The sequence below is a fragment of the Rattus norvegicus genome, unplaced genomic scaffold (assembly GCF_021556685.1).
Source record: "Rattus norvegicus strain SHRSP/BbbUtx unplaced genomic scaffold, alternate assembly SHRSP_T2T unassigned-0000047, whole genome shotgun sequence".
NCBI lineage: Eukaryota > Metazoa > Chordata > Mammalia > Rodentia > Muridae > Rattus > Rattus norvegicus.
The window spans coordinates 83,444-227,622 of NW_028238796.1; the positions used below are offsets into that span (position 1 = coordinate 83,444).

The 144,179-nt window shown below is 44.0% G+C and overlaps 4 protein-coding genes and 1 pseudogene across 12 annotated transcripts; 2 read left to right on the plus strand and 3 right to left on the minus strand.

The window, feature by feature from the left end:
• Nucleotides 1-10,323: 10,323 nt before the first annotated feature.
• On the plus strand, nt 10,324-106,440 carry LOC147997824 (disks large homolog 5-like). Of its 9 annotated transcripts, none has more exons than XM_087601572.1 (8): nt 10,383-10,541; nt 87,702-87,786; nt 92,871-93,028; nt 101,814-101,875; nt 102,936-103,095; nt 104,294-104,437; nt 105,070-105,232; nt 105,947-106,440. In XM_087601572.1, exons 5-8 carry the CDS (start codon nt 103,085-103,087, stop codon nt 105,974-105,976), a joined length of 348 nt encoding a protein of 115 aa, XP_087457698.1. In that variant the 5' UTR covers nt 10,383-10,541; nt 87,702-87,786; nt 92,871-93,028; nt 101,814-101,875; nt 102,936-103,084; the 3' UTR covers nt 105,977-106,440. The 9 variants fall into 9 exon arrangements, with proteins under 9 accessions (XP_087457693.1, XP_087457696.1, XP_087457697.1 ...); XM_087601574.1 differs by lacking the exon at nt 92,871-93,028 and adding an exon at nt 11,044-11,111 and having other exon boundaries at nt 10,389-10,541; nt 87,720-87,786; XM_087601568.1 differs by lacking the exon at nt 92,871-93,028 and adding an exon at nt 11,044-11,111 and having other exon boundaries at nt 10,417-10,541; nt 87,720-87,786; nt 101,770-101,875.
• Nucleotides 18,564-18,773, minus strand: LOC147997825 (U2 spliceosomal RNA; annotated as a pseudogene).
• Nucleotides 36,474-41,120, plus strand: LOC147997826 (disks large homolog 5-like). Its single transcript, XM_087601576.1, has 5 exons — nt 36,474-36,555; nt 37,616-37,775; nt 38,972-39,115; nt 39,748-39,910; nt 40,625-41,120. The coding sequence occupies exons 1-5, from the start codon at nt 36,474-36,476 to the stop codon at nt 40,652-40,654; spliced, it is 579 nt and encodes a 192-aa protein (XP_087457702.1). The 3' UTR covers nt 40,655-41,120.
• Nucleotides 57,165-61,178, minus strand: LOC147997827 (uncharacterized). The gene is made up of 4 exons (XM_087601575.1): nt 60,981-61,178; nt 59,788-59,947; nt 57,558-59,323; nt 57,165-57,432 (listed from the first exon to the last, which is right to left on the minus strand). The coding sequence occupies exons 1-3, from the start codon at nt 61,105-61,107 to the stop codon at nt 59,176-59,178; spliced, it is 435 nt and encodes a 144-aa protein (XP_087457701.1). The 5' UTR covers nt 61,108-61,178; the 3' UTR covers nt 57,165-57,432; nt 57,558-59,175.
• Nucleotides 74,687-78,692, minus strand: LOC147997828 (disks large homolog 5-like). The gene is made up of 6 exons (XM_087601577.1): nt 78,511-78,692; nt 77,317-77,476; nt 76,705-76,848; nt 75,996-76,071; nt 75,081-75,186; nt 74,687-74,957 (listed from the first exon to the last, which is right to left on the minus strand). The coding sequence occupies exons 1-5, from the start codon at nt 78,635-78,637 to the stop codon at nt 75,142-75,144; spliced, it is 552 nt and encodes a 183-aa protein (XP_087457703.1). The 5' UTR covers nt 78,638-78,692; the 3' UTR covers nt 74,687-74,957; nt 75,081-75,141.
• Nucleotides 106,441-144,179: the final 37,739 nt, after the last annotated feature.

Consider the following 144,179-nt stretch of genomic DNA (forward strand, 5'->3'; position numbering starts at 1 on the left):
GGCCCATGTTGCTTGACTGGGCAGCTACTTGTTAGCCATAAGGACTAGGGCTCAGAGTGCCCAGAGGCTGTGAGACTGAGGGTTTCAAGGACCCAGCAGCAGGCCAGATGGTCTCAGCCTGGACTCGATACTGAAGAAGGAAGGAGCCCTGAGTCCTGGGCCAAAGCTGTTAGTAGCCCCATGACCTGGGCTGCTGGTGGCTGCTGGGGTCAGGAGCAGTGTCTTGGTGGGTCCTGCTGTGGTGAGAGAGAGCAGCAGAACTTCTGGAGGACAGAGAGGGAGCAAAATAGAATGGGAAGCCAGTGTAGAGATCTCAGAGTGTTTGTGTGAAGCAGAGCTAGGAAATGGGTTGCAGGGGCAGGGGAGTAGCAGGCTGTGCCTGTAGAGATGAGTCAGCCCAAGGGAGGAGTTGTCAGAGACCAGCAGCATGGGGTAGGGGAATATCTCCGGGGAGGGGCTCCTGTCCCTCCAGGACAGTCTCCATCAGAGACTGAAGGGCTGGGCCTGAGAGGGGAATTAGGGATGAGGGAGAGACTGGAGAGATGTGGGAAAAGAATGCACCTAGGAGTGAAGCAGGGCCCCCAATGTGGGATGGCTGAGGCCCGACAGAGTTGGATGTTGCTGATCCTACATTAGGCCAGGCCAGAGGGCCGAAGCTCCAGCAGCCAGAAAGGAAGCCAAAGTGTCTGAGGAGGCCTGCATCAGATTGAGTCTCATGAGGGTCCCACCAATGGCCAAGGCAGGATTTGTTGAAAGCAAGGTTGTGGGTATAATTGTTCTCACCTCGGAAGGGAATAGGTGGCCATGGGTCTCACAGGTACTGATGGTGCAGGGACAGGAGACCTATGGACTGACCTCATTGCCACAGGGCGGCTGAAGTCTCTTGTTGCCTTCAGTTAGTTGTTGTATTAACTTGGTAGCTTCATTTCTTGAGAAGCTTGGGTGGATGAGGTGTAGAGGAAGAAGGTCCAGCTGAGAGGAGGGATCCAGAGTGTTCCATGGTTGGCAAACAGGTTCTGAGATCTGGCCTGTGCACTCATGCCCATGTAACTGTTTGTCTTAGCTGCAGGCTCAAGAGGGTTGAACTGACCCAGGATCAAACACCACATGTGCCCTGTGTTTTCCAAGCTTTCTCATGGTTGCAAGCTCTGGGCGAACTCACATGGACTTTTCCATCATTCCCTGAGCTCTAGGTGACTCGGATGGATCATGGAGAGATCTCTAAGCCTATGCCAGCACAGCAGTGACATCATGGCAGTGTCCTCTAGGGTTCCAGGACTGGATCTTTTTTTTTCTTTCTCTGCTGATATAAGGAATAAGACATCCTATAAAACAAGGCCAAGCCTTCCTAGAGTTGAAGCCCAGAACACACAAGACTCCCCCAGGGATGGGCCCATCCAAGAAGGTGTGGGATGTTTTGTGGCTTAGGTTGTTTCACGGTGAGTGAGAAGTGTCTAAGACGCACACATGTAGCTGCTTGGGAGCTGGGGAGGTCATGGGACCCCCTAGATCTGATTCTGCAGATGACTGTGAACATCCATGTGCTGGGATCTGAACTCTGGTCCTCAATCCCTGAGCCATTCCACTGGCCCCTGGCTTTCCCTTCCTAGAATGTTTCTGTATTTCCTCCTACTTGATGCCTTGATGCTGGCTCCTAGCCCAATGGCCTATATACAAGATGAATTCTATAAATGTCTTATAAACACTAAGTATCCTGTGAAGGGTACTAGTGCCCTGTTCATAACAGGAAGGCTGAGGAATCCAGTCTGCAACAAAGAGAAGGCCGGGTGCTTTTCCTGTCATTCAGCATGAAGGGCCAGTCCTGCTTTTCACTGCAGGGTCCTGGTTATGCTATGGGTCTTCCTGGTGCAGCAGTCGTATCCTATGACACACGATGTGTCTCCTGCAGGAGGAAGAGTGGTCGAGTCACAGTACCTGCAATATGACAAGAAAACGAAAAAGGTGATGAAGTCCTTGACTCCCAGAACCACAGGAAGTGGGTGAGGTGAAGGGCAAGTAGGGAGACAGTGGAATCCTGGAGGACACTGTTGTGGCCTTTACCAGGTGCCTCTGTGACATCCAGTCTTGGACACAGGGATGAGTCTGGGTATCTAGCATCAGCCTATGTCAGTCTCCATGGTCTACGGCCCCTGCACCTCTTCACTGCTCCTCTTGCTTTGGAGACCTCAATTTTGCCAAGCCTTTTCTTCAGGACCATCCCCTGAATCATCCAGTGGCTCCCAAGAGACAGGCACTGACAGCAGACATTTGGTATGGATCACAGGCGAAATTGTCATGGGGCTTTTGCCATCCTACCCAGAATGCTGTGAAAGGCCCCACTTTGGTGGCGTTCACTTCTGGAATGTCCTGTGTGATAGTTTCAGCTGTGAATAACAAGGCTAGCAGTTTCTACTGCTGCCCACACAGGCCTCCAGCTCCCTGAAAGCTGCAGTGCTCACCTAGAAGGGAAGCACATTCAGGACAGGGAGAGCCCTGAGGAGCTCAGTCAGCTTCCTGGTCATCCCTGCAGGGACACCTCACCCCTGCAGTGTGGTCATCCCCGCAGTGACACCTCACCACTGCAGTGTGTGGTCATCCCCGCAGTGACACCTCACCCCTGCAGTGTGTGGTCACCTCTGCAGTGACACCTCACCCCTACAGTGGGTGGTCATCCCCTGAGTGACGCCTCACCCCTGCAGTGTGTGGTCATCCCTGCGGTGACACCTCACCCCTGCACTGTGTGGTCATCCCTGCAGTGATGCCTCACCCCTGCAGTGCAGACCTTTGGGCCTGTGGCCTTCAGGTTCCAGATTATCTGTTAAACTCCGTTCATAATCAGAATGTTTTGTGATCAGCCTCTGCCTGGACTGTACTCCAAGAAGAGTTCAAGGGTTTCTGTGGCAACATCTAGTGATCAAGCCTTAGCAAAAGGATTCCCACATCACCCTGCAGGCAGATTCCCATAGTCATCCCTAGTCCATTTAAGCTGCTGCTGAAGATGCCTTGAAGGCATAACCACAGCGACCCCGTGTGTTCAGAGGTGATGTTTTCGTTCAGGAACCTGATGCTGAGTCTTCTCCTAACCCAGCAGGCGGTCCCTGCATCAGGCTGGAGTCTTGAGTTTCTGTGTTGTCCTGATACCACCTGCTGTGTTCTCCTGGGGCAGAATGGATCTCAGAAGGTCTGGGCCAGTCTCACTGGTTGAGGATTCTTGCAAGGCCTCATCTCCAATTCCTGAGGGAAGGTGTAGGTTAGGAGAATGCCTGGATTTGAAATTCAGTGTTTTCAGATTTCAGAATTGGATGAGGGGAACTCAGCATGTGCATGTGTCCATGTCTCTGTATGCATGCACATGCAGGCCAGGGATGGACACCAGCAACCTTCCTCAGTCACCCTATGCCTCTCACACAAAGGAGCACTCACACAGAAGCTGTGGCTCACAGATGAGGCTGGTCAGGCTTAGAGTCCCAGAGATTCTTCTGCTGTGCTTCAAAACTTGAATGTGTGTGTGTGTGTGTGTGTGTGTGTGTGTGTGTGTGTGTGTGTGTGAGAGAGAGAGAGAGAGAGAGAGAGAGAGAGAGAGAGAGAGAGAGAGATTCTACCAGCTTGTACAACCATGCATGCACATATGGATGCCAGAGGGAAATATCCGGTGACTTCCTTTTGGAACAGGGTCCTAATCAACTATCAGGTCTCTATATCTTAATATGTAGCAGGGGTCCCAGCGTGAGCATAGCCAGGGCATACACATGCTTGGCTGTCAGGCAGGCAAGAGGCAGAGATCTTGTTCTATTTTTCATGGTTAATGCTCTTAGTGCCCTTGAGGGCCTGGCTGACACCTGCCTGGAGACTGCTGGATCTGATGCTGGCCTAGACAGCCAGGGCTATTGATGATGGATGTCCAAAGTGGCCCTCATTCTTGGCAAACTTCTCTCTTCTAGTCTAAATGTGCTTGAGTGTTTAATGCAAGGACTGGGTTTTAGTTTTCCTCTTCCATCCTGCTGCCTCCTTGTTTCTTCAGCGGGTCACCTGCCCTAGTGATGAAAGAGAAGTGTGTGAACCACAGCACCACCCTCCCATGCTTCTGCTTGCTGGTCTGTGGTATCTGTTGATGTAGAACCGTTCCTGTGGCGGTCCTGTTGCTGTTTGTGAGTTTTGAGGATTTACGCCAGTGTAGTAATGTGCATAGTCATCCTGGGAAACACCACAGGAAGTTGGTCCCCAGGTTTCAGCACACAGAAGCACAGGCCAGAAGAGATGCCCAGGTGTTGAAGGAGGTCCGGTAGATGTGCTGTTAGTTTCCTGTGTCTGATGCATGATTGTCCCTTGCTTAATAAAATGTATACACAAAACTCTTTAAGTGTCCCACTGACCTCGGAGAAAGAACATCAGTGGGAAGATGGCTTTGAACTCTTAACTCCCTGTTCCTTTCCTCATAACAGGTTTCTGTAGCAACCAAAGGAGAGAAGCCACCTGAGGGAAGGAAGTCCAAGACAGTGCCTAGGAGCAGAAGTAGGGTCTGGCTGTAGAGGGGACAAGTGGCTGGGTATAGGGACTCTAGGATCAGAAAAGAGGTTGCCTGGCATCTCCCACAGCAACGAAGACAGTCACGCATAGTCATGCTCAAAGGCCAGTCTGATCCACACAGCCCCTCATTTCCCAGGCGATTATAGATGGTGTCAGGTAGCAGTTGAAAACTGCCATCATGCCATCAGGGCATGATTCAAGTGTTTATTAAGGTATCATGGCATCAAGAGTATATGAGGACATAGCCATATGTACACAGAACGACTTGCAGATCCAGAGAGCAGGGAGGGAATAGTCAGGAGCTCCTGCTTGCTGCTGCCTTAGGGGTTCTACAGAAATCCCAGTGGCACTTGGGAAGTGGAGGCCATATCAATTCGGGATTGTGGCCACATGGGGAGATTGAGACCAGCCATGTGCTGTGGCATCAGAACACTGTACAGCGATGACAAAATGGAACATAAAACACTGGTTGGCCAGCTTTGATACTGCTGACTCCTGACGTGGCCAGGGGCCATCCGGTTCACCAAAGGCTCAGCCAACAGTTGTCTCTCCACTCACCAAAAGTCAAAGAGTGGCCCAGCTCCACAACCAAATGTGTGCCCACATTGCAATGACTCCGGTACTGTTTCACCTCAGCTGCGGAGATCTCAGGATCCATGAGTGTCCAGCACGCACACACCCGAAAGAGACAGTCTTAGGGGTCGTAGGCAGCACTGACAGTGGTGAGCCTCTGCCTCACGGCTCAACGGCCCTGACCTTGGCATTGTTTGGGCACAAGAGAGCAAAGTGATGGGGACAGACAACCTGCAGTCTACCATGCTGGAAGGGCATGACTAACACTGATTGATCTCATCCATGTGACTACTGAAGCTTTTCCCGCTCTCTGTAGTGGTGACCTTACAGAAACCATGCACACCCGGTTTAGACTGTATTAAAGTAGCCACCATTTCAGGGTTCCCTGCATTAATAAACTACACCTATTTAAATGAATTCAGTGTTCCTGTGGTTTGAGTCCAGACCCCTTGACACCAGATCTTCCCTTCTGCAGCACGTGGGAAAAAGGCTAAGTTTAGGAAAGGTGACGTCTTGTCATAAGTTGTGTGACAAGAGGGATGGAGAATGATCCCTTGTGATAAGAATCAAGGTTTCCTCTGTGGTATTTAGGTCTATACTGGCCCTGTGCAACAGCTTCAAGAACCCATTTCTGATTTTCCTTGGGATTCCCGTGATGATGCACTCAGACATGATTGGAAACAACCAAAACGGTGGTCAGACTTGATTTATAAAATGTAGGTAACATTGCAAACTTAAGTTGTAGGATATTTGATCATATTGTCATCCCTAATATTGTGTTATTTACTTAGAAAAATACCTTCTGGCTGTGTAGTTCAGCACTAGCACCAATATTTCACCCCTAAGCTATTTTTGTTTGTTTGTTTGTTTGTTTGTTTTTTGTTTTTGTTTTTGGATGAACAAGTACTTTCCTATTTTGTGGCCCAGCCCTAGCTCTTACTTCTTTGCACAGTCATAGAGAGCCCTCAAACATATACTCAGACAAAGCCAGGGGAGTGTATAAAAGGGCCTAAGGCAATACCACATAATGACATTGAAAGTGGGCTCTCTTCTTGATCCACGCCTCCAGCTCTCCTGACATCTACATGAATTATAACTCCTAATGCAGTGTAAATGATGTCTGCGCTATTGCTAAAGGAATCATGAGAATAACAACTCTAAACATCCCACCATGGATAGAATTTGTGGAAAGAGGTGACTGGCAGCCAACAAGAGGGCTCTACAGTTAAAGGGGCTTGCTGTCAAGTCTGATGAGCTTGACTCAATCCCCAGGACCCACGTGGTAAAAAGGAGAGAACCAAGGGCCAAGCTGTCGTCTGGCTTCCACTCATGTGCTTACATGTATGTGAGTATATATGTATATGTCTGTATGTACGTGTGGATATGAATGTGTGTATGCATGTATTTGTATACGTGTATATGTATATGTGTGTATATGTCTGTCTATATGTGTGTATAGGTGTATTTGTATGTGTGTATATGTATTGTATGTGTGTATGTGTGTATGTATATGTGTATGAGTGTATGCATGTATGTGTGTATGTGTGTATATGTGTGTATGTGTGTGTGTATGCATGTAGGTGTGTATATATGTGTGTGTGAGCATGAATGTGTATAGTCATGTATATGCATGTGTTTTCAGGTATGTGTATTCGTGTATATGTACGAATGTATGTGTGTATATGTATGTATGGACACACAAACACACACAATGTTAAAACATAAAAAGCTCCTTGGAGTATTCACCGTGCCTGGATAAGTGGTGACCATGTGGGGGAAACACATGTCCATGTAAGCACACCTGTTCACATGCGCTGAGCAATGCCCAGCCTGGACTTGAGCTCACTACCTGCCCAACAATGAGTTTCTGCCCACCTGGTCTTCTCAGAGCCAGGCGACGATTGTTCCTGCCATTCCAGTTCTGTTCCAGTTTCTCATGCCACAAACCTTCTAGCTTGAATCTCACCTACTGACGCAGGAACCTAACAGCCTCCAACCCAGTGAAGTAAGTAAACTTCTTCCTGACATCCTCAGGCTTGGTGTCCCCATGAGTCACAGGGAGGAAGGATGGCATGCACCAAGGAGAAGGGCCATGGGCAAGGAAGACAGGATCATAAGTCAGTCATCACTGACACCAGCAAAGTGTGTGCTTCAGAGCTGGCTCTGCTCACTCTTGTCCCAGTGGCAGGACTTAAGAGTGGTGCATACCTGTCACCCAGCACTCAGAGACGTCTGACGCCCAAGAACCAGGAGTTCATGGCCATCTTAACTAATGGTGAGTTCAAAGCCAGCCTGGGCTGCATGAGACTCAGTCTCAAAGCAGGCAAGGAGGAACTTGCTATATTTGAGCAAGGAAGCTGCCATCCTCCTGGGTTCTAAACATTCACTGCAATACAGAAAGATGCTAGGGCTAGTGTGGCAGAAAGTAGGAGACAGAGAAGCCAGGTTAACCCTCACTAATCTCCTCATGCTGTGTGAGCTATGAGTAGATGGTGCCCTATACACTGTGGACAGGATGGTCTCTCAGACGGTTCAGAAAGCCATGGAGGACTCCAGCAATTCTCCACTTGGGTGTCACTTGAGTCTTATACGTGTGTGTTTACAAGCCAAAACATAAAATCCATAGGTGACTGTGTGAATTCAACATGGCCCAGCCATGTGCTGGAATATTATTCAGCCTTACATAGGATTCAGATTCTGACCCTTGAACAGGAATGAGAATGGTAGCCATTCTCCTAAGTCAGACCTCTAGGCAGTGCAAAAACAAACTAATACTGTATGACACCACTGAGGGCAGCAGTGTCACCAATTATATAAAGACAGAAAGCAGGAAGGTTTACAGAGCCCCAGGGGTGACACGGGGTGGGGAGGTTGGAGGGTAGGTGTGTAAGTGGGACTGAGCCTCAGAGGAATCAGACATGGCTGCAGAATATGCATGTGGCTGCCTCCCATACCTGTGGGTGCTGCCTCCTCAGAAAGGCAAATACAGCAAAATAATGGAACAGAGGGGACAGGCTCTGACCTCCTGTAGACACACAAAAATGATGTGACAGAATGTGCACACTGCTGCCTTGCTGCAGGAGCAGTTGAGCTTCCAGAAGGGTTGAAAGAGGCTGGAAGGGCTGAGCATGGCACTGAGTTCAAGGACATAGCTTTAGGTCCTGGGGAACTTAGGGTGCCCTGGCCCCATCCCGCTGATACTGAGGGACACAGCTGACATTCAGGGTGATGGCTGGGCTGGGCTGGGGAATAGGTGTCCACTCTCACCTGCTCCAGCTTGAAGATGTGCTGGGTGAAGTACGACTGCAACTGCTTGTTGGATTCATTGATGCAAATCTGCTGGAAGCTATTCTGTTCAAAGTCTTCAAATCTGAATATGGCCAAGACACCAATGGGCAAGCACTGGGAGACAAGGTTTGGTTATAGCCGGGGCCTCCTGGGAAGACCAGCCGTCCTGAGAGGAGTTGCAGAAGAGGGGATGTCTTTTCCTGACCTGTTTGGTACCCAGTGTTTTTTGCCAAGGGTTCCTTTGTTACTTCTTGATGGAACCAGGCCTGCACATATCCAGGAAGCATTGGGGTGGAACCTAGGCTTGGTGCCCACATGCTGGCATCGCTGAGGGTGAAGCCTAGCCTACCACACTTCCAGACACCGAGTGCAGATGCCTGGGTTCCTATAGAATGGCGGTTCTTACCGTTCCTAAAATTGTGACACTTTATTTCAGTTCCTCATGTCATTGTCATCCCAACATAAACTTATTGGAGAGCTACTTCATGAGTGTCACTTTGTTACTGTGAGGAACTGTAGTGTAAATGTCTGGTGTGCAGGAGCGCTGATGTAGAACCCACAGATTGAGAGCAGCTGCTGTAGAGGATGAGAGTCCCCTGCCAGCCCTGGTGTTTGCAGAGATCCCGTGGCTTCCTAGTCTCCATGGCTTTCCCAAGGACAGGGTTTATTCTTTTCCGTCTCAGGGCCCGGGACCTCACAGAAACAGCCTCTCCCATGTCCTTCCAGTTGAGGAGAGTGTGGTTGGGCCTCAGCACAGAACAGTCAAGCAGGGCGCTGTATAGACACTTGGACAGCGAGTCTCCTGCAGTTATGGCCTCTGGACAGAGGGGTTTCTTACCTGGGGTGGGGCAACCGTGCCAGGTACAGGCAGTGATGCTCAGAGTCAAGACCTAGTTTTGTCTTATTTTCATAGACAATGTTGCCCAGGCTAGCCTCGAACTTGCCGTGTAGCCAAGGATAATTAAACAACTGATCCTACTGCCTCTACCCCCCATGGGCTGAGATTGCAGATGAGTGTCACCAGAGCTGGCTTGTCACAGCTGCTATACGGCTCTAAGTCAGGGGCCTCATGTGCAGGAGTGTTATGACTGTGCCATCCCCACCCTGCAACCAGGGTTTTCACCTTTCTCCTGCTGAAGTCTGCTTAATCCTACCATGGCCCCAGGACACAGCAGCTGTGGGAGACTCAAAGTCTGGGGCTTCAGCACAGCATGGGTACACAGCATGGCATGCAGCCTACACGGCTGTGAAAAAGCCAAGGAAGTGCTTCTCAGCTCACCCCCTGTAGGAGTGTCTAGTCCATCCTTCTCTCCATGGACGCTGACATCTGCTTCCAACTGCCCGACATGTCCCTCTGGTTTTGACTTTCCTGGATGCCATGTCAATGCCACCACACAGAGTGCTGCCTCTACTGGGGACACTCACACAACCTCTCTGGGGGACATCTGAGCCAAGCAGGGATTGGGTGCACTGCAGAGAGGTCAAGTCATGTCGTGAAGTACCTTGTCCCACAAAGGCTCACTGTTCAGGGAGTTGACTGGAAAAGTAAGCCTATGCCCCTGGGCAGGGTCCCCATAGGGAGTGTCCCACACCCTGCCATCAGGTCTATTCCTGGTGCCATGCAAATTCAATTTGCAAGACCAAATGCTCTGGAAATGTCAAGAGCTAATGGAAATGTACCAGGAAGTGCACACCATAGCAAAGGGAGAGGATGGCACAGAGACCTATGCTATGGGTTAAGGGGCACGGAAAGGCAACCTCGAGCACAGGGGTCAGTCACCTCTTTCACAAACAAGGCAAAAGGTCAATGCTCTCAGCTCTGGGAGCTTAAAGGGCTCTGTGGTTCCTAAGCCCTGCAGCTGCAGCCAGAAGCAGCACTGAACAGGATGTAAATGCTGAGTATAGCGATGTCAATAAAACTTTATTTACAAAACCAAATTAGTGGTGGTGCTGGTGGTGGTGGTGGTGGTGGTGCTGGTGGTGGTGGTGGTGGTGGTGGTGGTGGTGGTGGTGGTTGCGGACTGGTTCATTTCAAAGCATGCTGGAGTGGCATGGCCACTGAGCATCAGGAAACACAGAAAGGAATGCGACCGGACGCAGGGCTCCCAACACCCTAGACGTCGACCTATGGCACTGGAACAGGGTCCCTGAAGGTAAGTCTGGACAGTCAGATAAGGTAAGTACATTTTATTACAAGGAAATGGGACAAGATAAATCTTCTCTTCATCTCGCTATGCTTAAGCATCTTTAAGAGTGCAGGGAATTCATGTCTATCAGTCTGGTTTAGAAAAGTGTTTAGAGACAGCAAGAGTACACTCCTTGGTTCCCTTATGAGGGTTCCAGGGATTCTGATATCTGGGTCAAAGTGAAAGTTAAGGAGAAAAAGGCTGTCAGGCAGGGCAAAAAGATTCCAATTTCTGGTCTCTTTGGGCTGTAATTTTTACTGTGTTCAAGGCCATGAATGCAGACAGGGTAATAACGATACAGAACAAGAAGCTACAGCTTCATTAAGACAAAACGAAAGTAAAAGTTTTGCCCTCTGCACCACTGCCTGAAGCAGGTTTTTCTAAGTCTTTTCCCGAGGATGGCATTTGACCATTAGATTCACAGGATGATAATGACGAATTCACCTGCTTTTTCTTTTCCTATAATTAGGCCAGCATCGATTCAAGGTGTGGCCCAACCGACTTATTATAAAGGATGATACTGGTTGGTTGAAAAAGGTAGTAGCTTTCTATGAACCATATATTAAGTTTTTATGTATATTAAAATTAATATTGGAAAGAACAGTGGTAGGAGAGGAAGCTGGAGGACAACTGCTGCAAATGCTTGCTTTTGAAAATGCTAATGAAGAGTACAGGAGAGCGTTATTACTTATAAAGGAGGCTGGGGATATTAATGCTTATATGAAGGCATGCAAGGGTATCTTTTCTGAAAATGGAAAGATGGATAGTTGGCACATATTGATCCAGATAGAGTTATTAAATTATATGTTTAAATACTCTTGAATATCCTACAGGCACTTTCGCTCAGGATGAGTTGCCTTTAGAATGGATATATATTAAATAAAACTTTAACCAAACATTAACAAATTATGAGGAACAAATTTCTTTAATTATTCAGCAAGGCATACACAGACCTGTTACTCTGTGGGGATATGATTGTGCTGCTATTGTTTTCCCATTAAGCAAAGATAAAGTGGAATATTTAATGCAGATGTCTGAGGTTTTTCAATTAGCCATGATTTCTTACACTGGAAATATTGAATTTCATCCTCCCCATAGTAAATTGTGGGATTGCTTTAAAAAACAAAAAAAAAATTGATAAATACACTAATTTCTGTTGATCCATTACCATCAGCCTTTACTGTGTTTACAGATGGCTCTAACACCAAGATGGCTTATTGGACCAAAGATTAATTTTGGGGACAAGAATCTTCTTTTGGGTCAGTACAACAAAATGAATTATTAGCGGTAATTAATGTATTCCAGGATTTTACTCATGACGTAAAAATATTATAGCTGAGTCCGCTTATGTTGTAGGAGTAGTACAGAATATTGCGACTGCTGTTGTTTCTACATCTAAGCCTATATTAAATGTTATTCTCACATATTAAAGGACTATTGTTATTATGAAACTCTAGAATATTCATTACACATACTAGATCACATTCAAAATTTCCAGAATCTTTAACACTTGGCAATCATATGGTAGATCAATTAGTGGCATTTGCTACCCCAGAAGAACACAGTCATAATCATGCCAATACAGGATATTTACATATTAAATATAAGCTTCCCTATTCTCAAGCCAAACAAATTATTGCTAATTGTCCTATGTGTCAGTCTTCACGTATAAAATGTGTTCCATCTCAAATTAATCCCAGAAGGATGCAACTTAATACATCGTGTCAGATCGATAAAACCCATATTTCTGAGTTTGGTCGCCTTTCACACATAGATGTAAGCATAGATAATTTTTCAAAATTTGTGTGGGCTACACCATTGCCAGGAGTACGCACTGCTCATGTTATACAGCATCTATTGGAAACTTCTGCTGTTATGGGACTGCCTTCTAAAATTAAAATTGATAATGGACCAACATATATTTCTTATCAATATAAACAATTTTGTCAACGGTATCATATTGTACATATTACTGGTACAGAACACAATACACAAGGACAAGCTTTTGTTGAAAGAATTCACCATACCCTGAAATGACAAATTATAAAATTAAAACGGGGGAAAAGAGATGGCCTTATGCAACCTGAATGGAGTTTGCAGAGCAGTCCCAGAGCTATATGGCACAAGCATTATACGTTATTAATTTTCTTAATTTACCACAAGGTGAAGTTATATCAAGAGGAGATAGACACTTTGTTGAACTTCCCCCCAGAAGGCATGGAACAGACAGTATGGATAAAAATTGCCCGGGATGCTGAATGACAGGAAGGGACATCATTGTATGTAGGGGAGAGGGTTTTGTCTCATTACAGGATGGGAGACTATTCTGGTTACCCGGGAGATGGATCCAAGCACAGAATAATAAGAACTGCTCCCTACCCTCAAAGGAATCCAGTTAAACCAGCTACATTTTCTCCTGATGGATGTTCTCAGGAGATGAGGAGGTGTCCTCCATTACTGAGGCCCTGGCTTCTCTTAGTGTCCACAAACAACAATGGATAAGGATCCGTGCAGTGACAACCCTATTACCTATGTGGGGTCAGGTGAAGCGATTAAGCACTGAAAGGAATAATTTTGTCTCCTTCAGGAAAGTCCTTTACTGCTGAGCACTTATTCTCAGCAATGTGTGTTTTACTCATGGTTTCTTCTGCTGCAGCCAATGCCAGTTATCGGGTTTATATTGCTTATCATGATGAAATCCTACCAATTTTGTGTTAGTAAATATATGGATAATGACACAGAACATGATTGGAAGTTAATTCAAGCCTATTTAGAGGGTAATGAAAGTGCTTCAAAAGTAATTAATGCCTTGAAATATGATGTTCGAATGTCTTTTGGTAAACAGCTAGAAGATACTACCCCTATGGAAATAGCGAAATTATTGGCTGATCAATTGACAGGATTAGATCCCAAGGCTTGGCTTCAAAGGATTTTCCATAGCATGGGAGGAGCTAGTTTTGCCATAATCTTATGTACATTATGTATTATGTTGCTTTATTTTTACATGACTAAACCCCTACAAGGACCTTTAGCTATGTTATGTAAAGTGTTACTTTAAAACAAAAGAAAAAAGAAGGAATTGTTAAGACATAGAGATGCAGCTCCCAGGCAGGGTCAAGAAAGGCCTGGTGACAGATTCAAGTAGGGTCTGGAATGCCGCCCTGGAAAAGAAAATGTTTTTCTCACTTGGCCTTAAATTATGTTCTGCTGTGTCCCGTTTCTGTGGAAGTGGTTCTAACGCTCTCTTGGTAATGGTGAGTATATTTTGATTATAATAAGAGAGGTTATTTGTTATATGAATATCTTTAGGAGAAGCTTTCGTTTATTCGTCTTTCTTTGTTTAATCTTCCCTCATTGTTCCTGGTATCCTGGGAATAATAATCTTATGGTATCTTGACACAATGAAAATTGTAGTAATGCATATTCTTAGCTTAATAAGGATTAATAAAGCTTGCAACTGCGTGCAGTTTCTTCTGCCTTTGCTCTGCACCCCCTGTGTCCTGGGGGTATGCGACCATACCCAGGGCCCCAACTCACTACACATTGACAATGGGTCACCCCACAAAACACAGAAGCATCTACCTTAGTCAAAAATGGACATTTTATTGAATGCACACACTAACTCTGATTGATCACATCCATAGCTAAGATACTATGGGCAGATCCGTGGCCCAAAATACATTCCTCTAAACCTATAAAGCGAAAGAAGAAAGAAAGAAAGAAAGAAAGAAAGAAAGAAAGAAAGAAAGAAAGAAAGAAAGAAAGAAGGAAAGAAAGAAAAAAAGGAAGGAAGAAGAAAAAACACAAAAAACTTAAGCTTCTCATAGGAACTTCGCAGGAAGTGTTGTCTGGCGGTCAGTTCTGATTAGGCCATTTTAGATGAAACAGTGCATAGTGACCCTTAATGTGATGGCCCCTATATAAAGCTTTTTGGAATATTGGAATTTTAACAAACCTCATCCAGAACATACAGCAGAGGCAAGGATGTGATCACCATGTCCTTGCTCTCTATCAGGTTATTTTTCTGTGTCCTTGATTGTCAGGCATAGAACAGCAACAATCTGAAATAGCTGGTAGACATGGAACAAAGTGGCTAAAACTATAGTTGTGGGTTGCACACCTCAACTGTCAATGGCTAATGCTGTCCTCAGAGACCTCGGAGGCCCCTCTTGTAAGACTGTCTATTGGAAATGGAAGCACTGACTTCAAAGTGAACCGGGCCAGCCAGGGTGAGGGCAACATGGATACGTGAGACCCTGTCTAAAACCAGCACAAAAACCAACCCTTCATTCAAAGCATCATCTATTAATTCTTTATTATTTACCACTTTCTCCCTACCAGCCTTTCAGTCTGGAATGGTAGAAAAGGACTGGGAATGTTCCTTCTATTCTAAGGACCTTGATCTCTCTTTCCTTAGGTCCACATTAAGAACACATGCAAATGGATATCACCATCTGAACAACTTAGTATCATCTACTCAGTATATCTAGCCTAATGCTGTGCTATGACAATCTCAAGCTTCCCTGAGTTTCCCTGACCTAGCAAGAAGTATGAAGTACTGAGGCCACACCCCAGTGATCCTTTCAAGGGGTTAGAAGAAAGCCGTGAGAGATGCTCCACTTCTTTGTCCTTAGATTAAATCACATTGACACAATGTGGGTGGACTATTTAACCAGATATGTTTCTCCCACCCCACCTTTCTGAGTTCAGACCATGGCAGAATTCATGCCCCACCACCCTAGATATTGAGTTTAGTGTTCTCTGGTATTTTGTCCTTCCCTTCAAACTAAAGTATTCCTTTTAGGATCCTCTAGAGAGCTGTCTTACTGGTTATACATATTGTGTTAAATTTATTTTAGTGTGCATTAGTCAGCACAGTAGCTGGGCAGCTGCCTGCCCTCCATGGTATCAGATCTACTTTCCAAACAATAACGCTAACTCTTACAGGCTGTGTAGCATCTTGGCTGCTCTTTGTTCCACTTGGACAGCCCTCAGGACCAGGATCTCCTCTCCCTTAACCATGGCTGCTGTCCTCTTCCTCTCTCCTCTCCATCACACGTTCTTCCTTTATTCTATGGCAGCTTCTTCTTCCTTCTTCCCTCCTCATGATCTTCTCTAGCAAAGCCCTCAAAGCTCACCTCCCCCATCTCTCTGCTGTGTAGCTGTTGGCTGTTGGCTTCTTTATAATCACAGTTAACTGGATCAGGGTCAGTTATTTGGGGTTAACCAGTCCTGAGTTCCACAAATTAGCATTAAAATACAAGCAGAATTAGACCAATACACTACAGGGATTTTTGTTTGTTTGTTTGGTTGGTTTGGTTTAATTTTCATTTACCTTTTTACTTGTTATTTTATTTTTGGCTATTATTATTAATCGGTTATTTTATTTATTTACATTTCAACTGTTGTCCTGCTTTCCAGACTCCCCTCTTCAAATTTACATCCCATTTCTGCTCAGCTTTGCCTATGTGACAGTGCTCCCCCACCCACACATATCCATTCCCACCTCACACCTCTAGGATCTGCCTTTGGTGGGCAACAGGCCTCACCTTGAACTATAGAGCATCCTTGCATACACATTGGCTGGCAGTTTGGCCCCTGGGAGCTTGGGGATTAGGGAAAGAGGATCTGGTCAGATATTAAAGCCAATGATTGCTGCTTTCTCTTCTTTTTCTGGTTATAGGTGAAATTATGTTTGTGTGCTTCTCTTTTTTTAAATTATTGAGAGAAGATTAATTTCTTGGTTTTTCTTGGGTATAGTTTAGTTCATTGTCTTGGAGTTTTCCTCCTATTAGCCTCAGTTGTGCTTTCTTACAGAAAAGAATTGTTTAAATTTGGTTTTGTCATGAAATATCCTGGTTCCTCCTTTTATGGTGATTGAGGATTATGCTGGATATAGGAGCCTGTGTCTGCATTACATCTGCCCAAGATTTTCTGACTTTTAGAATCTCTGTTGAGAAGTCTGGTGTAATTCAGATACGTCTGAATTTATTTGTTACTAGATATTTATACCTTACCCCTTTTAATGTTCTTTCTTGATCTGTGCATTTAGCGTTTTAATTATTATGTGAATGGAGGAATTTTTCTGGTACAATTAGTTTGATGTCCTGTAGGCTTGTTGTACCTTTATGGCCTTTTCTTTCTTTACCTTATGGAAGTTTGCTGCTATGATTTGTTGAATGTGTTTACTGGATCTATGAACTAGAAATCTTAATTCTCTTCTATATCTATTATCCTTAGGTTTCAACATTTAATTGTGTCCTGAAATTCATGGATGTTTTGGATTCAATAAACCATACATATTTACCTGAGATGGGTGTTTTGTGCTTTGTGGGATGACCTCCTTGACCCCAGGCTGCATGAAGAATCTCAGCTGACAATGGGGACATAAATTATGAGTATGTGTAGCAAGGCCCTGGCCTCTTCCAGGTTCTTGGATATTAACTGAGAACCTCAAATACAGTAGTAATGTGATAGTGTGGTGTGAATCTAGTTACTATTCTCTATTTTGATATAGATGACTCTTTTTGTGTCATGGTCAGCTTATAATGACTAGAAGACCTAAGCTTGAGAATAACCAAAGACTACATTGCTTCTCTAGCAGCTGAGCTTTTAAAAGTCCTGGTGTGACAGCAACTGTTGGTGGATATTCTGGATTATTCCTTCTGTACTTTAACTCTCTGTGTCACTTCCACCATCAGTAAGTTAGTTCAATTCCATAAATTGGAAATCCATCACCTGGAAGAAATACTCTTTTTTTTTAAAGATTTATTTATTTATTTATTTATTATATACAAGTACACCGTGATTGTCTTCAGACACACCAGAAGAGGGCATCCTATCTCATTACAGATGGTTGTGAGCCACCATGTGGTTGCTGGGATTTGAACTCAGGACCTCTGGAAGAGCTGTCAGTGCTCTTAACCACTAAGCCTTCTCTTTAGCCCAAGAAATACTTTCTGAATATGATCTGAGATTGGCCATGGAAAAAGGGTAGCTTGAACTGTCCCACCTAGGTTCTGGGCCTGCACAGGCCTGCTCTCCAAAAGAAACCTGTGTTCACAGCTGTTGGCTGGCTAAGAAAGATTTCACGAGACGTGATACACAGCCCTCGGACTTCTGCTCCAGTCATCTGCACAATTTTTCCCGGACGATATCCTCATACCTCCAGCAGGCGGGTGATGAAGCTGTCCACTCTCAGCTCCCCTTCAGCCATCTTGTGGGCACCAGACTCTCCTCCCTGCAGCAGGAACAAGGGCTTCTCCATGGTGGCTGCAGCAGCAGTGGTGGTTTGGCATTCTCACCTAGGAGGCCCTATGCCTTTCTACCCCAGTTCCAACTCACCTCAGGCCCGGGCCTTCCCCCCATCCACTTCCCACGGAGCAGGGAGAGCAGCACCCACTAGAAATAAAAGGGAAGCCCTTGGTCCTGCCAAGAGTGAACCCCCAGTGAAGGGATTGTTGGGGGGAGGGTGGTAATGGGAGGAGGATGGGGAGGGGACACCAATAGAGAAGGGGAGGGGGAGGGGTTAGGGGGATGTTTGCCTGGAAACCCAGAAAGGTAATAACAATTGAAATGTAAATAAGAAATACCCAATTTAATAAAGATGGAGAAAAAAAGAGAAAAGTGTCACACATTTAAAACAGAAGAATATGGACCCTAATTTTAAAGCACAGCTCTGTCAATTAACTAAACCTTTAAAAAGCTCAGAAAATCAGGCCAAACAATATTTTCTCGGTTTATGTATCTGTAATGTCGCATAAATAATAATGTCCGTTTCTTGCTATTGTGGAGGGAATTAAATAGATAATATGTAATCATGGAAATTTTGAAGTACCATCCACTTTTCTGTTCATTAAATCACTCTTCCTCATTTCATTGATCAAGTATGTATGTTTTCTTTTCATAGTTACATGTATAATAAAACCAGCATAAAAACCTTCAGAATTGTATAAGCTTTCACTTTTAACAAATTAAATTAGTTGTTCTTTGTATTTCTGCTGAACATTTAAATGTTCTTTATATGTCCCAGTGCGAGTTTATTAGGTACCTATAAACTTTAAACTCTTTGCCTGAGAGCATGAGTACTATTTAATTATATAGTAACTACACTCAGGCTGTCTTTGTATTAGAACCAATTATATCAGACTCTAAGAAAAATTACTACACTTGATCTTAGCCAAAAGGCCGAGAAGCTATTAAGAAAAATTACTATTGCTTTAAAGTTTGTGTGTGTATGAGTGAGAGTATGAGTATGAGTGTCTGTCTGTGTGTGTGTGTATGTGTGTGTGTGTGTGTGTGTGTGTGTATGTGTGTGTGCAGCACATGACCAAACAACTTTCAGGAGCCATTTCTCTCCTTCTGTCATGTGGGTCCCAGGATGTAACCCAGATGTTTGACTTTGGCAATAAATAATATTACCCACTAAATAAATAAATAAACAAACAAAAAACAAGCCACAAATCAACTTTAAAAGTAAAGGCCAGAAGTTCACAGAATAGTAGCATTGGCCTTACCATATCCTTTCTTTGGGGATGGGAAAATTAATGTTCTGAAATCCATGACTTTCAGGAATTGTGATATTCATGGAAATTCAATTCCTTTGCAGATGCTCCAGTTGTTGTGGCCAATTGCTAGAAAGGTCAGCTTAAGCTTGCAGGACCCCCACCATCCCTCCCCCCACCCCACCTCCACAGAAAGCTCAAAAGACACTGCCCAGAACTTACTCCACATTCCCCAGAACCACTTTCTTTGTCCATCATTTCTGTGAGACGAAAGGTCAGACTCCTTCACCCTAGTCTCTCCACAATTGACATTCGCCCCTCCCAAAACACTTCTAAGACTGGAAAACATGTCTTAGGATGTATCTGCCAGACTCGGACTGAGAGAAACTAGGGCACTGGTTGTCACTACAACATTGGTGACAGAGGACGCCAAGTACTCTGTAGGAGACAATAGAATGTCCAAGAAGGGACAGCAGATGTCATGGGGAGCAGACTTTGCCTCCCTGCTAATGTTCTCCCTGTACTGAGCATAAGCTGTGGTGGCCTTTCCAGGAGACTTTCCCGGGGCAGAGCCACTGAGCATCTCCTTCTTCCAAAGCCAAATTTTCCTCTAGGCTTGATTATAAAAACCTTAGTAATTCCTATGCATCTAAATGAATGTTTCCTTCCAAATCCTGCCCAAAAATGTCTCATCCTAACTCAAATTATCCTTCTTCACCAATATTAGCCATTAAAAATTCCTGAGAAATAATACCAGTTTGAATATGCACTCAAAATGTTCTCCTGTCTTATTATGTACAGGTGCTTGAAATCACATCAAGAAATAGCCTGCATGGAAGGTTGCAATGTGGGTGTGTGTTAGGGGAACACTCATGAAGCCTTGTGCTTAGCATTCAACGGTTGCCACAAAATTCCTTAGGAGGAAGACTTGAAATCATTATGGTGCTAGAAACAGTGTGGAGGCCAGTTGGCAGAGGAAAGTGAAACATTAGAGCCACCATTGAAGGCTCCTGTTGGGCCCTACCTTGGTGTTTCCCTCCCCCCTCACTGAGCCTTTCAGCCTGCTATAGGAAGAAATTGTTTACACCTTTGACAGCTGCTCTTAGCCCCTGATTTGGGGCTGGGATTTTCCATGGCACCCTTCCTCCCCACTGAGCTTTCCTGCTTCTTGTTTTTAAGAAGCTGTTTATGCCCCTGATTGGGCTGGAACTTTCACCACACAGACTTGTCCTATTTTCCTGTTTGGGGATTTTCACCTGCCTTGTTGATTTTCCACGGCTTTTGCCTTTGGTATATAAGGAGATCTCAGTAAAGCCTTGGTGGCACTCGCTAAAAAGGGGTGACCCGTGTAAGTGTTTTCTTTCAACCCCACAAACCTACACCTGATATTCACACACTGTTGGCACAGGCACTGACAATAGGTATCACAATAGAAACTAGTAACTAGATTTAACCAAACTATCACATTAATGCTGTATTTCGTGGTATTTTTTTTTTTTTTTTGCTCTCCTAGAACCTGGAAGAGGCTTGGTGTTTTCTAATCCTACTCATAATTTATTATCCTTCCCAACACTATGGGCTTTGTTCTGTTAATGCTAACAGCGGCATCCAATACCTAGGATATTTTCTACTGACATGTGTGACATGAGACAAAACAGTCCCTGTCATCCCTCACCTGAATAAACTTCCTTAGAGGACTGTGTAGTTGGAGGGTCCTTCTTTCCTCTCCAAGATCGAGAAACATTTCCAGTCTTCAGACAAGTGTGTCAGCCATTGTCCAGTGACTGTGTTGAGATGTCCACATTGTCAGCTGAGTGTCGTCATCCAGCCTGCCCTGTAATTGTTGTAGATGATTAATAGGGTTCCAGCCCTAGGATTTAATTCAGTGCTACAGTACTTGCCAAACATGCTCAAAGCCCTAGCTGCCACCCTAGTCCTGTGTGCTCTAGAGAAAGAAAATAAAGAACCACATTGTCTATCAAGTTTCTCCTCCAATAGAAGGAGAATCTGCATCCAGTCTTTTAAGTAACTCTAAGCCCCAGCTTCCCCACAGCTCAATGCATCGATTGCACTATTGGTGCATTTTCAGTAATTCTCACTTTCTTTTTGGTGTGCAAAGAATATGCACCATGTAAGTAAAGTGTGTGTGTGTGTGTGTGTGTGTGTGTGTGTGTGTGTGTTCATCCATGAACTCACTATAAATTATTATCAAATGACCCAGAAGACCGTGGAGAAACCTGTCGATGTGCATGCAGAATTATGTTACTACCGTTCCATGGCACCTTGCAGGTAACACTGAAATACTGGGCTGCTTTAATAGAGCCTAAAACCAGGCTATGCATGGTTTTCGGTGAGATTGTGATGTGCAACACCACAACAGAGATCAGCAGAAGCTTCATTTTTTCCATGCTGCTGTTACCAAGTGAGGCAAAGCCTCATCCCATAGAGAGTCTGGTAGGATCTGATGAAAGGAGTAAACTCAGGGTTGAAATCAAGCCTTTAGAAACAAAGAGAAAAATACAAAGTCAAGGAAAGCAAGAGCTGTCTTTTTCTTTTCTTCCTCTTTTTTTTTTTTTTGAGAAGATCCACAAGAGAGACAACCCCTTCCTCAAACTAACAATGCACAAGAGAGACAATACATGAATTAAAAATCAGAAATGAAATGAGGGACATAACAATAGACACCGAGCAAATTCCAAAATCATTAGTTCTTACTCCCGAGGACTTTACGCCAGAAAACTGGAATATTTATTCGATATTGTTGATTTTGTAGACAGATAACAATTACCAAAGTTAAATCCAGATCTGGGAAGGTATCTGAATAATACCCCTAAGAAAATAGATACAGTCATTAAAGGTTGCATACATTATATATTATATTGTTTTCTTTTTGCATGATTAAACCCCTTCAAGGACAATTAGCTATGTTATAGAAAGTGTTACTTTTAAAACAAAAGGACAAAGAGAGAAATTGTGGAGTCACTGAGATACACTTCCCAGACAGGATCAAGGAAAGATGGCTGAGAGATGCAAGCAGGGGCTGGAACGCTGCCCTTGAGAAGGAAATGTTTTTCTCACTTTACCTTACACTATGCTGTACTGTGTCTGTTTTTTGTGGAAGCAGCTCTCATGCTCTCTGGGTTATGACAAGTAGATTGTGATACTAGGAAGAGGGGTGATTTGCTATACAGATATTTTAAGGAGAAGCCTTTGCTTAGTCTCACTTCTTTGCCTAGTCTTGCCTCAGTCGTTCCTGGTATCATGGGAATAACGACCGTATTATATCTTGCCAAAAGGGAATGTGAGGTAATGCATATTCATGCCTATATAAGGGTTAATAAGCTTGTAGCTGCATGCAGTTGCATCTGCCTTTGCTCTGCATCCCCTGTGTCCTGGTTATTTGTGACCGTACCTGGGCCCCCAACGCACTAGCTGTTGACAAGCATCACCCTTCTCAGTGTTAGGTATATATTTTTTTGAAATCTATGATGTGGAGGCATATTACAGCAACAATATGAAATAGCAGGCGGGCATGTATGAAAATGCTGTGTTTAAGCTAGGTGTGGGGACAAGTCCTCAAAAGGAGCTGTTAAGATGGGAAACAAATAATGCATTTGTTGCTGGAATTGAGTTGCCTCCGCTGTGTTGCTCTGCCTGCTCAGTGTCCATTCAACCTCACTCTGTTTCTACAGAGGAACTCAAGGTTTGCCCCAGCCGCCTGTGAGCTGTGATATGGGCAGAGAAAGGCCAGGACACAGTGGTGATTTCCCACTCCTCAGTTATGCTGAATTTTCCACTACTGTACTTGTATACACAAGTACAGTGTGGTCAGTTATTATAGATATTTGTCATTTCTTACAGAGGGCAACTATGATTGACTACACCCAATTCTATAAAAAACAAAACTCAGGAAACCTGGCCCTTGGCAGCAATGAATCAAGAAATATCTAGGATGGTGGGGCATGAATTCTGCCAAGCAATGAACTCAGATAGGTGGGTTTGTGAGGAAGATGTATAGTTGAATAGCCCAATAGATTCACGTTGTATCATCTTGATTTAATCTAAGGACAAAGTAGTGCAGTATCTCTGATGGCTTTCTTCTAACCCATGAAAGGTTCACTGGGGTTTGACCTCAGTTCTTTATTCTTCTTGCTGGGGCAGCAACACTCAGGGAAGCTTGAGATTGCCATAGGCACAGTATTAGGCTAGAAATGCTGAGTAGGTGATACTAAGTTGTTCAGATGGTGATACCCATTTCATTTGTTCTTAACGTGGACCTAAGGAAAGACAGATCAAGGTCCTTAGAATACAAAGATCATTTCCAGTTTTTTTTCTACCTTTCCTGAATGAAAGACTGTTTGGCAGAGAATGGTAAAAATTCAAGAATTGGTAGATGATGCTTTGAATGAAGGGTGGGTTTCTGTGCTGGTTTTAGACAGGTTCTCAATTACCCCATCTTGTTCTCTACGCTGCTCGTCAGGTTCACTTTGAGCTCAAATAAAGCTGCTTCTACTTTCCAACAGGTAGTCTTACAAAGGGGCCTCCAAGGACTGTGAGGACAGCATTAGCCAATGAGAATTGAGGTGTGTAACCCACAACTATAGCTTTATCTGAAAGACCCTCAGACAGAGGAGACTCTCGCTCCAGTCCTGAGGACAATCACCACCCCATGAACACACAGGACTCAGTCTTGATGTAAAAACAAGAGGTTTACTTTGGGATACCAATGCACTGGGGCTCGACATGGTCCACACGCAGGAGGGATGTGAGGAGCCTCGAACAACAGAAATGTACAGTTTAAACAGTCATTTACGATCACACAGTTTCATTAGCTCAGCTATTTCGGTGCCAAGAATACCTAGGCAGATGTTTCTCGTCCTGGGATAAGGCCGTAACCACATCAATGTAGCTATTTCAGTAGGAAGGACGTCTGACTTGATATATATTTTCTTATCCTGGGGTTCCCAGGACAAGGACCAAGGATATCTGTCTTGGCAGGTGTTTCCCTTCTGGAGTTCCCAGGACAAGGCTATAGCGATGTCAGCCTATAGCACAGCTGCATTCAGTACCAAGGATATCTCACTTCTATAGTGGTCAGTCAGCTTCCCAGAGATGTTTCCTGTCTTGTAATTGCCCTGCAGTAAATATGTTCTATACCCTCTGTTCTTATGGTCGGGCAGCTTCCTAGAGAGTGGGTGGGAATGTGCTTTCTGTACTTTCTGGTCTATTGACTAACGTCTAGGGGCTAAACGAGGGCCAGCTTAAAAGATTCTCATGCTTAAGAAATGGCTGTACTGATATCTAACGGAGATCTTTCATATCCACTTTCTTCCAAGTCTACCAGCCATCTCAGATTGTTGCTGTAATATGCCTGACAATCAAGGACACAGAAAAATAACTTGATACACAGCAAGGACATGGCAATCATATCCTGTGTCGTTATGTATGTTCTGGATGAGGTTTGTTAAAATGACAATATTGCACAAAGCTTTATACAGGACCCATCAAATTAAGGGTCACTATGCACTGTCATAGCTAAAATGGCCTGGTCAGAAGTGACCACTGGATCACTCTTCTGTAACTTCACATGAGAGGCTTGTGCTTTTTGTGTTTTTTATTTTTGTGTTTTTTTCTTATTTATTTATTTATTATTTATTTATTTATTTATTTATTTATTGCTTTATATGTTGTCAGGAAGATAGTTCAAGTCATGGATCTGCCCCCAAAATCTGAGCTTTGCCACTAATACTGTAAACAGTATTAGTGTATGCATTCATTAAAATAACTGTTTTTTTTTTTTTAGTAGGATAGATGCTTTTGTGTTTTGTAGGGTGATCCATGAAACAGGAGTGAAGATGCTTGTTTCTTACTCTGTCCACTGAGTTATATCTCTAGGCTTGTCCTACTCCTTTGGCTGCATTCCCCCCCCCCCACATTTGCTGACTATTTTATTTTTCAGATGAAATCACACGTTATAGCTTAGAGAGGCCTGTAAGCAATCCTACTTTGGTAACTTAAGTGCAAAGAGGAGAGCCCCACACTCAGCCTGAGGGTGCATTCACTGGTGGCTCCAATATTTCAGTTTCCTCTGCTAACAGATCACCACATTGTTGCCAGGACCATAATGAATGCAATTCTTTCTCCTAAGGAATCTGGTGGCAACTGTCAAATGTTAAGCACAAAGCTTCAGGTTGTACCTATAACACACACCCACATTGCAACCTACCCTACAGGCTATTTCTGGGTGTGATTTCATGCACCTGCACATCATGAGACAGGAGACCTCTTTGGCTACTTATAGGAACTGGTGTGATTTCTCAGTAATCTTTAATGGGTAATATTGCTGACTGAGGAGAATTTGAGGTAGGATGAAACATTTCTGTGCAGGGATTGGGGAGGAAGCACTCATTTAGATACATAGCAATGACTTAGGTTTTTCCAATCAAGCCTAGAGCCAAATTTGGCTTTGGAAGCATGTGGTGCTCAGTGGCTATGCCACAGGGAAGTCCCCTGAAAAGGGTCCATCAGCTTTTGCTCAGTACAGGGAGAACATTAGCAGGGAGGTAAAGTCTGTTATCCATGACATCAGCCGTCCCTTCGTGGACATTCTATTGTCTCCTAGAGAGACCTTGGAATCCCTGTGATGTCACCAGTATCGTTGTGACAACCAATTCCCTACTTTTTCTCTTAGTGTCCAAAGGATATATCCACAGGCATGTTTGCCCGTCTTCTCAGGCGCTTTGGGAGAGTTGATGTTGATAGAGAAGAGTCTAGAGTGAAGCAAACGAAACCTAAAGGTAATGATGGACACAGGACATGGGGAATGTGGAGTAAGTTCTGGGCAGTGTATGTTGAGCTTCCTGTCAGGAGTGAGTGTGGGGGCCTTCACCTGGCCTTTATAGCAATGGGCCACAACCACTGGAACATCTCCACAGATATTGAATTCCATGATTATCACAATTCCTGAAAGTCAAGGTTTTCACATCATTAGTTTCTCCATAACCACATGGAGGATATGGCAATGCCTATGCTATTATTGGGTGAACTTCTAGTCTTTACTTTTACAGTGCATTCAGTATGTTAAATTGATATAATAACACCATAAGTAGTCATGGAGGGTATAACTTTTCTGAATTAAACAGGGCATCAATGTACTTCACTTTCATTGCTTCTTTAAATTCAGTGACTATCTGACAGTAGTAAGAGGGAGAGAATTGTGCTCCTGGCCATGACCTTATATTCTTAGAACTCCTGTGACTACCTCTGGCTGACGGGGCCAATCTTACCTTCATACATTAGAGGTTCTGTGTGGCAGATATTTTTCTACAGTAGCCAACTATATGGGGCAGGTAGAGAAAGAGCCTGTAACCTACTGGCACTTCTGGGGCATTTGTCATTTCAGTAGGGGGAATTAATAAGTCTGTTGACCATGTCCTCCCCCTACATGAATTTTTAATGCAAAGTTATTGGACGAGAGTAACAGTGTAGGATATCTGAGTATCCCTGATCAATCAAGTCATTGTGGATGCTGAATTGATGATCTGACTTCTGAAACCAGAGGGGTGAGGGTCCTGAAACCAGGTTGTAGCCTGCGTACCTGATAATAATCCTGGAGAAGGCATCTCTCTGGTACTTGTAAGCCTGTGTGGGCGGGCATAGGGAACACCTGGCTGCTTACATCTCTTGGTCTCTATATAGTAGTGGGGGAACTGTGATCCACTTAGGATGCCTCTTACACATAGACCAAACTCCTTGCAGTGACACTGGCTTCCAAGCATGTTCTCCTGTTTGGACCTCACTGTGGTCTGTGTATGCTCTATGCATTCGCCCCATGTGGGTTCACTTGTGTTATTCTACCTACAGAGGCCTGCAGACAGACCTCATCCCCTGAAAATGTCCTAAACAAGGTGCAGGCCAACGAGGAAGAGGAGAGGCTGAATAGAGAACTGGAGCTAACTACCAAGGAGAGAAATGAGCTGACAGATCGCCTCCTTTATGTGACAGGTGGATCCATGAGCAAGAGGTATGCATTGCTCCAAACAAACGACCTTGTTCTAAACCTCATCTCCCATAGAGAGGAGATTCAGAACCTGACCCTTAGTGAGGAGTGAGTTTGGAAATGGACTCTCTGATTCCACCTGTTGAAAATCTGAACTTGTGATCTGAGTGAAGAATTCAGGGATAACGTCACTGGAGCATGAGTTCCCAGTGTACAATTGGAAAGCCCTTGACAGGTGGCAGTTTGCAAGGTTCTAGGTGCTGTGAGTTTGTGGACAGTGTTTGTACTTGCTAGGAAGGTGACTGAACGCTATCATCTCATGGCAGCACCCTTAGGTAACAGGTCCCACATTGTTCATCTCCATGCTTAACTAGAAGGCCTGAGGCTCAGGCCTGTTCCTTCTTGTCTGTGTGCCTTAAACACTGAGACAGTAATGGTGCATACATTTCTACTGATTCTCATTGTGTTCTTTCCATATTTGTCTCTCTTTCTCATTCTCTGAGTCTGTTTACTTTTCTTTTCTTGTGGGTGTGTCCCAGTTTGTGTGTCTGTGTGTTCACAGGTCTGCATGCATATGTACAACTTTTATATGTTTCTATGTCCCCTGTCCCTTGGAATTTAGGGGTCTGTTTTTTGACCTCAGGATATACCTGTATAATAGTTTCATGGAGGTGTAAGTGCTTTATTTTGGAAGCCCCACTTTCAACAGTACAGTTCTTTGCCTGTGTGGTCACATTTGTCTATACACTTGTATGCCTTGGGCAGATTATAAGTTTGTGGCAATATCTGGTCTTATCTCCAGAATTATGTGTACTGTCTGCCTCTAGAATATTAGTTATTCGGCTTGTAGCATTCCACTTGTCAAAACAGGAAAAATGAAATCAGAGGTTTCTGGATGTGTGTGTGTGTGTGTTTGTGTGTGTGTGTGTGTGTGGTTGGGTAAGCTCTGTGGCCTAGGCTCTTGACAGCATAACAGGTTTGAATGCAGATCCAGCCCTCCTGATTCAAAAAAGTGAGCCAAGGAACCCTTTATCTGGGTGCTTAGCTTCTGTTGTCCTGGGCACACAATTCCAAGTTTCTGAAGCTGAAGAAGATCCAAATATGTAGAATTCAGAAAGTGTCCTTCCAGGGCTGGGGTAGTACAGGACACAGACTGAGTTCATATAGTCCTAAACCTCGATGTTCATTGGGTTCTATCTTCCTGGGGCCAGCCCCTACTTCAGGCCAAATCCATTTTATGAAAACTTGAAGATAAAGGAGAAAGAGGTCATTTCATTACTGCACAACTTAGACACAAAGAACATTGAACATCGTGAGAAATTTCAGGAGCTCAAGAAGGAGATTAACTTCTATCGGTAAGTACTGGTCAGAAGGGCCCATCACTTGTGGAATATCCATTGCTGCCTCTCTTTGTTCTGGACTGGAGAGCCTGCAGCTCTGGGTCCATGTCTTCTGCTGTTTAAATATCACTGTGCCGTGGGTCTTTTGGACTCAGTTTCAGTTCCATAAGAGACTGTGACTTCTCAGCACAGTGTCTATGCATCTTTAGAAGGCTCTGGATAGAACTATACTGATTCAGGCATCAGAGTGTTATTAGGCCGACCTGGGCCTCTGGGGTCATATCAGGTTTAACAAAGCTCAATGTGTGGACCACATGGTTAGCATGACCTCCCTTGGTTCTACTGTCCTCTTGCGGTTTTTTACTGCCTACTAATTGATGTTGCCCCGATGCATTGGGCTTTCATGGATAGTTGTAGATCCCTTGTTCTTTTGGAGAGACATGGACTGTTAGGTGCTTGGGTCACAGAAACAATTTATTCTTCCCTGGATTGGCCGTTTGCTGTTTGTGGAGCAGCCTTACATGTATGGAGATGTATTCTATGAAGTCTTTATGGGTATCTGGGTCCTGGTGGAGTTTGTGGGATTTGGCAGTTGGAATGGGAGGAAGAGGCTACAGGATCTTACTATGCAGAGTGTGTTTCCAGCAACCTGCACAGCCGGCTCCTGATGGACCAGGCATGTATGAAGAAGAAGTTGGTCACATTGAAGCAGGAGTGCAAGGAGTTACAGCGATATTTGTTTGAGTTGAACCCGAAGGATGAAGACGAACAGGAGAAGACCAGAAACCTCCAGACCCAGCAAAATGTGGTAGGAACAAGCAGCTGAGTCAGATTAACAATGTCTGATACCATTTGCCTATTGGATACATCTTTGCTTCCCCTATCATCTTTCTAATGTCCCCACACCCAATCAGTCACCCTCCTCATGTGATAGAGTTATTCATTGCTCTGTCTATGCACAAGTATTCTGGGATATTAACCACTTTTCAGAAACTGAATTATGGGCAATTATACTTCTCTGCCCTTTTTGAAACTGCAGTCCAGAAATGGTGACAGAGGAATAACATATCACATGACTGAAGGCAGCAACTTGACAGCTGGTATGCGTGTCCCCACCATATCCGTGTCTTAATAGCTGCCTTCTTCTCCCAGGTCTCAGGAACTGCAGGAGACATGGAATAGGACGGATCCCAGGAAGACAGCCCCCTGAGGAATGAGTTTCTCTCTCAGGAGTTCCCTGTGACGACAATCCTCACAGTCAAAGACTTTTTGTGGGTGAATATTCTTCTTCTCAGATAATTTCCTCAATGTTTAGAGACCCTACATTTATGTATCCGTATGCCAGCCTGTCTGGTTGAGGTCTTTCTCCTTTCTCATACGGACAACACCATTTGAGAGACATCTGAGGAGACAGCCTTGACGTCTTGTCCTAGAGGAGAAACAGCACTACAACTGTGTTTCTAAATGTTCATTAAGAAAATGCTGTTAAGAAATGTTTTTGGTTATGATTTTCATTGAAGTTTTCTTTTTGTTATTTCATAGTTATATATTCTTGTTACTGTTTTTCATTTTTATACCATTTTAGTTGTTCATTTTATGCCTGTTTTTTGTAAATTGTATTCCTTATGAATAAAAATTGATTTGTAACTCTTGACTCTTAAGACCATCTTATTCAAGGGTCCTTTGCACTCCTGTAGACTTAGATCTGACAACTGGATATGGATCTTTGCATGGTCCAGGCAGCATGGGTAAATAGGGAATTCAAAGCCACCAAGGGGTACACAGGGTGATAGTGTCTTTGTGTGGATAATGTGACTTTTTTTATGGACACACACTTTATGATGTAATCACTGACATACTGTATCCATGCTATCATGTATTCTGCTCATCCTAGTCTATATCAGTCTATAACACACATTCCTTATTGACTGTGTGCACCAGATATTGAGTAACACACACTCATGCCTGTAGAGCTGCAGAAAAAATGACAACTTTCACAAAGGTATATAGAATAATCCTAATGGAGAACCATGTGCCTCAGTTTTTCTTACAATACAGCATTAGTATTAAACCAGAAAGATAATGACCATCAACGTCATTTTGGGAAATAGGGTTCCTGCGCTTGCCTCTCGCCATCAGATTATCTCTAGTGTAACTTTGTTCTGCTATTTCTGACAGTGGCTAGACTGTCCTATAAGCCTGTGTGACAGGAGTGCTGTAGACCTGTTTTCCTCTCTTTCAGTCAGTTATGGGGACAGAGTGTTCTGCTTTCTGGCGTGTAGTTTTTCCTCTCTACAGGTCTTCAGCTGTTCCTGTGGGCCTGTGTCTTGAGTTCACCAGGCAGCTTTCTTGCAGCAGAAAATTTGGTCTTACCTGTGGTCCCGAGGCTCAAGTTCGCTCGTGGGGTGCTGCCCAGGGGCTCTCTGCAGCGGCAGCAACCAGGAAGACCTGTGCCGCCCCTTTCGGGAGCTTCAGTGCACCAGGGTTCCAGATGGTCTTTGGCTTTTTCCTCTGGCGTCCGAGATGTGTGTGCAGGGAGCAGTCACTTCTGGTTTCCCAGGCTTGTCTGCCTCTCTGAAGGTTTAGCTCTCCCTCCCACGGGATTTGGGTGCAGAGAACTGTTTATCCGGTCTGTTTCTTTCAGGTTCCGGCGGTGTCTCCGGCAGGGGTCCTGCCGCTCCTGGGCCCTCCCCCACGGGAGCCCAGAGGCCTTATACAGTTTCCTCTTGGGCCAGGGATGTGGGCAGGGGTGAGCAGTGTTGGTGGTCTCTTCCGCTCTGCAGCCTCAGGAGTGCCCACCTGACCAGGCGGTTGGGTCTCTCTCTCACCGGGTCTGGGAGCAGAGAGCTGCTGCGGGCCGGGATCCGGCTTGGGGTTTTCTAATCCTACTCATAATTTATTAATCTTCCCAACACTATGGGCTTTGTTCTGTTAATGCTAACAGCGGCATCCAATACCTAGGATATTTTCTACTGACATGTGTGACGTGAGACAAAACAGTCCCTGTCATCCCTCACCTGAATAAACTTCCTTAGCGGACAGTGTAGTTGGAGGGTCCTTCTCTCCTCTCCAAGATCGAGAAACATTTCCAGTCTTCAGACAAGTGTGTCAGCCATTGTCCAGTGACTGTCTTGAGATGTCCACATTGTCAGCTGAGTGTCTTCATCCAGCCTGCCCTGTAATTGTTGTAGACGATTAATAGGGTTCCAGCCCTAGGATTTAATTCAGTGCTACAGTACTTGCCAAACATGCTCAAAGCCCTAGCTGCCACCCTAGTCCTGTGTGCTCTAGAGAAAGAAAATAAAGAACCACATTGTCTATCAAGTTTCTCCTCCAATAGAAGGAGAATCTGCATCGGTCTTTTAAGTAACTCTAAGCCCCAGCTTCCCCACAGCTCCCTCCATCGATTGCACTATTGGTGCATTTTCAGTAACGCTCACTTTATTTTTGGTGTGCAAAGAATATGCACCATGTCAGTAAAGTGTGTGTGTGTGTGTGTGTGTGTGTGTGTGTGTGTGAGTGTGTGTTCATCCATGAACTCACTATAAATTATTATCAAATGACCCAGAAGACCGTGGAGAAACCTGTCGATGTGCATGCAGAATTATGTTACTACCGTTCCATGGCACCTTGCAGGGAACACTGAAATAGTGGGCTGCTTTAATAGAGCCTAAAACCAGGCTATGCATGGTTTTCGGTGAGATTGTGATGTGCAACACCACAACAGAGATCAGCAGAAGCTTCATTTATTACATGCTGCTGTTACCAAGAGGAGGCAAAGCCTCATCCCATAGAGAGTCTGGTAGGATCTGATGAAGGGCAATAAACTCAGGGTTGAAATCAAGCCTTTAGAAACAAAGAGAAAAATACAAAGTCAAGGAATGCAAGAGCTGTCTTTTTCTTTTCTTCCTCTTTTTTTTTTTGAGAAGATCCACAAGAGAGACAACCCCTTCCTCAAACTAACAATGCACAAGAGAGACAATACATGAATTAAAAATCAGAAATGAAATGAGGGACATAACAATAGACACCGAGCAAATTCCAAAATCATTAGTTCTTACTCCCGAGGACTTTACGCCAGAAAACTGGAATATTCATTCGATATTGTTGATTTTGTAGACAGATAACAATTATCAAAGTTAAATCCAGATCTGGGAAGGTATCTGAATAATACCCCTAAGAAAATAGATACACTCATTAAAGGTTGCATACATTATATATTATATTGCTTTCTTTTTGCATGATTAAACCCCTTCAAGGACAATTAGCTATGTTATAGAAAGTGTTACTTTTAAAACAAAAGGACAAAGAGAGAAATTGAGGAATCATTGAGATACACTTCCCAGACAGGATCAAGGAAAGACGGCTGAGAGATGCAAGCAGGGGCTGGAACGCTGCCCTTGAGAAGAAAATGTTTTTCTCACTTTACCTTACACTATGCTGTACTGTGTCCGTTTTTTGTGGAAGCAGCTCTCATGGTCTCTGGGGTATGACAAGTAGATTGTGATACTAGCAAGAGGGGTGACTTGCTATACAGATATTTTAAGGAGAAGCCTTTGCTTAGTCTCACTTCTTTGCCTAGTCTTGCCTCAGTCGTTCCTGATATCATGGGAATAACGATCTTATTATATCTTGCCAAAAGGGAAAGTGAGGTAATCCATATTCATGCCTGTATAAGGGTTAATAAACTTGCAGCTGCATGCAGTTGCATCTGCCTTTGCTTTGCATCCCCTGTGTCCTGGTTATTTGTGACCATACCTGGGCCCCCAACACACTAGATGTTGACAAGCATCACCCTTCTCACTGTCAGGTTTATTTTCTTTCTTTTTTGAAATCTATGATGTGGAGGCGTATTACAGCAACAATATGAAATAGCAGGCAGGCATGTATGAAAATTGCTGTGTTTAAGCTAGGTGTGGGGACAAGTCCTCAAAAGGAGCTGTTAAGATGGGAAACACATAATGCATTTGTTGCTGGAATTGAGTTGCCTCAGCTGTGTTGCTCTGCCTGCTCAGTGTCCATTCAACATCACTCTGTTTCTACAGAGGAACTCAAGGTTTGCCCCAGCCGCCTGTGAGCTGTGATATGGGCAGAGAAAGGCCAGGACACAGTGGTGATTTCCCACTCCTCAGTTATGCTGAATTTTCCACCACTGTACTTGTATACACAAGTCCAGTGTGGTCAGTTATTATAGATATTTGTCATTTCTTACAGAGGGCAACTATGATTGACTACACCCAATTCTACAAAAAACAAAACTCAGGAAACCTGGCCCTTGGCAGCAATGAATCAAGAAATATCTAGGATGGTGGGGCATGAATTCTGCCAAGCAATGAACTCAGATAGGTGGGGTTGTGAGGAAGATGTATGGTTGAATATCCCAATAGATTCACGTTGTATCATCTTGATTTAATCTAATCAAGAGATTTAATCAGTATCTCTGATGGCTTTCTTCTAACCCCTTGAAAGGTTAAGTGGGGTTTGACCTCAGTTCTTTATTCTTCTTGCTGGGGCAGCAACACTCAGGGAAGCTTGAGATTGCCATAGGCACAGTATTAGGCTAGAAATGCTGAGTAGGTGATACTAAGTTGTTCAGATGGTGATACCCATTTCATTTGTTCTTAACGTGGACCTAAGGAAAGACAGATCAAGGTCCTTAGTATAAAAAGATCATTTCCACTTTTTTTCTACCTTTCCTGAATGAAAGACTGGTTGGCAGAGAATGGTAAAAATTCAAGAATTGGTAGATGATGCTTTGAATGAAGGGTGGGTTTCTGTGCTGGTTTTAGACAGGTTCTCAATTACCCCATCTTGTTCTCTACGTTGCTCGTCAGGTTCACTTTGAGCTCAAATAAAGCTGCTTCTACTTTCCAACAGGTAGTCTTACAAAGGGGCCTCCAAGGACTGTGAGGACAGCATTAGCCAATGAGAATTGAGGTGTGTAACCCACAACTATAGCTTTATCTGAAAGAACCTCAGACAGAGGAGACTCTCGCTCCAGTCCTGAGGACAATCACCACCCCATGAACACACAGGACTCAGTCTTGATGTAAAAACAAGAGGTTTACTTTGGGATACCAATGCACTGGGGCTCGACACGGTCCTCACGAGGAGGGATGTGAGGAGCCTCAAACAACAGAAATGTACAGCTTAAACAGTCATTTATGATCACACAGTTTCATTAGCTCAGCTATTTCAGTGCCAAGGATAACTAGGCAGATGTTTCTCGTCCTGGGATAAGGCCGTAACCACATCAATGTAGCTATTTCAGTAGGAAGGATGTCTGACTTGATATATGTTTTCTTATCCTGGGGTTCCCAGGACAAGGACCAAGGATATCTGTCTTGGCAGGTGTTTCTGTTCTGGGGTTCCCAGGACAAGGCTATAGCGATGTCAGCCTATAGCACAGCTGCATTCAGTACCAAGGACATCTCACTTCTATAGTGATCAGTCAGCTTCCCAGAGATGTTTCCTGTCTTGTAATTGCCCTGCAGTAAATATGTTCTATACCCTCTGTTCTTATGGTCGGGCAGCTTCCTAGAGAGTGGGTGGGAATGTGCTTTCTGTACTTTCTGGTCTATTGTCTAACGTCTAGGGGCTAAGCGAGGGCCAGCTTAAAGGATTCTCATTCTTAAGAAATGGCTGTACTGATATCAAACGGGGATCTTTCATATCCACTTTCTTCCAAGTCTACCAGCCATCTCAGATTGGTGGTGTAATATGCCTGACAATCAGGACACAGAAAAATAACTTGATACACAGCAAGGACATGGCAATCATATCCTGTGTCGTTATGTATGTTCTGGATGAGGTTTGTTAAAATGACAATATTGCACAAAGCTTTATATAGGACCCATCAAATTAAGGGTCACTATGCACTGTCATAGCTAAAATGGCCTGGTCAGAAGTGACCACTGGATCACTCTTCTGTAACTTCACATGAGAGGCTTGTGCTTTTTGTGTTTTTTATTTTTGTGGTTTTTTTCTTATTTATTTATTTATTTATTGATTGATTGATTGATTTATATGTTGTCAGGAAGATAGTTCAAGTCATGGATCTGCCCCCAAAATCTGAGCTTTGCTACTAATACTGTAAACAGTATTAGTGTATGCATTCAACAAAATAACTGGCTTTTTTTTTTAGTACGATACATGCTTTTGTGTTTTGTGGGGTGATCCATGAAACAGGAGTGAAGATGCTTGTTTCTTACTCTGTCCACTGAGTTATGTCTCTAGGCTTCTCCTACTCCTTTGGCTGCATCCCCCCCCCCCCACATCTGCTGACTATTTTATTTTTCAGATGAAATCACATGTTATAGCTTAGAGAGGCCTGTAAGCAATCCTGCTTTGGTAACTTAAGTGCAAAGAGGAGAGCCCCACACTCAGTCTGAGGGTGCATTCACTGGTGGATCCAATATTTCAGTTTCCTCTCCTAACAGATCACCACATTGTTGCCAGGACCATAATGAATGCAATTCTTTCTCCTAAAGAATCTGGTGGCAACTGTCAAATGTTAAGCACAAAGCTTCAGGTTGTACCTATAACACACACCCACATTGCCACCTATCCTATAGGCTATTTCTGGGTGTGATTTCATGCACCTGCACATGATGAGACAGGAGACCTCTTTGGCTACTTATAGGAACTGGTGTGATTTCTCAGTAATCTTTAATGGGTAATATTGCTGACTGAGGAGAATTTGAGGTAGGATGAAACACTTCTGTGCAGGGATTGGGGAGGAAGCACTCATTTAGATACATAGCAATGACTTAGGTTTTTCCAATCAAGCCTAGAGCCAAATTTGGCTTTGGAAGCATGTGGTGCTCAGTGGCTATGCCACAGGGAAGTCCCCTGAAAAGGGTCCATCAGCTTTTGCTCAGTACAGGGAGAACATTAGCAAGGAGGCAAAGTCTGTTCTCCGTGACATCAGCCGTCCCTTCGTGGACATTCTATTGTCTCCTAGAGAGACCTTGGAATCCCTGTGATGTCACCAGTATCGTTATGACAACCAATTCCCTACTTTTTCTCTTAGTGTCCAAAGGATATATCCACAGACATGTTTTCCCGTCTTTGTAGGTGCTTTGGGAGAGTTGATGTTGATAGAGAAGAGTCTAGAGTGAAGCAAACGAAACCTAAAGGTAATGATGGACACATGGGGAATGTGGAGTAAGTTCTGGGCAGTGTATGTTGATCTTCCTCTCAGGGGTGAGTGTGGGGGCCTTCAGATGGCCTTTATAGCAATGGGCCACAACCACTGGAACATCTCCACAGATATTGAATTCCATGATTATCACAATTCCTGAAAGTCAAGGTTTTCACATCATTAGTTTCTCCATAACCACATGGAGGATATGGCAATGCCTATGCTATTATTGGGTGAACTTCTAGTCTTTACTTTTACAGTGCATTTGGTATGTTAAATTGATATTATAACACCACCAGGAGTCATGGAGGGTATAACTTTTCTGAATTAAACAGGGCATCAATGTACTTCACTTTCATTGCTTCTTTCAATTCAGTGACTATCTGACAGTAGTAAGAGGGAGAGAACTGTGCTCCTGGCCATGACCTTATATTCTTAGAACTCCTCTGACTACCTCTGGCTGACGGGGCCAATCTTACCTTCATATATTAGAGGTTCTGTGTGGCAGATATTTTTCTACACTAGCCAAACTATATGGAGCAGGTAGAGAAAGAGCCTGTAACCTATTGGCACTTCTGGGGCATTTGTCATTTCAGTAGGGGTAATTAATAAGTCTGTTGACCATGTCCTCCCCCTACATGACTTTTTAATGCAAAGTTATTGGACTAGAGTAACAGTGTAGGATATCTGAGTTTCCCTGATCAATCAAGTCATTGTGGATGCTGAATTGATGATCTGACTTCTGAAACCAGAGGGGTGAGGGTCCTGAAACCAGGTTGTAGCCTGCGTACCTGATAATAATCCTGGAGAAGGCATGTCTCTGGTACTTGTAAGCCTGTGTGGGCGGGTATAGGGAACACCTGGCTGCTTACATCTCTTGGTCTCTATATAGTAGTGGGGGGACTGTGATCCACTTAGGATGCCTCTTACACAGACCAAACTTCTTGCAGTGACACTGGCTTCCAAGCATGTTCTCCTGTTTAGACCTCACTGTGGTCTGTGTATGCTCTATGCATTCACCCCATGCGGGTTCACTTGTGTTCTTCTACCTACAGAGGCCTGCAGACAGACCTCATCCCCTGAAAATATCCTAAACAAGGTGCAGGACAACGAGGAAGAGGAGAGGCTGAATAGAGAACTGGAGCTAACTACCAAGGAGAGAAATGAGCTGACTGATCGCCTCCTTTATGTGACAGGTGGATCCATGAACAAGAGGTATGCATTGCTCCAAACAAAGGACCTTGTTCTAAACCTCATCTCCCATAGAGAGGAGATTCAGAACCTGACCCTTACTGAGGAGTGAGTTTGGACATGGACTCTCTGATTCTGCCTGTTGAAAATCTGAACTTGTGATCTGAGTGAAGAATTCAGGGATAAAGTCACTGGAGCATGAGTTCCCAGTGTACAATTGGAAAGCCCTTGACAAGTGGCAGCTTTGCAAGGTTCTAGGTGCTGTGAGTTTGTGGACAGTGTTTGTACTTGCTAGGAATGTGACTGAACGCTATCATCTCATGGCAGCACCCTTAGGTAACAGGTCCCACATTGTTCATCTCCATGCTTAACTAGAAGGCCTGAGGCTCTGGCCTGTTCCTTCTTGTCTGTGTGCCTTAAACACTGAGACAGTAATGGTGCATACATTTCTAATGATTCTCATTGTGCTCTTTCCATATTTGTCTCTCTTTCTCATTCTCTGAGTCTGTTTAATTTTCTTTTCTTGTGGGTGTGTCCCAGTTTGTGTGTCTGTGTGTGCACAGGTCTGCATGCATATGCACAACTTTTATATGTTTCTGTGTCCCTCCACCCTTGGAATTTAGGGGTCTGTTTTTTGACCTCAGGATTTACCTGTATAATAGTTTCATGGAGGTGTAAGTACTTTATTTTGGAAGCCCCACTTTCAACAGTACAGTTCTTTGCCTGTGTGGTCACATTTGTCTATACATTTGTATGCCTTGAGCAGATTATAAGTTTGTGGCAATATCTGGTCTCATCTCCAGAATTATGTGTACTGTCTGCCTCTAGAATATTAGTTATTCGGCTTGTAGCATTCCACTTGTCAAAACAGGAAAAATGAAATCAGAGGTTTCTGGATGTGTGTGTGTGTGTGTGTGTGTGTGTGTGTGTGTGTGTGTGTGTGTGGTTTGGTAAGCTCTGTGGCCTAGGCTCTTGACAGCATAACAGGTTTGAATGCAGATCCAGCCCTCCTGATTGAAAAAAGTGAGCCAGGGAACCCTTTATCTGGGTGCTTAGCTTCTGTTGTCCTGGGCACACAATTCCAAGTTTCTGAAGCTGAAGAATTCAAATATGTAGAATTCAGAAAGTGTCCTTCCAGGACTGGGGTAGTACAGGACACAGCCTGAGTTCATATAATCCTAAACCTCGATGTTCATTGGGTTCTATCTTCCTGGGGCCAGCCCCTACTTCAGGCCAAATCCATTTTATGAAAACTTGAAGATAAAGGAGAAAGAGGTCATGTCATTACTGCACAATTTAGACACAAAGAACATTGAACATCGTGAGAAATTTCAGGAGCTCAAGAAGGAGATTAACTTCTATCGGTAAGTACTGGTCAGAAGGGCCCATCACTTGTGGAATGGCCATTGCTGCCTCTCTTTGTTCTGGACTGGAGAGCCTGCAGCTCTGGGTCCATGTCTTCTGCTGTTTAAATATCACTGTGCTGTGGGTCTTTTGGACTCAGTTTCAGTTCTTTAAGAGACTGTGACTTCTCACCACAGTGTCTATGCATCTTTACAAGGCTCTGGATAGAACTACACTGATTCAGGCATCAGAGTGTTATTAGGCCAACCTGCGGCTCTGGGGTCTTACCAGGTTTAACAAAGCTCAATGTGTGGACCACATGGTTTGCATGACCTCCCTTGGTCATACTGTCCTCTTGTGGTTATTTGCTGCCTACTAATTGATGCTGTCCCGATGCATTGGGCTCTCATGGGTAGTTGTAGATCCCTTGTTCTTTTGGACAGACATGGACTCTTATTGGTGCTTGGGTCACAGAAACAATTTATTCTTCCCTGGATTGGCCATTTGCTGTTTGTGCAGCAGCCTTACATGTATGGAGATGTATTCTATGAAGTCTTTATGGGTATCTGGGTCCTGGTGGACTTTGTGGGATTTGGCAGTTGGAATGGTAGGAAGAGGCTTCAGGAGCTTACTATGCAGAGTGTGTTTCCAGCAACCTGCACAGCCGGCTCCTGATGGACCAGGCATGTATGAAGAAGAAGTTGGTCACATTGAAGCAGGAGAGCAAGGAGTTACAGCGATATTTGTTTGAGTTGAACCCGAATGATGAAGAAGAACAGGAGAAGGCCAGCAACCTCCAGACCCAGCAAAATGTGGTAGGAACAAGCAGCTGAGTCAGATTAACAATGTCTGATACCATTTGCCTATTGGATACATCTTTGCTTCCCCTATCACCTTTCTAATCTCCCCACACCCAGTCAGTCACCCACCTTATGTGATAGAGTTATTCATTGCTCTGTGTATGCACAAGTATTCTGGGATGTTAACCACTCTTCAGAAACTGAGTTATTGGCAATTATACTTCTCTGCCCTTTTTGAAACTGCAGTCCAGAAATGGTGACAGAGAAATAACATATCATATGACTGCATCTCCCTATCACAGATTGGATGCTATGAAGAGTTTTGAACGAGTTCTTGGTCTTGTGACAAAGGTCATACAGGGGTCATGTTATGGTTGGAAGCACCTTGTAGGGATAAGAACCAAGTGCAAATGGCAAATGAGTCCTGGTCATTGGCTTTGATCTGGGTATCATGTGGCCTTCTCCTTTCTTCCTGCACCCCAATTAGGTCTCTCCCCATTTCCCCATTCTTGGTTTGCACTGGTAGAGTCTGAGGAGCAGCTTGTTCTCCCACAGTACTGTGAGGGTTGCTGGTGATGTTCCCAGCCTGCAGAGATATCAGCAATGATTTCAGTGAAAAGATCAGTGCTGTCTGTCCAATGCAGCTGAGGGGACAGAAGGCAGCAACTTGACAGCTGGTATGCATGTCCCCACCAAATCAGTGTCTTAATAGCTGCCTTCTCCTCCCAGGTCTCAGAAACTGCAGGAGACATGGCATAGGACGGATCCCAGGAAGACAGCCCCCTGAAGAGTGAGTTTCTTCCTCAGGAGTTCCCTGTGACGACAATCCTCACAGTCAAAGACTTTTTGGGGGAATATTCTTCTTCTCAGATAATTTCCTCAATGTATAGAGACCCTAAATTTATGTATCCATATGCCAGCCTATCTCATTGAGGTCTTTCTCCTTTCTCATACGGACAACACCATTTGAGAGACAACTGAGGGGACTACCTGGACATCTCACGTCCTAGAGGAGAAAAAGCACTGCAACTGTGTTTCTAAATGTTCGTTAAGAAAATGCTGTTAAGAAATGTTTTTGGTTATGATTTTCATTGAAGTTTTCTTTTTGTTATTTCATAGTTATATATTCTTGTTACTGTTTTTCATTTTTTATACCATTTTAGTTGTTCATTTTATGCCTGTTTTTTGTAAATTGTATTCCTTATGAATAAAAATTGATTTGTAACTCTTGACTCTTAAGACCATCTTATTCAAGGGTCCTTTCCACTCCTGTAGACTTAGAACTGACAGCTGGATATGGATCTTTACATGGTCCAGGCAGCATGGGTAAATAGGGAATTCAAAGCCACCAAGGGGTACACAGGGTGATAGTGTCTTTTGTGTGGATAATGTGACTTTTTTTATGGACACACACTTTATGATGTAATCACTGACATACTGTATCCATGCTGTCATGTCTTCTGCTCATCCTAGTCTATATCAGTCTACAACACACATTCCTTATTGACTGTGTGCACCAGATATTGAGTAACTCACACTCATGCCTGTAGTGCTGCAGAAAAAATGACAACTTTCACAAAGGAATATAGAATAATCCTAATGGAGAACCATGTGCCTCAGGTTTTCTTACAATACAGCATTAGTATTAAACCACAAAGATAATGACCATCAACGTCATTTTGGGAAATAGGTTTTTATAGGTGCTGTTTCACTTGATCATTCATATGCTGTGTTTTTTATTGTTGCTGATTATATTTATTTTTATCATGTAACTCAATGGATTTTTTTTTTCAAATGTATGTCTGGGCCACTCCTGAGTGCATTTCCCTCATGATCCAAAAGAGGGAATAGCATTCCCCATTGTAGATGATTGTTAGGGTCCATGTGGTTCTTCTGAGAGAGCAGCAGATGCTCTAACCTGGGAGTCATCACCACAGCTCCTGTAGGTAGCTTTTGTCCTTCCAGGGCATGTGCTGTACTAGGTGGACACGATCACCTCCCATTTAGGAGAGAGATCTCAGGAGATGTGTATGTACAGGTGGTTGAGCAGTGCCTGCTCAATGTGGTAGGCTGCTAGGCAACCAACTGAACCCCAGCCCTGCTCCACCTGCATTCTTCGAGGCAGAGTTTCTATAGCCCAGGATGGTCTAGAATGCAGCATCTACCTATGTCTTTTTTCCACTAATGCTAGGGTGAGGAGCATATGTCCTCCACACCCTTCTTTCCAAACAATGAACATGCTCATGGTCTGGTTATCACATGGCCATGAGGGAGGTAAATAACACTCAGCCAAAACAGAGGCGCATTCCACAGTCACACAGACAGCCTGGACAGATCTGACACGATCAGCACCAGGTTTGACTGCCACTACTTGAAGCAAGGTCCTCCAGTGTTAGGACAACCATTCAAACAGCAAAGAATGAACCTGTTCCCAGCATCCGAGGAGTGGGAGACCCAGAAACCCATGTGTCAATGTGGCCATTTGGAAAATGGAAGTGGGGAGGCAGGGAAGCAGCCAGAACTGGACACAGTTGCAGGGACCCAGGCAAAGAGGGAATATTGGGGCAGAGTCCATGAGATGTCAGTAGGCAACAGGCCAGCTGGGACTAGTGTGGGTACAGGGCTTCTAGTGTGGGTATGAGAGGAGCAAAAGTAGCAATGGTCAGATTCTGATGCAGCATAAATATTGGAAGGAGCTTAGACCGTCTCAGTGTCGTATAGGGACATTATAGACACTGATGGGCAGTGTGGGGATTGCAGGGTCCCTTATAGTGGTCTCTGCAGGTGTCAGGACTCTGTCAGACCTATGACTATCAGGCAGGCTCTGAGTGCAAGTGAGAGTCACGGGACAGGCCCTGTGTACAGCCTGGTTTGGGGACATTTCCAGGTGCCCCATGGACTGCAAAATAAAGGCAAAGGACACAGGGAAGCCAGCAGTTCCCATGCACAGGACATAAATACTTGTAGACCTTTCTAGAATTTCCATAGACCATCTGTCACTAGTCCTCACTATAGAAGGCACCAGCATTCTGCCCTCTACTTCAATTGGTGAGACAGCTAGTCTAACTCCAGCAGTAAGGCCTCAGGGAAGACAGTAAGAACTCACAGGTGACCCCTTTTACTATTGAAACAGGCTCTTCCTATGGAGCCCAGAGTGACCGTAGGGTCCTAATTCTCCTGCCTCACAGTGACTGTAAATTCAAATCTACCTTCAAGAGCAATTGATTAATAGCACAGAGGGGAAGATCAGATTAAGGCTATCTAAAGGCCCCAGGATGGTAGGATTACCAGGGTCCTAGTAAGTTTCTCCAGCCTTAATTACAACCTGAGTCAGTCCTGCTGTGTGGGATATCACCTGCTGCCCAGTGATATCACAACTTGGAATTCTTTGTCAAATATAAGCTGTTATGGGAATGAAGTAGCCACACAATAAACACTGGTCTGGATACTCCTAGGTCAAGAATCCCCTGTTGGAAATGCCTTGGACCGCACCATTTTACATTCTGGATCCTTCTGGCTTTTTAGCAGATTTATAAATACAAAAAAGAAAAATGGGCATAGTAATTTAAGCCTATGATCCCAGTCATGGGAAACTGAGTCAGGGTGATGGAAGACTGTAAGTTCCAGGGCAACCTGTGTTTCAAGAAAAAAAAAAAAAGGCATGGTGAAGATTCCACTCAAGTAGAAACCAAAAGGCTTTCACATGGGGCCTGCATTCCACTGGTCAGCACTCCTATCATCACAGTGACAGGGAGACACTGGGGAACATTTCCCACTGTCTCTCTTTGGGATGCAGTCCACCCCATGATTCTATGTGAGGAATGCCCCAAAGGTTGCATCATGTGAGGGACCTAGATAGTTCCAGGATTGGGAGAATTCAGGAGTTTATAATTAGGGATGATCTACAGCTATGGCAAAGCCTTTTCCCTCCACATGGCAGCCCCAGGTTTGGCCCCAACAGTAAAAATAAAATCCCCCCAAAATAATGCCAACAAAATATCACGAAGCCTAAACATCTGACCAGTCTCCTCAAAAGTGCACAGGAACCTGACTCCACATTTAGGACCCACTATGGCCTCTGTGACTTGTGAGAAGGGATTTAATATGGGAATTAGTACAGTATGACTTATCCTTATGGATATCTTTGGTGACAATCACCACCTGACCCCTGAAAACCCATCTACCTGGGAGGCTCAGCACTCATGTCACCAAAAAAGCCCAGATCCTAGGGCCAGCATGGGCAGGAGGTGAAGAAAGTTTGTCTCTCGTGAACATCAGTTGCTGCTCCTGGCCTGACTCTATCCTCAGGAGACAATGTCGCCCCAGAAAGTGTGGGCGTCAATGGCTCTTCCCAGGCCAAGACTGGGATACTGCTTAAGTTCCACAATGCACAGCAGTGCTCACTCTAGAGCTAAATGTTCTACAACTAAAAGGGGTGGGTGCTCTGCTGGCCACGCCCCTCCCCAGCAGTGTTTAGTGCACTCTGAGTGGCGCTTCAAATGAGAGGGACTTCTTGAGGCTACTCCCGTGGAGAATGGCAGATTCATCAGAACAGGGCACAGGGTGAGTTCAGAGCACAGCTGGGAGGAATTTAGGGGTGTCAAGCCATGACTAAGACCAGATCCTGTGCTGACAGGCAGTTGAGCTGGAGAACTGGCATCCAAAGTGTGACTGCCTGAATTCCTCTTAGACCAAAAGCCCTGGATCTGAGCTACTTTGCTGCATTCTCCTGAGCAGGGTCCCAGACGCAGCTCAGAATCGGGGTTGTGCATGGACTTTGGTGCTGGCAGCAGGTGGCTTAGCCACAAAGTGCACAGCTTTCCCATCTGTGCCCACTCAAACTCCTCTGTCTCATTTTAGGTGTGTTTGGTATAGTTTTAGACAGGGTATCTTGTAGCAGCCCAACTCGCTTTGAGCAACAATGTAACATAAAAATAACCTTGAATTCAAGATCCTTCAACCCCTCTGTCCCAAGTCCTGGAATTAAGACCTCCAGCTGTCACCATTTTACTTCAGCATAGGATACATCTGTGTTAGAGTGAGCTTTGGAAATACTGGAGTTCCTTAGAATTCAGGTTTCCTTAATTCTTGACAGGAGTTTTGTGATGATGCTGATGAGAGAGTCAGGAGTTAACACTGGGAGAGGTAACAGTCATGGCAGCCCTGAGTGCTCAGTGAAAGTCAAGACAGAAGCCTGCTGATTAGCACCTGAGTGAAAGTGGGAGGATTCAGAGTTCAAGAACAGACTCAGTTACATACCTAAGACCATATTGCAACATTTTTGTTTCATTTTTGGCTTGTTTTCTTTGAGACAAGGTGTTAATATATAGCCCTGGCTGTCCTGGAACTCACAATGCCTCTACCTCCCAATGGATTGAATTAAAGGCATGTGCCAACATGCACTGCCACTAAATGATTTTTAATTAAACTTTCGGGCAAAATCCAGTAATCCCAGTGCTTAAGAGGCCAAGGCAGGGAGATATCTGGTTTCCTGACAAGTCTGGTCTACAGAGAGCATATCAGAACTGCCAGGGCCGAACAGAGAAACCCTGTCTCAAAAAATAAACAACAAAATGTGTTTTTATTTTAAAGAAAAGAGGACGGGGGGGGGGGGTTGGGGATTTAGCTCAGTGGTAGAGCGCTTGCCTAGGAAGCACAAGGCCCTGGGTTCGGTCCCCAGCTCCGGAAAAAAAAAAAGAACCAAAAAAATAAAATAGGAACGAATTGTCAGAGAATTAGAGGCAGAGATCCAAAAGATATTGGGCAGTTCAGAGTCTAGCTACTGAGATGAAACTGGACACCCTGGGGTTAGGGTGGGGATTCTCATCTTGGACTGGTAGACAGAGGGTGGCTTCAGGGATGGAAGGCTCAGTCAGTCATTAGTCAGGATTCTCAATCAAGAGGGTGTTGTAAGATCCAAAATGTGTGAGCAGTGTTCTGCATGAGACTAGAAGAACCTGCCTACCCATACAAAACAGCCAATGAAGAGTAATCACAAGCCTATGTCTGGAGGTCCACAAGAGGTTAACGTCCACCTTAGTGTGGATTACTCAGAGCACAGGTGGAGAGGAGTAGAAGAGCTGATGGTGGCTGAGGCAGGAGAGGAGTTCGGGTGTGAATTTGAGCCAATAAAACGGAGCTTGGAGGTCGGGCAGAGCAATGAGAGGTCTAACAGCATAGCTGTTGATATCCTTCAGATTAATTTGTCTTAAGAGCCTAATGCCATAGCCAAGGACAGGAATAGATCTGACTATTGAGTGGCTGGGCTCACATAGCCCAACAGGTTTGGCCTTGCCTCTGTGGGATTCCAAGTCTCTCCCTTTAGACACAGCCATGGTGAAGGTGTAGTAGTGAAGGTGCAGTTTGCTCTGCAATGCTTGGCTTATGGTGTTGAGTACTTCATGCTCCACAGAGCTAGGGAATGTCCTAGAAGCCAGGGAGGCTGAGCCATGAGGAAGACAGGTCTCTGGGAGAGAGAAATGATAACCAAAGTCACTAAGAACTTCCTGAATCACAGTGTCTGTTAAACATATATTTTATTTACTTATTTTATGTGCCTGAGTGTTTCACCTAATAAATGCTTGTGCACCATGTGGTATGTGTGGTGCCCGTGAAGTCCAGACTGATTCCCTAGAACTGCAATTACAGGTTAATAGGAGCCACCATGTGGACACTGGGAACTGAACCTTGGTCTTCTGCTCTTAGCCACTAAACCAACCATCTCTTCAGCACCACCCCCCAATTGTATAGTCATTAAGATTTAACCATTTGGCCTTCAGTATTTGAATTAATACAGATGTGACAAGAGTTATAGTTAACATGGTGGTTCAGGTATAGACAGGCAGGCATCTCATTGTATACAAAATATGAATCCTTCCTGCCTTCCTTCCTTCCTTCCTTCCTTCCTTTCACTTCTTTCTTCCTTCCTTCCTTTCTTTCTTTCTTTCTTTCTTTCTTTCTTTCTTTCTTTCTCTTTTTGTTTTACTCTTGGAGACAGTGTTGTTTTTTGTGTAGCTGACCTGGAATTAGCTCTGTAGAAGAAGCTGCCCTGAATTCAGAAATCTGTCTGCCTCTGCCTCCCAAGTGTTAGGATCAAAGGCCTGTGCCACCACCACCACCACACATCCTTCTGTTTAAAGGAAAAATGTAGTCTTACAGGTCAGCATGAGTTTAGCACCGGTATAGACATTTTCCTAGGCCTCAGGAGCTCTAGAGTTCATGAAGGATTTGCTGCCTTCCCCTTTAGCCCTGGCTAACTATGAGAGCTCCACACACATGGGTGTTTGCTTCACAAGAGTCTGGAGGATGAGGGTCACAGGCTGAGGTAACTGTGTAGAGCAAAGGATGCCTGGTGAAGGTCAAGTGGGTAAAATGCTGAAATGCTAAGTGAAGAGGCCTATGGTTGGCGCCTCCTACACCTGAGACTTCCAACCCAGAAAAGCAGGGGGTAGAGAGTGAGGATGCAGAGTGCACACAGGTCAGGACAAGGCCATGTTACTGAAGCCTCCATGTGTGGTGAGCAGGCTCTAGGGCACCATGAGGGACATCAGGAGCTTCTGCACTTTGTAGAATTACAGGGTTCCATGTTACCTCACATGCCCATGATTTGCCCCCTACTGCAGGGAGAAGCCAACACCAGAAGCCTCCAGCTCCCAGCCCTGCTTTTGCCATGTAGCTTTATCCAGAAGAGCTTGGAAGTCCCTGGACCTGGAGTTTCAGGTGGTTGTGAGCCACCTGACCCTGGTGCTGGAGACTGAACTCAAGTCTTCTGCAAGAGCAGCAAAGACCCGTGCGCTGCCTGGCCCAGCCAGGGCTGTGAAATGGTGTTTATTTTCATCTGAACAAGCCCAACAACAGTTTAGGTCCCTAGAAGCCACATGAACCTGGATGCAGTAGTGTCTGTCATCCAGCCCTTCCCACAGGGAGACAGGAGCCTAAAGTGGACAGTCTCTAGGATTAGGGGGAAGGGCTAGCCTAGCAATCACAGCCATGGACGAGAGGTAGAAGGTGAGGACCTGTGCTCAGGTTGTCCCTGACCTTTACACAAGCACATGAGCACCTGTACTCACAGAAACGCCATACAGACATAGGTGAGAAAAGAAATAAAAACAAACAACATTGAAAATACAATATACTGGGGCTGGAGGGATGGCTCAGTGGTTAAGACCACTGACTGCTCTTCCAGAGGATCTGAGTTCAATTCCCAGCAACCACACTGTGTCTTATAATCATTTTTAATCTCATCTTCTACCCTCTACTGTTGTGTCTGAAAACAGGGACAGCGTACTCACTCATATGGACAAAATAAATAGTTTTTTAAAAATCCTTTTCTTAAAAAAAAAAAAAAACTCTTCTGTGACACATGATCATTGTGTGATTCCAAATGTCGCTAAGTCAGTAAAGTCCTATTGCTACATGGTGCACCAGTTGTGTCAGCCTTGGTAGTAGAGTGGCACAGTTGAAAAGTTGCTGGTCACAGTGACCAGGCAGCCTAGAAAGCTCACCATGAGCAGAGAAGGCTGTGCTGTGTCCTAGTCCTCTACCCCACACTGCCACCTCATCCCTACGAACAGAGCAAAAAAGAACAGATGAGGAATCTTCCAGGTTTCTTTCCTCTTTGATTCCTTATTAACCTAGCCCTGTGCTACATGTAACCTTGTCACATCCTCTGTCCCATCCCTAAGCCCTCATACCTGTCAGATAAGACAGGGATCTTGCTTTGGGGGGAAGCTCTGGTCCCTCTCTGTCCTAAGAGGCTCTGAGCCATCGCTGAAAGAGAGTCCTCTGAGGATTGAGGGAAGTCCATAGCCAGTGCTCTGACTTCCAGGAAGGTTTGAGGAAGATGGTCCTCTTCTTGTGGTGCCTCTAGTAGGAGCAGCCCACACTTGTGCCCAGCTCCCACTGTCTGAAAAAGGCGGGTGGCTCTGGTCTTTGCACAGCTCCCCGGCTGAATGAACAGTGCATCTCTCCTCTCTCTCTTGCAGGAAGTCTCCAGTCACTGGTGCATGTGCTGTTCTCAAGACAAAGGAAAGGAAAGTGCAAAGTGAGGGTTCCCAGGATCCTTTTTAAAAAATGTCTGCATTGTCTTCATTAATGTTTCTGTTTAATTTTTTATTCCATGTGTATTGATCTCATTGTAGGGGTGTGCATTCCAAATCATGAGTGTTGAAGGTGGAGGAAAAAGCATGGGAGTTACTTTATCCTACCGTGCGGGGTCCCAGGCTCTGAACCAGGTCGTTGAGCTCGGCTACAAAGAGCTTTCAAACTGAATTTCCTGCTGGCTCTGATTTCAGGGAGAGCATCTCATAGAGCCCAGACTGGCCAGTAAACTACTGATCCTCCTGCCTCAAGTATTGACATCTAGTTCATGAAATGTTGAGTTATTGACATGAGGAACTGGGGATGGGCAGAGGTGCATGACTGAGGCTATCTCTGCTTAGCGGCATGCCTTTGGGGACTGATATTTTTCATCACTGAGGTGTCATTTGACTGCACAGGTCCTCTGGAGAGATGGAGTCTCTTTTGCCAGGGCATCAGGCTCTCAAGAGAGGCCTTGAAGGTGGAGGTCTGGAGGCCAGGCCTGCATTCCTCTTCAGAAGCTGCATTGCCCACTCTGGACAGTGCTATAGCACGGGGTCACATATCCAGTTCCACCCTGAGACCTGGTGATAAAGAATGTCCATCCTGGGACTAAACTCACGCTGCCATGTAGGGCTACATTCTTCCTTTAAAACAGAAGGATAAGTAGTGGTGGTGGCACATACCTTTGATCCTAACACTTTGGAGGCAGAGGCAGACAGATCTCTGTGAATTCTAGGCCAGCTTCCTCTACAGAGCCAGTTCCAGATCAGCTACACAAAGGAACCCTGTCTCCAAGATTAAAACAGAGAAAGAGAAAGAAAGAAAGGAAGGAAGAAAGAAAGGAAGGGAGGGAGGGAGGGAAGGAGGGAGGGAGGGAGGGAGAGAGAGAGAGAGAGAAAGAAAGAGAGAAAGAAAGGAAGAAAGAGAGAGAGAGAGAAAGAGGGAGAGAAAGAAAGAAAGAGAGAAAGAAAGAGAGAAAGAAAGAAAGACGTCACTGACACTGGGCACCTGAAGGCTCTTGCTGCCTTCAGTTTGTTGTCCTATTAACCTGGTAGCTTCATTTCTTGAGAAGCTTGGGCAGAAGATGTGTAGAGGAACAAGGTCCAGCTGAGAGGAGGGATCTAGAGTGTTCCGTGGTTGGCAAACAGGCTCTGAGATCTGGCCTGTGCACTCAGGCCAGTGTAACTGTTTGTCTTAGCTCCAGGCTCAAGAGGCTTGAATTGACCCAGGATCAGAATACCACAAGTGTCCTGTGTTTTCCGAGCTTTCTTATGGTTGCAAGCTCTGGGTAGACTCACGTGTACTTTTCCATCATTCCCTGAGCTCTAGGTGACTCGGATGGATCATGGAGATATCTCTAAGCCTATGCCAGCACAGCAGTGACATCATGGCAGTGTCCTCTAGGGTTCCAGGACTGGATTTTTTTTCTCTCTGCTGAAATAAGGAATAAGACATCCTATAAAACAAGGCCAAGCCTTCCTAGAGTTGAAGCCCAGAACACACAAGACTCCCCCAGGGATGGGCCCATCCAAGAAGGTGTGGGATGTTTTGTGGCTTAGGTTGTTTCACGGTGAGTGAGAAGTGTCTAAGACGCACACATGTAGCTGCTTGGGAGCTGGGGAGGTCATGGGACCCCCTAGATCTGATTCTGTAGATGACTGTGAACATCCATGTGCTGGAAACTGAACTCTGGTCCTCAATCACTGAGCCATCCCACTGGCCCCTGGCTGTCCCTTCCTAGAATGTTTCTGTATTTCCTCCTACTTGATGCCTTGATGCTGGCTCCTAGCCCAATGGCCTATATACAAGATGAATTCTATAAATGTCTTATAAACACTAAGTATCCTGTGAAGGGTACTAGTGCCCTGTTCATAACAGGAAGGCTGAGGAATCCAGTCTGCAACAAAGAGAAGGCCGGGTGCTTTTCCTGTCATTCAGCATGAAGGGCCAGTCATGTTTTCATTGTAGCGTCCTGGTTATGCTATGGGTCTTCCTGGTGCATCAGTCCTGTTCTGTGACAAATGATGTGTCTCCTGCAGGAGGAAGAGTGGTCGAGTCACAGTACCTGAAATATGACAAGAAAACGAAACAGGTGATGAAGTCCTTGACTCCCAGAACCACAGGAAGTGGGTTAGGTGGAGGGCAAGTAGGGAGACAGCTGAATCCTGAAGGAAACTGTTGGGACCTTTGCCAGGTGCCTCTGTGACATCCAGACTTGGACACAGGGATGAGTCTGGGTATCTAGCATCAGCATATATCAGTCTCCATGGTCTACGGCCCCTGCACCTCCTCACTGCTCCTCTTGCTTTGGAGACCTCAATTTTGCCAAGCCTTTTCTTCAGGACCATCCCCTGAATCATCCAGGTGGCTCCTAAGAGACAGGCACTGACAGCAGACATTTGGTATGGCTCGCAGGCGAAATTGTCATGGGGCTTTTGCCATCCTACCCAGAATGCTGTGAAAGGCCCCACTTTGGTGGTGGTCACTTCTGGAATGTCCTGTGTGATAGTTTCAGCTGTGAATAACAAGGCTAGCAGTTTCTACTGCTGCCCACACAGGCCTCCAGCACCCTGAAAGCTGCAGTGCTCACCTAGAAGGAAGCACATTCAGGACAGGGAGAGCCCTGAGGAGCTCAGTCAGCTTCCTGGTCATCCCTGCAGGGACACCTCACCCCTGCAGTGTGGTCATCCCCACAGTGACACCTCACCCCTGCAGTGTGTGGTCATCCCCGCAGTGACACCTCACCCCTGCACTGTGTGGTCATCCCCGCAGTGACACCTCACCCCTGCACTGTGTGGTCATCCCCGAAGTGACACCTCACCCCTGCAGTGTGTGGTCATCCCCGAAGTGACTCCTCGCCCCTGCAGTGTGTGGTCATCCCCGAAGTGATGTCTCACCCCTGCAGTGTGTGGTCATCCCCGCAGTGACACCTCACCCCTGCACTGTGTGGTCATCCCCGCAGTGACACCTCACCCCTGCAGTGTGTGGTCATCCCCACAGTGATGCCCCACCCCTGCACTGTGTGGTCATCCCCGCAGTGACACCTCACCCCTGCACTGTGTGGTCATCCCCGCAGTGACACCTCACCCCTGCAGTGTGTGGTCATCCCCGCAGTGATGCCCCAACCCTGCACTGTGTGGTCATCCCCGCAGTGACACCTCACCCCTGCAGTGTGTGGTCATCCCCGCAGTGATGCCCCAACCCTGCAGTGTGTGGTCATCCCCGCAGTGATGCCTCACCCCTGCACTGTGTGGTCATCCCTGCGGTGACACCTCACCCCTGCAGTGTGTGGTCACCTCTGCAGTGGCATCTCACCCCTGAAGTGTGTGGTCATCCCCTGAGTGATGCCTCACCCCTGCAGTGTGTGGTCATCCCCGCAGTGACACCTCACCCCTGCAGTGTGTGGTCATCCCCGCAGTGACACCTCACCCCTGCAGTGTGTGGTCATCCCCGCAGTGACACCTCACCCCTGCACTGTGTGGTCATCCCTGCAGTGACTCCTCACCCCTGCAGTGTGTGGTCATCCCTGCAGTGACTCCTCACCCCTGCAGTGTGTGGTCATTCCTGCAGTGACACCTAACCCCTGCACTGTGTGGTCATCCCTGCAGTGATGCGTCACCCCTGCAGTGCAGACCTTTGGGCCTGTGGCCTTCAGGTTCCGGATTATCTGTTAAACTCAGTTCATAATCAGGATGTTTTGTGTTCAGCCTCTGCCTGGACTGTACTCCAAGAAGAGTTCAAGGGTTTCTGTGGCAACATCTATCGATCAAGCCTTAGCAAAAGGATTCCCACATCACCCTGCAGGCAGATTCCCATAATCATCCCTAGTCCATTTAAGCTGCTGCTGAAGATGCCTTGAAGGCATAGCCACAGTGACCCCGTGTGTTCAGAGGTGATGTTTTTGTTTAGGAACCTGATGCTGAGTCTTCTCCTAACCCAGCAGGCAGTCCCTGCATCAGGCTGGAGTCTTGAGTTTCTGTGTTGTCCTGATACCACCTGCTGTGTTCTCCTGGGGCAGAATGGATCTCAGAAGGTCTGGGCCAGTCTCACTGGTTGAGGATTCTTGCAAGGCCTCATCTCCAATTCCTGAGGGAAGGTGTAGGTTAGGAGAATGCCTGGATTTGAAATTCAGTGTTTTCAGATTTCAGGATTGGATGAGGGGTACTCAGCATGTGCATGTGTCCATGTCTCTGTATGCATGCACATGCAGGCCAGGGATGGACACCAGCAACCTTCCTCAGTCACCCTATGCCTCTCACACAAAGGAGCTCTCACACAGAAGCTGTGGCTCACAGATGAGGCTGGTCAGGCTTAGAGTCCCAGAGATTCTTATGCTGTGCTTCAAAACTTTGAATATGTGTGTGTGTGTGTGTGTGTGTGTGTGTGTGTGTGAGAGAGAGAGAGAGAGAGAGAGAGAGAGAGAGAGATTCTACCAGCATGTACAACCATGCATGCACATATGGATGCCAGAGGGAAATATCCGGTATCTTCCTTTTCGAACAGGGTCCTAATCAACTATCAGGTCTCTATATCTTAATATCTCGCAGGGGTCCCAGCGTGAGCATAGCCAGGGCATACACATGCTTGGCTGTCAGGCAGGCAAGAGGCAGAGATCTTGTTCTATTCTTCATGGTTAATGCTCTTAGTGCCCTTGAGGGCCTGGCTGACACCTGCCTGGAGACTGCTGGATCTGATGCTGGCCTAGACAGCCAGGGCTATTGATGATGGATGTCCAAAGTGGCCCTCATTCTTGGCAAACTTCTCTCTTCTAGTCTAAATGTGCTTGGGTGTTTAATGCAAGGACTGGGTTTTAGTTTTCCTCTTCCATCCTGCCTCCTTGTTTTCTTCAGCGGGTCACCTGCCCTAGTGAGGAAAGAGAAGTGTGTGAACCACAGCACCACCCTCCCATGCTTCTGCTTGCTGGTCTGTGGTATCTGTTGATGGAGAACCGTTCCTGTGGCGGTCCCGTTGCTGTTTGTGAGTTTTGAGGATTTACGCCAGTGTAGTAATGTGCATAGTCATCCTGGGAAACACCACAGGAAGTTGGTCCCCAGGTTTCAGCACACAGAAGCACAGGCCAGAAGAGATGCCCAGGTGTTGAAGGAGGTCCGGTAGATGTGCTGTTCGTTTCCTGTGTCTGATGCATGATTGTCCCTTGCTTAATAAAATGTATACACAAAACTCTTTAAGTGTCCCACTGACCTCTGAGAAAGAACATCAATGGGAAGATGGCTTTGAACTCTTAACTCCCTGTTCCTTTCCTCATAACAGGTTTCTGCAGCAACCAAAGGAGAGAAGCCACCTGAGGGAAGGAAGTCCAAGACAGTGCCTAGGAGCAGAAGTAGGGTCTGGCTGTAGAGGGGACAAGTGACTGGGTATAGGGACTCTAGGATCAGAAAAGAGGCTGTCTGGCATCTCCCACAGCAACGAAGACAGTGACGCATAGTCATGCTCAAAGGCCAGTCTGATCCACATAGTCCCTCATTTCCCAGGCGATTATAGATGGTGTCAGGTAGCAGTTGAAAACTGGCCATCAGGGCATGAATCAAGTGTTTATTAAGGTATCATGGCATCAAGAGTATATGAGGGAATAGACATATGTACACAGAACGACTTGCAGATCAAGAGAGCAGGGAGGGAATAGCCAGGAGCTCCTGCTTGCTGCTGCCTTAGGGGTTCTACAGAAATCCCAGTGGCACTTGGGAAGTGGAGGCCATATCAATTAGGGATTGTGGCCACATGGGGAGATTGAGGCCAGCCATATGCTGTGGCATCAGAACACTGACCAGCGATGACAAAATGGAACATAAAACACTGGTTGCTCAGCTTTGATACTGCTGACTGCTGACGTGGCCAGGGGCCATGCGGTTCAACAAAGGCTCAGCCAACAGTTGTCTCTCCACTCACCAAAGGTCAAAGAGTGGCCCAGCTCCAAAACCAAATGTGTGCCCACATTTCAATGGCTCCGGTACTGTTTCACCTCAGCTGCGGAGATCTCAGGATCCATGAGTGTCCAGCACGCACACACCCGAAAGAGACAGTCTTAGGGGTCGTAGGCAGGACTGAGGGTGGTGAGCCTCTGCCTCACGGCTCAATGGCCCTGACCTTGGCATTGTTTGGGCACAAGAGAGCAAAGTGATGGGGACAGACAACCTGCAGTCTACCATGCGGGAAGGGCATGACTAACACTGATTGATCACATCCATGTGACTACTGAAGCTTTTCCTGCTCTCTGTAGTGGTGACCTTACAGAAACCATGCACACCCGGTTTAGACTGTATTAAAGTAGCCACCATTTCAGGGTTCCCTGCAAGGTACCATGGGACAGTAGTAGCATGAGTCTGCATGTATCTCGACAGTTTTCACTAGGGACCAAACACACACACACACACACACACACACACACACACACACACACACGTGTGTGACACATGTGACATGGTGCACATTCTTTGCACACGGAAGAAAGTGAGTAGTAGTGAAAACACACCAATAATGGAATTGATGGAGGGAGCTGTGGGGAAGCTGGGGCTTAGAGTTACTTAAAGGCCCTATGCAGGCTCTCCTTTTGTTGGAGGAGAAACTTCAAGTGCAAAGTGGCTCTTTATTTTCTTTCTCTAAAGCACAGAGGGCTAGGGTGGATCACAGGGCTTTGAGCATGTTCGGCAAGTACAGTCATGCAGAATTAAATCCTAGGACAGGAACCCTATTAATCTTCTACAGAATTACAGAGCAGCCTGGATGAAGACTCTTAGCTGAAAATGTGGACATCTCAAGACAGGTACTGGACAATGGCTGTCAGACTTGACTGAAGCCTGGAAATGTTTTGCTATCTCATAGGAAAAGAAGGCCCCTCCTACCACACTGTACTCTAAGGACAGTTTATTCAGGTTAGGATGACATGAACTATTGTCTCAGGTCACAGATGTCAGCACAAAGTATCCAAGGTATTGTATGCCAATGGTAGCATTAACAGAACAAAGCACACAGTGTCATGAAGACATAAATTATGAGTTTGTGTAGCAAGACCCAGGCCTCTTCCAGGTTCTTAGATAGTAACTGAGAACCTCAAACACGGTAGTGATGTGCTAGTGTGGGGTGAATCTAGTACAACTAGTTTCTATTGTGACACAGATGACACTTTTTGTGTCATGTTCAGCTTATAATGAATGACTAGACCTAAGCATGAGAATAACCAAATACTACATTGCTTCTCTAGCTGCTGAGCTTTTAAAAGCCCTGGGGTGACAGCAAGCTTTTGTGGACATTCTGGATTATTCCTTCTGTACTTTAACTCTCTGAGTCACCTCCACTCTCAGCAAGTTAGACCAATTCCACAAATTGGAAATCAGTCACCTGGAAAAAATACATTCTCAATACGATCCCAGATTGGCCATGGAAAAAGGATAGCTTGCACTGTCCCACCTCGGTTGGGCTTGCACAGGCCTGCTCTCCAAAAGAAACCTGTGTTCACAGCTGCAAGCTACATTCACTATGGATGCTCTGGAGGTTCCTTCCTAAACTGCTTAGATTAAAATAATTTTCTTGCTAACAATCAAAAAACTGATAATGCCAATCTGGCCTACAAGAAGCTAGTTTCTATTCTGTATTTTATCAGATGTGTATAATACATATGGTCATCACTGATATATGGTGAAAGATCTGCTCTAATATGAAAACTAAGTGATACTGGAGGATGATCCTGACCCACAATGAGCAGTGGGAACACCAGAGCCCTGTAGGGATGCCTGACAACCTAACACGTTGAGCACGCACGGCTCAGTAAGTTCCCTGTGAACACACATATCCTGAGATCTCTCTATTTAATTGGAGGTGATCCTGTCCACCTAACACAGCACCTCTTGTGGAGTAACAAAAGCCACCTGCAGGAGCTGTGGTGACGACTCACAGGGTAGAGCATCTGCTGCTCTCTCAGAAGAACCACATGGACGCTAACAATTGAGTAAAGTGTGTCAGTGATTACATCACAAAGTGTGTGTCCGAGACACAGCCACATTATCCACACAAAAGACACTATCACACTGGGTACTCCTTGGTGACTCTGATTTCACTTATTAGCCCAGGATCCATGGAACATGCAGAGATCCATCTGTAGCTGTCAGTTCTAAGTCCACAGGAAGGGACAGAACCCTTGAATAAGAATGATGGTCTTAAGAGTCAAGAGATAGAATTCAATTTTTATTCATAACAAATACATTTTTACAAAAAACAGGATTAAAATGAATAAAAATATTTAAAAATATTTGAAAGTAAAAATAGTAAGAAGAACATATAAATATGAAACAACAAAAAGAAAACTTCAATTAAAATCATAACAAAAATATTTGTAAAAGCATATTCTTAACGAACATTTAGAAGCACAGACGTATTGCTGTTTCTCCTCTAGCACACATAATGAAAGGCGGTCCCCCAAGTTGTCTCTCAAGTGCTGTTTTCTGAAGAAGAAAGTGAGTAAGACCTCAATCAGTCAGGATGGCTTAGTATGGTATATAAATTTAGCGTTTCTAAGAAATGACAAATTAACTCAGAGGATGAATACTCATCCAAAAAATGTTGTTACCATTCAGGATGTTGGTCATCAGGGACTCCTGAGAAAGCAACTTATTCTTCAGGAAGCTCTCTTACTGCTGTGTGTCCAATTCCAGCTCTCTTGCACTTTCTGAGACCTGGAGGAAGGCAGTTTTTCAGACACTGATTTGGTGGGGAAATGCAAGCCACCTGTCAGAATGCTGCCTTCTACCACCTCAGTTCTATTGGACAGTCGACATGGACCTTTTAACTGATATCATTGTTGCTAACTCTTTGGGAAGGGCAAAATCTCCAGGGAGCCTCACAGTAATGTGGGCTGACAATATGGGACCCAGACTTATACCAGTGCAAACCAAGAACAGGGCAATGGGAAAAGACCTCATCGGGTTGCAGGAAGAAAGGAGATGTCCATATGTCACCAAGGTTAAAGCCAATGACAAGTACTAATTTGACATTTGCACTTGGTTCTTATCCCAAAGGTGCTTCCTACACAAGAGGTCACATGACCACAGAGTGTCATTTGTCAAAGAACCAAGAAATTGTTCAAAACTCTACATGGGATCCAATGTATCACATGGATATGCAATAATGGGATATGTTATTCATCTGTCACCATTTCTAGACTGCAGCTTCAAAAAGAGCAGCAAAATATGCTTGCACAATAATTCAGTTTCTGAAAAGTGGTTAACTTCCTAGAATACTTGTGCATAGGCAGAGCAATGAACAATTCCATTACATGAGGTGGTTGGCTGGTTGTGAGTGTAAATTAGAAAGGTGGTAAGAGAAGCAAAGATGTATCAAATTGGCAAATTTTATCAGATATTGTTAAGCTAACACATCTGCTCGTCCCTAACTGATAATGCTGGTTCTGGCCGTTGATGGTCTTTATCTTTCTTGTTGAAGTCAACCAAATATTTCTGGTTCAGTGCACAATCAAGATGTACCTCCTTGTTCTCCTGCTTCAGTGGGACCAACTTCTTCCTACATGTGTTCTCCATCAGGAGCTGGCTGAGCAGGTTTCTGGAAATACAGTCTGCATAGTAAGATCATGCTGGCCCATTCTCCCATTCCTACTCCCAAGTCCGACTAACTCTATCAGGTCCCAGATACCCATGAAGAATTAATAAAGTGCATCTTGATACATATAAGGCTGCTGCACAAACCATAAAAAGTTAATTCGGGGAAGAATAAATTGTTTGCTTGGCCTGACACCAATTAGAGTCCACACCTCTGAGAAAGAACATGGATCTACAACTATCCATGAAAGCCCAATGCATGGGGGCAACATCAATTAGTACTGGGCCAAAACCCTCAAAGGAGGTCAGTAGAATCAAGAGAAGGTCATGCTAACCATGTGGTCCACGCACTGAATTTTGTAAAACCTGGTGTGACACCATAGGTACAGGTCAGCCTAATAACCTTCTGCTGACTTCAATCAGTACTGTTCTCTCTAGAGCCTTCTGAAGATGCCTAGACAATCCTGGGATGAGGAACAGTCTTTTATGGAACTGAAAACTGAGTCCTAATGACCCTGGCACACTGATATGTAAACAGCACAAGAGATAGAACCAGAGCTGAAGACCGTCCAATCCAGAACAAAGAAAGTCAGAAATGGCCATTCCACAAGTGATAGCCTTTCTGACCAGGACTTACCTAGAGAAGGTAATCTCCTTCTTCAGCTTATGGTTGTTCTCATGGATCTCAGTGTTCTCCATCTCTAAGTTGTGCAGAATTGACATGACCGCCTCCTCCATTCTCTCCAGGTCTTCATAATATGGATTTGGCCTGAAGTGTGGCCTGTCCCCAAAGGATAGAATACAATGAACATCGGCATTTAGGAATATATGAACTCAGGGTGGGTCCTACATTACCCCAGGCTGCTGCCTGGATCTTCCAGCACTCAGTCCCCTGCCTAGCAAGTACAGAGACTCACCAGAAACTCACTGCAATTACAATCTTGCAAAGCCACCAGCTGTCAAGGGCTTTGCAAATGCACACTGGGAACTCACTCTCCCTGACTTTATCCCTGAATTCTTCATTCAGACCACAAGTTCTGCTTTTAAATAAATGGAAGCAGATGAGTCCATTTTCAATCTCACTCCTCAGGGTCAGGTTCTGAATCTCCACTATATGGGAGGTGAGGTTTAGCACAGGGTGGTTAGGGAGGTACAGCTTTCTAGAACCCAAAACCTTAACAGGATAAGAAAAACGTGACCTTGCAGACCCAGTAATGAAACAAGAGCATTTGGAGCGATTCATACCTGTTCTTCATGGATCTCTCTGTCAGAAACCTCAGGCGATCTCTCAGGTCATTTCTCTCCTCGGTAATGAGCTGCAGCTCTTTAATCAGCCTCTCCTTTTCCTTCATGGCCTGATTCTTGCTTAGGTCAGTGCCAGGGGATGATGTTTCTCTCCCAGAGTCTGTAGGTAGAAGAACACAAGTGAACCTGCATGGGGAGAATGCATAGAGTGTTCATAGACCTCAGTGAGGCCTAAACAGGAGAACAAGTCAGGAACCCAGTGTCACTGCTAGGCGCTTGTTCTATGCTTAAGAGACCTCCTCAGGGGATCTCAGTTCTCCCACTACTCTATAGAGACCAAGAGATGTAAGCAGCCAGGTGTTCCCTATTCCGGACATCACGTGCTTACATGTACCATGGAGATGGCTTCTCCAGGATTATTATCAGCTGAACAGGGTACAGCTTGGTTTCAGGACCCTCACCCCTGTGGCTTCAGAACTCAGATGATAAATTCACCATCCACAAAACTTGAGTGATTGGAGACACTCAGATGTCCTACCCTGATACTCTAAGCCAACAACTTTGGATTTAAAACGCATTTCCAGGGAGGATATGTTCAACAGACTTATCAGTGTCCCTATGTGAAATACCAAATGCCCCAGAAGTGCGAATAGGTTACAGGCTGAATCTTGGTCTACACGTTCCAAATAGTTTTGGTACTGTAGAAAAATTTTTGTAACATACAACCTCTAATATATAAAGCAAACGATGACCCTGCCAGTTAGAAGAAATTAGAGAAGGTCTAAGAACATAAGGTTATTGCCTGGAGCACAATCTCTCCCTGTTACTACTGCCAGATACCCACTGTATTTAAAGAAGCAATGATAGTGAAATACATTGCTGCCCTGTCTAAACTCAGAAAAGGTGGACCCTCCATGAACACTGATGGTGTTATTATATCAATGTAACAGAGCAAATGAACTGAAAAGTAAAGACCAGAAGTTCACAGTATAATAGCATTGGCCTTACCATATCCTCCCAGTGGGGATGGGGAAACTAAAGTTCTGAAATCCTTGACTTTAAGGAATTGTGATATTCATGGAAATTCAATTCCTTTTCAGATGCTCCAGTTGTTGTGGCCCATTGCTAGAAAGGTCAGCTTAAGCCTGCAGCCCCCTTGACAGGAAGCTCAAAATACACTGCCCAGAACTTACTCCACATTCCCCAGAAGTGCTGTCTTTCTCCATCATTACTTTGAGACGAAAGGCCAGACTCCTTCACTCTAGTCTCTTCAGAATCGACGTTCCCCCTCCCAAAAAGCTTGCGAAGACGGGAAAACATGTCTTAGCTTGTAACCGCCAGACTCAGACTGAGAGAAACTAGGGCACTGGTTGTCACTACAACACTGGTGACATCACAGAGGATGCTAGAACTCACTAGGAGACAATAGAATGTCCTAGAAGGGACAGCTGATGTAATGGGGAGCAGACTTTGCCTCCCTGCTAATGTTCTCCCTGTACTGAGCATAAGCAGAGGTGCCCTTTCCAGGAGACTTTCCTGGGGCAGAGCCACTGAGCATCTCCTGCTTCCAAAGCCAAATTTTCCTCTAGGCTTGATTATAAAAAAACCTTAGTAATTCCTATGCATCTAAATGAATATTTCCTTCCATATCTTGCCCCAAAATGTCTCACTAACTCAAATTGTCCTCATCCACCAATGTTAGCCATTAAAACTTCCTGAGATTTCACACCAGCTTGAATATGCACTCAAAAGTTCTCCTGTCTCATTATGTACATGTGCTTTATATCACATCAAGAAATAGTCTGCATGGTAGGTTACAACATGGGCGTGTATTAGGGGAACACTCATGAAGTCATGTGCTTAGCAATCGACAATTGCCAGAAAATTCCTTAGTTGAAAGAGTTGAAGTCTTTATGGTGCTAGGAAAAGTGTGGAGACCAGTTGGCAGAGGAAAGTGCAATATTGGGAGCACGAGTGAAGGGAACCTCATGCTGCTTGTGGGGTTCTCCTCTCTGTACCAATGTCGCCAAAGGAGCACTGATCACAGGCCTGAGTAAGATACATCATGTGCTTTTATCAGAAAAATAAAATAGTCAAGAGATATAGGGGATGCACATAAACTGCTAAATGGTGCTTATCCATTAAGTGGATAGAGCAAGGTCCCAGCACCTGTACACTGGGAAATGGCCACCCACCAAACACAAAACCACCTATCATAGTAAATAATGAATACTTTATAGAATGCACACATTAACACTGATTGATCACATCCATAGTTCAAATTTTGTGGGCAAATTCATGGCCTTAACTATCTTTCTCTCAACTTATATAGCAAAAATAGGAAAGAAAGAGAAAAGAAAAAGTCAAAACAAAAAGCTCAAGCTTCTCATATGAAGATTGCAGGAAGTGTTTTATGGGAGTCAGTTCTGATTGGGCCATTTTAGATAGAACAGTGCATAGTGACCCTTAATGTGATGGGCCTTTAGAAAGCTTTTTGCAATATTGGAATTTTAACAAACCTCATCCAGAACATACAGAAGAGGCAAGGATGTGGTCACCATGTCCTTGCTCTGAATCAGGTCATTTTTCTGCATCCTTGATTGTCAGGCATAGAACAGCAACAATCTGAAATAGCTGGTAGACATGGGAAATCGTGGCTAAAACTATAATTGTGGGTTACACACCTCAACTGTCAAAGACTAATGCTGTCCTCACAGTCCTTGGAGGCCACTCTTGTAAGCCTATGTATCGCAAAGTGGAAGGAGGTTTATCTGAGCTCAAAGAGAACCTGGCCAGCCAGGTAGAGGTAACTTGTGATACTTGAGACCCTGTCTAAAACCAGCATAGAAACCCACACTTCATTCAAAGCGTCATCTACGAATTCTCGATTATCTGCCATTCTCTCCCTACCAGTCGTTCAGTTTGGAATGTTAGGAAAAAAGTGGAACTGATCTTTCTATTCTAAGGAACTTGATCTCCATTTTCTTGCATACACATTAAGAGTGCATACAAATGGATATCACTATCTGAACATCTTAGTATTATCTACTCTGTATATGTAGCATAATACTGTGCCTATGACAGTCTTAAGCTTCCTTGAGTGTAGTTGCCCCATCAAGAAGTGTGAAGTTCTGAGTTCAAACCCCAGTGATGCTTTAAAGGGACTAGAAGAAAGCCATCAGAGATACTCCACTTCTTTGTCCTTAGATTAAATCAAGTTGACACAATGTGAACCTGGTGGGCTATTTAACCAGCATCTTTCTCCCAACCCCACTTCCACGAGTTCAGTCCAGGGCAGAATTCATCCCCCACCATCCTAGATATTTCTTTGTATATTTCTACAAGAGCCAGGTTTCTTTTTTTTAATAGAATTAGTTGTAGTCAATCAACTGCTGCCCTATGTGAGAAATGATTAGTATCTATTGCAACTTACCACACTGTATTTGTGTATACAAGTACATTATTGGAAATCCAGCATTACTGAGGGATTGGAAACCAGTGCTGTGGCCTTGCCTTTCTGTGCCTCTTCCTGGCTCACAGGCAGCAGGGGGCAGACCTTGAGTTCCTCTTCAGGGACAGAGTGATGTTGAATGGGCACTGAGCAGGCAGAGAAACACAGCTGAGGCAGCTCCTTTCAGTTATCAAACACATCATCTCCTTCCCATCTTAAGGGCTACTGCTGAGGTCTTGCCCCCATAGCTACCTTAACAGCAGCGAATTTGTTACACAGCAACCAGCTCTTTCCTATTGTTCTGTAATATGCCTCCACATCATGGATGCCAACAAACAAACAAAAAACAAAAAAACCTGACATTGAACTGTGAGGTGCTGGTCACATACCCTGTTATGTTCTGTATGTTATGAGGTTTCTTAATCTTAACAAGTTCCCCAACTATAAACTTCATGAACTTGATAAATGCACTAATTTCTGTTGATCCATTACCATCTGCTGTTGCTGTGTTTAGATGGCTCTAACACCAAGATGGCTTATTGGAACAAAGATATATTTTGGGTACAAGAATCTTCTTTTGGGTCAGTACAACAAAATGAATTATTAGCGGTAATTAATGTATTCCAGGATTTTACTCATGATGTAAAAATATTATAGCCGAGTCAGCTTATGTTGTAGGAGTAGTACAGAATATTGCGACTGCTGTTGTTTCTACATCTAAGCCTATATTAAATGTTATTCTCACATATTAAAGGACTATTGTTATTATGAAACTCTAGAATATTCATTGCACATATTAGATTACATTCAAAATTGCCAGGATCTTTAACACTTGGCAATCATATGGTAGATCAATTAGTGGAATTTGCTACCCCAGAAGAAAACAGAAATAATTATGCCAATATTGGATATTTCCATATTAAATGTAAGATTCCATCTTCTGAAGCCAAACAAATTATTGCTAATTTTCGTATTTGTAAGCCTTCACTTATAAAATGTATTCCATCTGAAATTAATCCCAGAAGAATGCAACCTAATACATCGTGGCAGATGGATGGAACCCATATTTCTGAGTTTGGTTGCCTTTCATATATACATGTAAGCATAGATAATTTTTCAATATTTGTATTGGCTACACCATTGCCAGGAGTACGCACTGCTCATGTTATACAGCATCTATTGGAAACTTCTGCTGTTATGGGACTGTCCTCTAAAATTAAAACTGATAATGGACCACCATATATTTCTTATCAATTTAAACAATTTTATCAACGATATCATATTGTACATATTACTCATATAGAACACAATTCACCAGGACAAGCTTTTGTTGAAAGGGTTCACCATACCCTGAAATGACAAATTATAAAATCAAAAAGGAGGAAAAGAGATGACCTTATGCAGCCTGAATGGAGTTTGCAGACCAGTCCCAGAGCTATATTGGCACAAGCATTATATGTTATTAATTTTCTTAATTTACCACAAAGTGAAGTTATATCAAGAGCCGATAGACACTTTGTTGAACTTCCCCCAGAAGGCATCGAACAGACAGTATGGATAAAATTGTCGGAGATGCTGAATGGCAGGAAGGGACATCATTGTATACAGGGGAGAGGGTTTTGTCTCATTACAGGATGGGAGACAATTCTGGTTACCCGGGAGATGGATCCAAGCCCAGAATGATAAGAACCGCACCCTACCCTCAAAGGAATCCAGTTAAACCAGCTACATTTTCTCCTAATGGATATTCTCCCGAGACGAAGGAGGTGTCCTCCATTACTGAGGCCCTGGCTTCTCTTAGTGTCAAGAAATGACAATGGATAAGGATCCGTGCAGTGACAACCCCATTACCTGTGTGGGGTCACGTGAAGCGATTAAGCACTGAAAGGAAAAAATGTTGTCTCCTACAGGAAAGTCCTTTACTGCTGAGCACGTATTGTTAGCAGTGTGTGTTTTACTCACGGTTTCTTCTGCTGCAGCCAATGCGAGTTATCAGGCTTATATTCCTTGTCCACCTTTATTTGAACCTGCTAATTGGGGGGAAACAGATGTGGTTTTATACACCACCCCAAGCATTTTATCATCTCTTCGGAATAATTTGACTTTTTGAATAGATATGATGGAGCTCTGTATAATTTTCCTTATGCTGGTTTAAAGATGCCTTTGTGTTTAGGAAAGAGACCAGGCCTACAAATGGGTTATTAAAATTGGCTATTACCAGGAATAATTGTTACAAGCTCCAGGATTGACAGCTTTGTCTATAACCAAAATTGGAATAACATTACATTTGTTAGCCAGCCAGTATATTCTATTTGTGCTCGGTTTACTTATACAGGCTTAAAATATCTCCCATGCAATTGGAAATATTGCCCTGGCATGTTTGGAAAAATTATTGAAGATAAATGAATAAATTGGGGTCCTTATGGCCAATCATTAATACATGTTCAGAATGGAATGTTACCACTTGTGATTTGTCAAATGTTACCAGGATGAACTGAGAGGAGAATGAAAGCCTTAATGGATGTTTGCTGATGGAATGTGGGGATGGAGGCATTGCTGATAACCGACTGGCCTCTGTGGAAGATCCTACTGAGTTTCAAGCTCATTTGTGGAAGACTGTCACTGCATTAAAAGAAGGTGTGCTTGCTAATGGAAGCTTTTCTGGGACTGCTCAATCTGCCTCTCAGTATAATTTTACGATGTTTAAGAAAGAAAAGCTTAACACTATGCCATATTTATTTTTAATATGTATATTTAATTTTAATAATGGATTTGCTTATATTAGCTGTCATTTGTATTCATGTATTAATTCATCTGTTCAGTTTAGTATGAATCAAGATTCTATTATTATATGCAGCAAAAATATTTCTCTTGATGCCTGTTAATTTGGGATGTCATTGGTCTCAAGAGCCCCTTAATCATGTCATTATTGTTTTTTTTTAATACTCTGCTGAAGAGAAGTAAAAGAATTCTTGGAGTCATTGTTGCGACTATAGTTAGCCTTATTTCTGTTTCTACTTTTACAGCGGTTTCCAGCATAGCATTAAAAACACCTATTGAGACAAAGCATTTTGTTGAAGACTGGCATAAAGATTCGCATGAGTTATGGATAGTGCAAACTAAAATTGATATTAGACTTCAACATCAAGTAGGTATTTCAAAACAAACAGTAGAATGGTTGGGTCGAAAGATGTTATCTTTGGAAAAATATGAGGATTTAAGATATGATTGAAATCCTACTACTTTTGTGTTAATAAATATATGGATAATGATACAGAACATGATTGGAAGTTAATTCAAGCCTATTTAGAAGGTGATGAAAGTGCTACAAAAGTAATTAATGCCTTGAAATATGATGCTCAATGAAATACGATACGATGCTGTCTTTTGGTAAACAGCTAGAAGATACTACCCCTATGGAAATAGCTAAATTATTGGCTGATCAATTGACAGGATTAGATCCCAAGGCTTGGCTTCAAAGGATTTTCCATAGCTTGGGAGGAGCTAGTTTTGGTATAATCTTATGTACATTGTATATTATGTTGCTTTATTTTTACATGACTAAACCCCTACAAGGACATGTAGCTATGTCATGGATAGTGTTTCTTTTAAAACAAAAGAAAAAAGAAGGAATTGTTAAGACATAGAGATGCAGCTCCCAGGCAGGGTCAAGAAAGGCCTGGTGACAGATTCAAGTAGAGCTGGAATGCCACCCTGGAGAATAAAATGTTTCTGTCACTTGGCCTTAAACTATGTTCTGCTGTGTCCCGTTTCTGTGGAAGCGGTTCTAACGCTCTCTTGGTAATGATGAGTATATTTTGATTATAATAAGAGAGGTGATTTGTTATATGAATATTTTGAGAAGAAGCTTTTGTTTATTCGTATTTCTTTGTTTAGTCTTCCCTCAATTGTTCCTGGTATCCTGGGAATAATGATCTTATGGTATCTTGACAAAATGAAAATTGTATTACTGCATATTCCTAGCATTATAAGGACTAATAAATCTTACAACTGCGTGCAGTTTCTTCTGCCTTTGCTCTGTGCCCCCTGTGTCCTGGTGATATGCGACCATACCCAGGGCCCCCAATTCACTAGACATTGACAGTGGGTCACCCCACAAAACACAGAAGCATCTACCTTAGTCAAAAATGGACATTTTATTGAATGCATACACTAACACTGATTGATCACATCCATAGCTAAGATATTAGGGGCAGAACGGTTGCCCAAAATACATTCCTCTAAACTTATGAAGCTAAAGAAAGAAAGAAAGAAAGAAAGAAAGAAAGAAAGAAAAGAAAAAGAGAAAAACACAAAAAACTTAAGCTTCTCATAGGAAGTTCGCAGGAAGTGTTGCTGGTAGTCAGTTCTGATTAGGCCATTTTAGATAGAACAGTGCATAGTGACCCTTAATATGTTGGGTCCTATATAAAGCTTTCTGCAATATTGGAATTTTAACGAAACTCATCTAGAACATAGAAAACAGGAAAGGATGTGATCACCATGTCCTTGCTCTGTATCAGGTTATTTTTCTGTGTCCTTGATTGTCAGGCATAGAACAGCAACAATCTGAAATAGCTGGTGGACATGGAAAAACGTGGCGAAAACTATAGTTGTGGGTTACACACCTCAACTGTCAAAGGCTAATGCTGTCCTCAGAGATCTCAGAGGCCCCTCTTGTAAGACTATCTATTGGGATGTGGAAGCAGGTTTATCTGAGTTCAAAGTGAACCGGGCCAGCCAGGGAGAGGGCAACATGTGATACTTGAGACCCTCTCTAAAACCAGCACAAAAACCAACCCTTCATTCAAAGCATCATCTATTAATTCTTTATTATTTACCACTTTCTCCCTACCAGCCTTTCAGTCTGGCATGGTAGAAAAGGACTGGGAATGATTTTCAATTCTAATGACCTTGATCTCTCTTTCCTTAGGTCCACATTAAGAACACATGCAAATGGGTATCACCATCTGAACAACTTAGTATCATCTACTCAGTATATCTAGCCTAATACTGTGCTATGACAATCTCAAGCTTCCTTGAGTTTCGCCGACCTAGCAAGAATTATGAAGTACTGAGGCCACACCCAAGTGATCCTTACAAGGGGTTAGAAGAAAGCCATGAGAGATGCTCCACTTCTTTGTCCTTAGATTAAATCACATTGACACAATGTGAACCTGGTGGACTATTTAACCAGACATGTTTCTCCCAACCCCACCTTTCTGAGTTCAGTCCATGTCAGAATTCATGCCCCACCATCCTAGATACAGAGTTTAGTGATATGTAATTGTTATCTAAACCTGTGTATTAAATTTTGTCATTTTGTTAATTTTTCTGGTTTTCACCACCTTCTTTGATTAACTGTCCTACTTTTGTTAATTTATCTCCTGTGTTCTCTGGTATTTTATCCTTCCCTTAAACTAAAGTATTCCTTTTAGGATCCTCTAGAGAGCTGTCTTACTGGTTATATTTTGTTAAATTTATTTTTAGTATGCATTAGTCAGTACAGTAGCTGGGCAGCTGCTGCCCTCCATGGTATCAGATCTACTTTCCAAACAATAGCTCTCAACTCTTACTGACTGTGTAGCATCTTGGCTGCTCTTTGTTCCCCTTGGACAGCCCTCAGGACCAGGCTCTCCTCTCCCTTAACCATGGCTGCTGTCCTCTTCCTCTCCCCTCTCCATCACACAAGTTCTTCCTTTATTCTCTGGCAGCTTCTTCTTCCTTCTTCCCTCCTCATGATCCTCTCTAGCAAAGCCCTCAAAGCTCCCCTCCCCCATCTCTCTGCTGTGCAGCTGTTGGCTGTTGGCTTCTTTATAATCACAGTTAACTGGGAGCAGGGTCAGTTTTGGGGGGTTAGCCAGTCTTGAGTTCTCCAAATTAGAATTAAAATACAAGCAGAATTAGGCCAATACACTACAGGGGATTCTTTTGTTTTGTTTTGGTTTAATTTTTGTTTTACCTTTTTACTATTTATTTTATTTTTGGCTATTTTATTAATTTGTTATTTTATTTACTTATATTTTAACTGTGGCCCTCTTTCCAGTATCCCCTCATCAAGCCTCACTTCCCATTTCTGCTCAGCTTTGCCTATGTGACAGTGCTCCCTGGCCACACATACCCATTCCCACCTCACACCTCTAGGATCCCTATTTGGTGGGCAACAGGTTTCACAAGAGCCAAGGGCCTACCACTGCATTAATGCCAGGGAAGTCAATCAATCCTCTTCTACACAGTGACCTAGAACCATAGACCCATCCTTGTATACACTTTGGCTGGCAAAAGTGGTCCCTAGGAGCTGGGGGATTGGTGACAGAGGGTCTGGTTAGATATTAAAGACCAATGATTGCTGCTTTCCCTTCTTTTTCTGATTGTGGGTGAAATTATGTTTGTGTGCTTGTCTTTTTTTCTTTTTGAAATTATTTCGAGGTGATTAATTTCTTGCTTTTTGGGGGTATAGTTTAGCTCATTGTCTTTGAGTTTCCTCCTATTATCATCTGTTATGGTGTCTTAGAGAAAAATATTGTTTAAATTTGGATTTCTCATGAAATATCTTGGTTTCTCCATTCATGATGATTGAGAATTATGCTGGGTATAGGATCCTGGGTCTGCATTACATCTGTTCAGGATTTCCTGGCTTTTGGAGTCTCTGTTGAGAAGTCTGGTGTAATTCAGATAGGTATGAATTCATTTGTTACTGCATATTTATACCTTACCCCTTTTAATATTCTTTCTTTGATCTGTGCATTTAGGGTTTTAATTGTTATATGAATGGAGGAATATTTTCTGGTCTGCTCCCATGTGTCAGCTTCTATGGCATTGGTTCTCAACACTCCTAGTGCTGCACACCTGTAATACAGCGCTTCATGCTGTGATGACTCCCACCATGAAATTATTTCATTACTACTTCATAAGTAATATTGCTACTCTTATAAGTCATAATATGCAAGGTATCTGATATACAATCTTTGTGAGTGGTCATGGCCCAGAGTTTGAGAAACATTGCATTATATACACTTTTATTTTTTTTTTTTAAAGAGAGGCCTTCATCTAAGAAGATCCTGATGCAGGTGTGAGAGCAGAGACACCCTGACGTAGTGACAAGTTAGGAGGCCCAAGGCCACTTGCCTTAATGGCAACAGATATTCCTGGCTAAAGGCACAATCTGAAATCACTGTCCCCAGGACATTTCTTACCTCAGTTTTCCCCCATTACACGGTGTGTCTGCTTGGCCATGTCTGTCCAGGAATTCAGTCCCTGTCGTCTCTGATACAGACAGAATGCTAAAGGTGAGAATGTTTCCCTCTGTTGGCTCCCAGTCACTTCTATAGAAGTGAGTTCAAATCCCCCGTGGGTAAATATGTGTCTCACATAGTGTGTGAGACTTGAAATGTCATCCTTTTTGTTGACAAAAACCAACTCTCACTTCAGATTTACAGCTGACCAACATTTAGTTTCAGGAGAATGAAGAAGCTGGCCAGGCCTGCAGAGTCAGATTCCCTCCCTGCCTGGGACAATCCCACCCACTGCAGACTTCAGCTTCACCTAGCAGCTGTTATCAGAAAATCTGACCTTAAGGTTCTGAAGTCCACACATGCACAAACCCTAACGTTGTTAGATGGTGGATATGGGGTTTTTCTCCAATTTAAAATCATTCAGGCCTCTTTTCTCCCCTGGGATGCACTTTGTTCTCTCAGGACTGTTCTTCTCAGAAGTCAACTCTCAGAAGGGGCACTTTGCTCTAACTCGTCCATGGGACCCACCCAGCATTGTGACTGGAGGATCCTATGGAGTTGTAGCTCTGAGCTGGGAGGGGCAGCTCTCACCCTGACTTGAAGAAGTCTGTTTTCACAGCTGAGCTAGATCTGAGGAACAGATGCTTTTAAAGAAGCATGTGAAATCATCTCCTGCAGGAGAGCTCACTATGCAGGGAAAGTCACACAGGACAGGGAAAGTGGCTTCCCAACTTCCCCAGGGCGCTCAAATCAGGGAAGGTACCTGATTTCAGAGAGTTTGAGAAAGGCCTCCATCTTCCTGAAAGACTTCCCTCAATCATAAGTCCCACCACTATCCCAGGCTCAGCAAAGCCCTCCACCTGCCATTTTCCTGCAAAGGAAACCCAGTGTGGAGAATTGAGGATAACACTTCTAGGAAATGGGCGACACAAGTCTCTGGGGGTCCTGGCCTGGAGTCTGTCCCTTAGGCTCTCCTCACTTCCCCTAGGTGCCTAGGGCAGAGGCAGGGTCAGGAGTAGGGGGAGGGGCAAGTTCATGGTCAGGGGCAGGGTCAGGGGCAAGCAGTGACCTCCAGCCACAAGATAGGCTTTGGGTGCATGGAACAAGCAGCAGCAGAGCTCGCCCTGCCCTCCTCCTCTCTGGAGTGGGAAAGCATGGAGACCTGAGAGGTTGGGAAGAGTTGGGGAACTCACAGCTGCTTTCCTCTGGCTGCAACTGCAAGTGCAGGGCCAAAGAAGCCAGAGAGGCTCAGGGGATTCCCCGATTTCCTGATGTCATTGTCCTTGTGGACATCCAGGTTGAAGGCTGTGCTTGGCTGTGCCAGAAGACCTGCAGACAGGTAGAAGATGCACAACTGGCCTGTGACCTCCCTGGGCATCCACTGGGACCCAGCTCAAGTGGCCACAGACACTCACCACGCACCCTGCCCCAGCCCTAAGCCTGTGCACACCAAGGCCACAGCACCTCTGCTAGTCCCTCCCACCATGAGCACCCCCCCCCTGGCACCCTGGCTTGCTTATACTCTCTGTAGGGAGTTCCTTGTGTGGTTTAGACACCAGGTTGATTATGGCCTCAGAGAAGGAGTTTCACATCGTTCCTTCTCTTTCAATATAGTGGAATAATTGAAGCACTATTGTTATTAGGTCTTCATTAAAAGTCTGATAGGATTCTGCATTAAAGCCATATGGCCTGAAATTTCACTTTTTAATTTTTGGAGGGGCAAACTATACTGACTGTATCTATTTTCTTCTGAGAATTATCCATGTACCTTCCCAGATCTGTGTTTATGTTCGTAGTTGTTATCTGTCTAGAAAATACCAATATCAAATAGATTTTCAGTTTTCTTGAGTAAAGGCCTCTGAGATAAGACCTAATGTTTGTTGAATTTGTTCATTTTCTATTGTTAGATCCCTCTTTCCATTTCTAATTATGTCAACTTAAGTATTGTCTATGGTGTGCAGTTTGTTTGTGGAGGAGTTGCCTATGTGGTGGATCTTTTCAACAAAAATACAAAAAAAGAAACAAACAACAAAACAAACAAACAAACAAACAAAAAAACAAAAAAACCCAAACCACAGGTCTTGGTTGCCTTGACTCTTTGTGTTTTTCACTTTGTTTGTAATTGCCTGATTTGATTTGAGCCCTAAATTAATTTCCTGCCATAAAATCCTACCTGACAGTCTATGGGATCAGGTTTGGCCTCATCTTGGTAAGAGCAACGTATAACTACTGAAGCTTTTCCTGCTCTCTGTAGTGGTGATGACGTGAAACCCTTACTGAAAACAATGCATAGCACGTTTTAGGCTGTATTAAAGCAGGCCACCATTTCAGTGTTCCCTGCAAGGTGCCATGGGACAGCACTAGCATGAGTCTGCATGTACCTTGACAGTTTTCGTTAGGGACTACACACACACACACACACAGACACACACACAGACACACACACACACACACACACACACACACTTTACTGACATGGTGCACATTCTTTCCACACAAAGAAGAAAGTGAGTAGTAATGAAAACACACCAATAATGGAATTGATGGAGGGAGCTGTGGGGAAGCTGGGGCTTAGAGTTACTTAAAGGCCCTGTGCAGGCTCTCCTTTTGTTGGAGGAGAAACTTCACGTGCAATGTGGTTCTTTATTTTCTTTCTCTAAAGCACAGAGGGCTAGGGTGGATCACAGGGCTTTGAGCATGTTCGGCAAGTGCAGTCACATTGAATTAAATCCTAGGGCTGGAACCTATTAATCTTCTACAAAATTACAGAGCAGCCTGGATGAAGACTCTCAGCTGCAAAGGTGGACATCTCAAGACAGGTACTGGACAATGGCTGACAGACTTGACTGAAGACTGGAAATGTTTTGCTATCTCACAGGAAAAGAAGGCTCCTCCTACCACACTGTACTCTAAGGACAGTTTATTCAGGTTAGGATGACATGAAGTATTGTCTCATGTCAAAGATGTCAGCACAAAGTATCCAAGGTATTGTATGCCAATGGTAGCATCAACAGAACAAAGCACACAGTGTCATGAAGACATAAATTATGAGTTTGTGTAGCAAGACCCAGGCCTCTTCCAGGGTCTTAGATAGTAACTGAGAACCTCAAATACGGTGGCGATGTGATAGTGTGTGGTGAATCTAGTTACAACTAGTTTCTATTGTGACACAGATGACACTTTTTGTGTCATGTTCAGCTTATAATGAATGACTAGACCTAAGCATGAGAATAACCAAATACTACATTGCTTCTCTAGCTGCTGAGCTTTTAAAGCCCTGGGGTGACAGCAAGCTTTTGTGGACATTCTGGATTATTCCTTCTGTACTTTAACTCTCTGATTCACCTCCACTCTCAGTAAGTTAGATCAATTCCATAAATTGGAAATCAGTCACCTGGAAAAAATACATTCTCAATATGATCCCAGATTGGCCATGGAAAAAGGGTAGCTTGAACTGTCCCACCTAGGTTCTGGGCCTGCACAGGCCTGCTCTCCTAAAGAAACCTGTGTTCACAGCTGCAGGCTACATTCATTATGGATGCTCTTGAGGATCCTCCCTAAAGTGCTTAGATTAAAATAATTTTCAAAAAACTCATTATGCCAATCTGGCCTACAGGAAGCTAGTTTCTATTCTGTATATTATCAGATGTGCATAATACATATGGTCATCACTGATAATAGGTGAAAGATCTGCTCTAATATGAAAACTAAGTGATGCTGGAGGATGATCCTGACCCACAATGAGCAGTGGGAACACCAGAGCCCTGTAGGGATGCCTGACGACCTAACACGTTGAGCACGCACGCCTCAGTAATTTCCCTGTGAACACACATCTCCTGAGATCTCTCTATTTAATTGGAGGTGATCCTGTCCACCTAATACAGCACCTCATGTGGAATAACAAAAGCCACCTGCAGGAGCTGTGGTGATGACTCACAGGGTAGAGCATCTGCTGCTCTCTCAGAAAACTACATGGACCCTAACAATTGGGTAAATTGTGTCAGTGATTACATCATAAAGTGTGTGACAGAGACACAGCCACGTTATCCACACAAAAGACACTGTCACACTGGGTACCCCTTGGTGACTTTGAATTCACTTATTAGCCCAGGCTCCATGGAACATGCAGAGATCCATCTGTAGCTGTCAGTTCTAGGTCCACAGGAAGGGACAGAACCCTTGAGTAAGAAAGATGATCTTAAGAGTCAAGAGATAGAATTCAATTTTTATTCATAACAAATACATTTTTACAACAAAACAGGATTAAAATGAATAAAAATATTTAAAAATATTTGAAAGTAAAAATAGTAACAAGAACATATAAATATGAAACAACAAAAAGAAAACTTCAATTAAAATCATAACAAAAATATTTCTAAAAGCATATTCTTAACGAATATTTAGAAGCACAGACGTATTGCTGTTTCTCCTCTAGCACACATAATGAAAGGCAGTCGCCCAAGTTGTCTCTCAGGTGCTGTTTTCTGAAGAAGAAAGTGAGTAAGACCTCAATCAGTCAGGATGGCTTAGTGGTATATAAATTTAGGGTCTCTAAGAAATGACAAATTAATGCAGAGGATGAATACTCATCCAAAAAATGTTGTTACCATTCAGGATGTTGGTCATCAGGGACTCCTGAGAAAGCAACTTATTCTTTAGGAAGCTCTCTTACTGGGGTGTGTCCAATTCCAGCTCTCTTGCACTTTCTGAGACCTGGGAGAGGAAGGCAGTTTGTCAGACACTGATTTGGTGGGGAAATGCAAGCCAGCTGTCAGAATGCTGCCTTCTACCACCTCAGTTCTATTGGACAGTCGACATGGACCTTTTAACTGATATCATTGTTGCTAACTCTGTGGGCAGGGCAAAATCTCCAGCAAGCCACACAGTAATGTGGGCTGCCAATCTGGGACCCAGACTTATACCAGTGCAAACCAAGAACAGGGCAATAAGAAGAGACCTCATCGGGTTGCAGGAAGAAAGGAGATGTCTATATGTCACCAAGGATAAAGCCAATGCAAGTACTAATTTGACATTTCCACTTGGTTCTTATCCCAAAGGTGCTTCCTACACAAGAGGTCACATGACCACAGAGTTTCAATTGTTCAAGAACCAAGAAATTGTTCAAAACTCTACATAGGATCCAATCTATCACATGGATATTCAATAATGAGATATGTTATTCATCTGTCACCATTTCTAGACTGCAGCTTCAAAAAGAGCAGCAAAATATGCTTGCACAATAATTCAGTTTCTGAAAAGTGGTTAACTTCCTAGAATACTTGTGCATAGGCAGAGCAATGAACAATTCCATTAAATGAGGTGGTTGGCTGGTTGTGAGTGTAAATTAGAAAGGTGGTAAGAGAAGCAAAGATGTATCAAATTGGCAAATTTTATCAGATATTGTTAAGCTAACACATCTGCTCGTCCCTAACTGATAATGCTGGTTCTGGCCGTTGATGGTCTTTATCTTTCTTGTTGAAGTCAACCAAATATTTCTGGTTCAGTGCACAATCAAGATGTACCTCCTTGCTCTCCTGCTTTAGAGGGACCAACTTCTTCCTACATGTGTTCTCCATCAGGAGCTGGCTGAGCAGGTTTCTGGAAATACAGTATGCATAGTAAGATCATGCTGGCTCTTTCTCCCATTCCTACTCCCAAGTCCCACTAACTCTACCAGGTCCCAGATACCCATGAAGACTTAATAACGTGCATATTGATACATATAAGGCTGCTGCACAAACCATAAAGAGTTAATTCAGGGAAGAATAAATTGTTTGCTTGGCCTGACACCAATTAGTGTCCACACCTCTGAGAAAGAACATGGATCTACAACTATCCATGAAAGCCCAATGCATTGGGGCAACATCAATTAGTAGTGGGCCAACACCCTCAAAGGAGGTCAGTAGAACCAAGAGAAGGTCATGCTAACCATGTGGTCCACGCACTGAATTTTGTAAAACCTGGTGTGACACCATAGGTCCAGGTCAGCCTAATAACCTTCTGCTGACTTCAATCAGTACTGTTCTCTCTAGAGCCTTCTGAAGATGCCTAGACAATCCTGGGATGAGGAACAGTCTTTTATGGAACTGAAAACTGAGTCCTAATGACCCTGGAACACTGATGGGTAAACAGCACAAGAGATAGAACCAGAGCTGAAGACCGTCCAATCCAGAACAAAGAAAGTCAGAAATGGCCATTCCACAAGTGATAGCCTTTCTGACCAGGACTTACCTAGAGAAGGTAATCTCCTTCTTCAGCTTATGGTTGTTCTCATGGACCTCAGTGTTCTCCATCTCTAAGTTGTGCAGAATTGACATGACCGCCTCCTCCATTCTCTCCAGGTCTTCATAATATGGATTTGGCCTGAAGTGTGGCCTGGCCCCAAATGATAGAATACAATGAACATCGGCATTTAGGAATATATGAACTCAGGGTGGGTCCTATATTACCCCAGGCTGCTGCCTGGATCTTCCAGCACTCAGTCCCCTGCCTAGCAAGTACAGAGACTCACCAGAAACTCACTGCAATTACAATCTTGCAAAGCCACCAGCTGTCAAGGGCTTTGCAAATGCACACTGGGCACTCACTCTCCCTGACTTTATCCACGAATTCTTCATTCAGACCACAAGTTCTGCTTTTCAATAAATGGAAGCAGATGAGTCCATTTTCAATCTCACTCCTCAGGAAGGGTCAGGTTCTGAATCTCCACTATATGGGAGGTGAGGTTTAGCACAGGGTGGTTAGGGAGGCACAGCTTTCTAGAACCCAAAACCTTAACAGGATAAGAAAAAGGTGACCTTGCAGACCCAGGAATGAAACAAGAGCATTTGGAGCGATTCATACCTGTTCTTCATGGATCTCTCTGTCAGAAACCTCAGGCGATCTCTCAGGTCATTTCTCTCCTCGGTAATGAGCTGCAGCTCTTTAATCAGCCTCTCCTTTTCCTTCATGGCCTGATTCTTGCTTAGGTCAGTGCCAGGGGATGATGTTTCTCTCCCAGCGTCTGTAGGTAGAAGAACACAAGTTAACCTGCATGGGAAGAATGCATAGAGTGTTCATAGACCTCAGTGAGGCCTAAACAGGAGAACAAGCCAGGAACCCAGTGTCACTGCTAGGCGATTGGTCTATGCTTAAGAGGCCTCCTCAGGGGATCTCAGTTCTCCCACTACTCTATAGAGACCAAGAGATGTAAGCAACCAGGTGTTCCCTATTCCGGACATCACGTGCTTACATGTACCATGGAGATGGCTTCTCCAGGATTATTGTCAGCTGAACAGGGTACAGCTTGGTTTCAGGACCCTCACCCCTGTGGCTTCAGAACTCAGATGATAAATTCACCATCCACAAAACTTGAGTGATTGGAGACACTCAGATGTCCTACCCTGATACTCTAAGGCAACAACTTTGGATTTAAAATGCATTTCCAAGGGAGGATATGTTCAATAGACTTATCAGTGTCCCTATGTGAAATACCAAATGCCCCAGAAGTGCAAATAGGTTACAGGCTGAATCTTGGTCTAAACGTTCCAAATAGTTTTGGTATTGTAGAAAAATGTTTGTAACATACAACCTCTAATATATAAAGCTAACGATGACCCTGCCAGTTAGAAGAAATCAGAGAAGGTCTAAGAACATAAGGTTATTGCCTGGAGCACAATCTCTCCCTGTTACTACTGTCAGATACCCACTGTATTTAAAGAAGCAATGATAGTGAGATACATTGCTGCCCTGTCTAAACTCAGAAAAGGTGGACCCTCCATGACCACTGATGGTGTTATTATATCAATGTAACAGAGCAAATGAACTGAAAAGTAAAGACCAGAAGTTCACAGTATAATAGCATTGGCCTTACCATATCCTCCCAGTGGGGATGGGGAAACTAAAGTTCTGAAATCCTTGACTTTAAGGAATTGTGATATTCGTGGAAATTCAATTCCTTTTCAGATGCTCCAGTTGTTGTGGCCCATTGCTAGAAAGGTCAGCTTAAGCCTGCAGCCCCCCTGACAGGAAGCTCAAAATACACTGCCCAGAACTTACTCCACATTCCCCAGAAGTGCTGTCTTTGTCCATCATTACTTTGAGACGAAAGGCCAGACTCCTTCACTCTAGTCTCTCCACAATCGACGTTCCCCCTCCCAAAACGCTTGCGAAGACAGAAAAACATGTCTTAGCTTGTAACCGCCAGACTCGGACTGAGAGAAACTAGGGCACTGGTTGTCACTACAACACTGGTGACATCACAGAGGATGCCAGAACTCTCTAGGAGACAATAGAATGTCCAAGAAGGGACAGCAGATGTCATGGGGAGCAGACTTTGCCTCCCTGCTAATGTTCTCCCTGTACTGAGCATAAGCTGAGGTGCCCTTTCCAGGAGAATTTCCTGGGGCAGAGCCACTGAGCATCTCCTGCTTCCAAAGCCAAATTTTCCTGATTATAAAAAACCTTAGTAATTCCTATGCACCTAAATGAATGTTTCCTGTCAAATCTTTCCCATAAAATGTCTCATCCTAACTCAAATTGTCCACATTCACCAATGTTAGCCATTAAAACTTCTGAGATTTCACACCAGTTTGAATATGCAGTCAAAAGTTCTCTTGTCTCATTATGTACAGGTGCTTTATATCACATCAAGAAATAGTCTGCATGGTAGGTTACAACATGGGTGTGTATTAGGGGAACACTCATGAAGTCATGTGCTTAGCAATCGACAATTGCCAGAAAATTCCTTAGGAGAAAGAGTTGAAGTCTTTAAGGTGCTAGTAAAAGTGTGGACACCAGTTGGCAGAGGAAAATGCAATATTGGAGACACCAGTGAAGGGAACCTCATGCTGCTTGTGGGGTTCTGCTCATTGCACCAATGTCGCCAAAGGAGCACTGCTCACAGGCCTGAGTAAGATATACCACGAGCTTTTATCAGAGAAATAAAATACACAAGAGATATAGAGGTTGGCACAGAAATGTCTAAAATGAGGCTATAAACATCATTAAGTGGATAGAGCAAGGTCCCAGCACCTGTACACTGGGAAATGGCCACCCCACCAAACACAAAAGAATGTATCATAGTAAAAAATGAATACTTTATAGAATGCACCCACTAACACTGATTGATCACATCCGTAGTTCAAATTTTGGGGGCAAATTCATGGCCTTAACTATCTTTGTCTCAACTTATATAGTAAAAAATAAGAAAGAACGAGAAAAGAAAAAGTCAAAACTAAAAGCTCAAGCTTCTCATATGAGGATTGCAGGAAGTGTTATAGGGGAGTCAGTTCTGATTAGGCCATTTTTGATAGAACAGTGCATAGTGACCCTTAATGTGATGGGCCCTATATAAAGCTTTTTGCAATATTGGAATTTTAACAAACCTCATCCAGAATGTACGGAAGAGGCACCATGTGATCACCATGTCCTTACTCTGTATCAGGTTATTTTTCTGCATCCTTGATTGTTAGGCATATAACAGCAACAATCTGAAATAGCTGGTAGACATGGAAAAACATGGCTAAAACTATAGTTGTGGGTTACACACCTCAACTGTGAAAGGCTAATGCTGTCTGCACAGTCCTTGGAGGCCACTCTTTTATGCCTATTTATTAGAAAGTGAAAGGAGGTTTATCTGAGCTCAAAGTGATCCTGGCCAGCCAGGTAGAGGGCAACATGTGATACTTGAGACCCTGTTTTAAACCAGCACAGAAATCCACACTTCATTCAAAGCATCATCTACGAATTCTCGATTATTTACCATTCTCTCCCTACCAGTCGTTCTGTTTGGAATGGTAGAAAACAACTGGAACTGATCTTTCTATTTTAAGGACCTTGATCTCTCTTTTTTTAGGTCCACATTAAGAGTGCATACAAATGGACATCACCATCTGAACATCTTAGTATTATCTACTCTGTATATATAGCATAATACTGTCCCTATGACAGTCTCAAGCTTCCTTGAGTGTAGTTGCCCCATCAAGAAGTGTGAAGTTCTGAGTTCAAACCCCAGTGATGCTTTAAAGGTACTAGAAGAAATCGATCAGAGATACTCCACTTCTTTGTCCTTAGATTAAATCAAGTTGACACAATGTGAACCTGGTGGGCTATTTAACCAGCATCTTTCTCCCAACCCCACTTCCACGAGTTCAGTCCAGGGCAGAATTCATCCCCCACCATGCTAGATATTTCTTTGTATATTTCTACAAGAGCCAGGTTTCTTTTTTTTAATAGAATTAGTTGTAGTCAATCAACTGCTGCCCTATGTGAGAAATGATTAGTATCTATTGCAACTTACCACACTGTATTTGTGTATACAAGTACGTTATTGGAAATCCAGCATTACTGAGGGATTGGAAACCAGTGCTGTGGCCTTGTCTTTCTGTGCCTCTTCCTGGCTCACAGGCAGCAGGGGGTAGACCTTGAGTTCCTCTTCAGGGACAGAGTGATGTTGAATGGGCACTGAGCAGGCAGAGAAACACAGCTGAGGCAGCTCCTTTCAGTTATCAAACACATCATCTCCTTCCCATCTTAAGGGCTACTGCTGAGGTCTTGCCCCCATACCTACCTTAATAGCAGCAAATTTGTTACACAGCAGCCAGCTCTTTCCTATTGTTCTGTAATATGCCTCCACATCATGGATGCCAAGAAAAACACTAACAAAGAACAAAAAACTCTGACGTTGAACTGTGTGGTGCTGGTCACATACCCTGTTATGTTCTGTATGTTATGAGGTTTGTTAATCTTAACAAGTTCCCCAAGTGTATTCTTCACATAGGACCCAATAGATTCAAGGAAAATTGGAACAATTATGTGTAAAATGGCCTGAGTCAGGGCCCATAGACCGAAGCATTTCCAGCACTTGTGCATGAGCCCATGTGGATTTTGCAATGAGCGGGGCCTAGCAATGTCCAGTACACAGTTGTGAGCTGTTGCTCTGGTTGAACTGTATTGGTGTGTGCATTAATAAACTACACCTATTTAAATGAATTCAGTGTTGGTGTGGTTTGAATCCAGATCCCTTGACACCAAATCTTCCCTTCAGCAGCGTTTAGGAGAAGAAGCTAAGGTCAGGAGAGGTGACATCTTGCCATAAGTTATGTGACAAGAGGGATGGTGAAATGATCCCTTGTGATAAGAATCAAGGTTTCCTCTGTGGTATTTAGGTCTATACTGGCCCTGTGCAACAGCTTCAAGAACCCATTTCTGATTTTCCTTGGGATTCCCGTGATGATGCACTCAGACATGATTGGAAACAACCAAAACGGTGGTCAGACTTGATTTATAAAATGTAGGTAACATTGCAAACTTATGTTGTAGGATATTTGATCATATTGTCATCCCTAATATTGTCTTATTTACTTAGAAAAATACCTTCTGGCTGTGTAGTTCAGTACTAGCACCAATATTTAACCCTAGAGCTATTTTTGTTTGTTTGTTTGTTTTTTGTTTTTGTTTTTGGATGAACAAGTACTTTCCTATTGTGTGGCCCAGCCCTATCGCTTACTTGTTTGCACAGTCATAGAGAGACCTCAAACATATACTCAGACAAAGCCAGGGGAGTGTATAAAAGGGCCTAAGGCAATACCACATAATGACATTGAAAGTGGGCTCTCTTCTTGATCCACGCCTCCAGCTCTCCTGACATCTACATGAATTATAACTCCTAATGCAGTGTAAAGGATGTCTGTGCTATTGCTGAAGGAATCATGAGAATAACAACTGTAAACATCCCACCATGGATAGAATTTGTGGAAAGAGGCAACTGGCAGCCAATGAGAGGGCTCTACAGTTAAAAGGGCTTGCTGTCAAGTCTGATGAGCTTGACTCAATCCCCAGGACCCACGTGGTAAAAAGGAGAGAACCAAGGGCCAAGCTGTCCTCTGGCTTCCACTCATGTGCTTACATGTATGTGAGTATATATGTATATGTCTGTATGTACGTGTGGATATGAATGTGTGTATGCATGTATGTGTATACGTGTATATGTATATGTGTGTATATGTCTGTCTATATGTGTGTATAGGTGTATTTGTATGTGTGTATATGTATTGTATGTGTGTGTATGTGTGTATGTATATGTGTATGTGTGTATGCATGTATGTGTGTATGTGTGTATGTATATGTGTATGTGTGTATGCATGTATGTGTGTATGTGTGTGTATGTGTGTGTGTATGCATGTAGTTGTGTATATATGTGTGTGTGAGCATGAATGTGTATAGTCATGTATATGCATGTGTTTTCATGTACGTGTATTCGTGTATATGTACGAATGTATGTGTGTATATGTATGTATGGACACACAAACACACACAATGTTAAAACATAAAAAGCTCCTTGAAGTATTCACCGTGCCTGGATAAGTGGTGACCATGTGGGGGAAACACATGTCCATGTACACATACCTGTTCACATGTGCTGAGCAATGCCCAGGCTGGTCTTGAGCTCACTACCTGCCCAACGATGAGTTTCTGCCCACCTGGTCTTCTCAGAGCCAGGCGACGATTGTTCCTGCCATTCCAGTTCTGTTCCCGTTTCTCATGCCACAAACCTTCTAGCTTGAATCTCACCTACTGACGCAGGAACCTAACAGCCTCCAACCCAGTGAAGTAAGTAAACTTCTTCCTGACATCCTCAGGCTTGGTGTCCCCCATGAGTCACAGGGAGGAAGGATGGCATGCACCAAGGAGAAGGGCCATGTGCAAGGAAGACAGGATCATAAGTCAGTCATCACTGACACCAGCAAAGTGTGTGCTTCAGAGCTGGCTCTGCTCACTCTTGTCCCAGTGGCAGGACTTAAGAGTGGTGCATACCTGTCACCCAGCACTCAGAGACGTCTGAGGCATGAGAACCAGGAGTTCATGGCCATCTTAACTAATGGTGAGATCAAAGCCAGCCTGGGCTGCATGAGACTCAGTCTCAAAGCAGGCAAGGAGGAACTTGCTATATTTGAGCAAGGAAGCTGGAATCCTCCTGGGTTCTAAACATTCACTGCAATACAGAAAGATGCTAGGGCTAGTCTGGCAGAAAGTAGGAGACAGAGAAGCCAGGTTAACCCTCCCTAATCTTCTCATGCTGTGTGAGCTATGAGTAGATGGTGCCCTATACACTGTGGACAAGATGGTCTCTCAGACGGTTCAGAAAGCAATGGCAGCCTCCAGCAATTCTCCACTTGGGTGTCACTTGAGTCTTATATGTGTGTGTTTACAAGCCAAAAAATAAGATCCATAGGTGACTGTGTAAATTCAACATGGCCCAGCCATGTGCTGGAATATTATTCAGCCTTACATAGGAATGGGATTCTGACCCTTGAACAGGAATAGAATGGTAGCCATTCTCCTAAGTCAGACCTCCAGGCAGTGCAAAGACAAACTAACACTGTATGACACCACTGAGGGCTGCAGTGTCACCAATTATATAAAGACAGAAAGCAGGAAGGTTTACAGAGCCCTAGGGGTGACATGGAGTGGGGAGGTTGAAGGGTAGGTGTGTAAGTGGGACTGAGGCTCAGAGGAATCAGACATGGCTGCAGAATATGCATGTGGCTGCCTCCCATACGTGTGGGTCCTACCTCCTCAGAAAGGCAAATACAGCAAAAGAAAGGAACAGAGGGGACAGGCTCTGACCTCCTGTAGACACACACAAATGACGTGACAGAATGTGCACACTGCTGCCTTGCTGCAGGAAGAGCCGAGCATCCAGAAGGGTTGAAAGAGGCTGGAAGGGCTAGGCATGGCACTGAGTTCAAGGACATAGCTTTAGGTCCTGGGGAACCTATGGTGCCCAGGCCCCATCCTGCTGATACTGAGGGACACAGCTGACATTCAGGGTGATGGCTGGGCTGGGCTGGGGAATAGGTGTCCACTCTCACCTGCCTCAGCTTGAAGATGCGCTGGGTGATGTGGGACTGCAACTACTTGTTGGATTCATTGATGCAAATCTGCTCAAAGCTTTTCTGTTCAAAGTCCTCAAATCTGAATATGGCCAAGACACCAATGGGCAAACACTGAGAGACAAGCTATGGTTATAGCTGGGGACTCCTGGGAAGACCAATCCTCCTGAGAGGAGTTGCAGCAGAGGGGGTGTGTTTTCCTGACCTGTTTGGTACCCAGTGTTCTTTGCCAAGGGTTCCTTTATTACTTCTTGATGGAACCAGGCCTGCACATATCCAGGAAGCATTGGGGTGGATCCTAGGCTTGGTGCCCACATGCTGGCATCGCTGAGGGTGAAGCCTAGCCTACCACACTTCCAGACACCGAGTGCAGATGCCTGGGTTCCTATATAATGGCGGTTCTGACCCTTCCTAATGCTGTGTCTCTTTATTTCAGTTCCTCATGTCGTTGTCATCCCAACATAAAATTATTGGAGAGCAACTCCATGAGTGTAACTTTGTTACTGTGAGGAACTGTAGTGTAAATGTCTGGTGTGCAGGAGCTCTGATGTAGAACCCACAGATTGAGAGCAGCTGCTGTAGAGGATCAGAGTCCCCTGCCAGCCCTGGTGTTTGCAGAGATCCCCTGGGTTCCTAGTCTCCATGGCTTTTCCCAAGGACAGGGTTTATTCTTGGCTGTCTCAGGGCCCGGGCCCTCACAGAAACAGCCTCTCCCATGTCCTTCCTGTTGAGGAGAGCGTGGTTGGTACTCAGCACAGTCCAGTCAAACAGGGCGCTGTATAGACACTTGGCCAGGGGTATCCTGCAGTTATGGCCTCTGGACAGAGGGGTTTCTTACCTGGGGTGGGGCAACCGTGCCAGGTACAGACTGTGGTGCTCAGAGTCAAGACCTCATTTTGTCTTATTTTCATAGACAAAGTTGCCCAGGCTGGCCTCGAACTTGCCTTGTAGCCAAGGATAATTAAACAACTGATCCTACTGCCTCTACCCCCCCATGGCCTGGCATTGCAGATGAGTGTCACCAGAGCTGGATTGTCATAGCTGCTATACGGCTCTAAGTCAGGGGCCTCATGTGCATGAGTTTTATGACTGTGCCATCCCCACCCCCCAACCAGGGTTTTCACCTTTCTCCTGCTGAAGTCTGCTTAATCCTACCCTGGCCCCTGGACACAGCAGCTGTGGGAGAATCAAAGCCTGGGGCTTCAGCACAACATGGGTACACAGCATGGCATGCAGCCTACACGGCTGTGAAAAAGCCAAGGAAGTGCTTCTCAGCTCACCCCCTGTAGGAGTGTCTAGTCCATCCTTCTCTCCATGGACACAGACATCTGCTTCCAACTTCCCGACATGTCCCTCTGGTTTTGACTTTCCTGGATGCCATGTCAATGCCACCACACAGAGTGCTGCCTCTACTGGGGACACTCACACAACCTCTCTGGGGGACATCTGAGCCAAGCAGGGATTGGGTGCACTGCAGAGAGGTCAAGTCATGTCGTGAAGTACCTTGTCCCACAAAGGCTCACTGTTCAGGGAGTTGACTGGAAAAGTAAGCTTATGCCCCTGGGCAGGGTCCCCATAGGGCGTGTCCCATACCCTGCTATCAGGTCTATTCCTGGTGCCATGCAAATTCAATTTGCAAGACCCAATGCTCTGGAAATGTCAAGAGCTAACGGAAATGTACCAGGAAGTGCACACCACAGCAAAGGGAGAGGATGGCACAGAGACCTATGCTATGGGTTAAGGGGCACGGAAATGCCACCTCGAGCACAGGGGTCAGTCACCTCTTTCACAAACAAGGCAAAAGGTCAATGCTCTCAGCTCTGGGAGCCTAAAGCGCTCTGTGGCTCCTAAACCCTGCAGCTGCAGCCAGAAGCAGCACTGAACAGGATGTAAATGCTGAGGATGGCGATGTCAATAAAACTTTATTTACAAAACCAAATTAGTGGTGGTGCTGCTGCTGGTGGTGGTGGTGGTGGTGGTGGTGGTGGTGGTGGTGGTGGTGGCGGTTGCGGACTGGTTCATTTCAAAGCATGCTGGAGTGGCATGGCCACTGAGCATCGGGAAACACAGAAAGGAATGCGACCTGATGCAGGGCTCCCAACACCCCAGACGTCAACCTATGGCACTGGAACAGGGTCCCTGAAGGTAAGTCTGGACAGTCAGATAAGGTAAGTACATTTTATTACAAGGAAATGGGACAAGATAAATCTTCTCTTCATCTCGCTATGCTTAAGCATCTTTAAGAGTGCAGGGAATTCATGTCTATCAGTCTGGTTTAGAAAAGTGTTTAGAGACAGCAAGAGTAAACTCCATGTTTCCCTGATGATGGTTCCAGGGATTCTGATATCTGGGTCAAAGTGAAAGTTAAGGTGAAAAGGGCTGTCAGGCAGGGCAAAAAGATTCCAATTTCTGGTCTCTTTGGGCTGTAATTTTTACTGTGTTCAAGGCCATGAATGCAGACAGGGTAATAACGATTACAGAACAAGAAGCTAGAGCTTCATTAAGACAAAACGAAAGTAAAAGTTTTGCCCTCTGCACCACTGCCTGAAGCAGGTTTTTCTAAGTCGTTTCCCGAGGATGGCATGTTGACCATTAGATTCACACGATGATGATGACAAATTCACCTGCTTTTTCTTTTCCTATAATTAGGCCAGCATCGATTCAAGGTGTGGCCCAACCGACTTATTATAAAGGATGATACTGGTTGGTTGAAAAATGTAGTAGCTTTCTATGAACCATATATTAAGTTTTTATGTATATTAAAATTAACATTGGAAAGAACAATGGTAGGAGCGGAAGCTGGAGGACAACTGCTGCAAATGCTTGCTTTTGAAAATGCTAATGAAGAGTACAGGAGAACATTATTACCTATAAAGGGGGCTGGGGATATTAATGCTTATATGAAGGCATGCCAGGGTATCTTTTCTGAAAATGGAAAGATGCATATTTGGCATGTATTGATCCAGATAGAGTTATTAAATTATATGTTTAAATACTCTTGAATATCCTACAGGCACTTTCGCTCAGGATGAGTTGCCTTTAGAATGGGTTTATATTAAATAAAACTTTAACCAAACATTAACAAATAATGAGGAACAAATTTCTTTAATCATTCAGCAAGGCATACAAAGACCTGTTACTCTGTGGGGATATGATTGTGCTGCTTTTGTTTTCCCATTAAGCAAAGATAAAGTGGAATATTTAATGCAGATGTCTGAGGTTTTTCAATTAGCCATGATTTCTTACATTGGAAATATTGAATTTCATCCTCCCCATAGTAAATTGTGGGATTGCTTTAAAAAACAAAAAAAAATTTGATAAATACACTAATTTCTGTTGATCCATTACCATCAGCCTTTACTGTGATTACAGATGGCTCTAACACCAAGATGGCTTATTGGACCAAAGATTAATTTTGGGGACAAGAATCTTCTTTTGGGTCAGTACAACAAAATGAATTATTAGCGGTAATTAATGTATTCCAGGATTTTACTCATGATGTAAAAATATTATAGCTGAGTCCGCTTATGTTGTAGGAGTAGTACAGAATATTGCGACTGCTGTTGTTTCTACATCTAAGCCAATATTAAATGTTATTCTCACATATTAAAGGACTATTGTTATTATGAAACTCTAGAATATTCATTACACATACTAGATCACATTCAAAATTTCCAGAATCTTTAACACTTGGCAATCCTATGGTAGATCAATTAGTGGCATTTGCTACCCCAGAAGAACACAGTCATAATCATGCCAATACAGGATATTTACATATTAAATATAAGCTTCCCTATTCTCAAGCCAAACAAATTATTGCTAATTGTCCTATGTGTCAGTCTTCACGTATAAAATGTATTCCATCTCAAATTAATCCCAGAAGGATGCAACTTAATACATCGTGTCAGATCGATATAACCCATATTTCTTAGTTTGGTTGCGTTTCACATATAGATGTAAGCATAGATAATTTTTCAAAATTTGTGTGGGCTACACCATTGCCAGGAGTACGCATTGCTCATGTTATACAGCATCTATTGGAAACTTTTGCTGTTATGGGACTGCCTTCTAAAATTAAAATTGATAATGGACCAACATATATTTCTTATCAATATAAACAATTTTGTCAACGATATCATATTGTACATATTACTGGTACAGAACACAATACACAAGGACAAGCTTTTGTTGAAAGAATTCACCATACCCTGAAATGACAAATTATAAAATTAAAAAGGGGGAAAAGAGATGGCCTTATGCAACCTGAATGGAGTTTGCAGACCAGTCCCAGAGCTATATTGGCACAAGCATTATACATTATTAATTTTCTTAATTTACCACAAGGTGAAGTTATATCAAGAGCCAATAGACACTTTGTTGAACTTCCCCCCAGAAGGCATGGAACAGACAGTATGGATAAAAATTGCCCGGGATGCTGAATGGCAGGAAGGGACATCATTGTATATAGGGGAGAGGGTTTTGTCTCATTACAGGATGGGAGACTATTCTGGTTACCCGGGAGATGGATCCAAGCACAGAATAATAAGAACTGCTCCCTACCCTCAAAGGAATCCAGTTAAACCAGCTACATTTTCTCCTGATGGATGTTCTCAGGAGATGAGGAGGTGTCCTCCATTACTGAGGCCCTGGCTTCTCTTAGTGTCCACAAACAACAATGGATAAGGATCCGTGCAGTGACAACCCTATTACCTATGTGGGGTCAGGTGAAGCGATTAAGCACTGAAAGGAATAATTTTGTCTCCTTCAGGAAAGTCCTTTACGGCTGAGCACTTATTCTTAGCAATGTGTGTTTTACTCATGGTTTCTTCTGCTGCGGCCAATGCCAGTTATCGGGCTTATATTGCTTATCATGATGAAATCCTACTACTTTTGTGTTAGTAAATATATGGATAATGACACAGAACATGATTGGAAGTTAATTCAAGCCTATTTAGAGGGTAATGAAAGTGCTTCAAAAGTAATTAATGCCTTGAAATATGATGTTCGAATGTCTTTTGGTAAACAGCTAGAAGATACTACCCCTAGAGAAATAGCGAAATTATTGGCTGATCAATTGACAGGATTAGATCCCAAGGCTTGACTTCAAAGGATTTTCTATAGCATGGGAGGAGCTAGTTTTGCCATAATCTTATGTACATTATGTATTATGTTGCTTTATTTTTACATGACTAAACCCCTACAAGGACCTTTAGCTATGTTATGTAAAGTGTTACTTTAAAACAAAAGAAAAAAGAAGTAATTGTTAAGACATAGAGATGCAGCTCTCAGGCAGGGTCAAGAAAGGCCTGGTGACAGATACAAGTAGGGGCTGGAATGCCGCCCTGGAGAAGAAAATGTTTTTCTCACTTGGCCTTAAGTTATGTTCTGCTGTGTCCGTTTCTGTGGAAGTGGTTCTAACGCTCTCTTGGTAATGGTGAGTATATTTTGATTATAATAAGAGAGGTGATTTGTTATATGAATATTTTTAGAAGAAGCTTTTGTTTATTCATCTTTCTTTGTTTAATCTTCCCTCATTGTTCCTGTTATCCTGGGAATAATGATCTTATGGTATCTTTGCACAATGAAAATTGTAGTAATGCATATTCTTAGCTCAATAAGGATTAATAAAGCTTGCAACTGCGTGCAGTTTCTTCTGCCTTTGCTCTGCACCCCCTGTGTCCTGGGGGTATGCGACCATACCCAGGGCCCCAACTCACTAGACATTGACAATGGGTCACCCCACAAAACACAGAAGCATCTACCTTAGTGAAAAATGGACATTTTATTGAATGCACACACTAACACTGATTGATCACATCCATAGCAGAGATACTAGGGGCAGATCCGTGGCCCAAAATACATTCCTCTAAACCTATAAAGAAAGAAAGAAAGAAAGAAAGAAAGAAAGAAAGAAAGAAAGAAAGAAAGAAAGAAAGAAAGGAAGGAAGGAAGGAAGAAGAAAAAACACAAAAAACTTAAGCTTCTCATAGGAACTTCGCAGGAAGTGTTGTCTGGCGGTCAGTTCTGATTAGGCCATTTTAGATGAAACAGTGCATAGTGACCCTTAATGTGATGGGCCCTATATAAAGCTTTTTGCAATATTGGAATTTTAACAAACCTCATCCAGAACATACAGCAGAGGCAAGGATGTGATCACCATGTCCTTGCTCTCTATCAGGTTATTTTTCTGTGTCCTTGATTGTCAGGCATAGAACAGCAACAATCTGAAATAGCTGGTAGACATGGAACAAAGTGGCTAAAACTATAGTTGTGGGTTGCACACCTCAACTGTCAATGGCTAATGCTGTCCTCAGAGACCTCGGAGGCCCCTCTTGTAAGACTGTCTATTGGAAATGGAAGCACTGACTTCAAAGTGAACCGGGCCAGCCAGGGAGAGGGCAACATGGATACGTGAGACCCTGTCTAAAACCAGCACAAAAACCAACCCTTCATTCAAAGCATCATCTATTAATTCTTTATTATTTACCACTTTCTCCCTACCAGCCTTTCAGTCTGGAATGGTAGAAAAGGACTGGGAATGTTCCTTCTATTCTAAGGACCTTGATCTCTCTTTCCTTAGGTCCACATTAAGAACACATGCAAATGGATATCACCATCTGAACAACTTAGTATCATCTACTCAGTATATCTAGCCTAATACTGTGCTATGACAATCTCAAGCTTCCTTGAGTTTCGCTGACCCAGCAAGAAGTATGAAGTACTGAGGCCACACCCCAGTGATCCTTTCAAGGGGTTAGAAGAAAGCCTTGAGAGATGCTCCACTTCTTTGTCCTTAGATTAAATCACATTGACACAATGTGGGTGGACTATTTAACCAGACATGTTTCTCCCAACCCCACCTTTATGAGTTCAGATCATGGCAGAATTCATGCCCCACCACCCTAGATATTGAGTTTAGTGATATGTAATTATTATTTTAACCTATGTATTAAATTTTGTCATTTTGTTAATTTTTGTGGTTTTCACAGTCTTCTTTGATTAACTTTCCTAGTTTTATTAATTTATCCCCTGTGTTCTCTGGTAATTTGTCCTTCCCTTCAAACTAAAGTATTCCTTTTAGGATCCTCTACAGAGCTGTCTTACTGGTTATACATATTTTGTTAAATTTATTTTAGTGTGCATTAGTAAGCACAGTAGCTGTGCAGCTGCCTGCCCTCCAGGGTACGAGATCTACTTTCCAAACAATAACGCTCAACTCTTACTGACTGTGTAGCATCTTGGCTGCTCTTTGTTGCACTTGGACAGCCCTCAGGACCAGGCTCTCCTCTCCCTTAACCATGGCTGCTGTCCTCTTCCTCTCTCCTCTCCATCACACATGTTCTTCCTTTATTCTTTGGCAGCTTCTTCTTCCTTCTTCCCTCCTCATGATCCTCTCTAGCAAAGCCCTCAGAAACTCCCCTCCCCCATCTCTCTGCTGTGCAGCTGTTGGCTGTTGGCTTCTTTATAATCACAGTTAACTGGGAACAGGGTCAGTTATTTGGGGTTAACCAGTCCTGAGTTCCACAAATTAGCATTAAAATACAAGCAGAATTAGGCCAATCCACTTCAGGGATTTTTGTTTGTTTGGTTGGTTGGTTTGGTTTAATTTTCATTTACCTTTTTACTTGTTATTTTATTTTTGGCTATTTTTTATTAATCGGTTATTTTATTTATTTACATTTCAACTATTGTCCTGCTTTCCACACTCCCCTCATCATATTTACATCCCATTTCTGCTCAGCTTTGCCTATGTGACAGTGCTCCCCCACCCAAACATATCCATTCCCACCTCACACCTCTAGGATCTCCCTTTGGTGGGCAACAGGCCTCACCTTGAACCATAGAGCATCCTTGCATACAGTTTGGCTGGCAGTTTGGCCCCTGGGAGCTTGGGGATTAGGGAAAGAAGATCTGTTCAGATATTAAAGCCAATGTTTGCTGCATTCTCTTCTTTTTCTGGTTATAGGTGAAATTATGTTTGTGTGCTTCTCTTTTTTTAAATTATTGAGAGAAGATTAATTTCTTGGTTTTTCTTGGGTATACTTCAGTTTATTGTCTTGGAGTTTTCGTCCTGTTAGCCTCTGTTGTGCTTTCTTACAGAAAAGAATTGTTTAAATTTGGTTTTGTCATGAAATATCCTGGTTCCTCCTTTTATGGTGATTGAGGATTATGCTGGATATAGGAGCCTGTGTCTGCAGTACATCTGCCCAAGATTTTCTGACTTTTAGAATCTCTGTTGAGAAGTCTGGTGTAATTCAGATACGTCTGAATTTATTTGTTACTAGATATTTATACCTTACCCCTTTTAATGTTCTTTCTTGATCTGTGCATTTAGCGTTTTAATTATTATGTGAATGGAGGAATTTTTCTGGTACAATTAGTTTGATGTTCTGTAGGCTTGTTGTACCTTTATGGCCTTTTCTTTCTTTACCTTATGGAAGTTTGCTGCTATGATTTGTTGAAGGTGTTTACTGGATCTATGAACTAGAAATCTTAATTCTTTTCTCTATCTATTATCCTTAGGTTTCAACATTTAATTGTGTCCTGAAATTCATGGATGTTTTGGATTCAATAAACCATACATGTTTATCTGAGATGGGTGTTTTGTGCTTTGTGGGATGACCTCCTTGACCCCAGGCTGCATGAAGAATCTCAGTTGACAATGGGGACATAAATTATGAGTATGTGTAGCAAGACCCAGGCCTCTTCCAGGTTCTTAGATATTAACTGAGAACCTCAAATACAGTAGTAATGTGATAGTGTGGTGTGAATCTAGTTACTATTCTCTATTTTGATATAGATGACTCTTTTTGTGTCATGGTCAGCTTATAATGACTAGAAGACCTAAGCTTGAGAATAACCAAAGACTACATTGCTTCTCTAGCAGCTGAGCTTTTAAAAGTCCTGGTGTGACAGCAACTGTTGGTGGACATTCTGGATTATTCCTTCTGTACTTTAACTCTCTGTGTCACTTCCACCATCAGTAAGTTAGTTCAATTCCATAAATTGGAAATCCATCACCTGGAAGAAATACTCTTTTTTTTTAAGATTTATTTATTTATTTATTTATTTATTTATTTATTATATACAAGTACACCGTGACTGTCTTTAGACACACCAGAAGAGGGCATCATATCTCATTACAGATGGTTGTGAGCCATCATGTGGTTGCTGGGATTTGAACTCAGGACCTCTGGAAGAGCAGTCAGTGCTCTTAACCACTAAGCCATCTCTTTAGCCCAAGAAATACTTTCTGAATATGATCTGAGATTGGCCATGGAAAAAGGGTAGCTTGAACTGTCCCACCTGGGTTCTGGGCCTGCACAGGCCTGCTCTCCAAAAGAAACCTGTGTTCACAGCTGTTGGCTGGCTAAGAAAGATTTCACGAGTCGTGATACACAGCCCTCGGACTTCTGCTTCAGTCATCTGCACAATTTTTCCCGGACGATATCCTCATACCTCCAGCAGGCGGGTGATGAAGCTGTCTGCTCTCAGCTCCCCTTCAGCCATTTTGTGGGCACCAGACTCTCCTCCCTGCAGCAGGAACAAGGGCTTCTCCATGGTGGCTGCAGCAGCAGTGGTGGTTTGGCATTCTCACCTAGGAGGCCCTATGCCTTTCTACCCCAGTTCCAACTCAGCTCAGGCCCGGGCCTTCCCCCATCCACTTCCCACGGAGCAGGGAGAGCAGCACCCACTAGAAATAAAAGGGAAGCCCTTGGTCCTGCCAAGGCTGAACCCCCAGTGAAAGGGATTGTTGGGGGGAGGGTGGTAATGGGAGGAGGATGGGGAGGGGACACCAATAGAGAAGGGGAGGGGGAGGGGTTAGGGGGATGTTTGCCTGGAAACCCAGAAAGGTAATAACAATTGAAATATAAATAAGAAATACCCAATTTAATAAAGATGGAGAAAAAAAGATAAAAGTGTCACACATTTAAAACAGAAGAATATGGACCCTAATTTTAAAGGACAGTTCTGTCAATTAACTAAACCTTTAAGGAAGCTCAGAAAATCAGGCCAAACAATATTTTCTCGGTTTATGTATCTGTAATGTCGCATAAATAATAATGTCCGTTTCTTGCTGTTGTGGAGGGAATTAAATAGATAGTATGTAATCATGGAAATTTTGAAGTACCATCCATTTTTCTGTTCATTAAATCACTCTTCCTCATTTCATTGATCAAGTATGTATGTTTTCTTTTCATAGTTACATGTATAATAAAACCAGCATAAAAACCTTCAGAATTGTATAAGCTTTCACTTTTAACAAATTAAATTAGTTGTTCTTTGTATTTCTGCTGAACATTTAAATGTTCTTTATATGTCCCAATGCAAGTTTATTAGGTACCTATAAACTTTAAACTCTGTTCCTGAGAGCATGAGTACTATTTAATCATATAGTAACTACACTCAGGCTGTCTTTGTATTAGAACCAATTATATCAGACTCTAAGAAAAATTACTATTGCGTAAAAGTTTGTGTGTGTATGAGTGTGAGTGTGTGTGTGTGTGAGTGTGTGTGTGTGTGTGTGTGTGTGTGTGTGTGTGTGTGTGTGTGCAGTACATGACCAAACAACTTTCAGGAGCCATTTCTCTCCTTCTGTCATGTGGGTCCCAGGATGTAACCCAGATGTTTGACTTTGGCAATAAATAATATTACCCACTAAATAAATAAATAAACAAACAAAAAACAAGCCACAAATCAACTTTAAAAGTAAAGGGCAGAAGTTCACAGAATAGTAGCATTGGCCTTACCATATCCTTTCTTTGGGGATAGGAAAATTAATGTTCTGAAATCCATGACTTTCAGGAATTGTGATATTCATTGAAATTCAATTCCTTTGCAGATGCTCCAGTTGTTGTGGCCAATTGCTAGAAAGGTCAGCTTAAGCTTGCAGGACGCCCACCATCCCTCCCCCCACCCCACCTCCACAGAAAGCTCAAAAGACACTGCCCAGATCTTACTCCACATTCCCCAGAACCACTTTCTTTGTCCATCATTTCCTTGAGACGAAAGGTCAGATCCTTCACCCTAGTCTCTCCACAATTGACATTTGCCCTCCCAAAACACTTCTAAGACTGGAAAACATGTCTTAGGATGTATCTGCCAGACTCGGACTGAGAGAAACTAGGGCACTGGTTGTCACTACAACATTGGGGACAGAGGACGCCAAGAACTCTCTAGGAGACAATAGAATGTCCAAGAAGGGACAGCTGATGTCAAGGGGAGCAGACTTTGCCTCCCTGCTAATGTTCTCCCTGTACTGAGCATAATCTGAGGTGCCCTTTCCAGGAGACTTTCCTGGGGTAGAGCCACTGAGCATCTCCTGCTTCCAAAGCCAAATTTTCCTCTAGGCTTGATTATAAAAACCTTAGTAATTCCTATGCATCTAAATGAATGTTTCCTTCCAAATCCTGCCCAAAAATGTCTCATCCTAACTCAAATTATCCTTCTTCACCAATATTAGCCATTAAAAATTCCTGAGAAATAATACCAGTTTGAATATGCACTCAAAATGTTCTCCTGTCTTATTATGTACAGGTGCTTGAAATCACATCAAGAAATAGCCTGCATGGAAGGTTGCAACATGGGTGTGTGTTAGGGGAACACTCATGAAGCCTTGTGCTTAGCATTCAACGGTTGCCACAAAATTCCTTAGGAGGAAGACTTGAAATCATTATGGTGCTAGAAACAGTGTGCAGGCCAGTTGGAAGAGGAAAGTGAAACATTAGAGCCACCATTGAAGGCTCCTGTTGGGCCCTACCTTGGTGTTTCCCTCCCCCCTCGCTGAGCCTTTCAGCCTGCTATAGCAAGAAATTGTTTACACCTTTGACAGCTGCTCTTAGCCCCTGATTTGGGGCTGGGATTTTCCATGGCACCCTTCCTCCCCACTGAGCTTTCCTGCTTCTTGTTTTTAAGGTGCTGTTTATGCCCCTGATTGGGCTGGAACTTTCACCACACAGACTTGTCCTATTTTCCTGTTTGGGGATTTTCACCTGCCTTGTTGATTTTCCACGGCTTTTGCCTCTGGTATATAAGGAGATCTCAGTAAAGCCTTGGTGGCACTCGCTAAAAAGGGGTTACCCCTGTACGTGTTTTCTTTCAACCCCACAAACCTACACCTGATATTCACACACTGTCGGCACAGGCACTGACAATAGTTATCACAATAGAAACTAGTAACTAGATTTAACCAAACTATCACATTAATGCTGTATTTCGTGGTATTTTTTTTTTTTTTTGCTCTCCTAGAACCTGGAAGAGGCTTGGGGTTTTCTAATCCTACTCATAATTTATTAATCTTCCCAACACTATGGGCTGTGTTCTGTTAATGCTAACAGCGCCATCCAATACCTAGGATATTTTCTACTGACATGTGTGACATGAGACAAAACAGTCCCTGTCATCCCTCACCTGAATAAACTTCCTTAGAGTTCAGTGTAGTTGGAGGGTCCTTCTTTCCTCTCCAAGATCGAGAAACATTTCCAGTCTTCAGACAAGTGTGTCAGCCATTGTCCAGTGACTGTCTTGAGATGTCCACATTGTCAGCTGAGTGTCGTCATCCAGCCTGCCCTGTAATTGTTGTAGATGATTAATGGGGTTCCAGCCCTAGGATTTAATTCAGTGCTACAGTACTTGCCAAACATGCTCAAAGCCCTAGCTGCCACCCTAGTCCTGTGTGCTCTAGAGAAAGAAAATAAAGAACCACATTGTCTATCAAGTTTCTCCTCCAATAGAAGGAGAATCTGCATCCGGTCTTTTAAGTAACTCTAAGCCCCAGCTTCCCCACAGCTCCCTCCATCGATTGCACTATTGGTGCATTTTCAGTAATTCTCACTTTATTTTTGGTGTGCAAAGAATATGCACCATGTAAGTAAAGTGTGTGTGTGTGTGTTTGTGTGTGTGTGTGTTCATCCATGAACTCACTATAAATTATTATCAAATGACCCAGAAGACCGTGGAGAAACCTGTCGATGTGCATGCAGAATTATGTTACTACCGTTCCATGGCACCTTGCAGGTAACACTGAAATACTGGGCTGCTTTAATAGAGCCTAAAACCAGGCTATGCATGGTTTTCGGTGAGATTGTGATGTGCAACACCACAACAGAGATCAGCAGAAGCTTCATTTTTTCCATGCTGCTGTTACCAAGTGAGGCAAAGCCTCATCCCATAGAGAGTCTGGTAGGATCTGATGAAAGGAGTAAACTCAGGGTTGAAATCAAGCCTTTAGAAACAAAGAGAAAAATACAAAGTCAAGGAAAGCAAGAGCTGTCTTTTTCTTTTCTTCCTCTTTTTTTTTTCTTGAGAAGATCCACAAGAGAGACAACCCCTTCCTCAAACTAACAATGCACAAGAGAGACAATACATGAATTAAAAATCAGAAATGAAATGAGGGACATAACAATAGACACCGAGCAAATTCCAAAATCATTAGTTCTTACTCCCGAGGACTTTACGCCAGAAAACTGGAATATTCATTCGATATTGTTGATTTTGTAGACAGATAACAATTACCAAAGTTAAATCCAGATCTGGGAAGGTATCTGAATAATACCCCTAAGAAAATAGATACAGTCATTAAAGGTTGCATACATTATATATTATATTGCTTTCTTTTTGCATGATTAAACCCCTTCAAGGACAATTAGCTATGTTATAGAAAGTGTTACTTTTAAAACAAAAGGACAAAGAGAGAAATTGAGGAATCATTGAGATACACTTCCCAGACAGGATCAAGGAAAGACGGCTGAGAGATGCAAGCAGGGGCTGGAACGCTGCCCTTGAGAAGAAAATGTTTTTCTCACTTTACCTTACACTATGCTGTACTGTGTCCGTTTTTTGTGGAAGCAGCTCTCATGGTCTCTGGGGTATGACAAGTAGATTGTGATACTAGCAAGAGGGGTGACTTGCTATACAGATATTTTAAGGAGAAGCCTTTGCTTAGTCTCACTTCTTTGCCTAGTCTTGCCTCAGTCGTTCCTGATATCATGGGAATAACGATCTTATTATATCTTGCCAAAAGGGAAAGTGAGGTAATCCATATTCATGCCTGTATAAGGGTTAATAAACTTGCAGCTGCATGCAGTTGCATCTGCCTTTGCTTTGCATCCCCTGTGTCCTGGTTATTTGTGACCATACCTGGGCCCCCAACACACTAGATGTTGACAAGCATCACCCTTCTCACTGTCAGGTTTATTTTCTTTCTTTTTTGAAATCTATGATGTGGAGGCGTATTACAGCAACAATATGAAATAGCAGGCAGGCATGTATGAAAATTGCTGTGTTTAAGCTAGGTGTGGGGACAAGTCCTCAAAAGGAGCTGTTAAGATGGGAAACACATAATGCATTTGTTGCTGGAATTGAGTTGCCTCAGCTGTGTTGCTCTGCCTGCTCAGTGTCCATTCAACATCACTCTGTTTCTACAGAGGAACTCAAGGTTTGCCCCAGCCGCCTGTGAGCTGTGATATGGGCAGAGAAAGGCCAGGACACAGTGGTGATTTCCCACTCCTCAGTTATGCTGAATTTTCCACCACTGTACTTGTATACACAAGTACAGTGTGGTCAGTTATTATAGATATTTGTCATTTCTTACAGAGGGCAACTATGATTGACTACACCCAATTCTACAAAAAACAAAACTCAGGAAACCTGGCCCTTGGCAGCAATGAATCAAGAAATATCTAGGATGGTGGGGCATGAATTCTGCCAAGCAATGAACTCAGATAGGTGGGGTTGTGAGGAAGATGTATGGTTGAATATCCCAATAGATTCACGTTGTATCATCTTGATTTAATCTAAGGACAAAGAAGTGCAGTATCTCTGATGGCTTTCTTCTAACCCCTTGAAAGGTTAAGTGGGGTTTGACCTCAGTTCTTCATTCTTCTTGCTGGGTCAGCAACACTCAGGGAAGCTTGAGATTGCCAGAGGCACAGTATTAGGCTAGAAATGCTGAGTAGGTGATACTAAGTTGTTCAGATGGTGATACCCATTTCATTTGTTCTTAACGTGGACCTAAGGAAAGACAGATCAAGGTCCTTAGAATAAAAAGATCATTTCCAGTTTTTTTCTACCTTTCCTGAATGAAAGACTGGTTGGCAGAGAATGGTAAAAATTCAAGAATTGGTAGATGATGCTTTGAATGAAGGGTGGGTTTCTGTGCTGGTTTTAGACAGGTTCTCAATTACCCCATCTTGTTCTCTACGTTGCTCGTCAGGTTCACTTTGAGCTCAAATAAAGCTGCTTCTACTTTCCAACAGGTAGTCTTACAAAGGGGCCTCCAAGGACTGTGAGGACAGCATTAGCCAATGAGAATTGAGGTGTGTAACCCACAACTATAGCTTTATCTGAAAGACCCTCAGACAGAGGAGACTCTCGCTCCAGTCCTGAGGACAATCACCACCCCATGAACACACAGGACTCAGTCTTGATGTAAAAACAAGAGGTTTACTTTGGGATACCAATGCACTGGGGCTCGACACGGTCCTCACGAGGAGGGATGTGAGGAGCCTCAAACAACAGAAATGTACAGCTTAAACAGTCATTTATGATCACACAGTTTCATTAGCTCAGCTATTTCAGTGCCAAGGATAACTAGGCAGATGTTTCTCGTCCTGGGATAAGGCGGTAACCACATCAATGTAGCTATTTCAGTAGGAAGGATGTCTGACTTGATATATGTTTTCTTATCCTGGGGTTCCCAGGACAAGGACCAAGGATATCTGTCTTGGCAGGTGTTTCTGTTCTGGGGTTCCCAGGACAAGGCTATAGCGATGTCAGCCTATAGCACAGCTGCATTCAGTACCAAGGACATCTCAGTTCTATAGTGGTCAGTCAGCTTCCCAGAGATGTTTCCTGTCTTGTAATTGCCCTGCAGTAAATATGTTCTATACCCTCTGTTCTTATGGTCGGGCAGCTTCCTAGAGAGTGGGTGGGAATGTGCTTTCTGTACTTTCTGGTCTATTGTCTAACGTCTAGGTGCTAAGCAAGGGCCAGCTTAAAAGATTCTCATGCTTAAGAAATGGCTGTACTGATATCAAACGGGGATCTTTCATATCCACTTTCTTCCAAGTCTACCAGCCATCTCAGATTGGTGGTGTAATATGCCTGACAATCAGGACACAGAAAAATAACTTGATACACAGCAAGGACATGGCAATCATATCCTGTGTCGTTATGTATGTTCTGGATGAGGTTTGTTAAAATGACAATATTGCACAAAGCTTTATATAGGACCCATCAAATTAAGGGTCACTATGCACTGTCATAGCTAAAATGGCCTGGTCAGAAGTGACCACTGGATCACTCTTCTGTAACTTCACATGAGAGGCTTGTGCTTTTTGTGTTTTTTATTTTTGTGGTTTTTTTCTTATTTATTTATTTATTTATTTATTGATTGATTGATTGATTGATTGATTTATATGTTGTCAGGAAGATAGTTCAAGTCATGGATCTGCCCCCAAAATCTGAGCTTTGCCTCTAATACTGTAAACAGTATTAGTGTATGCATTCAATAAAATAACTGGCTTTTTTTTTTAGTACGATACATGCTTTTGTGTTTTGTGGGGTGATCCATGAAACAGGAGTGAAGATGCTTGTTTCTTACTCTGTCCACTGAGTTATGTCTCTAGGCTTCTCCTACTCCTTTGGCTGCATCCCCCCCCCCACATCTGCTGACTATTTTATTTTTCAGATGAAATCACACGTTATACCTTAGAGAGGCCTGTAAGCAATCCTGCTTTGGTAACTTAAGTGCAAAGAGGAGAGCCCCACACTCAGTCTGAGGGTGCATTCACTGGTGGATCCAATATTTCAGTTTCCTCTCCTAACAGATCACCACATTGTTGCCAGGACCATAATGAATGCAATTCTTTCTCCTAAAGAGTCTGGTGGCAACTGTCAAATGTTAAGCACAAAGCTTCAGGTTGTACCTATAACACACACCCACATTGCCACCTATCCTATAGGCTATTTCTGGGTGTGATTTCATGCACCTGCACATGATGAGACAGGAGACCTCTTTGGCTACTTATAGGAACTGGTGTGATTTCTCAGTAATCTTTAATGGGTAATATTGCTGACTGAGGAGAATTTGAGGTAGGATGAAACATTTCTGTGCAGGGATTGGGGAGGAAGCACTCATTTAGATACACAGCAATGACTTAGGTTTTTCCAATCAAGCCTAGAGCCAAATTTGGCTTTGGAAGCATGTGGTGCTCAGTGGCTATGCCACAGGGAAGTCCCCTGAAAAGGGTCCATCAGCTTTTGCTCAGTACAGGGAGAACATTAGCAGGGAGGCAAAGTCTGTTATCCATGACATCAGCCGTCCCTTCGTGGACATTCTATTGTCTCCTAGAGAGACCTTGGAATCCCTGTGATGTCACCAGTATCGTTGTGACAACCAATTCCCTACTTTTTCTCTTAGTGTCCAAAGGATATATCCACAGACATGTTTTCCCGTCTTTGTAGGTGCTTTGGGAGAGTTGATGTTGATAGAGAAGAGTCTAGAGTGAAGCAAACGAAACCTAAAGGTAATGATGGACACATGGGGAATGTGGAGTAAGTTCTGGGCAGTTTATGTTGATCTTCCTCTCAGGGGTGAGTGTGGGGGCCTTCAGCTGGCCTTTATAGCAATGGGCCACAACCACTGGAACATCTCCACAGATATTGAATTCCATGATTATCACAATTCCTGAAAGTCAAGGTTTTCACATCATTAGTTTCTCCATAACCACATGGAGGATATGGCAATGCCTATGCTATTATTGGGTGAACTTCTAGTCTTTACTTTTACAGTGCATTCGGTATGTTAAATTGATATTATAACACCACCAGGAGTCATGGAGGGTATAACTTTTCTGAATTAAACAGGGCATCAATGTACTTCACTTTCATTGCTTCTTTCAATTCAGTGACTATCTGACAGTAGTAAGAGGGAGAGAACTGTGCTCCTGGCCATGACCTTATATTCTTAGAACTCCTCTGACTACCTCTGGCTGACGGGGCCAATCTTACCTTCATATATTAGAGGTTCTGTGTGGCAGATATTTTTCTACAGTAGCCAAACTATATGGAGCAGGTAGAGAAAGAGCCTGTAACCTATTGGCACTTCTGGGGCATTTGTCATTTCAGTAGGGGGAATTAATAAGTCTGTTGACCATGTCCTCCCCCTACATGACTTTTTAATGCAAAGTTATTGGACTAGAGTAACAGTGTAGGATATCTGAGTTTCCCTGATCAATCAAGTCATTGTGGATGCTGAATTGATGATCTGACTTCTGAAACCAGAGGGGTGAGGGTCCTGAAACCAGGTTGTAGCCTGCGTACCTGATAATAATCCTGGAGAAGGCATCTCTCTGGTACTTGTAAGCCTGTGTGGGCGGGCATAGGGAACACCTGGCTGCTTACATCTCTTGGTCTCTATATAGTAGTGGGGGGACTGTGATCCACTTAGGATGCCTCTTACACAGACCAAACTTCTTGCAGTGACACTGGCTTCCAAGCATGTTCTCCTGTTTAGACCTCACTGTGGTCTGTGTATGCTCTATGCATTCACCCCATGCGGGTTCACTTGTGTTCTTCTACCTACAGAGGCCTGCAGACAGACGTCATCCCCTGAAAATATCCTAAACAAGGTGCAGGACAACGAGGAAGAGGAGAGGCTGAATAGAGAACTGGAGCTAACTACCAAGGAGAGAAATGAGCTGACAGATCGCCTCCTTTATGTGACAGGTGGATCCATGAACAAGAGGTATGCATTGCTCCAAACAAAGGACCTTGTTCTAAACCTCATCTCCCATAGAGAGGAGATTCAGAACCTGACCCTTACTGAGGAGTGAGTTTGGACATGGACTCTCTGATTCTGCCTGTTGAAAATCTGAACTTGTGATCTGAGTGAAGAATTCAGGGATAAAGTCACTGGAGCATGAGTTCCCAGTGTACAATTGGAAAGCCCTTGACAAGTGGCAGCTTTGCAAGGTTCTAGGTGCTGTGAGTTTGTGGACAGTGTTTGTACTTGCTAGGAATGTGACTGAACGCTATCATCTCATGGCAGCACCCTTAGGTAACAGGTCCCACATTGTTCATCTCCATGCTTAACTAGAAGGCCTGAGGCTCTGGCCTGTTCCTTCTTGTCTGTGTGCCTTAAACACTGAGACAGTAATGGTGCATACATTTCTAATGATTCTCATTGTGCTCTTTCCATATTTGTCTCTCTTTCTCATTCTCTGAGTCTGTTTAATTTTCTTTTCTTGTGGGTGTGTCCCAGTTTGTGTGTCTGTGTGTGCACAGGTCTGCATGCATATGCACAACTTTTATATGTTTCTGTGTCACTCCACCCTTGGAATTTAGGGGTCTGTTTTTTGACCTCAGGATATACCTGTATAATAGTTTCATGGAGGTGTAAGTACTTTATTTTGGAAGCCCCACTTTCAACAGTACAGTTCTTTGCCTGTGTGGTCACATTTGTCTATACATTTGTATGCCTTGAGCAGATTATAAGTTTGTGGCAATATCTGGTCTCATCTCCAGAATTATGTGTACTGTCTGCCTCTAGAATATTAGTTATTCGGCTTGTAGCATTCCACTTGTCAAAACAGGAAAAATGAAATCAGAGGTTTCTGGATGTGTGTGTGTGTGTGTGTGTGTGTGTGTGTGTGTGTGTGTGTGTGTGTGGTTTGGTAAGCTCTGTGGCCTAGGCTCTTGACAGCATAACAGGTTTGAATGCAGATCCAGCCCTCCTGATTGAAAAAAGTGAGCCAGGGAACCCTTTATCTGGGTGCTTAGCTTCTGTTGTCCTGGGCACACAATTCCAAGTTTCTGAAGCTGAAGAATTCAAATATGTAGAATTCAGAAAGTGTCCTTCCAGGACTGGGGTAGTACAGGACACAGCCTGAGTTTATATAATCCTAAACCTCGATGTTCATTGGGTTCTATCTTCCTGGGGCCAGCCCCTACTTCAGGCCAAATCCATTTTATGAAAACTTGAAGATAAAGGAGAAAGAGGTCATGTCATTACTGCACAACTTAGACACAAAGAACATTGAACATCGTGAGAAATTTCAGGAGCTCAAGAAGGAGATTAACTTCTATCCGTAAGTACTGGTCAGAAGGGCCCCTCACTTGTGGAATGGCCATTGCTGCCTCTCTTTGTTCTGGACTGGAGAGCCTGCAGCTCTGGGTCCATGTCTTCTGCTGTTTAAATATCACTGTGCTGTGGGTCTTTTGGACTCAGTTTCAGTTCTTTAAGAGACTGTGACTTCTCACCACAGTGTCTATGCATCTTTACAAGGCCCTGGATAGAACTACACTGATTCAGGCATCAGAGTGTTATTAGGCCAACCTGCGGCTCTGGGGTCATACCAGGTTTAACAAAGCTCAATGTGTGGACCACATGGTTTGCATGACCTCCCTTGGTCATACTGTCCTCTTGTGGTTATTTGCTGCCTACTAATTGATGCTGTCCCGATGCATTGGGCTCTCATGGGTAGTTGTAGATCCCTTGTTCTTTTGGACAGACATGGACTCTTATTGGTGCTTGGGTCACAGAAACAATTTATTCTTCCCTGGATTGGCCATTTGCTGTTTGTGCAGCAGCCTTACATGTATGGAGATGTATTCTATGAAGTCTTTATGGGTATCTGGGTCCTGGTGGACTTTGTGGGATTTGGCAGTTGGAATGGGAGGAAGAGGCTTCAGGATCTTACTATGCAGAGTGTGTTTCCAGCAACCTGCACAGCCGGCTCCTGATGGACCAGGCATGTATGAAGAAGAAGTTGGTCACATTGAAGCAGGAGAGCAAGGAGTTACAGCGATATTTGTTTGAGTTGAACCCGAATGATGAAGATGAACAGGAGAAGGCCAGCAACCTCCAGACCCAGCAAAATGTGGTAGGAACAAGCAGCTGAGTCAGATTAACAATGTCTGATACCATTTGCCTATTGGATACATCTTTGCTTCCCCTATCACCTTTCTAATCTCCCCACACCCAGTCAGTCACCCACCTTATGTGATAGAGTTATTCATTGCTCTGTGTATGCACAAGTATTCTGGGATGTTAACCACTCTTCAGAAACTGAGTTATTGGCAATTATACTTCTCTGCCCTTTTTGAAACTGCAGTCCAGAAATGGTGACAGAGGAATAACATATCATATGACTGCATCTCCCTATCACAGATTGGATGCTATGAAGAGTTTTGAACGAGTTCTTGGTCGTGTGACAAAGGTCATACAGGGGTCATGTTATGGTTGGAAGCACCTTGTAGGGATAAGAACCAAGTGCAAATGGCAAATGAGTCCTGGTCATTGGCTTTGATCTGGGTATCATGTGGCCTTCTCCTTTCTTCCTGCACCCCAATTAGGTCTCTCCCCATTTCCCCATTCTTGGTTTGCACTGGTAGAGTCTGAGGAGCAGCTTGTTCTCCCACAGTACTGTGAGGGTTGCTGGTGATGTTCCCAGCCTGCAGAGATATCAGCAATGATTTCAGTGAAAAGATCAGTGCTTTCTGTCCAATGCAGCTGAGGGGACAGAAGGCAGCAACTTGACAGCTGGTATGCATGTCCCCACCAAATCAGTGTCTTAATAGCTGCCTTCTCCTCCCAGGTCTCAGAAACTGCAGGAGACATGGCATAGGACGGATCCCAGGAAGTCAGCCCCCTGAAGAGTGAGTTTCTTCCTCAGGAGTTCCCTGTGACGACAATCCTCACAGTCAAAGACTTTTTGGGGGAATATTCTTCTTCTAAGATAATTTCCTCAATGTATAGAGACCCTAAATTTATGTATCCGTATGCCAGCCTGTCTGGTTGAGGTCCTTCTCCTTTCTCATACGGACAACACCATTTGAGAGACATCTGAGGGGACTGCCTTGACGTCTTGTCCTAGAGGAGAAACAGCACTACAACTGTGTTTCTAAATGTTCATTAAGAAAATGCTGTTAAGAAATGTTTTTGGTTATGATTTTCATTGAAGTTTTCTTTTTGTTATTTCATACTTATATATTCTTGTTACTGTTTTTCATTTTTTATACCATTTTAGTTGTTCATTTTATGCCTGTTTTTTGTAAATTGTATTCCTTATGAATAAAAATTGATTTGTAACTCTTGACTCTTAAGACCATCTTATTCAAGGGTCCTTTCCCCTCCTGTAGACTTAGAACTGACAGCTAGATATGGATCTTTGCATGGTGCAGGCAGCATGGGTAAATAGGGAATTCAAAGCCACCAAAGTGTACACAGGGTGATAGTGTCTTTTGTGTGGATAATGTGACTTTTTTTATGGACACACACTTTATGATGTAATCACTGACATACTGTATCCATGCTGTCATGTGTTCTGCTCATCCTAGTCTATATCAGTCTACAACACACATTCCTTATTGACTGTGTGCACCAGATATTGAGTAACACACACTCATGCCTGTAGAGCTGCAGAAAAAATGACAACTTTCACAAAGGAATATAGAATAATCCTAATCGAGAACCATGTGCCTCAGTTTTTCTTACAATACAGCATTAGTATTAAACCACAAAGATAATGACCATCAACGTCATTTTGGGAAATAGGTTTTTATAGGTGCTGTTTCACTTGATCATTCATATGCTGTGTTTTTTATTGTTGCTGATTATATTTATTTTTATCATTTAACTCAATGGATCTTTTTTTTTCAAATGTATGTCTGGGCCACTCCTGAGTGCATTTCCCTCATGATCCAAAAGAGGGAATAGCATTCCCCATTGTAGATGATTGTTAGGGACCATGTGGTTCTTCTGAGAGAGCAGCAGGTGCTCTAACCTGGGAGTCATCACCACAGCTCCTGTAGGTAGCTTTTGTCCTTCCAGGGCATGTGCTGTACTAGGTGGACACGGTCACCTCCCATTTAGGAGAGAGTCTCAGGAGATGTGTATGTACAGGTGGTTGAGCAGTGCCTGCTCAATGTGGTAGGCTGCTAGGCAACCAACTGAACCCCAGCCCTGCTCCACCTGCATTCTTCGAGGCAGAGTTTCTATAGCCCAGGATGGTCTAGAATGCATCATCTGCCTATGTCTTTTTTCCACTAATGCTAGGATGAGGAGCATATGTCCTCCACACCCTTCTTTCCAAACAATGAACATGCTCATGGTCTGGTTATCACATGGCCATGAGGGAGGTAAATAACACTCAGCCAAAACAGAGGCGCATTGCCACAGTCACACAGACAGCCTAGACAGATCTGACGCGATCAGCACCAGGTTTGACTGCCACTACTTGAAGCAAGGTCCTCCAGTGTTAGGACAACCATTCAAACAGCAAAGAAGGAACCTGTTCCCAGCATCCGAGGAGTGGGACACCCAGAAACCCATGTGTCAATGTGGCCATTTGGAAAATGGAAGTGGGGAGGCAGGGAAGCAGCCAGAACTGGACACAGTTGCAGGGACCCAGGCAAAGAGGGAATATTGGGGCAGAGTCCATGAGATGTCAGTAGGCAACAGGCCAGCTGGGACTAGTGTGGGTACAGGGCTTCTAGTGTGGGTATGAGAGGAGCAAAAGTAGCAATGGTCAGATTCTGATGCAGCATAAAGATGGGAAGGAGCTTAGACCGTCTCAGTGTCGTATAGGGACATTATAGACACTGATGGGCAGTATGGGGATTGCAGGGTCCCTTATAGTGGTCTCTGCAGGTGTCAGGGCTCTGTCAGACCTATGACTATCAGGCAGGCTCTGAGCGCAAGTGAGAGTCACGGGACAGGCCCTGTGTACAGCCTGGTTTGGGGACATTTCCAGGTGCCCCATGGACTGCAAAATAAAGGCAAAGGACACAGGGAAGCCAGCAGTTCCCATGCACAGGACATAAATACTTGTAGACCTTTCTAGAATTTCCATAGACCATCTGTCACTAGTCCTCACTATAGAAGGCACCAGCATTCTGCTCTCTACTTCAATTGGTGAGACAGCTAGTCTAACTCCAGCAGTAAGGCCTCAGGGAAGACAGTAAGAACTCACAGGTGACCTCTTTTACTATTGAAACAGGCTCTTCCTATGGAGCCCAGAGTGACTGTAGGGTCCTAATTCTCCTGCCTCACAGTGACTGTAAATTCAAATCTACCTTCAAGAGCAATTGATTAATAGCACAGAGGGGAAGATCAGATTAAGGCTATCTAAAGGCCCCAGGGTGGTAGGATTACCAGGGTCCTAGTAAGTTTCTCCAGCCTTAATTACAACCTGAGTCAGTCCTGCTGTATGGGATATCACCTGCTGCCCAGTCATATCACAACTTGGAATTCTTTGTCAAATATAAGCTGTTATGGGAATGAAGTAGCCACACAATAAACACTGGTCTGGATACTCCTAGGTCAAGAATGCCCTGTTGGAAATGCCTTGGACCGCACCATTTTACATTCTGGATCCTTCTGGCTTTTTAGCAGATTTATAAATACAAAAAAGAAAAATGGGCATAGTAATTTAAGCCTATGATCCCAGTCATGGGAAACTGAGTCAGGGTGATGGAAGACTGTAAGTTCCAGGGCAACCTGTGTTTCTAGAAAAAAAAAAGGCATGGTGAAGATTCCACTCAAGTAGAAACCAAAAGGCTTTCACATGGGGCCTGCATTCCACTGGTCAGCACTCCCATCGTCACAGCCACAGGGAGACACTGGGGAATTTTTCCCACTGTCTCTCTTTGGGATGCAGTCCACCCCATGATTCTATGTGAGGAATGCCCCAAAGGTTGCATCATGTGAGGGACCTAGATAGTTCCAGGATTGGGAGAATTCAGGAGTTTATTATTAGGGATGATCTACAGCTTTGGCAAAGTTTTCCCTCCACATGGCAGCCCCAGGTTTGGCCCCAACAGTAAAAATAAAATCCCCCCAAAATAATGCCAACAAAATATCACGAAGCCTAAATGTCTGACCAGTCTCCTCAAAAGTGCACAGGAACCTGACTCCACATTTAGGACCCACTATGGCCTCTGTGACCTGTGAGAAGGGATCTAATATGGGAATTAGTACAGTATGACTTATCCTTATGGATATCTTTGGTGACAATCACCACCTGACCCCTGAAAACCCATCTACCTGGGAGGCTCAGCACTCATGTCACCAAAAAAGCCCAGATCCTAGGGCCAGCATGGGCAGGAGGTGAAGAAAGTTTGTCCCTCGTGAACATCAGTTGCTGCTCCTGGCCTGACTCTATCCTCAGGAGACAAAGTTGCCCCAGAAAGTGTGGGTGTCAATGGCTATTCCCAGGCCAAGGCTGGGATACTGCTGGTCATCCCCGCAGTGACACCTCACCCCTGCATTGTGTGGTCATCCCCGCAGTGACACCTCACCCCTGCAGTGTGTGGTCATCCCCGCAGTGACACCTCACCCCTGCACTGTGTGGTCATCCCCGCAGTGACACCTCACCCCTGCAGTGTGTGGTCATCCCCGCAGTGACACCTCACCCCTGCAGTGTGTGGTCATCCCTGCAGTGACACCTCACCCCTGCAGTGTGTGGTCATCCCCGCAGTGACACCTCACCCCTGCAGTGTGTGGTCATCCCTGCAGTGACACCTCACCCCTGCACTGTGTGGTCATCCTCGCAGTGACACCTCACCCCTGCAGTGTGTGGTCATCCCCGCAGTGATACCTCACCCCTGCAGTGTGTGGTCATCCCTGCAGTGACACCTCACCCCTGCAGTGTGTGGTCATCCCCGCAGTGACACCTCACCCCTGCACTGTGTGGTCATCCCTGCAGTGACATCTCACCCCTGCAGTGTGTGGTCATCCCCACAGTGACATCTCACCCCTGCAGTGTGTGGTCATCCCTGCAGTGATACCTCACCCCTGCAGTGTGTGGTCATCCCTGCAGTGACACCTCACCCCTGCAGTGTGTGGTCATCCCCGCAGTGACACCTCACCCCTGCACTGTGTGGTCATCCCTGCAGTGACTCCTCACCCCTGCACTGTGTGGTCATCCCTGCAGTGACTCCTCACCCCTGCACTGTGTGGTCATCCCTGCAGTGATGCCTCACCCCTGCAGTGCAGACCTTTGGGCCTGTGGCCTTCAGGATCCGGATTACCTGTTAAACTCAGTTCATAATCAGAATGTTTTGTGTTCAGCCTCTGCCTGGACTGTACTCCAAGAAGAGTTCAAGGTTTTCTGTGGCAACATCTAGCGATCAAGCCTGAGCAAAAGGATTCTCACATCACCCTGCAGGCAGATTCCCATAGTCATTTCTAGTCCATTTAAGCTGCTGCTGAAGATGCCTTGAAGGCATAGCCACAGCGACCCTGTGTGTTCAGAGGTGATGTTTTCCTTCAGGAACCTGATGCTGAGTCTTCTAACCCAGCAGGCGGTCCCTGCATCAGGCTGGAGTCTTGAGTTTCTGTGTTGTCCTGATACCACCTGCTGTGTTCTCCTGGGGCAGAATGGATCTCAGAAGGTCTGGGCCAGTCTCACTGGTTGAGGATTCTTGCAAGGCCTCATCTCCAATTCCTGAGGGAAGGTGTAGGTTAGGAGAACGCCTGGATTTGAAATTCAATGTTTTCAGATTTCAGGATTGGATGAGGGGTACTCAGCATGTGCATGTGTCCATGTCTCTGTATGCATGCACATGCAGGCCAGGGATGGACACCAGCAAACTTCCTCAGTCACCCTACCCCTCTCACACAAAGGAGCTCTCACACAGAAGCTGTGGCTCACAGATGAGGTTGCTCAGGCTTAGAGTCCCAGAGATTCTTCTGCTGTGCTTCAAAACTTTGAGAGAGAGAGAGAGAGAGAGAGAGAGAGAGAGAGAGAGAGAGAGAGAGATTCTACCAGCTTGTACAACCATGCATGCACATATGGATGCCAGAGGGAAATATCCGGTGTCTTCCTTTTCGAACAGGGTCCTAATCAACTATCAGGTCTCTATATCTTAATATCTAGAAGGGGTCCCAGCGTGAGCATAGCCAGGGCATACACATGCTTGGCTGTCAGTCAGGCAAGAGGCCGAGATCTTGTTCTATTTTTCATGGTTAATGCTCTTAGCACCCTTGAGGGCCTGGCGGAAAGCTGCCTGGAGACTGCTGGATCTGATGCTGGCCTAGACAGCCAGGGCTATTGATGATGGATGTCCAAAGTGGCCCTCATTCTTGGCAAACTTCTCTCTTCTAGTCTAAATGTGCTTGGGTGTTTAATGCAAGGACTGGGTTGTAGTTTTCCTGTTCTATCCTGCTGCCTCCTTGTTTTCTTCAGCGGGTCACCTGCCCTAGTGAGGAAAGAGAAGTGTGTGAGCCACAGCACCACCCTCCCATGCTTCTGCTTGCTGATCTGTGGTATCTGTTGATGTAGAACCGTTCCTATGGCAGTCCTGTTGATGTTTGTGAGTTTTGAGGATTTATGCCAGTGTAGTAATGTGCATAGTCACCCTGGGAAACCCCACAGGAAGTTGGTCCCCAGGTTTCAGCACACAGAAGCACAGGCCATAAGAGATGCCCAGGTGTTGAAGGAGGTCCAGTAGATGTGCTGTTAGTTTCCTGTGTCTGATGCATGATTGTCCCTTGCTTAATAAAATGAATACACAAAACTCTTTAAGTGTCCCACTGACCTCTGAGAAAGAACATCAGTGGGAAGATGGCTTTGAACTCTTAACTCCCTGTTCCTTTCCTCATAACAGGTTTCTGTAGCAACCAAAGGAAAGAAGCCACCTGAGAGAAGGAAGTCCAAGACAGTGCCTAGGAGCAGAAGTAGGGTCTGGCTGTAGAGGGGACAAGTGGCTGGGTATAGGGACTCTAGGATCAGAAAAGAGGTTGCCTGGCATCTCCCACAGCAACGAAGACAGTCACGCATAGTCATGCTCAAAGGCCAGTCTGATCCAGACTGTCCCTCATTTCCCAGGCGATTATAGATGGTGTCAGGTAGCAGTTGAAAACTGGCCATCAGGGCATGATTCAAGTGTTTATTAAGGTATCATGGCATCAAGGGTTTATGAGGGAATAGCCATATGTACACAGAACGACTTGCAGATCCAGAGAGCAGGGAGGGAATAGTCAGGAGCTCCTGCTTGCTGCTGCCTTAGGGGTTCTACAGAAATCCCAGTGGCACTTGGGAAGTGGAGGCAATATCAATTAGGGATTGTGGCCACATGGGGAGATTGAGACCAGCCATGTGCTGTGGCGTCAGAACACTGACCAGCGATGACAAAATGAAACATAAAACACTGGTTGCTCAGCTTTGATACTGCTGACTGCTGACGTGGCCAGGGGCCATCCGGTTCACCAAAGGCTCAGCCAACAGTTGTCTCTCCACTCAATAAAAGTCAAAGAGTGGCCCAGCTCCAAAACCAAATGTGTGCCCACATTGCAATGGCTCCGGTACTGTTTCACCTCAGCTGCGGAGATCTCAGGATCCATGAGTGTCCAGCACGCACACACCCAAAAGAGACAGTCTTAGGGGTCTTAGGCAGCACTGAGGGTGGTGAGCCTCTGCCTCACGGCTCAACGGCCCTGACCTTGGCATTATTTGGGCACAAGAGAGCAAAGTGCTGGGGACAGACAACTTGCAGTCTACCATGCTGTAAGGGCATGACTAACACTGATTGATCACATCCATGTGACTACTGAAGCTTTTCCTGCTCTCTGTAGTGGTGACCTTACAGAAACCATGCACACACGGTTTAGACTGTATTAAAGTAGCCACCATTTCAGGGTTCCCTGCAAGGTGCCATGGGACAGTAGGAGCATGAGTCTGCATGTATCTCGACAGTTTTCACTAGGGACTACACACACACACACACACACACACACACACATACACACACACACACACAAACACACACATACACACACACTTACTGACATGGTGCACATTCTTTGCACACAGAAGAAAGTGAGTAGTAGTGAAAACACACCAATCATGGAATTGATGGAGGGAGCTGTGGGCAGAAGCTGGGGTTTAGAGTTACTTAAAGGCCCTATGCAGGCTCTCCTTTTGTTGGATGAGAAACTTCAACTGCAATGTGGTTCTTTATTTTCTTTCTCTAAAGCACAGAGGGCTAGGGTGGATCTCAGGGCTTTGAGCATGTTCGGCAAGTGCAGTCACACTGAATTAAATCCTAGGGCTGGAACCCTATTAATCTTCTACAGAATTATAGAGCAGCCTGGATGAAGACTCTCAGCTGAAAATGTGGACAACTCAAGACAGGTACTGGACAATGGCTGTCAGACTTGACTGAAGACTGGAAATGTTTTGCTATCTCACAGGAAAAGAAGGCCCCTCCCACTACACTGTACTCTAAGGACATTTTATTCAGGATAGGATGACATGAACTATTGTCTCATGTCACAGATGTCAGCACAAAGTATCCAAGGTATTGTATGCCAATGGTAGCATCAACAGAACAAAGCACACAGTGTCATGAAGACATAAATTATGAGTTTGTGTAGCAAGACCCAGGCCTCTTCCAGGTTCTTAGATAGTAACTGAGAACCTCAAATACGGTAGTGATGTGATAGTGTGGTGTAAATCTAGTTACAACTAGTTTTGACACAGATGACACTTTTTGTGTCATGGTCAGCTTATAGTGAATGACTAGACCTAAGCATGAGAATAACCAAATACTACATTGCTTCTCTAGCTGCTGAGCTTCTAAAAGCCCTGGGGTGACAGCAAGCTTTTGTGGACATACTGGATTGGTTCTTCTGTACTTTAACTCTCTGAGTCACCTGCACTCTGAGCAAGTTAGATGAATTCCACAAATTGGAAATCAGTCACCTGGAAAAAATACATTCTCAATATGATCCCAGATTGGCCATGGAAAAAGGGTAGCTTGAACTGTCCCACCTAGGTTGGGCTTGCACAGGCCTGCTCTCCAGAAGAAACCTGTGTTCACAGCTGCAGGCTGCATTCACTATGGATGCTCTTGAGGTTCCTTCCTAAACTGCTTAGATTACAATAATTTTCTTGCTAACAATCAAAAAACTGATTATGCCAAGCTGGCCTACAAGAAGCTAGTTTCTATTCTGTATTTTATCAGATGTGCAGAATACATATGGTCATCATTGATAACAGGTGAATGATCTGCTCTAATATGGACACTAAGTGATGCTGGAGGACGATCCTGACCCACAATGAGCAGTGGGGACACCAGAGCCCTGTAGGGATGCCTGGCAACCTAACACGTTGAGCACGCACAGCTCAGTAAGTTCCCTGTGAACACACATCTCCTGAGATCTCTCTATTTAATCATAGGTGATCCTGTCCACCTAATACAGCACCTCATGTGGAATAACAAAAGCCACCTGCAGGAGATGTGGTGATGACTCACAGGGTAGAGAACCTGCTGCTCTCTCAGAATAACCACATGGACCCTAACAATTGGGTAAAGTGTGTCAGTGATTACATCATAAAGTGTGTGTCCGAGGAACAGCCACATTCTCCACACAAAAGACACTGTCACACTGAGTACCCCTTGGTGACTTTGAATTCACTTATTAGCCCAGGATCCATGGAACATGCAGAGATCCATGTGTAGCTGTCAGTTCTAAGTCCACAGGAGGGGACAGAACCCTTGAGTAAGAATGATGGTCTTAAGAGTCAAGAGATAGAATTCAATTTTTATTCATAACAAATACATTTTTACAACAAAACAGGATTAAAATGAATAAAAATATTTAAAAATATTTGAAAGTAAAAATAGTAACAAGAACATATAAATATGAAACAACAAAAAGAAAACTTCAATTAAAATCATAACAAAAATATTTCTAAAAGCATATTCTTAAGGAACATTTAGAAGCACAGATGTATTGCTGTTTCTCCTCTAGCCCACATAATGAAAGGCAGTCCCCCAAGTTGTCTCTCAAGTGCTGTTTTCTGAGAAGAAAGTAAGACTTCAATCAGTCAGGCTGGCTTAGTGGTATATAAATTTAGCGTCTCTAAGAAATGACAAATTAACTCAGAGGATGAATACTCATCCAAAAAATGTTGTTACCATTCAGGATGTTGGTCATCAGGGACTCCTGAGAAAGCAACTTATTCTTCGGGAAGCTCTCTTACTGCTGTGTGTCCAATTCCAGCTCTCTTGCACTTTCTGAGACCTGGGAGAGGAAGGCAGTTTTTCAGACACTGATTTGGTGGGGAAATGCAAGCCAGCTGTCAGAATGCTGCCTTCTACCACCTCAGTTCTATTGGACAGTCGACATGGACATTTTAAGTGATATCATTGTTGCTAACTCTGTGGGCAGGGCAAAATCTCCAGAGAGCCTCACAGTAATGTGGGCTGACAATATGGGACCCAGACTTATACCAGTGCAAAACAAGAACAGGGCAATGGCAAGAGACCTCATCAGGTTGCAGGAAGAAAGGAGATGTCCATATGTCACCAAGGATAAAGCCAATGACAAGTACTAATTTGACATTTGCACTTGGTTCTTATCCCAAAGGTGCTTCCTACACAAGAGATCACATGACCACAGAGTGTCATTTGTCAAAGAACCAAGAACTTGTTCAAAACTCTACATAGGATCCAATGTATCACATGGATATGCAATAATATGATATGTTATTCATCTGTCACCATTTCTAGACTGCAGCTTCAAAAGGAGCAGCAAAATATGCTTGCACAATAATTCAGTTTCTGAAAAGTGGTTAACTTCCCAGAATACTTGTGCATAGGCAGAGCAATGAACAATTCCATTACATGAGGTGGTTGGCTGGTTGTGAGTGTAAATTAGAAAGGTGGTAAGAGAAGCAAAGATGTATCAAATTGGCAAATTTTATCAGATATTGTTAAGCTAACAGGTCCCTACCTGATAATGCTGGTTCTGGCCGTTGATGGTCTTTATCTTTCTTGTTAAAGTCAACCAAATATTTCTGGTTCAGTGCACAATCAAGATGTACCTCCTTGCTCTCCTGCTTCAGTGGGACCAACTTCTTCCTACCTGTGTTCTCCATCAGGAGCTGGCTGAGCAGGTTTCTGGAAATACAGTCTGCATAGTAAGATCATGCTGCCCCTTTCTCCCATTCCTACTCCCAAGTCCCACTAACTCTACCAGGTCCCAGATACCCATGAAGACTTAATAAAATGCATCTTGATACATATAAGGCTGCTGCACAAAACATAAAGAGTTAATTCGGGGAAGAATAAATTGTTTGCTTGGCCTGACACCAATTAGTGTCCACACCTCTGAGAAAGAACATGGATCCACAACTATCCATGAAAGCCCAATGCATGGGGGCAACATGAATTAGTACTGGGCCAACACCCTCAAAAGAGGTCAGTAGAACCAAGAGAAGGTCATGCTAACCATGTGGTCCACGCACTGAGTGTTGTAAAACCTGGTGTGACACCATAGGTCCAGGTCAGCCTAATAAACTTCTGCTGACTTCAATCAGTGCTGTTCTCTCTAGAGCCTTTTGAAGATGCCTCGACAATCCTGGGATGAGGAACAGTCTTTTATGGAACTGAAAACTGAGTCCTAATGACCCTGGAACACTGATGGGTAAATAGCACAAGAGATAGAACCAGAGCTGAAGACCGTCCAATCCAGAACAAAGAAAGTCAGAAATGGCCATTCCACAAGTGATAGCCTTTCTGACCAGGACTTACCTAGAGAAGGTAATCTCCTTCTTCAGCTTATGGTTGTTCTCATGGACCTCAGTGTTCTCCATCTCTAAGTTGTGCAGAATTGACATGACTGCCTCCTCCATTCTCTCCAGGTCTTCATAATATGGATTTGGCCTGAAGTGTGACCTGGCCCCAAATGATAGAATACAATGAACATCGGCATTTAGGAATATATGAACTCAGGGTGGGTCCTAAATTACCCCAGGCTGCTGCCTGGATCTTCCAGCACTCAGTCACCTGCCTAGCAAGTACAGAGACTCACCATAAACTCACTGCAATTACAATCTTGCAAAGCCACCAGCTGTCAAGGGCTTTGCAAATGCACACTGGGAACTCACTCTCCCTGACTTTATCCCTGAATTCTTCATTCAGACCACAAGTTCTGCTTTAAAATAAATGGAAGCAGATGAGTCCATTTTCAATCTCACTCCTCAGGAAGGGTCAGGTTCTGAATCTCCACTATATGGGAGGTGAGGTTTAGCACAGGGTGGTTAGGGAGGCACAGCTTTCTAGAACCCAAAACCTTAATAGGATAAGAAGGTGACCTTGCAGACCCAGGAATGAAACAAGAGCATTTGGAGCGATTCATACCTGTTCTTCATGGATCTCTCTGTCAGAAACCTCAGGCGATCTCTCAGGTCATTTCTCTCCTCGGTAATGAGCTGCAGCTCTTTAATCAGCCTCTCCTTTTCCTTCTTGGCCTGATTCTCGCTTAGTTCAGTGCCAGGGGATGATGTTTCTCTCCCAGCGTCTGTAGGTAGAAGAACACAAGTGAACCTGCATGGGGAGAATGCATAGAGTGTTCATAGACCTCAGTGAGGCCTAAACAGGAGAATAAGCCAGGAACCCAGTGTCACTGCTAGGCGATTGGTCTATGCTTAAGAGGCCTCCTCAGTGGATCTCAGTTCTCCCACTACTCTATAGATACCAAGAGACATAAGCAGCCAGGTGTTCCCTATGCCGGACATCACGTGCTTACATGTACCACGGAGATGGCTTCTCCAGGATTATCATCAGCTGAACAGGGTACAGCTTGGTTTCAGGACCCTCATTCCTGTGGCTTCAGAACTCAGATGATAAATTCACCATCCAGAAAACTTGAGTGATTGGAGACACTCAGATGCCCTACCCTGATACTCTAAGCCAACAACTTTGGATTTAAAACGCATTTCCGGGGAGGATATGTTCAACAGACTTATCAGTGTCTCTATGTGAAATACCAAATGCCCCAGAAGTGCGAATAGGTTACAGGCTGAATCTTGGTCTACACGATCCAAATAGTTTTGGTATTTTAGAAACATGTTTGTAACACACACTCTAATATATAAAGCTAACGATGACCGTGCCAGTTAGAAGAAATCAGAGAAGGTCTAAGAACATAAGGTTATTGCCTGGAGCACAATCTCTCCCTGTTACTACTGTCAGATACCCACTGTATTTAAAGAAGCAATGATAGTGAAATACATTGCTGCCCTGTCTAAACTCAGAAAAGGTGGACCCTCCAAGACCACTGATGGTGTTATTATATCAATGTAACAGAACAAATGAACTGAAAAGTAAAGACCAGAAGTCCACAGTATAATAGCATTGGCCTTACCATATCCTCCCAGTGGGGATGGGGAAACTAAAGTTCTGAAATCCTGACTTTCAGGAATTGTGATATTCGTGGAAATTCAATTCCTTTTCAGATGCTCCAGTTGTTGTGGCCCATTGCTAGAAAGGTCAGCGTAAGCCTGCAGCCACCCTGGCAAGAAGCTCAAAATACACTGCCCAGAACTTACTCCACATTCCCCAGAAGTGCTGTCTTTGTCCATCATTACTTTGAGATGAAAGGCCAGACTCCTTCACTCTAGTCTCTCCAGAATCGACGTTCCCCCTCCCAAAACGCTTGCGAAGACAGGAAAACATGTCTTAGCTTGTAACTGCCAGACTCAGACTGAGAGAAACTAGGGCACTGGTTGTCACTACAACACTGGTGACATCACAGAGGATTCCAGAACTCTCTAGGAGACAATAGAATGTCCAAGAAGGGACAGCAGATGTCATGGGGAGCAGACTTTCCCTCCCTGCTAATGTTCTCCCTGTACTGAGCATAAGCAGAGGGGCCCTTTCCAGGAGACTTTCCTGGGGCAGAGCCACTGAGCATCTCCTGCTTCCAAAGCCAAATTTTCCTCAAGGCTTGATTATAAAAACCTTACTAATTCCTATGCATATAAATGAATGTTTCCTTTCAAATCTTTCCCAAAAAATGTCTCATCCTAACTCAAATTGTCCTCATTCACCAATGTTAGCCATTAAACCTTCCTGAGATTTCACACCAGCTTGAATATTCAGTCAAAAGTTCTCCTGTCTCATTATGTACAGGTGCTTTATATCACATCAAGAAATAGTCTACATGGTAGGTTACAACATGCGTGTGTATTAGGGGAACACTCATGAAGTCATGTGCTTAGCAATCGACAATTGCCAGAAAATTCCTTAGGAGAAAGAGTTGAAGTCTTTAAGGTGCTAGGAAAAGTGTGGAGACCAGTTGGCAGAGGAAAATGCAATATTGGAGACACCAGTGAAGGGAACCTCATGCTGCTTGTGGGGTTCTGCTCTCTGCACCAATGTCGCTAAAGGAGCACTGATCACAGGCCTGAGTAAGATGTACCATGAGCTTCTATCAGAAAAATAAAATAAACAAGAGATATAGAGGGTGCACAGAAATGTCTAAAATGAGGCTATAAACATCATTAAGTGGATAGAGCAAGGTCCCAGCACCTGTACACTGGGAAATGGCCACCACACCAAACACAAAAGTAGTAACACATTTATCATAGTAAAACACATTTATAATAGTAAAAAATGAATACTTTATAGAATGCACCCACTAACACTGATTGATCACATCAGTAGTTCAAATTTTGGGGGCAAGTTCATGGCCTTAACTACCTTTGTCTCAACTTATATAGCAAAAAATAAGAAAGAACGAGAAAAGACAAAGTCAAAACTAAAAGCTCAAGCTTCTCATATGAGGATTGCAGGAAGTGTTATATGGGAGTCAGTTCTGATTAGGCCATTTTAGATAGAACAGTGCATAGTGACCCTTAATGTGATGGGCCCTATATAAAGCTTTTTGCAATATTGGAATTTTAACAAACCTCATCCAGTATGTACGGAAGAGGCAAAGATGTGATCACCATGTCCTTACTCTGTATCAGGTTATTTTTCTGCATCCTTGATTGTCAGGCATAGAACAGCAACAATCTGAAATAGCTGGTAGACATGGAAAAACATGGCTAAAACTATAGTTGTGGGTTACACACCTCAACTGTGAAAGGCTAATGCTGTGTGCACAGTCCTTGGAGGCCACTCTTTTAAGCCTAATTATTTCAAACTGAAAGGAGGTTTATCTGAGCTCAAGGTGATCCTGGCCAGCCAGGTAGAGGGCAACATGTGATACTTGAGACCCTGTTTTAAACCAGCACAGAAATCCACACTTCATTCAAAGCATCATCTACGAATTCTCGATTATTTACCATTCTCTCCCTACCAGTCGTTCTGTTTGGAATGGTAGAAAACAACTGGAACTGATCTTTCTATTTTAAGGACCTTGATCTCTCTTTTTTTGGGTCCACATTAAGAGTGCATACAAATGGACATCACCATCTGAACATCTTAGTATTATGTACTCTGTATATATAGCATAATACTGTCCCTATGACAGTCTCAAGCTTCCTTGAGTGTAGTTGCCCCATCAAGAAGTGTGAAGTTCTGAGTTCAAACCCCAGTGATGCTTTAAAGGGACTAGAAGAAAGCCATCAGAGATACTCCACTTCTTTGTCCTTAGATTAAATCAAGTTGACACAATGTGAACCTGGTGGGCTATTTAACCATGCATCTTTCTCCCAACCCCACTTCCACGAGTTCAGTCCATGGCAGAATTCATCCCCCACCATCCTAGATATTTCTTTATATATTTCTACAAGAGCCAGGTTTCTTTTTTTTTAATAGAATTAGTTGTAGGCAATCAACTGCTGCCCTATGTGAGAAATGATTAGTATCTATTGCAACTTACCACAGTGTATTTGTGTATACAAGTACATTATTGGAAATCCAGCATTACTGAGGGATTGGAAACCAGTGCTGTGGCCTTGCCTTTCTGTGCCTCTTCCTGGCTCACAGGCAGCTGGGGGCAGACCTTGAGTTCCTCTTCAGGGACAGAGTGATGTTGAATGGGCACTGAGCAGGCAGAGAAACACAGCTGAGGCAGCTCCTTTCAGTTATTAAACACATCATCTCCTTCCCATCTTAAGGGCTACTGCTGAGGTCTTGCCCCCCTACATACCTTAATAGCAGCGAATTTGTTACACAGCAGCCAGGTCTTTCCTATAGTTCTGTAATACGCCTCCACATCATGGATGCCAAGAAAAACACTAACAAAGAACAAAAATCTCTGACGTTGAACTGTGTGGTGCTGGTCACATACCCTGTTATGTTCTGTATGTTATGAGGTTTGTTAATCTTAACAAGTTCCCCAAGTGTATTCTTCACATAGGACCCAATAGATTCAAGGAAAATAGGAACAATTATGTGTAAAATGGCCTGAGTCAGGGCCCATAGACCGAAGCATTTCCAACACTTGTGCATGAGCCCATGTGGATTTTGCAATGAGCGGGGCCTAGCAATGTCCAGTACACAGTTGTGAGCTGTTGCTCTGGTTGAACTGTATTGGTGTGTGCATTAATAAACTACACCTATTTAAATGAATTCAGTGTCCTGTGGTTTGAATCCAGACCCCTTGACACCAGATCTTCCCTTCTGCAGCACTTGGGAAAAAGGCTAAGTTTAGGAAAGGTGACCTCTTGTCATAAGTTATGTGACAAGAGGGATGGTGAATGATCCCTTAAGATAAGAATCAAGGTTTCCTCAATGGTATTTAGGTCTATACTGGCCCTGTGCAACAGCTTCAAGAACCCATTTCTGATTTTCCTTGGGATTCCCGTGATGATGCACTCAGACATGATTGGAAACAACCAAAACGGTGGTCAGACTTGATTTATAAAATGTAGGTAGCATTGCAAACTTATGTTGTAGGATATTTGATCATATTGTCATCCCCAATATTGTGTTATTTACTTAGAAAAATACCTTCTGGCTGTGTAGTTCAGCACTAGCACCAATATTTCACTCTAGAGCTATTTTTGTTTGTTTGTTTGTTTGTTTTTTGTTTTTGTTTTTGGATGAACAAGTACTTTCCTATTTTGTGGCCCAGCCCTATCTCTTACATCTTTGCACAGTCATAGAGAGACCTAAAATATATACTCAGACAAAGCCAGGGGAGTGTATAAAAGGGCCTAAGGCAATACCACATAATGACATTGAAAGTGGGCTCTCTTCTTGATCCACGCCTCCAGCTCTCCTGACATCTACATGAATTATAACTCCTAATGCAGTGTAAATGATGTCTGCACTATTGCTGAAGGAATCATGAGAATAACAACTCTAAACATCCCACCATGGATAGAATTTGTGGAAAGAGGCAACTGACAGCCAATGAGAAGGCTCTACAGTTAAAGGGGCTTGCTGTCAAGTCTGATGAGCTTGACTCAATCCCCAGGACCCACGTAGTAAAAAGGAGAGAAACAAGGGCCAAGCTGTCCTCTGGCTTCCACTCCTGTGCTTACATGTATGTGAGTATATATGTATATGTCTGTATGTACGTGTGGATATGAATGTGTGTATGCATGTATGTGTATACGTGTATATGTATATGTGTGTATATGTCTGTCTATATGTGTGTATAGGTGTATTTGTATGTGTGTATATGTATTGTATGTGTGTGTATGTGTGTATGTATATGTGTATGTGTGTATGCATGTATGTGTGTATGTGTGTATGTGTGTATGTATATGTGTATGTGTGTATGTGTGTATGTGTGTGTATGTGTGTGTGTGTATGTGTGTATGCATGTAGGTGTGAATATATGTGTGTGTGAGCATGAATGTGTATAGTCATGTATATGCATGTGTTTTCATGTACGTGTATTCGTGTATATGTACAAATGTATGTGTGTATATGTATGTATGGACACACAAACACACACAATGTTAAAACATAAAAAGCTCCTTGGAGTATTCACCGTGCCTTGATAAGTGGTGACCATGTGGGGGAAACACATGTCCATGTAAGCACACCTGTTCACATGTGCTAAGCAATGCCCAGCCTGGTCTTGAGCTCACTACCTGCCCAACGATGAGTTTCTGCCCACCTGGTCTTCTCAGAGCCAGGCGACGATTGTTCCTGCCATTCCAGTTCTGTTCCCGTTTCTCATGCCACAAACCTTCTAGCTTGAATCTCACCTACTGACGCAGGAACCTAACAGCCCCCAACCCAGTGAAGTAAGTAAACTTCTTCCTGACATCCTCAGGCTTGGTGTCCCCCATGAGTCACAGGGAGGAAGAATGGCATGCACCAAGGAGAAGGGCCATGGGCAAGGAGGACAGGAAACATAAGTCAGTCATCACTGACACCAGCAAAGTGTGTGCTTCAGAGCTGGCTCTGCTCACTCTTGTCCCAGTGGCAGGACTTAAGAGTGGTGCATACCTGTCACCCAGCACTCAGAGACGTCTGAGGCATGAGAACCAGGAGTTCATGGCCATCTTAACTAATGGTGAGATCAAAGCCAGCCTGGGCTGCATGAGACTCAGTCTCAAAGCAGGCAAGGAGGAACTTGCTATATTTGAGCAAGGAAGCTGGAATCCTCCTGGGTTCTAAACATTCACTGCAATACAGAAAGATGCTAGGGCTAGTGTGGCAGAAAGTAGGAGACAGAGAAGCCAGGTTAACCCTCCCTAATCTTCTCATCCTGTGTGAGCTATGAGTAGATGGTGCCCTATACACTGTGGACAGGATGGTCTCTCAGACGGTTCAGAAAGCCATGGAGGACTCCAGCAATTCTCCACTTGGGTGTCACTTGAGTCTTATATGTGTGTGTTTACAAGCCAAAATATAAGATCCATAGGTGACTGTGTAAATTCAACATGGCCCAGCCATGTGCTGGAATATTATTCAGCCTTACATAGGATTCAGATTCTGACCCTTGAACAGGAATGAGAATGGTAGCCATTCTCCTAAGTCAGACCTCCAGGCAGTGCAAAGACAAACTAACACTGTATGACACCACTGAGGGCTGCAGTGTCACCAATTATATAAAGACAGAAAGCAGGAAGGTTTACAGAGCCCTAGGGGTGACATGGAGTGGGGCGGTTGGAGGGTAGGTGTGTAAGTGGGACTGAGCCTCAGAGGAATCAGACATGGCTGCAGAATATGCATGTGGCTGCCTCCCATACCTGTGGGTGCTGCCTCCTCAGAAAGGCAAATACAGCAAAAGAAAGGACCAGAGGGGACAGGCTCTGACCTCCTGTAGACACACACAAATGACGTGACAGAATGTGCACACTGCTGCCTTGCTGCAGGAGCAGTTGAGCTTCCAGAAGGGTTGAAAGAGGCTGGAAGGGCTGAGCATGGCACTGAGTTCAAGGACATAGCTTTAGGTCCTGGGGAACCTATGGTGCCCAGGCCCCATCCCGCTGATACTGAGGGACACAGCTGACATTCAGGGTGATGGCTGGGCTGGGCTGGGGAATAGGTGTCCACTCTCACCTGCCTCAGCTTGAAGATGCGCTGGGTGAAGTAGGACTGCAACTACTTGTTGGATTCATTGATGCAAATCTACTGGAAACTATTCTGTTCAAAGTCCTCAAATCTGAATATGGCCAAGACACCAATGGGCAAGCACTGGGAGACAAGGTTTGGTTATTGCCGGGGCCTCCTGGGAAGACTAGCCATCCTGAGAGGAGTTGCAGCAGAGGGGTGTGTTTTCCTGACCTGTTTGGTACCCAGTGTTTTTTGCCAAGGCTTCCTTTGTTACTTCTTGATGGAACCAGGCCTGCACATATCCAGTAAGCATTGGGGTGGAACCTGGGCTTGGTGCCCACATGCTGGCATCGCTGAGGGTGAAGTCTAGCCTATCACACTTCCAGACACCGAGTGCAGATGCCTGGGTTCCTATAGAATGGCGGTTCTTACCCTTCCTAACACTGTGTCTCTTTATTTCAGTTCCTCATGTTGTGATCCCAACCATAAACTTATTGGAGAGCTACTTCATGAGTGTAACTTTGTTACTGTGAGGAACTGTAGTGTAAATGTCTGGTGTGCAGGAGCTCTGATGTAGAACCCACAGATTGATAGCAGCTGCTGTAGAGGATCACAGTCCCCTGCAAGCCCTGGTGTTTGCAGAGATCCCGTGGGTTCCTACTCTCCATGGCTTTCCCAAGGACAGGGTTTATTCTTGGCCATCTCAGGGCCCGGGACCTCACAGAAACAGCCTCTCCCATGTCCTTCCTGTTGAGGAGAGTGTGGTTGGTCCTCAGCACAGACCAGTCAAACAAGGCGCTGTATAGACCCTTGGCCAGGGGTCTCCTGCAGTTATGGCCTCTGGACAGAAGGGTTTCTTACCTGGGGTGGGGCAACCATGCCAGGTACAGGCAGTGATGCTCAGAGTCAAGACCTTGTTTTGTCTTATTTTCATAGACAAAGTTGCCCAGGCTGGCCTCGAACTTGCCGTGTAGCCAAGGATAATTAAACAACTGATCCTACTGCCTCTACCCCCCATGGCCTGGCATTGCAGATGAGTGTCACCAGAGCTGGCTTGTCACAGCTGCTATACGGCTCTAAGTCAGGGGCCTCATGCGCAGGTGCGTTATGACTGTGCCATCCCGACCCTGCAACCAGGGTTTTCACCTTTCTCCTGCTGAAGTCTGCTTAATCCTACCCTGGACCCAGGACACAGCAGCTGTGGGAGACTCAAAGCCTGGGGCTTCAGCTCAGCATGGGTACACAGCATGGCATGCAGGATGTATGGTTGTGAAAAAGCCAAGGAAGTGCTTCTCAGCTCACCCCCTGTAGGAGTGTCTAGTCCATCCTTCTCTCCATGGACGCAGACATCTGCTTCCAACTGCCCAACATGTCCCTCTGGTTTTGACTTTCCTGGATGCCATGTCAATGCCACCACACAGAGTGCTGCCTCTACTGGGGACACTCACACAACCTCTCTGGGGGACATCTGAGCCAAGCAGGGATTGGGTGCACTGCAGAGAGGTCAAGTCATGTCGTGAAGTACCTTGTCCCACAAAGGCTCACTGTTCAGGGAGTTGAGTGGAAAAGTAAGCTTATGCCCCTGGGCAGGGTCCCCATAGGGAGTGTCCCACACCCTGCTATCAAGTCTATTCCTGGTGCCATGAAAATTCAATTTGCAAGACCCAATGCTCTGGAAATGTCAAGAGCTAACGGAAATGTACCAGGAAGTGCACACCATAGCAAAGGGAGAGGATGGCACAGAGACCTATGCTATGGGTTAAAGGGCACGGAAAGGCCACCTCGAGCACAGGGGTCAGTCACCTCTTTCACAAACAAGGCAAAAGGTCAATGCTCTCATCTCTGGGAGCCTAAAGGGCTCTGTGGCTCCTAAGCCCTGAAGCCGCAGCCAGAAGCAGCACTGAACAGGATGTAAATGCTGAGTATGGCGATGTCAATAAAACTTTATTTACAAATCCAAATTGGTGGTGGTGCTGGTGGTGGTGGTGGTGGTGGTGGTGGTGGTGGTGGTGTTTGCGGACTGGTTCATTTCAAAGCATGCTGGAGTGGCATGGCCACTGAGCATCGGGAAACACAGAAAGGAATGCGACCTGATGCAGGGCTCCCAACACCCCAGACGTCGACCTATGGCACTGGAACAGGGTCCCTGAAGGTAAGTCTGGACAGTCAGATAAGGTAAGTACATTTTATTACAAGGAAATGGGACAAGATAAATCTTCTCTTCATCTCGCTATGCTTAAGCATCTTTAAGAGTGCAGGGAATTCATGTCTATCAGTCTGGTTTAGAAAAGTGTTTAGAGACAGCAAGAGTAAACTCCATGGTTCCCTGACGAGGGTTCCAGGGATTCTGATATCTGGGTCAAAGTGAAAGTTAAGGTGAAAAAGGCTGTCAGGCAGGGCAAAAAGATTCCAATTTCTGGTCTCTTTGGGCTGTAATTTTTACTGTGTTCAAGGCCATGAATGCAGACAGGGTAATAACGAATACAGAACAAGAAGCTAGAGCTTCATTAAGACAAAACGAAAGTAAAAGTTTTGCCCTCTGCACCACTGCCTGAAGCAGGTTTTTCTAAGTCCTTTCCCGAGGATGGCATGCTGACCATTAGATTCACACGATGATGATGACGAATTCACCTGCTTTTTCTTTTCCTATAATTAGGCCAGCATCGATTCAAGGTGTGGCCCAACCGACTTATTATAAAGGATGATACTGGTTGGTTGAAAAAGGTAGTAGCTTTCTATGAACCATATATTAAGTTTTTATGTATATTAAAATTAACATTGGAAAGAACAATGGTAGGAGAGGAAGCTGGAGGACAACTGCTGCAAATGCTTGCTTTTGAAAATGCTAATGAAGAGTACAGGAGAGCATTATTACCTATAAAGGAGGCTGGGGATATTAATGCTTATATGAAGGCATGCAAGGGTATCTTTTCTGAAAATGGAAAGATGCATATTTGGCACGTATTGATCCAGATAGAGTTATTAAATTATATGTTTAAATACTCTTGAATATCCTACAGGCGCTTTCGCTCAGGATGAGTTGCCTTTAGAATGAGTTTATATTAAATAAAACTTTAACCAAACATTAACAAATAATGAGGAACAAATTTCTTTAATTATTCAGCAAGGCATACAAAGACCTGTTACTCTGTGGGGATATGATTGTGCTGCTATTGTTTTCCCATTAAGCAAAGATAAAGGGGAATATTTAATGCAGATGTCTGAGGTTTTTCAATTAGCCATGATTTCTTACACTGCAAATATTGAATTTCATCCTCCCCATAGTAAATTGTGGGATTGCTTTAAAAAACAAAAAAAAATGTGATAAATACACTAATTTCTGTTGATCCATTACCATCAGCCTTTACTGTGTTTACAGACGGCTCTAACACCAAGATGGCTTATTGGACCAAAGATTAATTTTGGGGACAAGAATCTTCTTTTGGGTCAGTACAACAAAATGAATTATTAGTGGTAATTAATGTATTCCAGGATTTTACTCATGATGTAAAAATATTATAGCTGAGTCCACTTATGTTGTAGGAGTAGTACAGAATATTGCGACTGCTGTTGTTTCTACATCTAAGCCTATATTAAATGTTATTCTCACATATTAAAGGACTATTGTTATTATGAAACTCTAGAATATTCATTACACACACTAGATCACATTCAAAATTTCCAGAATCTTTAACACTTGGCAATCATATGGTAGATCAATTAGTGGCATTTGCTACCCCAGAAGAACACAGTCATAATCATGCCAATACAGGATATTTACATATTAAATATAAGCTTCCATACTCTCAAGCCAAACAAGTTATTGCTAATTGTCCTATGTGTCAGTCTTCACGTATAAAATGTATTCCATCTCAAATTAATCCCAGAAGGATGCAACTTAATACATCGTGTCAGATCGATATAACCCATATTTCTGAGTTTGGTCGCCTTTCACATATAGATGTAAGCATAGATAATTTTTCAAAATTTGTGTGGGCTACACCATTGCCAGGAGTACGCACTGCTCATGTTATACAGCATCTATTGGAAACTTTTGCTGTTATGGGACTGCCTTCTAAAATTAAAATTGATAATGGACCAACATATATTTCTTATCAATATAAACAATTTTGTCAACGATATCATATTGTACATATTACTGGTACAGAACACAATACACAAGGACAAGCTTTTGTTGAAAGAATTCACCATACCCTGAAATGACAAATTATAAAATTAAAAAGGGGGAAAAGAGATGGCCTTATGCAACCTGAATGGAGTTTGCAGACCAGTCCCAGAGCTATATTGGCACAAGCATTATACGTTATTAATTTTCTTAATTTACCACAAGGTGAAGTTATATCAAGAGCCGATAGACACTTTGTTGAACTTACCCCCAGAAGGCATGGAACAGACAGTATGGATAAAAATTGCCCGGGATGCTGAATGGCAGGAAGGGACACCATTGTATATAGGGGAGAGGGTTTTGTCTCATTACAGGATGGGAGACTATTCTGGTTACCTGGGAGATGGATCCAAGCACAGAATAATAAGAACTGCTCCCTACCCTCAAAGGAATCCAGTTAAACCAGCTACGTTTTCTCCTGATGGATGTTCTCAGGAGATGAGGAGGTGTCCTCCATTACTGAGGCCCTGGTTTCTCTTAGTGTCCACAAACAACAATGGATAAGGATCCGTGCAGTGACAACCCTATTACCTATGTGGGGTCAGGTGAAGCGATTAAGCACTGAAAGGAATAATTTTGTCTCCTTCAGGAAAGTCCTTTACTGCTCAGCACTTATTCTTAGCAATGTGTGTTTTACTCATGGTTTCTTCTGCTGCGGCCAATGCCAGTTATCGGGCTTATATTGCTTATCATGATGAAATCCTACTACTTTTCTGTTAGTAAATATATGGATAATGACACAGAACATGATTGGAAGTTAATTCAAGCCTATTTAGAGGGTAATGAAAGTGCTTCAAAAGTAATTAATGCCTTGAAATATGATGTTCGTATGTCTTTTGGTAAACAGCCAGAAGATACTACCCCTATGGAAATAGCGAAATTATTGGCTGATCAATTGACAGGATTAGATCCCAAGGCTTGGCTTCAAAGGATTTTCCATAGCATGGGAGGAGCTAGTTTTGCCATAATCTTATGTACATTATGTATTATGTTGCTTTATTTTTACATGACTAAACCCCTACAAGGACCTTTAGCTATGTTATGTAAAGTGTTATTTTAAAACAAAAGAAAAAAGAAGGAATTGTTAAGACATAGAGATGCAGCTCCCAGGCAGGGTCAAGAAAGGCCTGGTGACAGATTCAAGTAGGGGCTGGAATGCCGCCCTGGAGAAGAAAATGTTTTTCTCACTTGGCCTTAAATTATGTTCTGCTGTGTCCGTTTCTGTGGAAGTGGTTCTAACGCTCTCTCGGTAATGGTGAGTATATTTTGATTATAATATGAGAGGTGATTTGTTATATGAATATTTTTAGAAGAAGCTTTTGTTTATTCGTCTTTCTTTGTTTAATCTTCCCTCATTGTTCCTGGTATCCTGGGAATAATAATCTTATGGTATCTTAACACAATGAAAATTGTAGTAATGCATATTCTTAGCTTAATAAGGATTAATAAAGCTTGCAACTGTGTGCAGTTTCTTATGCCTTTGCTCTGCACCACCTGTGTCCTGGGGGTATGCGACCATACCCAGGGCCCCAACTCACTACACATTGACAATGGGTCACCCCACAAAACACAGAAGCATCTACCTTAGTCAAAAATGGACATTTTATTGAATGCATACACTAACTCTGATTGATCACATCCATAGCTAAGATACTAGGGGCAAATCCGTGGCCCAAAATACATTCCTCTAAACCTCTAAAGCGAAAGAACGAAAGAAAGAAAGAAGGAAGGAAAGAAAGGAAGAAAGAAAGGAAGGAAGGAAGGAAGGAAGGAAGGAAGGAAGGAAGGAAGGAAGAAGAAAAAACACAAAAAACTTAAGCTTCTCATAGGAACTTCGCAGGAAGTGTTGTCTGGCGGTCAGTTCTGATTAGGCCATTTTAGATGAAACAGTGCATAGTGACCCTTAATGTGATGGGCCCTATATAAAGCTTTTTGCAGTATTGGAATTTTAACAAACCTCATCCAGAACATACAGCAGAGGCAAGGATGTGATCACCATGTCCTTGCTCTCTATCAGGTTATTTTTATGTGTCCTTGATTGTCAGGCATTGAACAGCAACAATCTGAAATAGCTGGTGGACATGGAACAAAGTGGCTAAAACTATAGTTGTGGGTTGCACACCTCAACTGTCAATGGCTAATGCTGTCCTAGAGACCTCGGAGGCCCCTCTTGTAAGACTGTCTATAGGAAAGTGGAAGCACTGACTTCAAAGTGAACCGGGCCAGCCAGGGAGAGGGCAACATGGATACGTGAGACCCTGTCTAAAACCAGCACAAAAACCAACCCTTCATTCAAAGCATCATCTATTAATTCTTTATTATTTACCACTTTCTCCCTACCAGCCTTTCAGTCTGGAATGGTAGAAAAGGACTGGGAATGTTCCTTCTATTCTAAGGACCTTGATCTCTCTTTCCTTAGGTCCACATTAAGAACACATGCAAATGGGTATCACCATCTGAACAACTTAGTATCATCTACTCAGTATATCTAGCATAACACTGTGCTATGACAATCTCAAGCTTCCCTGAGTTTCGCTGACCCAGCAAGAAGTATGAAGTACTGAGGCCACACCCCAGTGATCCTTTCAAGGGGTTAGAAGAAAGCCGTGAGAGATGCTCCACTTCTTTGTCCTTAGATTAAATCACATTGACACAATGTGGGTGGACTATTTAACCAGACATGTTTCTCCCAACCCCACCTTTCTGAGTTCAGACCATGGCAGAATTCATGCCCCACCACCCTAGATATTGAGTTTAGTGATATGTAATTATTATTTTAACCTATGTATTAAATTTTGTCATTTTGTTAATTTTTGTGGTTTTCACAGTCTTCTTTGATTAACTTTCCTAGTTTTATTAATTTATCCCCTGTGTTCTCTGGTATTTTGTCCTTCCCTTCAAACTAAAGTATTCCTTTTAGGATCCTCTACAGAGCTGTCTTACTGGTTACTCATATTGTGTTAAATTTATTTTTAGTGTGCATTAGTCAGCACAGTAGCTGAGCAGCTGCCTGCCCTCCATGGTAACAGATCTACTTTCCAAACAATAACGCTAACTCTTGCAGGCTGTGTAGCATCTTGGCTGCTCTTTGTTCCCCTTGGACAGCCCTCAGGACCAGGCTCTCCTCTCCCTTAACCATGGCTGCTGTCCTCTTCCTCTCTCCTCTCCATCACACACGTTCTTCCTTTATTCTCTGGCAGCTTCTTCTTCCTTCTTCCCTCCTCATGATCCTCTCTAGCAAAGCCCTCATAGCTCACCTCCCCCATCTCTCTGCTGTGCAGCTGTTGGCTGTTGGCTTCTTTATAATCACAGTTAACTGGGAGCAGGGTCAGTTATTTGGGGTTAACCAGTCTTGAGTTCTACAATTAGCATTAAAATACAAGCAGCATTAGGCCAATACACTACAGGGGTTTTGTTTGTTTGTTTGTTTGGTTTGGTTTAATTTTCATTTACTTTTTTACTTGTTATTTTATTTTTGGCTATTTTTTATTAATCGGTTATTTTATTTATTTACATTTCAACTGTTGTCCTGCTTTCCACACTCCCCTCATCAAACCTTACATCCCTTTTCTGCTCAGCTTTGCCTATGTGACAGTGCTCCCCCACCCAAACATATCCATTCCCACCTCACACCTCTAGGATCTCCCTTTGGTGGGCAACAGGCCTCACCTTGAACCATAGAGCATCCTTGCATACACTTTGGCTGGCAGTTTGGCCCCTGGGAGATTGGGGATTAGGGAAAGAAGATCTGTCCAGATATTAAAGCCAATGATTGCTGCATTCTCTTCTTTTTCTGGTTATAGGTGAAATTATGTTTGTGTGCTTCTCTTTTTTTAAATTATTGAGAGAAGATTAATTTCTTGGTTTTTCTTGGGTATAGTTTAGTTCATTGTCTTGGAGTTTTCCTCCTATTAGCCTCTGTTGTGCTTTCTTAGAGAAAAGAATTGTTTAAATTTGGTTTTGTCATGAAATATCCTGGTTCCTCCTTTTATGGTGATTGAGGATTATGCTGGATATAGGAGCCTGTGTCTGCATTACATCTGCCCAAGATTTTCTGACTTTTAGAATCTCTGTTGAGAAGTCTGGTGCAATTCAGATACGTCTGAATTTATTTGTTACTAGATATTTATACCTTACCCCTTTTAATGTTCTTTCTTGATCTGTGCATTTAGCTTTTTAATTATTATGTGAATGGAGGAATTTTTCTGGTACAATTAGTTTGATGTTCTGTAGGCTTGTTGTACCTTTATGGCCTTTTCTTTCTTTACCTTATGGAAGTTTGCTGCTATGATTTGTTGAAGGTGTTTACTGGATCTATGAACTAGAAATCTTAATTCTCTTCTCTATCTATTATCCTTAGGTTTCAACATTTAATTGTGTCCTGAAATTCATGGATGTTTTGGATTCAATAAACCATACATGTTTATCTGAGATGGGTGTTTTGTGCTTTGTGGGATGACCTCCTTGATCCCAGGCTGCATGAAGAATCTCAGCTGACAATGGGGACATAAATTATAAGTATGTGTAGCAAGACCCAGGCCTCTTCCAGGTTCTTAGATATTAACTGAGAACCTCAAATACAGTAGCAATGTGATAGTGTGTTGTGAATCTAGTTACTATTCTCTATTTTGATATAGATGACTCTTTTTGTGTCATGGTCAGCTTGTACTGACTAGAAGACCTAAGCTTGAGAATAACCAAAGAGTACATTGCTTCTCTAGCAGCTGAGCTTTTAAAAGCCCTGGTGTGACAGCAACTGTTGGTGGACATTCTGGATTATTCCTTCTGTACTTTAACTCTCTGTGTCACTTCCACCATCAGTAAGTTAGTTCAATTCCATAAATTGGAAATCCATCACCTGGAAGAAATACTCTTTTTTTTTAAAGATTTATTTATTTATTTATTATATACAAGTACACCATGACTGTCTTCAGACACACCAGAAGAGGGCATCATATCTCATTACAGATGGTTGTGAGCCACCATGTGGTTGCTGGGATTTGAACTCAGGACCTCTGGGAGAGCTGTCAGTGCTCTTAACCACTAAGCCATCTCTGTAGCCCAAGAAATACTTTCTGAATATGATCTGAGATTGGCCATGAAAAAAGGGTAGCTTGAACTGTCCCACCTAGGTTCTGGGCCTGCACAGGCCTGCTCTCCAAAAGAAACCTTTGTTCACAGCTGTTGGCTGGCTAAGAAAGATTTCACGAGACGTGATACACAGCCCTCGGACTTCTGCTTCAGTCATCTGCACAATTTTTCCCGGACGATATCCTCATACCTCCAGCAGGCGGGTGATGAAGCTGTCCACTCTCAGCTTCCCTTCAGCCATCTTGTGGGCACCAGACTCTCCTCCCTGCAGCAGGAACAAGGGCTTCTCCATGGTGGCTGCAGCAGCAGTGGTGGTTTGGCATTCTCACCTAGGAGGCCCTATGCCTTTCTACCCCAGTTCCAACTCACCTCAGGCCCCGGCGTTCCCCCCATCCACTTCCCACGGAGCAGGGAGAGCAGCACCCACTAGAAATAAAAGGGAAGCCCTTGGTCCTGCCAAGAGTGAACCCCCAGTGAAAGGGATTGTTGGGGGGGAGGGTGGCAATGGGAGGAGGATGGGGAGGGGAACACCCATATAAAAGGAGAGGGGGGGTTAGGGGGATGTTTGCCTGGAAACCCAGAAAGGTAATAACAATTGAAATGTAAATAAGAAATACCCATTTAGTAAAGATGGAGAAAAAAATAGAAAGAAAAGGCACACATTTAAAACAGAACAATATGGACCCTAATTTTAAAGCACAGCTCTGTCAATTAACTATATCTTAAGGAAGCTAAGAAAATCAGGCCAAACAATTATTTTCTCGGTTTAAGTATCTGTAATGTCGCATAAATAATAATGTCCGTTTCTTGCTATTGTGGAGGGAATTAAATAGATAATATGTAATCATGGAAGTTTTGAAGTACCATCCATTTTTCTGTTCATTAAATCACTCTTCCTCATTTAATTGATCAAATATGTATGCTTTCCGTTTCATAGTTACATGTATAATAAAACTAGTATAAAAACCTTCACAATTATGTATGCTTTCACTTTTAACAAATTAAATGAGCTATTCTTTGTATTTCTGCTGAACATTTAAATGTTCTTTATATGTCCCAATGCTAGTTTATTAGGTACCTATAAACTTTAAACTCTTTGCCTGAGAGCATGAGTACTATTTAATTATATAGTAACTACACCCAAGGCTCTCTTTTTATTAGAACCAATTATATCAGACTCTAAGAAAAATTACTTTTGCTTTAAAGTTTGTGTGTGTATGACTGTGAGTATGAGTATGAGTGTGTGTGTGTGTGTGTGTGTGTGTGTGTGTGTGTGTCTGTTGCACCACATGACCAAACAACTTTCAGGAGCCATTTCTCTCCTTCTGTCATGTGGGTCCCAGGATGTAACCCAGATGTTTGAATTTGGCAATAAATAATATTACCCACTAAATAAATAAATAAACAAACAAAAAACAAGCCACAAATCAACTTTAAAAGTAAAGGCCAGAAGTTCACAGAATAGTAGCATTGGCCTTACCATATCCTTTCTTTGGGGATGGGAAAATTAATGTTCTGAAATCATTGACCTTCAGGAATTGTGATATTCATGGAAATTCAATTCCTTTGCAGATGCTCCAGTTGTTGTGGCCAATTGCTAGAAAGGTCAGCTTAAGCTTGCAGGACCCCCACCATCCCTCCCCCGCCCCCCGCCTCCACAGAAAGCTCAAAAGACACTGCCCAGAACTTACTCCACATTCCCCAGAACCACTATCTTGGTCCATCATTTCTTTGAGACGAAAGGTCAGACTCCTTCACCCTAGTCTCTCCACAATCCACATCCCCCCTCCCAAAACACTTCTAAGACTGGAAAACATGTCTTAGGATGTATCTGCCAGACTCGGACTGAGACAAACTAGGGCACTGGTTGTCACTACAACATTGGTGACATAGCAGAGGACTCTCTAGGAGACAATAGAATGTCCAAGAAGGGACAGCTGATGTCATGGGGAACAGACTTTAACTCCCTGCTAATGTTCTCCCTGTACTGAGCATGAGCTGAGGTGTCCTTTCCAGGAGACTTTCCCGGGGCAGTGCCACTGAGCACCTCCTGCTTCCAAAGTTAAATTTTCCTCAAGGCTTGATTATAAAAACCTTAATAATTCCTATGCATCTAAATGAATGTTTCCTTCCAAATCCTGCCCAAAAATGTCTCATCCTAACTCAAATTATCCTCCTTCACCAATATTAGCCATTAAAAATTCCTGAGAAATAATACCAGTTTGAATATGCAGTCAAAATGTTCTCCTGTCTTATTATGTACAGGTGCTTGAAATCACATCAAGAAATAGCCTGCATGGAAGGTTGCAACATGGGTGTGTGTTAGGGGAACACCCATGAAGCCTTGTGCTTAGCATTCAAAGGTTGCCACAAAATTCCTTAGGAGGAAGACTTGAAATCATTATGGTGCTAGAAACAGTGTGGAGGCCAGTTGGCAGAGGAAAGTGAAACATTAGAGCCACCAGTGAAGGCTCCTGTTGGGCCCTACCTTGGTGTTTCCCTGCCCCCTCGCTGAGCCTTTCAGCCTGTTATAGCACGAAATTGTTTACACCTTTGACAGCTGCTCTTAGCCCCTGATTTGGGTATTTTCCATGGCACCCTTCCTCCCCACTGAGCTTTCCTGCTTCTTGTTTTTAAGAAGCTGTTTATGCCCCTGATTGGGCTGGAACTTTCACCACACAGACTTGTCCTATTTTCCTGGTTGGGGATTTTCACCTGCCTTGTTGTTTTTCCAGGGCTTTGCCTCTGGTATATAAGGAGATCTCAGTAAAGCCTTGGTGGCACTCGCTAAAAAGGGGTGACCCGTGTACCTGTTTTCTTTCAACCCCACAAACCTACATCCGATATTCACACACTGTCGGCGCAGGCACTGACAATAGGTATCCCAATAGAAACTAGTAACTAGATTTAACCAAACTATCACATTAAAGCTGTATTCCGTGGTATTTTTTTTTCTCTCCTAGAACCTGGAAGAGGCTTGGGGTTTTCTAATCCTACTCATAATTTATTAATCTTCCCAACACTATGTGCTTTGTTCTGTTAATGCTAACAGCGCCATCCAATACCTAGGATATTTTCTACTGACATGTGTGACGTGAGACAAAACAGTCCCTGTCATCCCTCACCTGAATAACCTTCCTTAGAGGACAGTGTAGTTGGAGGGTCCTTCTTTCCTCTCCAAGATCGAGAAACATTTCCAGTCTTCAGACAAGTGTGTCAGCCATTGTCCAGTGACTGTCTTGAGATGTCCACAATTTCAGCTGAGTGAGGGCAGGGCAGGGCTGGGCAGGGCTGGGCTGGGTAGGGCAGGGCAGGGCATTGGGGCGGGGCAGGGCAGGGCTTTGGGGCGGGGCAGGGTGGGGCAGGGCAGGGCAGGGCAGGGCAGGGCAGGGCAGGGCATTGGGGCAGGGCAGGGGTTTGGGGCAGGGCACAGCAGGGCAGGGCAGGGCAGGGCAGGGCAGGGGATTGGAGCAGAGTCCATGAGATGTCAGTAGGCAACAGGCCAGCTGGGGCTAGTGTGGGTACAGGGCTTCTAGTGTGGGTGTGAGAGGAGGAAATTAGGAATGGTCAGATTCTGATGCAGCATATAGGCGGGAAGCAGCTTAGACCATCTCAGTGCCATATAGGGACATTTAGACCCTGATGGGCAGTGTGGGGATTGTAGGGTCCCATATACTGCTCTCTGCAGGTGTCAGGAGAGCATACAGTGGTTCTGTCAGACTTATGACAATCAGGCAGGCACTGGGTGCAAGTGAGAATCATGGGACAAGCCCTGTGTGCAGCCTGGTTTTGGGACATTCCCAGGTGCCCCATGGACTGCAAATTAAAGGGAAAGGACACAGGGAAGCCAGCAATTCCCATATACAGGACATACATACCTGTAGATCTTTCTAGAATTTCCATAGACTATCTGTCACTAGTCCTCATTATAGAAGGCACCAACATTCTGCCCTCTACTTCAACTTGGTGAGACAGCTATTCTAACTCCAGCAGGAAGGCCTCAGGGAAGACAGTAAGAACTCCCAGGTGACCCCTTTTACTATTGAAACAGGGTCTTCCTATGGAGCCCAGAGTGGCTGTAGGATACTAATGCTCCTGCCTCACAGTGACTAGAATTCCAATCCACCCTCAAGAGCAGTAGATTCATCACTAGATCAGACTAAGGACATGTGAGGCCCCAGGGTGCTAGGATTACCAGGGTCCTAGTAAGGTTCTCCAGCCTAAATTACAACCTGAGTCAGTGCTGCTATTTGGGACACCGCCTGATGCCCAGTGACATCACACCTTGGAACTCTTTGTCAAACATAAGCTGTTATGGGAATGAAGTAGCCACACAATAAACACTGGTCTGGACACTCCTAGGTCAAGAATCCCCTGTTGGAAATGCCTTGGACTGCAAAATTTTAAATTCTAGATCCTTCTGGCTTTTAGAAGATTTATAAATACAACAAAAGAAAGATGGGCATAGTAATTTAAGCCTGTGATCCCAGTCATGGGAAACTGAGTCAGAATGATGGAAGACTGTCAGTTCCAGGCCAACCTGTGTTTTAAGAAAAAAAAAAAAAGGCATGGTGAAGATTCCACTCAAGTGGAAACCAAAAGGGTTTCACATGGGCCCTGCTATCCACTGGTCACCACTCTCATCACCACAGGCAGAGGGAGACACTGGGGAACATTTCCCACTGTCTCTCTTTGGGATGCAATCCACCCCATGATTCTATGTGAGGAATCCCCCAAAGGTTGCATCATGTGAGGGACCTAGAAAGTTCCAGGATTGGGAGAATTTAGGAGTTTATAATTAGGGATGATCTACAGCTGTGGCAAAGCCTTTTCCCACCACATGACAGCCCTAGGTTTGTCCCCAACAGTAAAAATAAAATCCCCCAAAATAATTCAAACAAAATGTCCTGAAGCCTGCGCCCTGACCAGTCTCCTCAAAAGTGTGCAGGAACCTGGGTCACATTTAGGACCCAGCATGGCCTCTGTGACCCGTGAGAAGGGATCTAATATGGGAATTAGAACAGTATGACTTATACTTGTGGATACCTTTGGTGACAATAACCACCTGACCTCTGAAAACCCGTCTACCTGGGGGGCTCAGCACTCATGTCACCCAAAAAGCCCAGATCCTAGGGCCAGCATGGGCAGGTGGTGAAGAAAGTTTGTCTCTCGTGAACATCAGTTGCTGCTCCTGACCTGACTCTATCCTCAGGAGACAATGTCACCTCAGAAAGTGATGGTGTCAACGGCTCTTCCCAGGCCAAGGCTGGGATACTGCTTAAGTTCCACAATGCACAGCAGTGCTCACTCTAGAGCTAAATGTTCTACAGCTGAAAGGGGTGGGTGCTCTGCTGGCCACGCCCCTCCCCTGCAGTATTTAGTGCACTCAGAGTGGTGCTTCAGATGTGAGGGACTTTTGAGGCTGCTCCCATGGAGAATGGCAGATTCATCAGAACGGGGCACAGGGTGAGTTCAGAGCACAGCTGGGAGGAATTTAGGGGTGTCAAGCCATGACTAAGACCAGATCCTGGGCTGACAGGCAGTTGAGCTGGAGAACTGGCATCCAAAGTGTGACTGCCTGAATTCCTTTTAGACCAAAAGCCCTGGATCTGAGCTACTTTGCTGCATTCTCCTGAGCAGGGTCCCAGACGCAACTCAGAATCAGGGTTGTGCATGGACTTTGGTGCTGGCAGCAGGTGGCTTAGCCACAAAGTGCCCAGCTTTCCCATCTGTGCCCACTCAAACTCCTCTGTCTCATTTTAGGTGTGTTTGGTATAGTTTTAGACAGGGTATCTTGTAGCAGCACAAACCTGCTTTAACCAACACTGAAACGTAAAAGCAACCCTGAATTCAAGATCCTCCAACCCCTCTGTCCCAAGTCCTGGAATTAAGACCTTCAGCTGTCACCATTTTACTTCAGCATAGGATACATCTGTGTTAGAGTGAGCTTTGGAAATACTGGAGCTCCGACTGTTCTTTAGAATTCAGGTTTCCTTAATTCTTAGCAGGAGTTTTGTGATGATGCTGATGAGAGAGTCAGGAGTTACACTGGGAGAGGTAACAGTCCTGGCAGCCCTGAGTGCACAGTGAAAGTCAAGACAGAAGCCTGCTGATTAGCACCTGAGTGAAAGTGGGAGGATTCAGAGTTCAAGAACAGACTCAGTTACATACCTAAGACCATATTGCAACATTTTTGTTTCATTTTTGGCTTGTTTTCTTTGAGACAAGGTGTTAATTTATAGCCCTGGCTGTCCTGGAACTCACAATGCCTCTACCTCCCAACGGATGGAATTAAAGGCATGTGCCAACATGCACTGCCACTAATTAATTTTTAATTAAACATGCTGGCACAATCCAGTAATCCCAGTGCTTAAGAGGCCGAGGCAGGCAGATATCTGGCTTCCTGACAAGTCTGATCTACAGAGAGCATGTCAGAATAGCCAGGGCCAAACAGAGAAACCCTGTCTCAAAAAATAAACAACAAAATGAATTTGTTTTAAAGAAGAGAGGAACGATTTAACAGAGAATTAGAGGCTGAGATCCAAATGATATTGGGTAGTGCAGAGCCTAGCTTCTGAGATGAAACTGGACACTATGGGGTTAGGGTGGGGATTCTCATCTTGGACTGGGAGACAGAGGGTGACTTCAGGCATGGAAGGCTCAGTCATTCATTAGTCAGGATTCTCAATCAAGAGGGTGTTGTAAGATCCAAAATGTGTGAGCAGTGTTCTGCATGAGACTAGAAGAACCCGCCTACCCATACAAAACAGCCAATGAAGAGTAATCACAAGCATACGTCTGGAGGTCCATGGAGAGGTTAACGTCCACCTTAGTGTGGATTCTTCAGAGCACAGGTGGAGAGGAGTAGAAGAGCTGATGGTGGCTGAGGCAGGAGAGGAGTTCGGGTGTGAAATTGAGCCAGTAAAGGAGCTTGTAGGTCGGGCAGAGCAATGAGAGGTCTAACAGCATAGCTGTTGAGATCTTCAGATTAATTTGTCTTAAGAGGCTCATGCCATAGCCAAGGACAGGAGTAGATCTGACTATTGGGTGGCTGGGCTCACATAGCCCAACAGGTTTGGCCATGCATCTGTGGGATTCCAAGTCTCTCCCTTTAGACACAGCCATGGAGAAGGTGTAGCAGTGAAGGTGCAGATGGCTTTGCAATGCTTGGCTTATGGTGTTGAGTACTTCATGCTCCACAGAGCTAGGAAAAGTCCTAGAAGCCAGGGAGGCTGAGCATGAGGAAGACAGGTCTCCAGGAGAGAGAAATGATAACCAAAGCCACTAAGAACTTCCAGAATCACAGTGTCTGTTAACCATATATTTTATTTACTTATTTTTATGGGCCTGAGTGTTTCACCTAATAAATTCTTTTGCACCATGTGGTATGTCTGGTGCCCATGAAGTCCAGAACGATTCCATTGAACTGCAATTACAGGCTATTAGGAGCCACCATGTGGGCACTGGGAACTGAACCCTGGTCTTCTGCTCTTAGCCACTAAACCATCCATCTCTTCAGCATCACCCCCAATTGTATTGTCATTAAGATTTAACCATTTAGCCCTCAGTATTTGAATTAATGCAGATGTGACAAGAGTTATAGTTACCATGATGGTTCAGGCATAGACATGCAGACATCTCATTGTATGCAAAATATAAATCATTCCTTTCTTTCTCTTTCTTTCTTTCTTTCTTTCTTTCTTTCTTTCTTTCTTTCTTTCTTTCTTTCTTTCTTAATCTTTCTTTGTTTTACTCTTGGAGACAGGGTTTCTTTTGTGTAGCTGACCTGGAACTAGCTCTGTAGAGGAAGCTGGCCTAGAATTCACAGAGATCTGTCTGCCTCTGCCTCCCAAGTGTTAGGATCAAAGGCCTGTGCCACCACCACCACCACAAATCCTCCTGTTTTAAAGGAAAAATGTAGCCCTACATGGCAGCACGAGTTTAGGCCCAGTATAGACATTTTTCTAGAGTTCCTGAAGGGCTTTCTGCCTTCCCCTTTAGGCCTGGCTAACATGAGAGCTCCACACCTATGGGGTTTGCTTCATAAGAGTCTGGAGGATGAGGGTCACAGGCTGATGTAACTGTGTACAGCAAAGGATGCTTGGTGAAGGTCAAGTGGGTACAGATCAGCAGGTAAAGGCTCTGCCACCCGGCCTCATGGCCTCAGTTTAATCATCTGGTGAAACTAGAGAACTGAGTCCACATTGTGTCCTCTGCTCTCCATGTGCATATCATGGTACAGGAACACCACAAACTACATAAAATGTAAAATGCTGAAATGCTAAGGGAAGAGGCCTATGGTAGGCGCCTCCTACACCTGAGACTTCCAACCACGAAAAGCAGGGGGTAGAGAGTGAGGATGCACAGTGCACACAGGTCAGGACAAGGCCATGTTACTGAAGCCTCCATGTGTGATGGGCAGGCTCTGGGGCACCATGAGGGACATCAGGAGCTTCTGCACTTTGTAGAATTACAGGGTTACATGTTATATCATATGCCCATGATTTGCCCCCTACTGCAGGGAGAAGCCAACACCAGAAGCCTCCAGCTCCCAGCCCTGCTTTTGCCATGTAGGTTTATCCAGAAGAGGTTGAAAGTCCCTGGACCTGGAGCCTCAGGTGGTTGTGAGCCACCTGACCCTGGTGCTGGAGACTGAACTCAAGTCTTCTGCAAGAGCAGCAAAGACCTGTGCGCTGCCTGGCCCAGCCAGGGCTGTGAAATGGTGTTTATTTTCATCTGAACAAGCTAACAACAGTTTAGGTCCCTAGAAGCCACATAAACCTGGATGCAGTAGAGTCTGTCATCCAGCCCTTCCCACAGGGAGACAGGAGCCTAAAGTGGACAGTCTCTAGGGTTAGGGGGAAGGGCTAGCCTAGCATACACAGCCATGGACGAGAGGTAGAAGGTGAGGACCTGTGCTCAGGTTGTCCCTGACTTTTACACAAGCACATGAGTACCTGTACTCACAGAAACGCTATACAGACATAGGTGAGAAAGGAAATAAAAACAAACAATATTGAAAATACAATATACTGGGGCTGGAGGGAAGGCTCAGTGGTTAAGACCACTGACTGCTCTTCCAGAGGATCTGAGTTCAATTCCCAGCAACCACACTGTGTCTTATAACCATTTCTAATCTCATCTTCTACCCTCTACTGTTGTGTCTGAAAACAGAGACAGTGTACTAGTATGGACAAAATAAATATTTTGTTAAATCCTTTTCTTAAAAAAAAAAAAACCTCTTCTGTGACACATGATCATTGTGAGATTCTAGCTGTCACTAAGTCAGTACAGTCCTATTGCTACATGGTCACCAGCTGTGCAGCCTTGGTAGTAGAGTGGCACAGTTGAAAAGTTGCTGGTCAGAGTGACCAGGCAGCCTAGAAAGCTCACCATGAGCAGAGAAGGCTGTGCTGTGTCATAGTCCTCTACCCCATACTGCCTCCTCATCCCTATGAATAGAGCAAAAAGAACAGATGAGGAATGTTCCAGGTCTCTTTCCTCTTTGATTGCCTTATTAACCTAGCCCCTGTGCTACATGTAACCTTGTCAAATCCTCTGTCCCATCCCTAAGCCCTCATACCTGTCAGATAAGACAGGGATCTTACTTTGGGGGGAAGTTCTGGTCCCTCTCTGTCCTAAGAGGTTCTGAGCCATCGCTGAAATTGTGTCATCTGAGGATTGAGGGAAGTCCATAGCCCGTGCTCTGACTTCCAGGAAGGTTCGAGGAAGGTGGTCCTCTTCTTGTGGTGCCAATAGTAGGAGCAGCCCACACTGGGCCCAGCTCCCACTGTCAGAAAAAGACAGGTGGCTCTGGTCCTTGCACAGCTCTCCAGCTGAATGAACAGTGCATCTCTCCTCTCTCTCTTTTGCAGGAAGCCTCCAGCCTCTGGTGCAGGTGCTGGTCCCAGGACATAAGAAAGGGCAGTACAAAGTGAGGGCTCCCAGGATCCTTTAAAAAGTTTCTGCATTGTCTTCATTAATGTTTCTGTTTAATTTTTTATTCCATGTATATTGATCTCCTTGTAGGGGTGTGCATTCCAAAGTATGAGTGTTGAAGGTGGAGGAAAAGCCATGGGAGTCACTTTATCCTACCGTGCAGGGTCCCAGGCTCTGCTCCGGGTCATTGAGCTTCTTTACAAAGAGCTTTCATGCTGAATTTCTTGCTGGCACTGATTTCAGGGAGAGCGTCCCATAGAGCCCAGACTGGCCAGTAAACTACTGATGATCCTGCCTCAAGTATTGCCATCTAGTTCATGAAAGGGTTGAGTTACTGACACGAGGAACTGGGGATGGGCAGAGGTGCATGCCTTTGGGGACAGATAGTTTTCATCACTGAGGTGTCATTTGAG

What these genes read in the sequence shown, in the direction of transcription:
- LOC147997824 (XM_087601567.1), top strand. Translation starts at nt 25,794, where the DNA reads ATGTTTGCCCGTCTTCTCAGGCGCTTTGGGAGAGTTGATGTTGATAGA. An exon ending in GAAGCAAACGAAACCTAAAG is followed by an intron (nt 25,876 to 26,941) that starts GTAATGATGGAC and finishes TTCTACCTACAG; the next exon opens with AGGCCTGCAGACAGACCTCA. An exon ending in AAGGAGATTAACTTCTATCG is followed by an intron (nt 28,433 to 29,062) that starts GTAAGTACTGGT and finishes GTGTGTTTCCAG; the next exon opens with CAACCTGCACAGCCGGCTCC.
- LOC147997826 (XM_087601576.1), top strand. Translation starts at nt 36,474, where the DNA reads ATGTTTTCCCGTCTTTGTAGGTGCTTTGGGAGAGTTGATGTTGATAGA. An exon ending in GAAGCAAACGAAACCTAAAG is followed by an intron (nt 36,556 to 37,615) that starts GTAATGATGGAC and finishes TTCTACCTACAG; the next exon opens with AGGCCTGCAGACAGACCTCA. An exon ending in TCCAGACCCAGCAAAATGTG is followed by an intron (nt 39,911 to 40,624) that starts GTAGGAACAAGC and finishes TTCTCCTCCCAG; the next exon opens with GTCTCAGAAACTGCAGGAGA.
- LOC147997827 (XM_087601575.1), bottom strand. Translation starts at nt 61,107, where the DNA reads ATGTTTTCCCGTCTTCGCAAGCTTTTTGGGAGGGGGAACGTCGATTCT. An exon ending in GCACTTCTGGGGAATGTGGA is followed by an intron (nt 59,948 to 60,980) that starts GTAAGTTCTGGG and finishes TTCTACCTACAG; the next exon opens with ACTCTGGGAGAGAAACATCA. An exon ending in GAGAGATCCATGAAGAACAG is followed by an intron (nt 59,324 to 59,787) that starts GTATGAATCGCT and finishes CTTTGGGGACAG; the next exon opens with GCCACACTTCAGGCCAAATC.
- LOC147997828 (XM_087601577.1), bottom strand. Translation starts at nt 78,637, where the DNA reads ATGTTTTTCTGTCTTCGCAAGCGTTTTGGGAGGGGGAACGTCGATTGT. An exon ending in GAGAGATCCATGAAGAACAG is followed by an intron (nt 76,849 to 77,316) that starts GTATGAATCGCT and finishes ATTTGGGGCCAG; the next exon opens with GCCACACTTCAGGCCAAATC. An exon ending in AAGGAGATTACCTTCTCTAG is followed by an intron (nt 76,072 to 76,704) that starts GTAAGTCCTGGT and finishes CTGTATTTCCAG; the next exon opens with AAACCTGCTCAGCCAGCTCC.